The 121,896-nt window shown below is 41.5% G+C and overlaps 1 protein-coding gene across 3 annotated transcripts; it reads left to right on the top strand.

Moving 5' to 3' along the window:
* The first annotated feature begins 3,204 nt into the window (after positions 1 to 3,204).
* Positions 3,205 to 86,980, top strand: CPLX2 (complexin 2). Of its 3 annotated transcripts, XM_020998846.2 has the most exons (5): positions 3,205 to 3,504; positions 11,398 to 11,494; positions 73,708 to 73,825; positions 80,264 to 80,439; positions 81,215 to 86,980. In XM_020998846.2, exons 3-5 carry the CDS (start codon positions 73,795 to 73,797, stop codon positions 81,410 to 81,412), a joined length of 405 nt encoding a protein of 134 aa, XP_020854505.1. In that variant the 5' UTR covers positions 3,205 to 3,504; positions 11,398 to 11,494; positions 73,708 to 73,794; the 3' UTR covers positions 81,413 to 86,980. The 3 variants fall into 3 exon arrangements, with proteins under 3 accessions (XP_020854505.1, XP_020854506.1, XP_020854504.1); XM_020998847.2 differs by lacking the exons at positions 3,205 to 3,504; positions 11,398 to 11,494 and adding an exon at positions 68,509 to 68,572; XM_020998845.2 differs by lacking the exons at positions 3,205 to 3,504; positions 11,398 to 11,494 and adding an exon at positions 69,243 to 69,368.
* Positions 86,981 to 121,896: the final 34,916 nt, after the last annotated feature.

Here is a 121,896-nt window from a genome sequence, read left to right as displayed (position 1 = left end):
GATATTTTATTGGAGCTAAGCAGAGAGATGAAAACTGGATATGTAGATCTGGCAGTCATCTGAATAGAAATTAACTGAACCCACAGAAATTGATGAGATCACCAAGATAAACAAGGTAGAGAAAGAAGAGAATAAGACCCAGGGCAGAGCTCTGGGGCATATTTAACCATAGGTAAGACAGAGATGGAAATCAAGCAAAAGAGATTAAAAAGTGGTCAGACAGCTAAGAGTAAAACCATAGGAGAGTAGCTGCAGATACAGGAAAGCCACCTTGCCAATGTATATTGTTGGTATGAGGGGAAAGGGACCAGATAGAATGAATGGGTTCAACCCAAATCAGCATAAGTCCCCACTGCTTAGGAAACACTTAGAATTAACAGGCTCTATTTACTAACATTGTAGAACAATTCATCGTTCTAAGGTTTCTTTCAGCACTAACATTCTATATTGCAATATATTACGTTCCACATCTAGCATTAACATTCTATATTCTAAATTTCCTTCCAGCTCTAACATTCTATGTTCTGAGGCCCCCTATTAGCTCTGTCAAACTATGAATTGTTGAAGGTTTTATCCAGTATTCCAAAGTCACAAATGTCTCTGAAAACTTATCATTCCATCATATACTTCACAGTACCTTAATATTGATGCAGCTGGTGGCAGGGAGAAACACTGACATGAAGACATTGGGCACTTCAACTGTTTTCACTTCTTATTGAAAACTAGAGTTACTTGAAGACTAGAATGTAGAACTCGTTTGTAATTAACCCTAATACTCCTCCACAATCTAAGAATTTCAAAAACTGCTGTTCTCAATTAGACACCTCTATAAGAATAAGATCTCTAGAAGCCTCTCAAATACAAATGTGGGGGGTAGGGGGGAAGGCCACTGACATAGGAGTCAGAAGTCCTGATCTCTGCTCCTGGTTCTGCCACTAACCTATTGTGTTAACTTTAACAAGTCATTTTGGAAAGGGCAAGTCTCTCTGAGCCTCAATTTTGTCCTCCATAAAAATGAAATTTGGATTAGATGATCTCCACGGTTTCTTTCAACTCTAATGCTATGATTCTCTGGTTTCATATTAACAAGTTGCTACAAAGCCAACTCACCAAAACATTTACTTACATCTGATTCTACAGAAGTCACAGAAAACAGCATATACCATTTCTATTGTGCTTTCAAGATTAGAAAGGGCTTTCCTCCCCAAGAGGTATATAACACAAGAATCACTACACCCAGCTTACAAATGAGAAACCTGAAGCTAAGATAGATTGTTTGATTTGCCCAAGGTCACACAGCTAGTAAGCAACCTTCCCACCCTCCTATCAGGCTAAGAATCCTGAGTACTCAATAAGACAGAAGAGTTATTTACACTCTTGGTCCCCTAAAGCAAAGGCTTCAGCTGGTGAGAGATTTGAGATTCCAGTCATGAATTTGTGTCCAATTCTATTTCACAGTTTGACAGATTCAACCTAAATCTGTGGAATTTTTACAGCAGAAGGTCATTCTTTCACCTGAAAGTCTTAATATCCCCTGGCTCTAAGTGCTTAGCATTTTCCTTCCAATGTTCCTGTTCATTCTAACTCCATCTAGAATCTCATCCTCTCAAGTTTATCTACAACCTTTCTCAAACTAGGGTATTCTGATGCTAGAGTTGAAATTGTAGAACAAGGGAAGTTCAAGCTAGAAAAGATCCAAGAACATAGAATGTCAAAGCCAAAGGGGAGGGAGGTCTTCCAATTAGAATGGGAAGGGAACTTAGGACACATAATATAGACTCTCAGCTCTAGAAAAGACAGTAGAGCATGGAACATAAATTGTTTGAGCTGAAAGATATTTAGAATGTAGGCTTACCAAACTAAATGAATTGGAGCATAGTACGTGAAAACTGGAAGAGCTTATAACATAAAATATAATATATTAGAGCTGGGAGGGAACTTAGAAATCATTTAATCCAGCCTTCTTTTTTAACAGATAACGAAACTGAGACTCTGAGGAGGTGAAATAACTTGCTTGAAGTCACAGTAAATCAGTGACAGAGCCAAAAGCATAACTCAGGTCTTCTGGCTCCTGGCTCAGTGATCTCCACTACACTAACTGACTTCTTTTCTGTTCTCAACTGAAAGGTTGAGACTATACATGCATCCTGCCTATAGCTACCAATAAAAGGGGAAGGAGCAACTATGAGGAAATCCTTATAAAACAAGGATGTGTGTTTAAGCAACTCCTCCATGTAGTTACCATGCACTTCCTGAGATGCAGCCTAACCAAGTGCTCTCTTTAGGTAGGAGAATAGACACTGAAGGGAATCATCCAAAAAGGGCCAACATCAAACCTTTCCAACTTCTTGGTTCTATCTGTTTTTTCTCTTCCCGCTTACTACTGTAAGGCAAACCTTTGGAAGCAGCATGGTTTGGTGGAAAGGGCACTGGAATTTTTTAGTCCAAGGGATTTCCAACTCTGTTACTTACTACCTTTGTGACCTTTAGCAAATCAAAGGCTCTATTGTCCCCAGTACCCTAATTTATAGAATAAAGGAGTTGGACCAGATGATCTCTAAATTTCCTTCTTACTCCAAAGCTATCATCCTTTATCAGTGTCTGTCTATTGGTGTACCTCTCTTTCCCACTTCTAATTGGGAAATTCCTAGTGCCTGTAGAATTGGAGTATGTGAGAGGTGGATGAACCCTCCAAACACAGGATTTAGGAGCTGGGAGTAGCCTTAAAATAGAAAATGTTAGAACGCAGAATTTAAAATTTTAAGAAACCTAGAAGATCATCTAGACCAATTCCTTTTTTACAAGGAGGAAACTGAGGGCTGCAGAAAGGAAGTGACTTGTCCAAGGTCACACAATTAGCTCGTGGCAGATTTGGAACATCAGTTCAGGTTCTCTCCCGGTTCTCAATTCAGTGCCCTTTCCACTATAATGCTGCCTTCTCGCTAACCCCCTCGGTATTCAGGAGGTGAAGTGCCTTTGAGATATCGATTCCAAGGGTCTCCTAGATCTGGAATTAAGAATGAGAAAAAGGTGCTGTCAAGACCCCTCCTCCAGAGAATGATCTTTCTGGCCAACATACTAGGACTACTACTCACCCCCAACCCATCCCACGTCAGAGTAGAAATCTGTGTAGACTGCTAGGTGAATGAGTGACCCGCGGACTCTATCTTGCAGCTACAGCTGCTCTCTAGCTCACTCATTCTCCCTATTCTTCATCGTCCCTCCTCCACCCCTCCCCCTCCTCCTTTCAGGAAGCCTGGCTCACCCAGGAAGCAGGACCGCCTGAGAGCTGAAAGCCGGAGAATAGGAGCCCGGCCGAGAGTCGGTGCATACCAGAGCCCCTGTTTGGTACTCCCCTAGTGCATATGTACTAGCCCGGTTCCCCTGCAAGAGGGAGCCAGTCTCCACGGAGCAGCGGGAGAGCGGGGAAGGAAGGCAGAGAAGCTCGAGAAAGAAAGCAGTATTCCAGCCGCCGAGGGTGGAAAGAGCCGCAGCCCGCAGCAGGTTGGTGCAGTACGGTCTTTGTTGTGAATAGTCCACCTCTCCTCAGAGCGAGAGCGCCAGAGAGATTCTAGTCTTAGGCCCTGTTAAGCTGGAGCACGCTCCAGGCAGCGCCCTTGTTCACTCGTTCCCTTCCCTCCTCCTTTCTGGTTCACCCTGGGTCAGCACCAACAGGGAGAACAGCTCCAAATTCCGGCCTCTTGGGTTCAGTACCACTCTGTTGATGAATCTCATCCTGGTCTCCTCGGTTTAGCCCTATGCTGGGAGACAGCTCCGGAACCCGCTGCCTCTGTCAGCTTCTTGTGGATGCAGAGATTTAAACTACAGCCTCCATAGTTCAGCACAATGGTAGAGGACAGCTCCCAAACCCAGGCCTCCCTGGGTCAGTCCCATGCCGGCTGACTACAACCAAGTTAGAGGCCGCTTAGTTGATCACTTAATCTGAGGGGAAACTCCACTGCCCCAGGGTCCCCGAGCCTCAGCAACTGCCTCAGCCTTTAGCCGAGTTGGTCCTGTAGCTCAGACAAAGCAGAGCCCTGGGGAGGCTGTGGTCTGCAGCTGGATAATGGGCCTGGAAGCTATGGACCTCCCTAACCCGTCGCCTTCTCTCCTCCCTCTTCCCTCATGAGTCCCTAGAGGGATGCCCCAGTCAACACCTTGTTTAGACACCACTCGGCCTTGGCTCCCCCAAGCTATTAATAACCGCGTTTCTACGTCAGAATTTGTTTTGGTTTGGAAGCGTTTGCTGGGGTGAGGAGTAGAGGGAGAGATGAGAGGATGGAGTTTTGTGCGGGGGAAAGGTGGAAGAGGAGGAAGGATTGGGCCGGGTTCCTTTAGAAGGGGGGGTTAGGCCCGGGAGGTGCAGCCCCCGGGCCTTTCAGTTGGTCTTCTAGTGTACCAGGAGCGTGGTTTCCCAGAGGGTAAGGCCTGGGGCCTCAGCTTGCAGAGAGTTTAAGGGGGCGGAAAGAAATTGGAGGAGAACGGCTCGAGAGAGATCCCTAGCAGCAGATCTTCTCAGGGCCTCCAGCTTTGAGATTTCACCCGCGGATGTGAACTGCCATCTCCTTGTACTGGTCCCTCGTTGAACATCCCTCGAAAGTGTGAGGCCGAGAGTTTGCTAAGGGGCTTGAGAAATCACTAGGAAGCCGCCTCCCGGGTAGCGGACTGCCTCCTGCTGCTCCCACGCACCCACCATGCATGCCCCGCCCCCTGAACAAAAAGGAAGCCCTTTACCACCTAGGTCTGGGCTGGAAGCACAGTTTGGGTTTATCCCAGATCTTTTTAGAAAGCAAAACTATTTGTTATCAGAGATTTTCTTTCCTTTTCTTTTTTTCTTCTTTTTTCTTTCTTTCATTTTTGTTGCAAAAGAAATAGATGAGGAGAGAATATAGATTTTTATTCATTGAAAAAAAAATTAAAGAAGCTAAACTGAAGATGGGTGTGAAGCCAGGAGGCCATAAGCAGTCAGGAAATGGACCCAACATTACTGGGGAAAAGGCTGGCTGATTTTCCCTCTAGGATTTTCCTGTTTAGAATCATAGAACTTGAGGACCTTAGGAAAATAGAATATAACATATCAGCATCAGAAGAGACCTTAGAAAATAGAATGCTGGGCCTTCAAAAAGTCTTAAAAGATAGAATTCAAAGCAAGAAGTCACTTTAGGATAAAGAAATATAAGACAGAGATGTCACATTGGGTAAACCATTTAACCTCTGAGCTTCTATTTCTTCATCTATAAAATGAGGCTAATAGTACCTGCCCTACCTAGATAGTAGTGACATGAAAATCAAATGAGGGGAAAGGAGTGTAAGCATTTTGTAAACTAAGTTCTATACACAAATAAGAGATTATTGTTGTTATTCTTATTATAGGGAAGAGAAATTACCTTAGTTTCCTTATCTGTAAAATGGAGTAACTGGATTCAATCTTTAAGGACCCTTCCAGTTCTAAATCTATGATTTCTCACAAATGATAACAAGTTAAAAGATTATTTGCACTCAAATGAAGAATTCAGAAACACTGAGGCTAGAAAGAACCTTAAAAATCATAGTCCAACCCCTTTGTTTTACAATGGAGGAAAATGGGGCCTGCATGTAGGCTATGACTTGCTCAAGGTCATGCACAGAATTCATTGTATAACTAGAACTAGAACCTGGGAATCTCAGTTCCTAGACAAAAGTTATTTCTGTGCCAAGAGATCTCAGATCTAAGGTTCTGTTGATTGAGCATTATTTTCAAGAGGAGGAAACCTGTTTACAGGGAGCCTTTTTGGAGAAATCAATTTATCTGAAAAAAGACCTAGGGGTTTTAGTGAACTGCAAGCTTGATATGAGTCAACAATGTAATATGGCAGACAGGGGAAAAAAGCTAATGCAATTTTAGACTGCATTAAGAGAAGCATGATAACCAGGACTAGGAAGGTCATAATCTCACTGTATACTGACCTAGTCAGATTGTGTCTGATAAATTGTGTTCAGCTCTGGATCCCACAATTTAGGGAAGACATTGATAAAATGCAGGGTCTAGATGCAAGGGCAGGGAACCTGTGCCCTTGAGGCCACATGCGGCCCTCTAGGGTGTCAAGTGCAGTCCTTTGGCTGAATAAAGGATCACACTTGAGGAACTAGAAGGCCACATGTGGCCTGGAGGCTGCAGGCTCCCCAGCCCTGGAAGGATGATCAGGATGGTAAAGGAGCTCTAGATTGTTATATAGGAAGATTGGTTGATATTAGATGTTAAGCCTGGAGAAAAAAAAAGACTTGGAAGAAACATGCATCTGAAGGGCTGATCAAGGAACTATGAGTGGAAGTTTCAGTGAGGCAGATTTAGGCTCAGTATAAGGAAAAATCTCCTATCAGACCTTTCCAAAAGTAAGAACAGATTATCTTGAGAAGGAAAAATCTTCGAGGGAATACTGATGACTGCTCTTGAAGGATGTGGCAGAGGTGAGAAACTTGTAGCCTCCAGATGCAAAACTCCTAAATGTGGCTGGAACCAGATGAAAATGCAATTTGGAATTGCTTAACAAAATAAATTTAAAAAACAATACAGCACAGATAATGTTAATTTATGATTTACTAAGTTAATATGAGGCAGTGAAGCTCTCTTCCTATTTGAGGTTGACACTACTGTTGTAGAAAGTTCAAGGTCAGTTCTCATTTGGACTGGAGATGTCTAAGGTCTTTTCCAACTCTGAGATTCTGTGATTCTGAAAAGTGGAATAGGTTGCCTCTGGAGAGAGTAGGTTCCTGCTTACTAAATAAAGGTCTTTAAGCAAAAGCTGGATGATCCCTTCTCTGGATGTTATAAAGAAGGCTTCTTCTGTTCAAAGGCAGGTTGAACAAGATGACCTTTGATGTCTCCTCCAACCCTGAGATTCTATGATTATGAGTTGCATATTTAGAGAGATGTCTTCTAGAAGACTCTTATTTTTAAAATATCTTTTTGGAGGAGTCAGGACATATCTGCTGGTGTGGATACCAGATTGAGGGCTGAGAATGAAGCACACATAGAATTAACAATTCAGATGATCTGGGGCTTTGGGAGACTTTCTTCCATCAATTTCCCGCCTCCCAAATAAGTCCACTACATCCCTGCCCTTGCTAGCAGAAGCATTTAGGGATAAGACTATCCACAAATGCACATACACACACAGTAGGTGTACATTCCCAGTGAGTCAGGAGTTGTGCCCAGAAGGCAAATAAGAGCAATTGTTTACTTGACAAGCAATATGCAAAAGCATTCCTATCCCCATCAGTGAGTTAGTGCCTTTTTTGCAAGACTAGTTTGAAATCTGAAGTACAGGTGGTAGGCAATCAATCAGATCCTGAAGTAATGAGGAAAAATGTCAAACTCCAATACAAACCTTCCCACCCTCCCTCACCTATATGTGAATTATTCAGGCATGACTTTGAAAAAGGAAGTCTGAGTGTTATATTACCATAATACCCTCAACTGAGAGTTAGAAAACCCAGGTTTGAGTCCTGATTCTGCCATGTACTTGCTGTCTGACTATAGATGTCACCTCCTCCACCTCAGTTGCCTCATTTGGAAGAATGGGGATAACACTTACACTAACTACCTCACAGGTATATTATGGAAAGAGGCTTTGTAGAACAGCAAGTGCTATAAAAAGGGGAGTTGTAGATTCATGGTCTGTCAGAATCAAAAGAGATCATAGAAATACTTAATCTAACCCTCTTCGTTTTAGAAATAGGGAAACTGAGGCTCTGAGAAAGAGAAGGGAGTTTCCCAACTCCACACAATGAGTCAGTGACAGTCAGGAGTAGAATATAGACCTACTGAATCCTAATGTGGGAGCCTTTCCATTTCCACCACACTGCCTCTCATCTAAATAACTACTCCGGTATACAGATAAGAAAAGAGTCCCCCACTAATACTCTGTTTTTCTGTAATTCTCAAACCTCAGAAATATTATCTCGCTCAACTCTAGCCCCACCTCCAGCCCTGGGCTTTGTGAAATTGCAGGTTGTTTCTCCTTGGTCACAGACAGCAGCTCTCTCTGGGCCAAGGTGTTTAATGAAATGCATTCAGTCTAGGCCCCAGAGGAACAGTTGAATTCTCAGCTCTGTCCTGTTGGAGGGAAGCCTCTTTTTTTTTAGGGAGGAAATTTGGTACCTGTGACAATTATGGGGGACCCAGAAATTGCCAAGCTTTGGGGCTCTCCCACATCTGAGGTGACCTTTCTTCAGTCATTTGGCCAGGGTACCCTCAAAATATGCCACAATATAATGGATTTAGTTGAATTCTCTGCTTAGGATATCTGCTGTATAAGTGGTGAGCAGTCCTGGTTCTTATATTACTTTCTCCACCACTAAGTTATTCATTTTTTATTTCATATACTCATAGAATTTTTCACATCTACTAGCTCCTTCCTTGCTGCCTATAAATATACCCAGCTCCCTCCATTCTTTAAAAGAAAAAACCGCCATGTAACTCCATATTCCCTGAAACTGTTGTCCTATATCTCTTCTCCCTTTTACTGTAAAACTCCTAGAAAAACATTTCTACATTCAGTGCCTCCACTAGGTTTCCTTCACTAACTTCTCATTTCCTTATAATCTGGCTTCTGAACTCATCATTCAACTGCAACCACTCTTTCCAGAGTTACCAATGGCCTCTTAACTACTAAATCCAATATCCTTTTCTCAGTCTTCAACTTTCATGACCTCTGAGTAGCACTGGACATTGTTGGCCACCCTCTCCTTCTCAATATACTTTCTTCTTCTTTTTTTTTCATTAGGCAATTGGGGTTAAATGACTTGCCCAGGGTCACACAGCTAGTAAGTATCAAGTGTCTGAGGTCATATTTGAACTCGGGTCCTCCTGACTCCAAGGCCAGAGCTTTATCCATTGCGCCACGTAGCTGCCCCCTGAATATACTTTCCTCATTGGGTTTTCATGACTGTTCTCTCACCTCAGTCTTCTGGAAGGAATATATGTAGTGCCCCCTAACTGTGGGTATACATCAAGACTCTGCCAGGGCCTTTTTTTCTCTCTACACCCTCTCTCTCACTGAGCCCATCAGATCCACTGGGTTCAACTATTATCTCTACACACAGAACAATCAGATTCTATTCTCACTTTTAGTCTCACTCCTGAGTTCTAGATCCACTTCACCAACTACCTATTGAATTGGATGTTCCATAAACATCTCAAATTCAACATATACAAAACACCATCCCCCCAAAGCTACTCTTCTTTCCAACCTCCTCATTTCTACTGAAGAAACCACAACCATTCCAGCCACTCAGATTTGCAACTTCAAATTTTCCTTCTCACTTCCCATATTCAATCAAGTTTCCAAGCCTTGTGAAATCTCCCTCTCAAACATCTGTTATGTGCATCATCTTCTCTCTATTCACATGATGACTACCCTTCCAGCTGTTACCTCTTATGATCCAAGTCTCCTTCTAGCTTTGAAATTCTATGTTTTAAGGCCGTTCCAACCCTCAACCTCTCTTATCTAGACTATTTCAATAGCCTCCTAATTGATCTCCAGACCGCAAAATTTTCCCCTCCCAATATATCCTCCATATACCTGCCAATGTAATATTTCTAAAGCACAGGTCTGACCATAGCACTTCCCTGCTCAAAAATCTCCTGTGGCTCCCTGTTGCCTCTAAGATAAAATACAAACTTGTCTGGCATTTAAAGCCCTTTATAATCTGGCTGTGGCCTAAATTTTTAGTATAATTGAATATTTCTCCCCTACATATACTCGGCCACCTAGGCCAACTTGCTGTTGCATTTCCTAGGCCCATAAGGGATATGACCCTTACTTATCCCAACCACCTAGAATCCTTATCTGTCTTCAAAGCTCACCTCAAGTACTACCTCATTCTATATGAGAAAGAATATTCCTGATTCCCTATCTACTGATGCTTCCTGCAAATCACTTGTTGATTATATGCTTGTGGAATAATTGATAGATCAATTCATTGATATAGAAGAGATTTTATAATATATAAGGGACTAATACATTATTTTGTGATATGAAAGGAACTTTAGAATACAGAATATAGGAGCAAGAAGAGACTTTAGAGATTATTTAGCTCAATTTTGAAGACAGTTTACACATGAAGAAAGGCTCACAAAGAGAATGTTACTTTCCCAAGACCACACAATGAATTAGTGATAAAGACAAGAACCCAGGTAGGCCTTATGACTACCAGGCCAGTGATAATCTCATTATACCACATTACCTTCTTAAAATGATCCAAGTAAATTTCCCCTTCTTAGCCAAAGGTGGGACCACTATGGCACTACCCAGGTGAAAATGATGGCTGCAGACAGTACCTGCCTCCACTGGGCAAGGAGCTAATGTCTGTTTGTGTCCTAGTTGGGTTTGTCTAGTAGAAGGTGTGTAGGTGTATGGCAGCCTCATGCCACCTTCAATTGCAGCTTAATACAGAGTAAAGCTAAGCAGGCAGTGCCAAGATTGCCAAAGCAAAGGCTGTGATGTTGCTAAGACACAGTTTAGGAGTAGTCAGAGGGCTGGGATCTGCTCTCCTGAGCTTCTCCTTAGAGCCACACTGGTCCCATGGGACTGTATCACATGATAACTATCAAGAGAGGTGAGGTCATGATAGAGTCATTGAGTCCTTTGAGAATTCACAGGCTCATAACCTGAGAGAGTTCTAATGGAGCTTAAAATGGAGAATGTTAGCTCCTACAACGTTAGGGTTGAGAGGGACTTTAAAACATAGAACAGGGGCAGCTAGGTGGCGCAGTGGATAGAGCTCCAGCCTTGGATTCAGGAGGACCTGAGTTCAAATCTGGCTTCAGACACATAACACTTACTAGCTGCGTGACCCTGGGCAAGTCACTTAACCCCATTGCCTAGCCAAAAAAAAAAAAAAACACGGAACATAGAATTTTAGACCTTAGAGGAACCTTAGAATGATCTTATGGAATGTCAGAACTGGAAAACGCCTTTTCAAGATAGAATGTCAAAGTTGGAAGGATCCTTAGAATGTAAATGTCAGAACTGAAATCTTTCTTAAAATATAAAACATAGAATTTCAAAATGAGAAGGATTCTATGACCACAGAATATTATCTGGAGGGGACCTTTTACATACAATTGAATCCAATTCTTTCATTTTCTAGAAGGGAAAACTGAAGCTTAGAGAGAGGAAATGACCCAAGCCAGTAGATTTAGCATCTTTGACCTTATTCCTTGCAACTGATACTCAGGTCTTACCAAGGTCCTGGTCTTCAGTTTCCTCATATGTAAAATTAAGATTTTAGACTAGATGACATATGTGGTTCTTTCCCCTTGTTAGATACATGACCTGAGATCTGAGATTGGAGACTTGAAACTAATTTATGTGGAAGCTCACTTTACCCTCTCTCCTTTCTTTCCTCCTGTAGGGATTTATGCCACCTCTGACATGTATATACTGAGTCAGGAGTTTCTGTGCTAGTCAACTTAAGTCAAACATAGACTCAACTGAAGCCAAGATCAAAGGTAAGATTGTTTTCCTCACTTCATGTTCTAACTTTTCTAGAAGTACTCCTCCTCACTAAGCCAGCTACTAGAAGCAGAAGGTAGCTAGCTAGTGAGGGGAGAATGATATTTTTCTACTGTGGTCTTATGGAACTAAAGCTACCTCCTTCTAGACTGAGATGCAAATGGATCAATTAACTCTTTGGATACAGGATAGAGTAGATGACAATTAACATGCAGGGCTATCTTGATAAGGCTGGACAATAGTCCATGTGAAACTAAGCTAGATTCCTTAATGGCCTACAAGCTCAATAAGAGTCAGTAATGTGACATTTTGACCAGAAAAGCTAATACAATTACATATGTCATCAACAGAAACATAATGTCTGGATCAAAGGGCATGATAATCCTGCTGTCCCTTGATCTGGTCAATTACATCTGGAGACGTGTGTCTAGGTCTAGGGACCATATTTTAGGAGGAGTTGTTTTCTTCAGTAGATTTTTGTACCTCCTTTTCCATTTGGCCAATTCTACTTTTTAAGAAGTTGTTTTCTTTTTCCATTTTTTTGTGCTTCTTTTACCAATCTGTTGACTCTTTTTTTCATGATTCTCTTGCATAACTCATTTCTTTTCCTAATTTTTCTTCTACCTCTATTTGACTTTTAAAATCCTTTTTGAGCTCTTCCAAGAGGACTTTTTGGGCCTGTGACCAATTTATATTTCTCTTTGAGGGTTCACATGTAGGCATTTTGACGTTGTTGTCCCCTTCTGAGTTTGTGTTTTGATCTTCCTTGTGGCCATAGTAGCTTTCTGTGGCCAGGACTTTTTTGTTGATTTTTTGCTCATTTTCTGGCCTATTTCATGACTTTTAAAGTTAAGTTCTGCTCTGGGGATACAAGGGATGCTGTCCCAAGCTTCTTGAATCAGGTCCAGGAGCCTGGTCACTGGCTTTCTGCACCAGCCCTCTGGGCTACTGGCTCACCTACTGTGCTGAAGTTGCCCAGCCTGGTCTAGCTATCTGTGCCAGGGCCTTCAGGCCTGGCAGACCTAATCACTAGCCTGCTGTGTAGGGGCTGGGTTCTCATAGCTGGCCTATTGTGGCATTGACCTACCGAGCCAGGCCTCAGGGTCTTGATTGATGATCTGTGCTGGGACTAGAGGCCTCTTACTAGCTTGCCTGGACACCATCTGTTCTGGGCTATGCTCCCCTTTCACCCAAGTAAGACAGACCTTTGTCTTTCTAAGTTATCTTAGGCTGGAAAATTGTTTTTCCCTATCCTTTTGTGGGTTCTGTCACTCCAGAATTCATTTTGAGGCATGATTTACAATTGTTTCTAGGGAATTTGGGGAGAGCTCAGGCAACTTCCTGCCTTTTTTCTGCCATCTTGGATCCGCCTCCCATATTTTAGAAGGGACACTTACAATCTGGAGTACATACAAAAGAAGGCAACTAGGATGATGAGGGGGCTGGAAACTATGTCATATGAGGATCACTTTAAAGAATTGGGAATGTTTAGCCTGAAGCAGGAGAGTCTTAGGGAGGACATGATCACTGTCTTCAAATATATGCAGGGTTGTCATGGGGAGATGAATTAAGCTTGCTCAATATGACTAACAGGGGAGAACTAGGACTAACTTTGGAAAACTACAGGAAGGCTCATATGTCTCACTGAATGTAATTTAATTCTTTACTGAAGATGTACCACCATACTGGGGAAGCCCCTTTTTTTTTCTGGAGAAGTAAACACAGGGTACTGGCAATGAATCCAAAGGGTATCTTTATGAACAATCCTCATCTGCACAAACTTGGGACCCATCAAGGAGTCACTGGCCTAGAACCAATTGGTAGAAGGGAGAACTTCCTAACTATTAGAGCTGTCCAGAAATGGAAGGAACTGCTGTTGGAGGAGTCAAGCTCCCTATCACTGGAGCTGTTTTAACAGACACTGGATGATCCATCTCTTGTGAATGTTAAAGGAGGAATTCTTCCACTGGATAGCAAGTTGGTCTATGTGACTTTTAAGGTCCCTTCCAACTCTAAGATCCTAGGATTCTGCCCCCTGCCTCTCAGCAAAAAAAAAAAGTGATGGGTAATATGTACAGAATAAGGTGTATGTGTGTATATATTTATATATTTTTTAGACATAGTCAATATGTTGATTTGTTGTATTTGGCTGAACTTAATTATTACAAGGATAAGTACTATTTCTAGAGAGGGGGAGATCATTGGGAAGTGATAGTGATAGAAAAAGAAAATATCAACAAAGCATTTTAAAAGGAAAGAAATAACAGAAAAATAAGTATTCTTTAACATGCAGAAAATAAATATTGTGAGAGTCACATGTTCACTAGTAACATGCATTAAACACCTGAGAAAAAAATAAACTATGATTCTCTGACTTCCAGTGATAGGCAGTTCATGACCTCTCATACAGTCCATTCTATTCACAGAAAACAATTATTGTTGGGAAGTTCTTCCTTGTACATAGTAAGTGCTATATAAATGTTAGTTGTTGTTGTTGTTGCTATTTCATTGAGCCAAAAATCTGATTTCTTATAATTTCTGACCATAGGTCCTAGGACAATGACTTATGCTAGGGTTTCTTAACATTTTTTGTGTCATGGACTCCTTCTTAGAATAATAGTTTTAAATGCATAAAATTAAAGACATAGGATTACAAAGAAAACTAATTATATTGAAGTAAAGATGTAATTTTCCTATCCAAGTTCAGAGACCCCCTGAAATCTATCCACAGACTCCTTGGGGGTCCATGGATTCCATGTTAAGAACCTCTATTAATGGGTCCAAAGTCTGAGTATTTTGAAATTGGTCATAAGGAAACCCCTGAATTCTTTGTCAATAACTTGTGCTCACTTGTCCAATCTTCAGAAAGAAAGAGCTTTCACCCTCTAAGATGTCACATTCCTAGGAAAGGACTAGTTAAAAAAAAAACCTCATTCATATTCAGTGAAAACATCATTTAAGTACTCATTATGTGCAAGGCATGGTATTATGCACTGGGAATATCAAGACAGATATGACAAAGACTCTTCTCTGCAAAAGCTTGCAATGTTATGAGGGAAAAGGCAAGTGCACAAACAACTATAATAAAAGAAATTGAGATAAATGCAGAAAATAGGGGAATGGAAATGGAAAAGGGAAGGAATGCAGAAGCAGTCAGCAAAAGCTGCATGGAGGAGGTGGCATCTGATTTGATCCTTGAAAGAAGGAAGACACTTCAAAAGATGGAGATACACGGGGATGATATAAGCAAAGAGATAGAAATGATAAAAGGACAGGACAATAAAGAGTAGTCCACTTGGGCTGGAATATAGAGCATGCGAATGGGAACTGTGGGTGATAATGTTTCAAAAGTATGTTGAAGCCATATAGTAGAGGATCTTGAATGTCATCATCAAGCATTTAGATTTTATTCAGAAGGCAATGGAGAGCTACTAAAGGTTTTTGAGTAGAAGAGTAAGATAATCAAGGCATTGCATTAGGATACCCGAGGAGGAGGGTAGGATGACCTGGAAATGATAGGGTCTGGAGTCAGGGGACTGGTTAAAAGGCTATTAAAATAGCTCAGGAAGGAGAAAAAAGATGAGGACCTAAAGTAAGATGGTTGTAGTGAAAGAATTTTGCTTCATCTCCAATTCAATCTTACTCCAGATCCTCCTTCCTGGATGGGAGAAAAGGGGAAAGTAAAATGGAAGGAAAGGATGAAATGGAGATTCTGTGTGGGTAGAGATGACAAGAGGGTCAAGTAGGTTTGTAGACCAGGAGTTTGTAGACCAGCTTAATGACTTTTGAAACTGCTGTCTGAGTATTGTTTGTTTTCTGGTACTTCTCTCCTTGGCCACCTATGAAACCCAAGGTTTCCTAAGTATTGTTCTCTACAACACTTGTGTGAATAAGGCTTTAGGGATACTTCAATACTAGCCATATTTCCATTCTAAAGTTTTAATGGAACCACAGCAGAATGTCAAAGCTGGAAGGACCCTTATGACATGGAATGTTGGAGCTACAAGGAATCTTGGAGATCAGCCAGTACAACCCCTTCATTTTACAGTGGGAAAAAAACCAGAGATTTGCCCAAGGTCATATAGCAAGTAAGGGTCAGAAAGCTAAGATCTTATGATTTTAATTCAACAAGCATTTATTTAATTTCTTTATTTAAGCTATTCATTTAAGTGCCTAGTATGCACCAGGTATTGTTGTAGGCACTAAGGATACAAAGATGAAATGAAAGAGCGCCTGTCTTTAAGCTGTTTATATTCTATTGGGGGAAGCAGCATGACATGTATAAGCACAAAATGTATACAAGGTAATTTCCCGGAAGAAAGCACAGGTCTAATATGAAGGTCAATTTGTTATCAATAGAACAGGGGTTCCAGGGTGCACATTGGAAGGATAGGGAAGAATAGTTTGGGAACTCTGAAGGGATGAATATGAAGCAACAGGGATTGGTGATCAGGGAACAAAATCCTTAGCCTGGGCAAACTGGAAATTCTGAGTGGAGTCATGAGGTACACATCCTTCACAGTAGCAAAAGTAGTGTTGATTTGATTATCAATCCCTGAGACACAGGTAGAAGGGGGAAGGGGTGATACATATTGACAGCAGGGCAGATTTCAAGTCTACAGATCTTTCCAATGGACCACACCTCCTTACTATACAGTTTGTATTACTCATACACATCAAAAATGTGTGAGGCTCTATATTCAACTATGAAAGCAAGCTTTGTTTTGTGTTTTGTTTTCAAAATTTCCTGACTCTCTCCTCCTAGAAGAATCCCATCTCTTCAGATCCCCTAGACCATCACTGATGGTTTTTGTTGATATATTTCCATCCTTGAGTTTTCAATGGCCAAGTTAGTTTGGGAAATACTGTTCTAACCAAATGAGGGTTACAGGGTGAAGGGAAGTAACTCTTTTCAGGACAAGAGAGCTGGAAGAATTTCAAAAACCAGAAATATCAGGAAAGAGCTAGTGGCTACTAGTAAAAGTTTTCCTCAACCCCAAGGCTGTGTGGGTACAGTTCCCAGAAACATGAAGCTAGGAGGGATAGTTAACACATTGGTCAACAATAATGATCCAAAAACATGTTTCTGCGCTGGGACCCCTGGGCCAAAATTTAATAAAATGAAACTTATTAAAGATAAATGCAATGTCCTATATTTGGTTTCAAAATATCTGTTTCACAAGTATATGAGGGGAGTCATGGATAAATAATAATTCATGTGAAAATGATCTCAGATTTTAGTGGACCTGAGTTAACAACATGTCATGGCATCCACAGGAGCTAATTTGATCTTAACTTGCCTTCATAGAGGAAAAAAGTTCATGAGGAAGGAGGTGGTAGTCCTAGCATCCCCTGCCTCGGTCAGATCTTATATAGAGGATTGTATCTAGTTCTGTGTACCATATTTTAAATATGATCTTAGGAAACTGAAGTATGTCCAGAGGAAAATTATAAGTATGGCACAGGTACTGGAAAACAGGCAATATCTGAAAGACTAGCCTATGGAAGAGGTAATAGACTTACTCTGTTTTGCCCCAGAGCTTGTAACTTTGAGCAGAGAAGCACAATTTGAATCTAGATAAATGAGAAGTTCCTAGCAGAACCATGTAAAATTGGAATGGGCTTCCTTGGGAAGTAGCAGGTTCCCCATCACTAGAGGTATTGATGACAATTTTTTTTTTTACTATGTTGCATGCTACCAGAACTCCAAAATCCAAACTCGCTGAGTTAAGTCTTGGAAGAAGAAAAATAAATCACATTCTCATTGGTTCATTTTGCCCCCACCCAGGATTTTCTCTGGGAAATTGCCAAAATAATTTATGTGTAGGTCTTTACAAGTGTGGGTAAAAGGGTCCTAAATTTCCAAGTGAGCATTAAAGGTAACAAGACATATTAAGTAGGGTACTGCTTTTATTTCTCCCAGCAGGAAATAAGGAAAACACATAAAGGACCCATATTAGCTTATAATCAATATAATTCTCTCTCTCCAGTAAGCCCCATCTTCCCAACCCACAAAAAAACTCCCAGTCTCATCATATCACATTTTGGTTTGCATTCTCAATGAAAGGTAAACAAACTTGGAGATGTTACAAAGGCATTCTTGCCCCCCCCCCAGCTATCTATTAAATCCTACTTTCATTCCAGGTACACATAAAGACTTCTGGCTTTATGGTACTGCTCTAAAGGTTTAGCCCTCCACCTAGAATGCAAAGAACTCAAAATTATTAGAAAGACTCTCTTTCCACTGGACTTCCATTGTCCAAATAAGTCATATCCAAATATTTCATTATAAAAGTGGAAGGCAAGGTCCATATCCTTTATTCTCCCAATTCACAGCTTAATCCCTTGTTTCAATCCTCCAGTTTCAAGGCCAGAAGCTCAACTCCCTTCTTCCCTAAGAGGTGGTCACTGCCCAGGAACTCCCCCTTCTCTCTCTGAAGGTATAGTCCCCCAAACTCTCAAATTTGGGGCTGCTAGAGTGGCAGTCCTAAAGCTGGCACTACCCAAGAGCTCTCCCCATCTCTATCTATGAGATTCAATTCCAGAACTTGAGATCAAGGAACTCTTCTCTCAGGTCACATTGGTAAGAGCATGTGCACCTCACATGCACGCCTGCCCCAACACAGGAAGCTGGGGTATGCACAAGCTCCTCTTAGCTCTGCTATTTTCTGGTCTGCCTTTGAAAAGGGCGGGGGGAGCAAAAAAAAAATCTATTGTGTGACTGACCTTCTCATAGACCCAATAGAAAAGAATGGCATCAATGTGAAAAAAAGAAGTCCAAGACAACCAATTAACCCATCAATAGATGAAATATAATCACAGTTACAAACAAAGGTTCACAACCCTATAAGCCCATGAGGGAATTCTCCTAGTAAACCCCTTACAAGGGGAGAGAGAGGGAGAGACAGGAGGGATCTTATGATGAGAAGGCATCTAGTCAATTTGCCCTAGTTTTACAGATGAGAAAACTGAGGCCCAAGAAGACAAAGTGACTTGCCTAAAGTTACAAAAGTAGTAAACATCAAAGGTAGGATTTGAACTAATGTCCTCTGTCCTCTAGCTCCAGAGTCAGTGCATTCTCCTACTGTACCGCATAATATCTCAAGGAACTGCTGTGAAAATAAAAATGGACCTAGAGGCCTTTTGGGGTTTCTTCTAGATCTAAGATTTGATCATTCCATAATATGAAAGCAAATGGCTTCATCAAATGCCAAAATCTCAGAATTGGAAGGGACTTTTGAAAGCACATCTGGCTTGACCTCCCACCCAATAGAAAAACTCTCTCCCCACCTTCCCTGGCAACTAGTCCTCCAGTCTGTGCTTGAAGACTTCAGCAACAAGAACTTCCTACCTCCCAAGGCAGCCCATTGTTTGGGGAAGGGCTTCAGAGAGTGAGCAGGTCCACAGTTTAGCTGGCTTCTGCTATTGCCTAGGGATCTTCAAACCTTTCTCAACAGAAGCCTGGTCTGTGTTAGTTCAGTTTGAGGTTCCTTTCCCCAAAGGAGAGAAGGGAATTTGCACAACAAGTTGGATTTTAGGTCAATATTTGCAAGGGGAAATCCTAGGGAACAGGTCTATAGTAGCCAGACTGGGAAATCAACATTAGTCACAAATTTTGCTGCACCATCACACTGGGGGCACCCCTGGGAGTAGGCTCAAACTTTTTTTCCAAAGACAGTAACCTTGAAATAAAGATCAGATTACACTAGACAGGGGCAGAAAGCAACAGGGAGAGGGAAGCAAATGTGGGAAATGGGCCAAGGATTTCTGGCAGTCCTTCACAAAGGATTGAGCTCCCAACAGCAGTTCTGGAAACCAATGGAGTGGAAAAGGTTTCCTTCTTCATATCTTTCTTCTCCTCCTTTTCCCTTCCTCTCTTTCTTATCTTTCTTTTCTTCTTTCTTCTTTTTCTCTCTTATTTCCCCTTATTCCTACCTTTTTATCTCTCCTCATTATCTGTTCTTTTCTCCCTTCTGCTTAACTCTTCCCTTTTCCTTCCTTCCTATACTCCTTTTCTTCTCCCCTTCTTTCTTTCTTCTCTCCCTTCTTCTCCCATGCTTTTGTTCTTTCTCCTCTGCTTCTCCTACATTTTTCTCATCCTCTTCTCTTTTCTCTGCCTCCCTCACCTTAGGAAAGGTTTTCCTCCCTATGTTTGTCCATCCTTTCCAACATTTTTCCTTCTTTCCTCCTTTCCTTATTTCCTCCCTTATTCCTCCTGTACTACCATTTTCTCATTTCTTACTCTTCTTCTCTTTTCCTTCTTTTCCTCTCCTTTCCTCTCAGTTTCATCTTTTGTGTCAGTGACCTCTAGGAGTGACTCCCAGAGAAGATAAGAAAGGCAAGATGATAAGAAAAGGGATGAAGAAGGTTCTTTCAGCTTCCATAGCAATATACTATCTAGTCATTACCACTATTCCACCAGAACTCAGGGATTTCCCATAGTTTGGGGTATGGGAACAATCCTTCAGTAAAGGTCAGAACAGAACATCATTCCCAGCCCTTCCTAGGATTCTGGAACATCATAACCTACAAAAAGATGGAATAAGACAATTTTCCAGCTTAAGATAACTTAGAAGGACTTCAGGAAAGGTCTGTCTCTAACCTTCTCCAATACAACCACCATTAAAGGGGATTTACCAATAGAACTATGCTTTGTGGGCTAAAGTGGCAGAAAGAGCAATGGATTTGTGGTCAAATGACCTTGGTACTTATCTGCCACAAAACACTGGGTGACCTTGGACAAGTCCCTTCCCTTGTCTGAACCTATTTTCTCCTCTGCAAAATGAGGAAATTGAGATAGATGTGGTCTAAGGTCCCTCCCAACTATAATAGTCTATTTCTCTCCAATGAGATTGTTGTCCATGTTTTTAGGAGTAAGAAGAAAAATTTAACATTGGAGGGGAAATGGGGATGAAGGTAATAAGAAGTCTTAGGTATTCCTCAAAGGGAAATAACCTCAGGTGACTCTCACTGAAGTCAAAGGAGGAATATGAACAGGAGAAAGACAGAATAAGAAGCAAAGACCCAGCTGGTTGTATGACAGAGCCTGAATACTCATAAATAAACGAATGGCTTATTCCCTTCCACCCTAGAATCTCAAAGCACTTCACATGTATTACATATATGCAAAGCCACTTCCTCTTCATAAAAAGAGAAAGAAAGAATTCATGAAAATTGAACTGAGCAAATATTTATTATCACCTGCTATATGCCAGGCACTCTGTTTAGTGCTAAGGTTACAAAAATTAGAAATTATATAGGCCCTGCCCTCAAGGAGCTTACATCCTAATGGTGAAGAGATACAGAAAACATATGTAAATATTTTACATTTTTTTCCATTCTTTTGATTTTGTTTGACTGCTTCTTGCTGTTTCATAGAGTCATTAGCTTCCACTTGCCCAATTCTAATTTTTAAGGACTTGTTTTCTTCAATTAGCTTTTGTGCCTCCTTTTCTATTTGGCTAATTCTACTTTTTAAGGAGTTGTTTACTTCAGTAGATTTTTTTTTCCATTTTTCCAATAGTATTTTTTAAGGAATTGTTCTCTTCAGTCAATTTTTGTCCTTCCTTTTCCAAGCTATTGACTCTCTCTTGCATACCTCTCATTTCTCTTACCAGTTCTTCTACCTCTCTTACTTGACTTTTAAAATACTTTTTGAGCTCTTCCAAAAAGGTTTTTGGGGCTTGAGAGCAATTCATACTCCTCTTTGAGGTTTCAGATATAGGTATATTGACAACATTGTCCCCTTCTGAGTTTGTGTTTTGATCTTCCCTGTCACCATAGTAATTTTCTATGGTCAAGCTTCTTTTTTTGCTTCTTGCTCATTTTTTTTTGCATATTTCATGGATTTTAAAGCTGAGCTCCTCTCCTGGGGCACAGGGAGCACTGTCTCAAGCTTCTAGCACTAGGGGCCAAGGGCCTAGTTACTGGCTTTCTGCGGGACCTCACGTGCTGATGGCTTGCTTACTATGCTGGGGTGGCCTGGCCTAGTCACATCTGTTGTTGCCTGGTTTCCAGAGCTGACAGCTTGCCTTCTGTGCTTGGGCTGGAGGTCTCACAGCTAGACTGCTGTGCCAGGTCTGCAAAGCCAGGAGGGAGGGGGCTCAGTTGCTGATCTGTGTGCTATAGCTAAGAGCCTCCTGCTGGCTTGGCCAGACACCTTTGGTGCTGGGCTGCACTCCCCTTTTACCCAAGTGAGACAGACCTTTCCTGGAGTCCTCATAAGTTATCTTAAGCTGGAAAGTTGTCTTACTCCATCTTCTTGTAGGTTCTGTTGCTCCAGAATCCATCTAGAGGCTTGATTTAACATTGTTTTTGAGGGAAACTGGGGAGAGCTCAGGCAACTTCTCTCTGCTATCTTGGCTCTTGAGCCCCAGAACACATGTAAATAAACAATACAAAGTAGAATAAGGCAAAGTAATAGAAAAAAATTTAGTTAGATTGTGAATTCCTTGAGGGTAAAGGCTGTCTTTTGCCTTTTTTTATATCCCTAGTCCTTAGCATAGTGCCTGGCATATTCAGTGCCCAGTCATTTCAGTAGTGTCCAATTCTTCATGATACCATTTGGGGTTTTCTTGGCAAAAATACTGGAATGATTTTTCCATTTCCTTTTCCAGCTCATTTTACAGATGAGGAAACTGAGGCAAATAGGGTTAAGTGTCTTGCCTGTGGTCATACAGCTAGTAAATGTCTGGGGTCAGATTTGAACTCAGGTCCTCTTGACTCCAGGCCTGAAAATCTATCCATTGCACCACTTAGCTGTGTGGCACATAGTAGGCACTTAATAAATATTAATTGATTGATTGATTCAATCACTTTCACCTGGGGAGAGAGAAGAATCAGGGAAGTCTTTGGGGGTGAGGGGGAGAGGAAGAAATCTAAGAAATCTATTCCAATCATTGATGGTATTGGGGCCTGAGCAAAGGCACAGATATAAGACAGAAAAAGATAAGAGTGGGGAACAGAAAGCTGTCCACTTTGGCTGGGTTGTAGAGTCCTGAAAGGGGAGTAAGTAGTATGAGATAAAGCTGTATAGGGAAGTTGGAGGCAGATCAAAGAGTACCTTAAATGACAGAGTCAGGAGTTTCAGCTTCTTTATTAGGCCATGAGGATCTGCTAAAAGATAGAAATGGGATTTCTTAAGGAGCACCCACCAGGGTGGTGGCCTGGCATGACTCTTACTTACCCTGAGTGCTTGCTCTCCCTTCATTGACACAACCTCCTCCGCATGGTGAGTTTTCCATTCCGCCCCCACCCTAAGGGAGCATAATCGAGGGGCACAGTTGTAAATTTGTTTCTTTAAATAAAAGGCCCTGAGTTTCCTACCAAATAGTCTTTTAGGAGATGAAACGAAGCCAGTCTTCTCCATGCCACCCAGTATTTAGCACACAGTGAGCCACATATTTGTACAGAGAGAGAAGGCATGTATATAGAGATAGAGATAGATATAATCTCCTCTCCAGATGGGAGCTATTTCTGCAGGTGACTCACCAGCACTGAAATCCACTGAGGAATTCCATCCTGCATTCCAAGTACCCACGTTGTCATCTTTGCAGAGCTGCTTCTCCTTCGTGGTAGGGAATTTTATCTCTCCAACGTGATGGAGTTTTGAAGGAGAAACCCAGACCTCAGAAAATGCAGAACACCCCATAAGCCTGTTCTACACCAAATTATCCCTCCTCCTCAGCATTACCAGCACCTCCCTCTCCCCTCTCCTAGTGCCGTAAATGGAAAGGCTGGGAAGGGAAGCTCAGTTTGTAAAATAGCTGAAAGAGATCTCAGGACACAGAACATTAAATGTCAGAGCTGAAGGGATCCTCAGAGATTATCATTTAATCAAACCACTTCTACAGCTGATGAAACTGAGGCCCAGGAGATTTAGTGACTTACCCAGGATGGCACAGCTAATGAGTGGCAAAGCTGGGACTCGCTTGGATTGTCTCTCTTCCCACTCTGCTACTATTCTTATTAAAAAAAAGGATGATATATTTATGGAACACTTTGAAAGACAGCCTGGCTTAATGGATAGAGAGCTGGCCTCTGTGTCAGGAAGACTCAGGTTCAAGGCCCTTCTAGTGCTAGTAAATGTTTAACAACCTGCTCTCTGAAAAGATGCACCCACACACTTTTAAATTTAATCTTCACTATTACGATTTTCTCTGTCACCTTCTTAAGTATAGACAACCAACAAAGCAATAACCAAGCCTTGATTTTTACAGCATTTGCCAATTTCTGAGGTATAAATGCCCACACTGAAAATTGAACATTCTGCCCTTTTGAGCCAGTATGAGCAGGGTCCCAACATACCCTTCCCACCCCACACACACCTCTATTGGATGCATCACCCTGGACAAGTCACTTAACCTCTCAGTGACTTGGTAATTCGCTAAGATCATGAGTGGTTTAGGAGATAGCAATCTGAATTGGCTGAAGGAAGAATCATAGATCCAGACCAAACACTTTATAATTAGAAAGTACTTTACATACATTCTCTAGTTTGAGCCTCACAATCGCCCCATATGTTAGGTAGGTCATAGATTATCACCCCCATTGTACAGATAAGGTCTATATCTAAGACCTAGAGTGAATTGACTTGCCCAAGGTCACACAGAAAATAAGTGGCAGAGCTCAGATTAATACCAGACCTCTTAGCTCATACATACCACACTGCTTCTCTACTTAGTATTTGTTGTTGGGAAAGGGGAAGGCAAGAATGTCGTGAAATTAGCTTATAAGAACTGTGGACAGCTGGTTGTTAAATTTTCAATATGAGCATTTATACCTTGGAAATTGTTAAACATTACAAATCAGAGATTGATTTATTATTTTGTTTATTGTCTGAACTGAAGAAAGCAGTAGAGAAAATGTTAAAAATGCAGATTAAACTTAAAAGTGTGTTTTGAATACTTTTTTACACCTCCCACAAGAGGCAGTTGTTAAATATTTACCAATATATCCCCTTGGAGTTTCATTATGAAAACTCCCCTCACAGATGCAGATGGGTGATTCATCTGTAATTTATAGATTTAAAAAAAGAGATGCCAAGGCACACTCAGAGGTTGCCACACATTCCCCCACCACCACCAACCCAGCCAATCAATAGGTCAACAAATGTTTATTAAACACCTACCATGAGCCAGGCACTATGCTAGGTGCTGGAGATACAGAAACAACAAATGAAACAAACCTTAATGTCAAGGAGCTTACATCTAATGGGAGGGACAACAAGAACACATTTAAGTATATACAGAATAAATATAAAGACAATAAATACAAACATGTTTAGGGGGAAGGGCACTAGCAATTATGTCGGAGGCAGGGTTTGAACCCAGCGCTTCCTGACTCCAAGCTTTATCTATCCATTATGTCAAGCTACCTTTTAGGTGGTGCTGGTGATGACAGTGGCCACAGCAGCAGCAGCAGAGGCTATGTTGGTGGCGATGGTGGTGATCAATGGTAACTCATTTATATAGTGATTTCTGATTAGTATCATAGAAGGAACTTAAAGATATCAAGTTTCCCTAGTCACCATGGGAAAAACATGGGTCACACAGCTAATAAAGGGCAGAGCCAGGATTCAAACCCAGGTTCTCTGACTCCCAATTCAGTGTTCTTTCTACTGTATCACAAAGCTCTTTACATAAATTCTCTAATTCAATCCTCCTAATAATCCTGTGAGAAAGACAGGATAGAGATTATTGTTCCCATTTTACAGATCAGAAAAATAAAGCCAAGAAGGGAATTATGTTACCCAAATTCACATAGCTAGTAGGTGGTAAAACAGGATCTCCAAACCAGGCCTTCTGATTTTATTATCTTTAACATCTTGCTAGGGCCTTTTACCCAGGGACTTCATTGCTCTCTTTTAGCTAATAATATTTCTCTTTAAAATAAGGGTTCTTAACCTGGGGTTCATGAGGGACCCTCATCGTGGGTAGATTTCAGGGAATCCACTTGGCTGGGGAAAAAACAACATCTTTATTTCCACTAACAGTTAACTGAAATTTAGCATTTCCTTCAATGGTGAATGTAGGCAACAAAGCATTATTCTGACAAGGAATTCATAGGCTTCATCAGACTGCCAAAGGGGTTCGTGACACAAGAATTCCTGCTCTAGAGGTGCAATGAGCCATTAACAACCAGTGGAATGTAGGCTCCTTGAAGGCAGAGACTTTTTTTGTTTTTGCTTTTGTGTCCCCAACAAGGTCTAAATAAACTCTGTTGAATTTAAATGAGCTTTATGGGTGAACAAAGGTAAATTCAGATTAAAGGTCAATCTGCCCAGAGCCAAACAGTCCTAAATTATTGCTCCTTCAGCCCTTTTCATTCCTGCTCTCCTTTCATGATTTAGAAGCTCATTGAATCAGTTGTCTAGACTCTACACCTTCTGCCCCTATTTCTACCCCATTAAATCCCTTCTTTGACCTCTCATGTTCAGATTCTGTCCTTACTGTCACTGGGAGTTAATGTCTTATAGACTCAGAGTTCCAACAAAGAACTCTTCTTCAACGATGGGCAAATTCAATTTGCGTGTGGTGGTGGGGAAAGGGCAGAAATTCCAAATTAAATATTTTCCAGATCCATTCTCCATTAGAAAGATGTAAAGATGTGGATGCAAAGAGCATGCTATTTAATTCCCTAACAAAACATTAGGAAAAGGAGCTAGTGGGGCAAGGTCAGCAAATCTAATCCTTGTAGTCCATAAAAAACCCTCAAATACTTGAAGACTCAACTCCCTTTCATCTTTTTTTCTCCCACTAAATATCCCCATTTCTCTCAAAGTTGCTCTTTTTGCAACCTCAACTTTGTTGTCTCTCTCCCTCAGACATGTCACAGCTTAGGAATACATGAAATACTGGATTTGGAATCAAGAAGACGGGTTCAAATCCTGCCTCTGACCCTTACTAGTTGTGTGGCTGTGGACAAATCATTTAACCTCTCTGACCCTCAGTTACCTCACCTGCAAAATGGAAATAATTCCACCTTCCCTGGATTGTCATGAGAATCAAATGAGATAATGTATGTAAAGTGCTTATCAAACTTTAAAGCACTATGTAAGTAAATTGTTTTTAATGTCCTTCCTAAAATGTGGTACGCAGAACTGAAGAAAATGTTTTAAAATGGATTTGAGCAGTACGGAGGGCAGCAAGCCCTGCCTTATTTTGGACTCTCTACTTCTGTCAGTGAGCTGAAGATGGCAATCAGCTTTTCTGGTAGCCACATCACATTGCTGACTCATATTGAATTTCTGGCCACTAAAACCCACAGATCTTTTTATGGAAACTATATCCCAGTTATTCCTCCCTGGTCCATAATAGCTATCTTCAAATATCTAAAGGCCAGCCCTTATACATCTTAGAAAATGCTTGCTGGTTGGTTGATTGTCATGGGAAAGAGAGATTATGTCTGTTCTTCTTGGCCCCAGAGGGAAGAACCAGTAGTAATGGAGAGCACATTAATTCACCTTAATATAAGGAAGGATATCCTAATGATAAGAGCTCTCCAAAAATTGAAAGGGACTTCTTCCAAATGTACTGACTGAGTCTCCCATCACTGGAAGTGTCCAAATGACTAGATGACAGCTTGTCAGGGTTTCTTTAGAGAAGATTCCTGCACTAAAAAGGAGAATGGACCAGACAGTCTAATGTCATATCAAGTTCTAGGAATCTCTGATTCTAAATTGAGTTGGAGGTGCCAACAAAATATTCAAATAGAAATGTTGAGTCTTAGGGTTGAAAATACAGGAATGAAAGTCAGATAAGAAGCCATTTATGGAGATAGGGATCTGGAAGTCATCCCATAAGATATTAAAACCTTAGGACAGGATCATGGAGAGAGGATAGGTAGCAAAGAGGACAGGGCCAAGGGAAGAGATTTGGAGAATCATCAATTAGGGAAAAGGAAACAAGAGCCAATAAAACAGACAGAGAGGAAGTTGTCAGAAAGATAAGATGAAAATAAAGAGTATGGTCTCTCTGAAGTGGGAGGATAAGAGAGTATCCAGTAGGAAGTGTTAGTCAACAATAGCAGATGCTACAGAGAGGTCAAGGAAGAGGAAGACAGAGAAATGCCACTGGATCTCCCTATGGAGAAATTATTCACTCTTCACCTCTACCTTTAAAGAGAACAGTTACTGACAGCCCCACTTTCCAAACACTGGGATCCATAATGACTGGGAGCAAGGGATCCCCATGCTGCCCTTTGACACCTACATGTTTCCAGGGCAGTTGCCATTCATTGTCATTCAACAAACATTGATTCATTCTTATTCAACAAATGTTTCTTGAGCACCTACTGTATATGCAGGGTAACTGTAGAGGGTGGGCAAAGGCAAAAGTAAACACAGTCCCTGTCCTCAGAAAGCTTAAGATTCAGTAGAGAGTATAACATGTGAACACAAATATCCATGGTACCAGTCAGAATATGATAAGGGCCATAGGATATATGCAAAGTGCTTTAGGAGTTTGGAGAAGAGAGAAATCATTTTCTTTAGGAAAGGCTTCACAGAAGAAGCAACTGGGCCTACAAAGATAAGATTTTGATAGCTCTGACATTCTAAGTTCTATGTTCTAAGCTTCCTCCCAGTTCTGACACTCAATGCTTTAAGATCTCTTCCTGCCCTGACATGTTGCATTTTAAATTACCTTTTAGTTATAACACTCTATATTCTAAGGTTCCTTCAAAGTGCCAATATCCTTTGTTCTATGTAGTAGGGTCTTTTCCAGCTCTGACATTCTACATTTTAAGGTCTGTTGCCCCTCAATCATTATATACTCTAAGGCCCCTTCCAACTCTGACATTCTGTATGCTAAGACTTTCCCCAATTCTGACATTTTTGTATTTTATGTTGTCTTCCAATTCTAACATTCTTAGTTCTGTATTCTAAGGTCCCCACCAGCCCTACTGTTCTGTGTTCTAAAGTACCCAACAGGCCTACTGTTCTATGTTCCAAGGTCTCCACCAGCCCTACTGTTCTATGTTCCAAGGTCCCTACCAGCCCTACTATTCTTTTTCTAAGGTTTCTTCCGGCCCTACTATTCTGTGTTCTAAGGATCCGACAAACTCTATTATACTAAAATCTGTTCTGCAATTGGTCTTATTTAGTACTCAAGGTAGAGCCTCTAGTTCTCTCAAGGAAAGGTCAAGAAGCTTCCTGGTTGTGCCTCTACTGTCAGCCTATCCATTCTCATCCCATTCTGCTGAGCTCTTCAGATAATGAGCATCCCTTACCCCTGCCAGGAGCTGCCCTGGATGATATCCAGTAGGGACTTTATGGGTAAATTGAGCTCTGGAACAAAGCTAAAAGGAAGTTCAAATAGCATTGCTCTCCTTTCATTAGTATTTTATAATAAAAATATTAATAGCACATATTTCTATAGTGCCCTGTAATTTACAAAGTACTTGACATACTAATTATCTCATCAAAGTATCAAAATGTAATCCCACAATAGCCCTTTGAGGTAATAATGTATTATCTGCATTTTATAAATGAGGAAACTGAGGCTCAGAAAAGAGAAATAATTTGATCAAAGTCATACAGCTCCCATCAAGCCTGAGGTTCTCTACCTCTACTCTCAGGCTTTAAAAGTAAAAGTTTAAAAAAAAGTGAAAGTTAAATTTACAAGATGAGCTGCTTCATCACTGCATTCAAGTTATGGTAACCCCAATCAGAGAGAGGATTCCTGCAGAAGCTGCTGTCACCACTGTAGGAGTTCAATGGGAGCAGAGAGGTAGTGGGGGTGAGGAAGGACATTTCTGTCCTCCTGAGGCTGTATTGGCAGGAGGGGAAAATATTGCCCTGTTCCTTAATTCTTCTCCTCCTCCTCTGTAGTGAGTCATCTGACACTTCATACCGAGCCAGGCTTTTAGAGGACAAGGATCTATTTTATTACAATGTGAGGAAGCCTCAGAACAAGTAGTGTCTTGGTCCTTTCCAGATCTGGTCTTAACCCTACCTAGCTATGCCAGAACTCATTTTTCTTCTTAGTTCCAGTTGTTTATCACAGACTCTTAGGATCTCGAAACCAGAAACTCTTAGAATGTTGGAATAAAAGATTCTTAGAATCTTGTAGTTATAGCCTCTTAGAATTTGGGGATTTTAGAATCTTGTAATCATAGATTATTAGATCATAGATTCACAAGTAATGGAGCCAGGACCCTGATCTAGGTCTCTGGTCCAAGTCCAGGAAGTTTTCCAATAACAGAAATTCACATTTATAGAGTGCTTTCAGGTTTGCAAAGCATTTTACATATGTCTCATCTGACCTACTCCATCTCCTTCTCTCCCTTACCCACAGTACCAGAAAAAGAGAAAGGACTCTTTACAGGAGACTGCTGTGCCGTGAATTATCAGTGTCCCAGGAAAATGGGCCCCACATAGAATAGGAATTTGCCACACACAAAAAAGATGGGGGGAAAAGAAGTCTAGCTTCCCGTGGGAAAGGAAGGAAAGAGAAGGGAAGGAAAGGCAAAGCAAAGCAAGGCAAGGGGGAAAACAAGAATTTATTAAGCACCTACTGTGTGTCAGACAATGCTAAGTGCTTTATAAATATTTCTTTTTATCTTCACAACAATCCTGTGAGGCAGATACTATTATTATCTCCATTTTAATTGAGGAAACTGAGGCAGCTAAAAGTTAAGTGACTTGCCCAGGGCCACACAGCTAATAAAATGTCTGAAGCTGAATTTGAACACAGGTCTTCTTGACTTCAGGCTCAGTACTCTACCACTGCTCTAGCTACATAGGGGTAGGCTTATGGCAGAGAGGAGAGTTATGATTAATCCTTTAATCAGTCAATCAGTGGGGCCCCCAAGTTCCAGTTTACCTTGTGCCTAAAAATAGCCTTCATTTTCCTAGCATTTTACAGTTTATAAAACCCTCCCTTTAAAACTACTCCAAGAGATGGGAAATGGGGGTATAACCCCCATTTTACAGATGAGGAAACTAAGATTCAAAGAAGGGATTTTGCTCAAGGTTGCTCATTTAGTAAGTGGCAGAGCCAAGACAAATAGGCCTCCTGACTCTGTGGTACAGTGGGAAGAGCACTGGATTGGGAGTCAGAGGACCTGGGTGGGAATTTTGGCTCTACCGCTGACTGGCTGTGTGAGCTTGAACTAGTCATTTACTTCTATGGGTCTCAGCTTGCTCATTTGTAAAATGGGAGTGTTGAACTAACTGACCTCTACTGTCTTCTCCAAACCAATGGCTGTCAGGGATTCCCTCCCCCTAACTGCAGAGAACATTCAAATCCTTCCAAGAGCTCTCTCTCTGTGTCCCTCTGGAGGACTCACTTATCTACTACTGGGAGGGCAGCAAACTAGAAAGGGAAAGGCTCTAAGTCAGGAGTCAGAAGACTTGGGCTTGAAGCCCAGCTATGAAACTTGCTAGCTGTTTGTTTGACCACAGACAGGTCATTTCCCTAAGACTTGCTTTCCTCTCCTGTAAAATAGAAGGTCAGAGGTCATGTCTTGTATGACTCCACGTTTTACTGTTAGTAAATGGCAGAGCCAGGATTCCAATGAGTCCTGAGCCCCGACTCTGCAGTGCCCCCTAATAATAATAATCCCTATCCTGTCTTCTGCTCCCTCCCCTATCAATCTCTCTCCTCTTCTCTGTGTCTCTGACTGTCTCTTTGTCTCTCTCTGTCTGTGTCTCTATTTGTCTCTGTCTCTTTTCTCTCTATCTCTACCTTTGTCCCTCTCTTGTCTGTCTGTCTGTCTGTCTGTCTGTCTGTCTGTCTCTCTCTCTCTCTCTCTCTCTCTCTCTCTCTCTCTCTCTCTCATTGTTAGGGATAAGGACTGGACCTGTGATTTCACTGATACTGGGAATTCCTTTAAGGAAGCTTCCTCTATCAATACCAGGCAGCACCACAAAGAACACTGAAGAGGAAGGCAGGAAACAAGCATTTATTAAGTACCTACTGTGTACCAGGCACTGTGCTAAGCACTTTACAAATCTTATTTTCAATTTGATCCTCATAACCACCCTGCGAAGCAAGTGCTATTATTATGCCCATCTTACAGATGAGGAGACTGAGGCTAGCAGCAGTTAAGCGACTTACCCAGGGTCACGCAGCTGGATTTCAGCTCAGGTCTTTGTGACTCCAAGTCTAGCTGTGTCCATGATTTGCAAAGAATCATACATAGGGTTTGTTCGAGGGGCAGGATTGAAAACAGGTCTTCCTGGCTCAGAGGTCAGCTCTCTATCCACTGTACCACACTGTCTTTGTGTTTTGTAAAGCTTAAAATGTGCATTGTAGAAATGTGTGCAATCATTACAACTGGAGGCATACCAGGGAAGGGTTAATTTTGCACCTAAGGGCCCCTCTGACAGAAAAGTGCATCAGCCCAGGAAAGGCCCAGGCTGTGACAGAGAAAGATTATGTAAACAAGAGCCAGCCAGAGATAAAAGTAAGTGATTGCCACCCACCAGTGGAAGAGCGTGAATAGGTATTGAAATTCACTTTCAATAATGCATGTCCTCCCCCACACTAGAGGTAGGGCCTCAGGATGGGGAGACAGAGGTTCTTTAAAGGGCCAGGCAGTACCTTTCCCTTATAGGATCACAGGCTTAGAGCAAGAAGCTCTTAAGAGATCATTCTGTCCTACAGGAACAGGCCTGTAGAGGTCAAGTGACTCGACCAAGGTCACACAACTATTAAGTAGCACCAACTAAGCAGCTTTTTGGTCCAGAGCTGTGGGAACTCCCAATGAGAAAACTCATTGGAAAGAATACTGGACTCCAAGGACAGTTCTGTCACCACCTGTGTGGCATTGGACAGCTCACACCCTCCCTGGGCCTATAAAGTGAGGAAGCAGATGGTTTCTGAGGTCCCTCCCAGGATCTATGACCCTTCTACTGTGGCACATCAGTGAAGGCCCAAGGTTACAAAAGCAGCAGGTGTCGTAGGGAAAACTAGAAACTGAGGTCTTCCTATTTCCAAAGTTGGGTCTTTATCCACTTGTGAGGCTGCCTCTACTAAGCAACAGCAGCATTAAATCTTACTCTTTCCACAAGTCTGTGGCTGCCCTTCAGACCCTTCATCAGCTAGGCTTAGGCAGGTCACTGCTCACCTCCATGAGGAAGGATCCCAGGGTGAGGATCACACAACATCTAAGGTGCTGGGCAAAGATAAAACATGGCTGCCCATGGATGATTTCAACCTACCACCGTCAGGGCAGGCAAGCCAGCTTAGCTGAATCAGCAAGTCATCCTGAGGGAGGGACGTGGGGTGGCATGTGCCAGAATCAAACCACTACCACCATACGCATCATAATGGAGATAGCTCAGAACCCTGAACCCAAAGCCCTGGAAGTAGCAGTCCCTCCCAGATCCCCCCACAGCCACCATCCAGAGAATCAACTCTAGTGGACATGAGATGTGGCAGCCCCAGCCTCATGGACAGCAATGTCTGTCGAGATCCTGAAAAAAGAGTTCTTGACACCAAAGTCCTTGGCACTGTCAAATGGTCCAACGTCAGAAATGGATATGGTTTTGTCTGTGGAAATAACATTACAGAAGAAGCATCCCCATCTGCTTTGCTGCTGCACCCTAAGGACCATGGGACCTTTTCATCTGACTCGCAGCTGAAACCTCCTTTTTGTGTTGTTTCTCCCATTAGAATGTAAGCTCTTTAAGAAGAGGGGCGGTCCTGCTTTATATTTGTGTCTCCAGTGGGTAGCACGACGCTTTGCCCAAAATAAGCATTTGATAAATACTTTTTTATCCATTCATTCACTCATTCATACTGAAACCTAGGTAACTGTCTAAGGCTCTTTGAGGATGCTCCAACTCTCTCTCCAAGGTCAGCATTTCCCCCTAACGCTCTTCCCATCAGCCCTCTGACAAAAAGATTAACAGGGTAGGGAGATGTTGTGGCGTGAGGGCAAAAGAACCGAGTCTTGGAAGCTAAGACTCTGGATTTGAATTCTAGCTCAGTTTTCACAGCTCTAAAATAAGGGGATTGGAACAGATTATCTCTAATTAAAGTCTTTTCTAGCTCAGCTCAAAATCCTGTGATCCAAGGGACCCCAAAATTATTATTCCTATGCCTAGGGTTGAGTGAGAGGTGGAGAGTTATGTCCAGGCCAGAGGATCATAGATTCCAAGCTGGAAGAGACCTCAGAAATCACCTCAGAAGTTTACAGGGAGGAAATCAAGGCCCAGAGAGATCACAGGATCATCAATTCAGAACCAGAAAGGACACTAGAGGCCATCTATTCCAACCCCCTCATTTTATAGACAAGGAAACGGAGACACAGAGTAGTTAAGTGATTTGCCCAAGGTCACACAGCGAATAAGCAAACAAGGTAAGATTCGAACCCAGGTTCTCCTACTCTCAATCTAGCGCTCTTGTACCATGCTATCTTGGGCACCATTTTAGGAAGGGCATGTATAAACTGGAATTGGTGCAGAAAAAGGCAACCAGGATAGTGAGGAAGTTTCAAATCCAGTCATATGAGGATCAGGTAAGGAACCTGGGAATGTAGACTTCGGGGGAACGTAATAACTGTGTTCAAGCATTTTGAAGGGCTGTCATGGGGAAGAGGGATCAAGCATCCTCCTGGACCTTGGGGGATAAAATTAGGACCGATGGGAGGAAGATGTAGAGACATATTTTGGCTGAATATCAGAAAGACCTTCCTACTAATTACATCAATACAAGAGTTGGACTGAGCTCCCCAAGTGGAGGCTAGGTGATCACTTGTCAGAGATGTCATAGATAGAGTTCCTGTTCAAGTAGAAGTATTAGATAACTTCTGAGGCCCCCAGAGGAGGATCTAGGACTCTGTGGGTCCACCTTTTCCCTAACAACAACTCGTTTGTCTCCCTGTCCTTCCTCTAGATACCTCAGCATGGGGAAATAGAATATCCCTTGGGATCAGGAGACATGGTTTGAAGGGAGATTCTGGATCTCTTGTCTCTGATTCAGGGGTTACTTGCTATGTCACATCATCTTATAGGGCCTCAGTTTCCTTCTCCACAAATGAAGCAATTGGATCAGAAGAGTTCTAAAATCCCTTCCAGTTCTGACATTCTAGGTCCTAAGGTTCCTTCCAGAAAGGAAGGAAAGAAATAAGCCTGTATTAAGTGCCTGGCACTGTGCTAAGCACTTTATAAATATTATCTTATGGGACAAATATTACTATTATGAGGCATCTAAGTGGCACTGTAGATAGACGGCTGGGCCTGGAGTCAGAAAGACCTGAGTTCAAATCCAGCCTCAGACATTTGCTAGCTGTCACTTAACCTCCATTTGCCTCAGTTTCTTGCTTCTCAGGGTTGCTATGAGAATCAAAAGAGATAATTGTGAAGTACTTAGCACAGGGCTTAGAATATAGTAAGTGCTATATAAATGTTAGCTATTATTATTATTACCTCCAATGAGATAATAATGTAAAATGCTCACACGGTGCCTGGAGCATAGTAAGAACTACGTAAAAGTTATTGTTGTTGTTGTGGTTGTTGTTGTCCAATTTGATTCTCACAATAATCCTGAGAGGTAGGTACTATTATTATTGTTCCCATTTACAGATGGGAAAACTGAGGCAAATGGCGGTTAAGCGACTTGCCCATGGTCCATTGTGCCACCCAGCTGCTCCAGCTTCCAGCTCTGACACCCTGTGCTCTGAGGTCCCACTTTAGCTCTGACCTTCTATGGCCTGTGTTCTAAATTATCTTGTAGCTCAAGTGAACAGCAGCAAATGAGCTCACTTACTACCTTCTGGTTAGGAAACCCTACATACCAAAAGTCAGGCTAGGTGAATGAGATCAGAGCTGGTGGATTCAGCTACCACAGGGCAGTTGACCCTATGAGGCACTGTCTTCCAGGAGAAACCTTGGGCTGGCCCCACCTCCTTCTCTTCTACTGTGGACCAGACTCATGGGTGACATCAATTGTCACCATTCTTCCTCCTAACCAGAGTTCTTCTCACCTCCTAAAAAGCAATGATGAGATTTAGAGATGGAAAGGACCTTAGACACAATCTAGTTTCACTCCCATATTTTACAGAGGAGGAAACTGAGGCTGGAGAAATTTAGTCATTTTCCTAAGGGAACACACCAAGTAAACAGGTGGAGTCACAAGGTCATGAAATTTAAGAGTTAGAAGCACCCTAAGAGGCATTCACATCAATCCATACTAAACAAGAGTGCCCTCTATGTATAACATTACCAGAATCTTACTAGCAGTGTAAATCTAATAAGTGGCAAAAAATGATTAGATTCGAAGTCAGAGTAGCTGGGTTCCAGTCTTAGCTCTATGATTTTTAATACTTGTGTGACCTTGGGTAAATTACTTCACCTCTGGGGAGACTTCAAGGTCCTCATTTTTAAAATGAAGAGGTTGATCTAGACCAGAGGTTTTTAGACTGAGGTAAAGCACTGGATTTGGAATCAAGAAGGCTGATCTTCATGAGTTCAAATCTGGCCTCAGACATTTACTAGCTGTGTGACCCTGGGCAAGTCACTTAACCCTGTTTGCCTCAGTTTCCTCATCTGTAAAATGAGCTAGAGAAGGACATGGCAAACCACTCCAGCATCTTTGCCAAGAAAACCCCAATGGGGGTCACAAAGAGTCAGATACAACTGAACAACCACAAAAACAAAAATAAACTATATTTCACAGTAACTGATTTCCTTTGTAATTTCAGATATCTTGCTTTATGCATTTAAAAATATTTTTTTCTATAGAGGTCCATAAGTGTCACCAGACCACCCATACCACAGAGGTTAAAATTCTCTGGTTAAGATGACCTTTGAGTTCCTTTCCAACTCTAAATCTGTTCTATTGACTTTGCACAAGATCCAGGCCAAGGGCCTCTCTGAGCCTTTTTGCTCATCTGTAAAAACAAAGAATTGGATGAAATGACCTCCAAAGTCCCTTTCAACTCCAGAGCTGTAGGATCCTAAGGCAGTCTGGTTGGCTCTTAGACAGCCTTGATTGGCAGGTAGCTTTTCCTCACATCAGGCAGATCTGCCCCCTTTGTACCTTTCCCTTCCATCTCTGAGTTCTGCCCTCTGGGGTCATGCAGAACAAGGTCGATGTCTCCAGGTCCCGGCTTTGTACACCCGCCACCCACCACTTCCCTCCTCCTCCCCACGAGGGCCAGCTGCTTTTGTTTGGCTGTCAGATTTCAAACAGGCTCCTGGAAAACCCAATTACCTCCCGAAGGCAGGCTGGCCACGACTAAATGGAAATCTCCCTCTCTCTCGCTCAGCCAGCTGTGGGAAGAACCCAGCACAAAGCCAGCTTTACAAAGACAAGGACATCGGAGACTAAGTGGGAATGTTTTTCCCCAAGCTTGGCTACTTCCTTGTCGGGTGCCCTCGGGCAAGTCACTTTTCTCCTCTGGGACTCTGTTTTCCCATCTGTCAACGTAAGGGTTATGTAACATACCAGCTCTAAAGTCTATTCTAGATCTGCCATTCCATATTTTATGTTTTAAGCTTCTATGCAGCTCTGACAGCGTATGGCCTGTGTGCTGAGACCTCCTTACAACTTAGACATGTCCAAGGATAGAATGGGCTGCTTTATCAGGTATTGAGCTCCCGATCACTGAAGGTCTGGAAACAGATTAGATGACCCCCAGTCAAAGGTGATAGAGAGAGTAGGAGTTTTGTCTAATGACCTCTGAGGTTCCTTCAAGGTCAAGGAGAGGGCATGATTCTGAGGTTCTTGATCTAGGGTGAGTGGAAATCAACCACAGAAGAGTCAGTTAGAAATTCTTGCTGGTCTTGGGGAAAGAGAACTGGTCTCATGGTCCTAGGTTCAAATGCCACTCATTAATCATGTCAAGTCTCTTCCCTTCTCTGGGGCTCAGCTTCCTCATCTGTAAAACAGGGGGAGTTAGATTAGGTAATCTTTAAAGGTGAGGGACCAGATCCCTAGATATGGTGAAGTGAGGAAGAAGATCCATCCTTAATAACCCAATCTGTGGAAGCATAGGCCCACATAGACGAGTAGCATTTTGACACAGAGAGCATGTAGCATCTCAGTCTAGGGAATGGGATGGTCAAATTCAGGAAGATAGGAAAGCATAGGTTGTAGGAGTCTGTAAGGAGAGAAACCTTACCAGCTCTGGGGAAATACGTTAGAGATAAGTTAGGCCGGATATAGAAGGTGAGCCAGTCTTTGGAAGGAAGACTTCAAGTGCCATATCAAAGAGGTCAGCTTTGATCCCCACAAAGAACCAGCCAGAGCCATACCTACCTCTGAGCTCTCAGTTCAGTGAATTGAGGGTGTGGAGTCCTCAATGAGAGCCCTAGAACCTCAACAACATAGTCATTATAGGGACAGCTAGATGGCACAGTAGATAAAGCTCCAGCCACAGAGTCAGGAGGACCTGAGTTCAAATCTGACCTCAGACACTTGACACTTACTAGCTGTGTAACCCTGGGCAAGTCATTTAACCCTGATTGCCTCACCCAAAAAGAAAAAAACAACAACATAGTCATTATGGGAAGAGTTTTAGATTCTAAGTCAGAAGATTGAGTCCTGATTGAGTGTGATCTTGGCAAGTCACTTACATGCCCTGGGCTTCAATTTTCTCATCTTTAAAATAAGGGGATTGAACCCATGGACCTCTAAGAACCAATGACCTTTTGACATAAAAGTGTTCTTCCTCAAAAAGGCTGAAATCCTATTTCCCTCCCTATTATCAGCCCTATCCAGGCATGAGATAGTGTGTCTGGATGGCCCAATGCTGAAATCATTCTCAGTGAGAGAAAGGGGAGACTTCTCATTGGAGTTTTTTTCTCCCCTAATTCCAGGGATCCTATTATCTTCTCCCTATTCCCCTATACCACAGGTTGCCAATCAAAAGGTCCAGGAGACTCCAGCTGTTTTTGAGAGCATTTAGGGGTTCCCTGCATCTCCAAGATAATGGTTAAAATTGGCAGTTATCTGGGAGGACTGAATGAAGGAAAGGGGCAGGTAAAAATCAAACTCCACAGCTTTATCCCACCTCCAAAGCTTCTCTAGCCAAGGAACCTATTTTTAAAAGCAATATCTGGAAGCCTGTAACCTGGGAGATGAATACCCCTCCAAATCCTTTTGGGCTTTGGATGGCAGAGTTCATACTGCTTGTAACAAGACCAAAAAGCAATCAGGAAAGACTCCTTACACTGCAGTGGCCCTTTGCCCAGGAGTGGGGGTAGGTGGGCAGAGAATACAGAGTACTCAGAAGAAAAGGAAAAAATCTAATGCGTACAGATATCATAAAACCATTGAATTTCATAGATAGAAAGGACTTTAGAACATAGATTTTTAGTGCCAGGAGAGACCTAAGCAATCCTAGGATAATCCTTTTATTTTATAAATGAGGAAACTGGAATTTGGGGAGGGGTAACAACATCCCAGAGGTCACACACAAGCCTGCATGACCACGGCCTGAGGTCAAGGGTGGCATCAAAGGAAGTCTGGAGGGGTTAATTATGGGGGTAGGAGGTAGGACAAGGAGGAGGTGGCCTAGAAGAAGGATAGCTCCCATGTTGGTAATGGCCCTTGAAGAAAGTACAATTCCAAGAGCACTAAGCTCTATCTGTTCCCCTCTAAGTCCATCTGACTCAGCAACCCTGCTGGGATGTGCTGTCCAGGCCCTTCCAATCATGCCAGTTCCTGCCCAAGGGCACTGTCCTTTGCTTCCGTGGCAGCCAAGCTCCAGACCTAGAGACAGCCAGCTGCCATGTCTCTGTACACTGGACAGAAGAATGACTAGGCCTCCTCAGCTCTGTTTCTTTCCTGGAAAGCTGAATACTTACGCGGGGTCCCCAAAAAAACCACCAGCTCCCTCCTTACTCCTTATCCCAACCCATAGCACACACTCAAAAGGCAGGTGACGGCAACTATTTACTCTTTACCTGTTTACCTATATATATATATATATATATATATATATATATATATATATATATAGAGAGAGAGAGAGAGAGAGAGAGAGAGAGAGAGAGAGAGAGAGAGAGAGAGAGAGAGAGAGAAAGAGAGAGATCCTTGCTCCTTCCCTAAGGAAAACTGAAGAAACTGAGGCCCAGAAATTTTAAGTGATTTCCCTAAAGTCATCAAGGTGGTATCAGAACAGAAGCAGGATTTGAATCAAGGTCCTCAAACTACAGAATCTACATTCTTTCCATTTTGCTATGCCTTCTCTCCCACCCACTTCTGACAATCTATACTCTGTGAATTCTAAGAACCCTTCCAGCTCTGAAAAGTCTATGTCCTAGGGTACTTGCATTTGGTATTCCAAGGCCCCTTCCCTCTCTGACATTCTAGGTCTAAGGTTCCTTCTAGATCTAACATTTTATGTTCCAAGTTCCCTTCCAGCCCTAGAGAAGAAAGAGCTGGATGGAGTACAGAAGGAAGAGGGGAGTTGTACCCGTTTCAGGCTCTGAAATCAGGCAGGAGCTAATTGGGAGCTGGAGAAATGGAAACCTCTAATTCCATGCTGCCCCCCTCCTCCCTTCCCTTCCCTCCCCTCCCCCTCTCCACCTGGAAGAGAGGGCCATCTGTTCCGTTTGCTAGGGATACATATGAAAAGGAAGCTAAATTTAAAGATTAATATTACTTAACGTTCATCTTCAAAGTGTTTTGCACGCTAATTACTAATTAATCCTCCCAGCACCCCAGGGAGCTCCAGATACCTTCCTGCCCCCATTTTACAGATGAAAAGGACTTTATTTGTGCCAGGATCTGGCATATTAGATCTGGAAGTAACTTTAGAACATAGCAAGTCACAGCTAGAAAGAACCTTAAAGCTCAACTAACCCAATCCCCTCATTTTACAGATTTACATTGAGATTCAGTGACTTGCCGAAATACATTTAGTGGTAAAGTAGCAGAGTAAGAATTAGCTAGAAGGTTGTCCAGTTTTCTTTCAGAGCTACCACATGCTCTCAGTCCTGGCCAAAGCCCGATTATCTCTCTGTATTTAAACATCTGACAGGGAGAAATGTCTATATAACATGGGTGCTATATATAATATGTGAGCATTCCAGTAAGGCTATAGAGAAAATGAATTTCTGTAAAGTGAATTCTCCTTGTGTGCTAACCTCCCTTATAAAATCACAGATACATTCCCAAGGAGAAAAAATATCCCAGCAAACAGAAATGAAAGTTCATTATGGAAATGGCATACATGATGCCCTTACATAAGTCCTGGACACTATACTAAACCAATAACACTAAATCTGCTTCCACCTACCATCCCCATATAGTAATTCCCTTTCCTTTTGCAACACTCTGCTATCAGCTACCCTCCTACTCAATTAATCAATCAAGTGTTTATTAAATCCATCTTAAACTCTAAGATTTTCTTTTTTTTCTATTTCTAATAGTATTTTATTTTTCCAATTACATGTGAAGGTAGTTTTCAACATTCATTTTTATGAGATTTTGAGTTCAAATTTTTTTTCTCCCTCCCTCTTTCTGCTTCCCCCTTCCCCCTCCCCAAGATGGCAAGCCATCTGATATAAAATCTTAAGATTTTCTTCTATGCTTAAGGGATTTTTACTCATCACTGCACTCACAATAATGTGCTATTGTCTAGATACTAATGGTGTCTAATGGAGCTAAGCTGTGAACACATCTGATAAGCTCATATTAGACCAGATAATCTCCCAGGTCTCATTTGGCTCTAAATGCTACGATATGCAGGATGCAGAGCAATATACTTAGCACCAGAGATCTCAAGTTCAGAGAAGACACTGTTGTTGCCCTCATGGAGCTTCTAGTTGAGTATGAAGGACATGTGCACAGATACATAGAAAAGTTACTAATCCGTGTTAATATACGTCAAAATTAATATGTGTTAATGAGATTAGAAAGGTGCAGGGCTCCTAAGAGATCAAAGGCTGAAGATCTTTTACTACTTGACTATCAGGGAAGGCTTCCTGGAGGAGGCTGCATCTAAATTGGGCTTCAAAGGCTAGGCAGGAATTCAACAAAGAGAAAGGAGGAAATTTCAAGTATGTGGAATAGGTTGAGCAAAGGTACTGACTTAGGTGAAAGAGCGTAGGTCATGTGATTAGTCCAGTTTGGCTGAAACTTTGAATGTATGTCAGGGAATAATATGAGAGAAGGCTAGGAAGGTAGATTATGGAGGACATTTAAGCCCACACAAAAGAATTTGAACATTACTTTTTAATCCCAATTTGTATTTTTTAAAATAATCATTTATTTTCTCTCCTTTCTACCTTCTTTCCTCCATATTGAGGGGGGGGAAATAAAAGAAAAAAAACATCATAAGCAAATATACATATCCAAGCAAAACAGATTCCTACACTGATCAAGTCCAAAAATGTATGTTTTACATATAACGTGTGTGTGTGTGTGTGTGTGTGTGTGTGTGTGTGTGTGTGTGTGTGTGTATCTTGAGTCCATCATCTCCCTGTCAGGAGGTAGGTAGTATGATGCTTATCATACGTCCTCTGGAATCATGGTTGGTCATTGTATTAATTGGAGCTCTAAGTCTTTCAAAGTTGTTTTTCTTCACATTGCTTTCATATAAATTGTTTTGGTTCTGCATTCTTTATCAGTTAATACGAATTTTCTCAGCTTTCTTTGAAATCCTCTTTCATCACTTCTTACAGAGCAATAATATTCTATTACCCTCATATACCATAATTTGTTCATCTAGGCCTCCAAATGATGGGTACTCCCCCTCAGTTCTGAGTTCTTTGCCACTACAAAAAAAAAAATATGCTAGAACAATTTTTTAAGATGGGTCCTTTTCCTCTGTCTTTGATTTATTGCTGGGTCATAGTTTAGTGACTTTTAGGTCATAATTCCAAATTGCTTTCCAGAATGGCTGGATCAATTCACAGCTCCACCAATAATGCATTAATGTGCCTGTTTTCCTTCAGTCCCTCCAACACTTGTCATTTTCCTTTTTTGTCATCTTTGCCAATCTGATGGTTATGAAATGGAACCTCAGAGTTGCTTTAATTTGCATTTCTTTAATTATTAGTAATTTAGAGCATTTTTTAAAAAATATGGCTGTTTCTAACTTGAATTTCTTCCTGTGAAAATTGCCTGCTCATATCCTTTGGCTGTTTATCAGGGGTAGCTCTTGTTCTTAGATATTTGAATCAGTTCCTCATATATATCAGAAATGAGACCTTTATCAGAAAAATTTGCTGCAAGGATTTTTTCCAGTCAACTGTTGAATTTGGACATTATTCAGAAGCCAGTAGGTAACCACTAAAGACGCTAAGCAGAGGAACAGAATGACCAGACCTTCCTAACAAACAGAGCCATCTAACAATGAAATTGACTGTTTCTGTTGTAGTGAATTTCCCATCACTAGAAGTATTTGAGTGAAAGCTAGATAACTGCTGCTGAAGATGCTGTAGATGGTATTCATGCATTAGGGAGGGTCTGACCTTCAGACAACCTCAGAGATCCTGCCCTACCTAGATCCTAGGAATACAAAGATAAAAATGAAATTGTCTCTTTCTCCAGGATCTTACATTCCACTGGGCAAAACAGTATATACAGTGATAAGTTAAGCTTGGGAATTGCGAAATTTTCTAAAACATTTCTGACAGAGCCTGGTTTCCTATAAGAGAAAGTAGGGGAAAACAGACAACCTAGACAATTCTCAGGCCAATCCAAAAGAGCTGGGCTGTCCAGGAAGTAGCAAGCTTATCCTGCTCAGGTGTGAAGAAAATAGAATCTACAGATGGTCCTCACAAGAAGGCAAGGATGAAATGGAGTGGCTTTGTCCAGACTCCCTTCTAGAATCCACTTAGTGGCAATGATAGACTCACAGGATTAGAGCTAGAAGGGGCCTTGGAGATCATATGGCCTAACTCATTTGTTTTACAGATAATGAAACTGAGGCTAAGAAAAACTAAACATCTTGCTGAAGGTCACAGAGGTAGGTAGTAAGTAACATCGTCAGGACTCACTCCATATCCTCTGACTCCAAATACAAATTCCACTGCATAATGTGACTAATTGCTTTCCTCACCCCTCCGCAATGGAGTCATCCCCTACAAAACAGATTACATTGGGTGTGGGATAACAGAAAAAAACATTGCACTTATGATAAGAAGACATGGGTTCAAGTCCCAATTCCAACACTTTTCGTAGACAGTCACTTCCCTTCACTGAACCTCAGTTTTCCCATCTATAAAATGGAAGTAATAATACCTGCATTCCTGCTCTCATAGGGTTGTTGGTAAGGAAAGCACTTTGTAAACCTGAGACATAGTGAGAAAAGTAATGGATTTCAAGGCAAAAGGTCTGGTCCTTTCCCTTCCCTTGCCTCTCCTTCTCTAATTATTCACTGCAGAACAGATCACTTCTCCCCCTGGCCCACAGTTTTCCTCATCTGTAAAATAAAGGGGTTGAACTACAAGGCATACCTTGGAAATGTTGCAGGTTCAATTTCAGACCATGGCAATAAAGGGAATATTGTGATAAAGAGAGTCACATGAATTTTTTGGTTCTTCAGTGCATATAAAAGTTATGTTTACACCATACTGTAGTCTATTAAGTGTGCAATAGTATTATGTCTAAAAAAAAACAATGTACATACCTTAATTTAAAATACTTTATGATGAAAATACTAACCATCACTTCAACCTTCAGCAAGTTAATTAATTAATAATTACTTAATTAAAAAATTGAATTAATTTCAAAATACTTTATGATGAAAATGCTAACCACCATCTGAACCTTCAGCAGGTCATAATCTTTTTGCTGGTGGAAGGTCTTGCCTCAATGTTAATGGCTGCTGACTGATCAGGGTGGTGGTTGCTGAAGGCTGGGGTGACTGTGGCAATTTCTTAAAATAAGACAATAATGAAGTTTGCCATATTGATTGACTCTTCTTTTCACTTGAATGCTTAGAGGCCATTGTAGGGTTATTAACTGGCCTAATTTCAATTAGGTAATAGGGAAATCCAAGAAAAGTGAGAGAGAAAGGGAACAGCCAGTCAGTGGAGCAGTCAGAAGACTCACAATGTTTTTCTATAAGTTCTTTATCTTGTATGGGTTCATGGCTCCCCAAAACAGTTACAATAGTAACATCCAAGATCACTGATCACAGATCATCATAACAGATATGATAATAATTAAAAAGTTTAAACTAGTGCAAGAATTACCAAAACATGCCACAAAGACACAATGTGAGCACATGCTTTTGGAAAATGGTGCCAATAAATTTGCTCAAAGTAGGGTTGCCACAAACCTTCCATTTGTTAAAAAAAAAATGCAATATCTACAAAGTGCAATAAAGTAAACCACAATAAAACAAAGTATTCCTGTGTCTCCGAGATATCTTCTAGTTCAGGATTCTTTGAACCCATAAACATTGGTTAAATCCATACAGTGTATTCAATCCATTGTTCTAGGAGCTAGGAAAGATACAAAGATGAAATGACACACTTTCCCTGCTTTCAAGGTTACAGGCCAGTAGTTCTAAATGGTGTGGTATAGTCAACCATATGAAAGCATAAATGACATTCTTTTCAAGTTTATGTATGACATAAAGCTGGGAGGCGTAACTCCTATCAGAAACAGAATTTGTATCCAAAAAGTTCTTGATGGGCTAGAACAATCAGTCACACCTAAAGGGATGATATTTAATAGGGATCAATATAAAGTTCTACATTTGGGTTTTTTAAAATTAACTCCTATACTAGTATCGGATTGGGGTGGAGAAGGGTGTAGCTAGGCAGTTTACTTGGGGAAAAAAAAGACTTAACGGTCTAGTGGACTGCAAATTCATCCCGGCTCAGGTCAAAAAAGCTAATATGACCTTAGACTGAAGTAATAATGATAAATCTAGATCTTCTTTGTCATCAGATGCCATTTGACAGGTATGGGAGAAGGGGAGGAATTGTGTTGCATTCTGGAAATCATATCTTATGAAGAATATAGACAAGTTGGAGCATGCCAGAGAAGAGTGACCAGGATGGTGAGGGAATTGGAAAATCATTCCTTATATGGATTGGTTGAAGAAAGTAGGAATCCTTAGCCTGAAAAAAAAAGAATTAGTTGAAATACAATAGCTGTCTTCAATTATTTGAAGGACTATCATGGAAAAAGAGGATTAGATTTAGAGCAAGTAAGAATGGGCGGAGGGAAAGAGGAGAAAAGGAAAATGTTGCAGAGAAGCATATTTCAGCTGAATAACAGTTAAAACTTCCTAATAATTAGAACTGTCCCAAAATGGAATGGATTGGTCATTTCCCCATCATATATAGACTTTTAACAAGGTCCTAAATTGCTATTTGTTGGGTCTGTTGTGGAGGGGATTCTAGCTTGAGTATAGGCTAGCTGAGATTCTAGGATTCTGAAAGAGCTGTCTGACTTTGGGAAAGGAGGGATCAGAAAGAGATGGAAAGTGTAGAAAGGTTTTCTGAAGAAGGTGGATGCTGAACTAGGCCTTAAGATGGGGTAGGAGTTAGAGGAAGGGGGAGTTAAAGGGTATTTTAAGTCAGTGGAGTCAGGGGAACCGTGTAGGCAGACCAGCCTAACTAGAGATATAGAGAGGAAAGAAGTACAAGATAAAAATAGAAAGGTAGATTGAAGTCATATTACAAAGAGTCCTGAATGCCAGACTGAGAATTCTGAACTTTCTCCAGAGGGTAATGGGGAGCCATGCAAAGTTTGTGAGCAGAGGAAGATCATGTTGACAGCAATAGATGAAGAAGGTGATGTGGACAGCTCAAGCTGATTGGGCTCTGTTGGAAGAGAAGAGAGAGGAGCACACAGAGGGAATTCTCACATGTAGTTCTGGAAAGCCTCTGTGAATAGTCCCTCCCTATAAAGGCCTAGAAATCCAGAGAGCTGGAAGATTACATGTTAGAGGGAACTCCAACTTCCCAGGTTGTGGTCATCACAACCCCAGGACATAAAAATCAAAAAATTTGGTTTGAATGCTGCCTTCATCAGTTACTATTGTTGTGACCTTTGGCAAGTCACTTCCCTTCTCCACACCTCACTTTCCTCATTCCTCAAATAGAAATGATAACACTTGTACTACATACTTCATGGATTATTGGGAAGAAAGTGCTTTTGTAAACCATAAGGTGCTATAGAAATCTGAACTATTATTATTATATTTCCATCTTGATATATCAATATCATGCTGATAATATAATGACATTTCTTCACATGAATAGCACTCTTTCACAAATATTATCCCATCCAATTCTCACAACAGTCCTGGGAAGGAGAGAGAACAGAGATTATTCTCCACATTTTCCTGAGGAGAAAATGAACAATCCATAGTGGGAAAATAGTAGTGACTTGCCCAAGGTCACATAGATAGTAAGTACCAGAGGGCTTTTCACTAGACCTTGTTACCCCTCTCATACACTCTTGGATATAAAAAAAAGTAGCTTAGAGATCATTCAGTCCATTTCCCTCGTTTTACAAAAGAAGAATCTGATGGCCAAAAAGGAGAAGTGATTTAACTACGTTCACAGAAGCCACTTCATGGCAGAGATAGGATTGGACCTCAGGTCTCCTGACTCTCACCAGAGATTGTCTGAACTTTTGTTGTTCAGTCATTTCCAGTCATGTCCAACTCTATGTGACCCTTTGGAGGTGGGGGGCAGGCGGAGGAAGGGAAGGGTTGGCAGAGATGAGGAAACTGAAGCAAATAGGGTCAAGTGGCTTGCCCAGGGACACACAGATAGTAGGTATGTGAGGCCATATTTGAACTCAGGTCTCCCTGACTCCAGGCCCAGCACTCTATCTTCTGCACCACCTAGCTGCTCTATCTGTCTGGTCTACCACTCAAAGTCACCTTCCTTATTGAAAGCGTTGGGAGGAATGTATTCTACTTCTCCCTCATAGCCTGTAGAGGAGAAAGCTGGATTATTGTTGGCATACACATCAGGACCATTCTTAGCTCCTGGGGTTGAGTTCCAGATGTGCATGTCTGGCAGCAGCTAGGGTCCCCTTGTGAGTCTGAGAAATAAGTGGGCAACCCCCAGAAGTGACAGATGTGTTTTGACATACTTCCCCCTCCCCACTTGGCTTCCGTGATGTCATGAGTCAAAATAAGCCAGCCATACTCCCTGGTGGGATGTGTTCATTTAATACTCATTTGGGTGGAACTGTACCGACAACCAGCAAAAAACAGGAGCATCTCAGCTGTCATGCCCAACATCCCCTCCTCTAGAGAGCAGAAGATAGTCCCTCCCTTATGGGGCTCAGGGAAGAGCCACTCTAGGGGTGGAGTAAGAGGAGGCAGAAAGAAAAAGGCTCACAAGCCCTCAGGGGATAGGTGCTTGGGAGCTGTTTGGTTCAACTTCTACTGCTGTGGGACTCTAAATGAGATGCCCTTGGAGAGGAATCCTGCTGTGACCTGGCCCAATCAGCTCTCAAGTTACTTCTAGCTCTGATTCTCTACCTTCTATGGTCAGTCTAAGGTTCCTTCCAAGCCTAGCCTTCCCAGGCCGAAAGAGCTTACAGCTAAACCACTTTCTTCAATCAATGAACATTTATTAAGTGTCTACTATGTACCAGGCACAAATTTTCTTTTATCCCAATGCTCCTACTTTCCATATATACATACATATATAAACATACACACATTGTAGACACATAGACATTGCTTCACTATACATCCCCCATTCACATTCCCCTATTCTTTAATGTTATCTCTCCACCCATATGCAAATATCCTTCTAACAATTAACAAGCAGGGGATCCTACTGCCTTCTTTTTGGAGCTCCCTATCAATTTTAGACCTAGGCTATCTCCATGCTCTGAAAGATCAGGACATCTGAAAGCCAGCCTGAGTCAGCCAACTGAGTCAGTTCCTAGCTCCTAGGGATGAGGTAAGGCATTTGGAGATGGGAGGAGGGATGCTACTAAGCCTTACCACCTAGAGGATGGAACTGAATTAACTGAAGTGCCCTGTTAAAATCAGGCTCCAGTCCCAGTTTTCTTAGTAGCTTTGCGACCTTAGCAAACTAGACCAGTTGCTACATCTGCAAAATGAGGAAGCTGGACAAGATAATAATAATAATAATGATGATGATTATGATGATTATGATGATGATGATGATGATGATAGTAAAATGCCATTTATATAGTACCTGCTATGTGCCAGACTTTTATAAGTATCTCATTCAATTCATCACTACTATTATTATCCCCATTTTATAGTTGAGGAAACTGAAGCAAACAGTGGTCAAGTGACTTGCCCAGGTTCACATAGCTTTTAAGTAACTGAGGCCAAGTTTGAACTCAGGTCTTCCTAACTCCAGGCCTGCTGCTCTGTCCACTACAACATATGGATGCTCAAATCTGCTCATTATCTTCAAGGTTTCTTTCAGCTCTGTCAGTCTATAAAACTAATAAATTCTTCTGCCAAACAAACTCGGGACTTCTGTTAGAGAATCATTGAAAGAAGTAAATAGCATATAGAAAGTAAGGGAACTATTTAAAGGTTCTTGCTTAGAATCCAAGAATAATTGTGCTAAGACTCACAACCACCAATTGAAAATAATTCTATTGTGGCAAAGGTTGACCTGTGGTCACTTATTAATTAATAGGTCTCACCATACCCCTGACCTGCTCAAAAACCTTCAGTGGCTCCCTGTTGCTCATGGGATAAAATAGAAATGCTTTAGTCTGGCATCTGAAGCTATCTATAATCTGTCTCCAACCTGTCTTTCCAGGCTCATTTCTCATTACCTCCCTTCACATTGCCCCACACTTCTGCCAAAAAAGACTATACTTTATTTCTCTTCCTTCTCTCTTCCTTCTCTATGAGTTCTGAAAGTCTGTCTCTCATCCCTAGAACACAGTCCATCTTCATTTTTGCCTGTTGAAATGGTTCTCTCCCTTTAAGACTCAGCTCCTTGTTGTCTCCTCCATGAAGCCTTCTCTGATTCCCTGCCTCCCCCAGCTAAAAGGGATCTCTCCTTCCTCCCTCTAAGTCAGTCCTTAAGCACTTCATCTCCCTTCCTTTGTACCCAGCACAACCTACATTGCATCACATTTCTCTGTGGACTTGTTCTACTCCATTAGATTGTAATCTCCTTGAGGGCCAGAGCTATGTACTTTCTTTTTGTATTTTTATTTTGTATTTTTATCGCCATACCCAGCCCAGAGCCCCACCTGCACATTTATTTTTATCCAGTCCTACAGTTTCAATGCTATGGAGAAGTCTTTGTGAAAACTGCCACCACTGATGCAAACTGGGGACTCATCATAATTTAAAGCAAAGGAAAGTTGTCTGGGAACCCTGAAGAGCTAAGTGAGTTATTCATGTTTACACAGCTAGTCTGTGTCACAGACACAACTCGAACCTAGAGCTTCCTAGTTCTATCCACACTACCACACTGCCTTTCATTCTGCATATAGTAGATGTTTAATGAACATTTAGTTCATTGAACTAAATTAAATGTAAAGTATCAAAGGATTTAGAGATGGAATAAACATTAGGGCTCTAGTCCAGCTCCCACATTTTACATGAAAATTAACTGAGGCCCAAACGGAAGCTATTTGTCCAAAGTCACACAAGTAGTAAGTGACAAAGCTGGAATTTGGACCCAAGTCCTTTGACTCCACATCCACTGCTTTCTCCACTGTTGAAATGAATTGAATTTAAATATATATACATATACATATATATATATATATATACATGTATATATGTGTATGCATATATACATATAGATATATAGATATGTACTGTGTGTATAGCTATTTCAACCAATGAGAACAGGAAAGCTCAAAAGTGGAGGCTGCTCAAGGGTGCCCTCAACATTTGGTGACCAAAAGACTTCAAGGAGGACCTTGCAAAGAATTCAAAACCAACACCAAGGGAATCTTTAAATAAACCAAAGAAAGACCTCAGTCCAATAGCCAGGGGGACCATTTGATCTTCAAGGCACAAGCAGAATAGCTGGGAACAGAAAGAGAAAGATCAAAGAAACCTAAGTTATCTTTTGCCTGAGGAAGAATTCCACCCCAAAAATGTTTTTTGAAGAGAGAAGTTGAACAAATCAGCTCAATGACAGAGGATGGTCGGACTGAATGCAGGTAACTCAGCACTGGAGAGCATCCACCCCAGAGTTTTGAAGGAATTCTGACAGAATTGTGCATCATGGACCCAAATGTACTGGAGTTCCAACTGTCCAGAACCAGGAAGGACTTGGCCCTGCTATCTTCCACCCGGGTCAGACTCTCTCAGAAGTATTATGGTCAGATGTGGGTGCCACATTTTAGGAAGGGCAGGAGCAAATCCAGGGAAGGACCGCCAGCATGATGAGGGAACCAGAGCTCATGCAACTCTAGGGGTGGTTGAAAGGAATGGGAATGTTTAGCCTCAAGAAGAAAAGACTTATTGGGATGTAACCATTATATTCAAGTATTTGCAGGGCTGTCAGAGGGAAAGGGGATTAGTCTTTCTCTGTTCAGTCCCAGATGGCAGAGCTCAGAGCAATGAGGGGAAGTTACATGAAAGAAGATTTCAACTTGAGAGAAAGAAAAACTCTCTAACAAATACAATTGTGTCATGTTGTAATGGTAACTCACTGGAAGTACCTAAGGTAATGAGCTTCTATCACAATGAGGTATTCAAGTGGAAACTGGATGGTCACTGGTAAAAAATATAGAGGGGATTTCTGTTCAGATATGGATTGGGCTAAATTACCTTTGAGGTACTGAGTCTATGATTCTATAAACTCCATGAGGGCAAGAAACATACTATAGACCATGGAAAGAGCATGACTCCTAATCCTACCTCTGACACTGCCTATGTGACCTGAAGAAAGTCATTTCAGCCCTCTGGACCTCTGTTCCCTCATCTGTAAATTGAGAAAGCTGGACTAAATGGCCTCCTAAGTCCCTTCTAGCTCCAAATCTATGGTTCTGTTATTTTGTGAGTTATTGGAGGGGGCAAATAAGAATGTGTATGAAGGGCAAGCTGTGCACACAACCTATTTAGAACTTTTAACCAGCCTTTCTTTGGCAAGGCCCCTCCACCAAAAACTATTTTTAGAAATTAGTGTCACTGTGAGATTAGGGAGATTTTGGTCATGGAAAGAGAATTGGCTAAGAGACAAGAAATGATGCATGGGGATAAGTAGGAATTTCTCTGGACTGAAAAGTACATTTATAACAAGGTATTCTGATGGCATCATCAAATTAACACTTTAATACCTGCTCTACTTCCACTAAAGTCCTATTCCAATCCTCACAGGAAGATGGAGGTAATTCTGGGTTCCCAAAAACTGTGCTAGCAAAGCAGGGGACCTTGACAGGTGCTTTTCAGTCATGGGCCCAGCAAAAGACAACATGCCTGTCATTGGAGGACCAGCCTCACTATATGCCCAGGATCCTCCTCACCAAGAGTTGGCCACCAGGGAATGAATTTTTTTGGTTGTAACAAAATGCAAAGACTATCTATTGAGGCATGGAGGGGGTGGAAGGTATATTGGGGGGAGAAAGCACCCATACAAACAGGATCACATATCTTTGAAAGATTGAAGTAAGTATAAATGATCTGAAGGAGGGTGCATACAGTGTGACATCTCTCAGTCTGCAGCTGCCACTAAAGCTTTCCCAGAGAGTGAAATGCCAAGATGAGAGGGAAAAATTGCAGGAAGATCTTGCTTGGGTGTGTGAGTGGGTGGAAAAGTGTGGGCAAGTGGAAGGTTCAGGGGAAAATCATCCAAACTACTTCCAAGGTGTCAGGATCTGAGCTGCTGTCCTGTTCTGCAGCAGAACACTTGACCTGGGACCTCTTCCCTAGTCACTGAGATGAAGATCCAATGGACAACATGGGCATGGAACATAGAGCAAGAAAACCCAACAGGAATTGTGATAGGACAAAGCCAGGAGAACTGAGACCTCAGAGGGTCAGAAGGGAGAGATGAGATGAGATGGGGGAGGCATGATGGGACAATGGAAAGAGCCCTGTACTTGAATTCACAATCCTGAATCTCAACTTACAGACTGTTAGCACAATGCCCAGCACATAGTAAGTGCTTCATAAGGGAAAGAAAGGGGATAAGCATTTATCAAGCTGCCACTATATGCCAGGCACTGCACTAAGCACTTACAAATATCTCATTTGATTCATAAGTGCTCTTTGACTTGACTACTACTGCCTAGATGACATCAGGCAAGTCACTCATCCATAAAATGATAGATTTGGACTAAAAGGCTTTGAAGGTCCTTCCAGGTTTAGGTCTGATCCTACAAAATAGAGAGTGGACGAGTGGAAAGGGAATTGGAGGAGAAGGCAAGAGGCCTTGGTTCCATTCTAGGCCTTGCCATCAATTCTTCACAGCAGTTGTGAGAAAATCTTTTCTATAGATCTCCAAACACCATAATAAATGTACACTGTTGTCATCATCAAGTATGAAGGGGACCCTGTGTTCTGGAAGGTTATGCCAATGGAACACAAGCCCTGGTACATCCTAATAAACTAGAAGGATTTCTAGTATTGGCTCAGTGATGGACTGAGTATCCATGATCCAAAGACCAATTTAACTGCACTGTGAGTGACTCAGCATCAGAAATCCAGATGCTGGGAGTTGAATGTTTGGTGTTTTTTTTTCATGAATCATCTCAGGAAAACTAAGACAAGTCACCCACACTGAGTCTTCCTTTCCTCATTTGTAAAATGAGGAAGTTAGACTAGGTAATCTCTAAGGGTCTCTCCAGTTCTAAATTCAGTAAGAAATTATCAGGTGTGGAGAGAGGGTTGAGATCTACCATGGTGAAAAGAATGCTCACACTGATGAGATTCTGGGTCTTTGAAGTATTGAAGTCAAAATTATTTTTATTATTATCTCTATAGCCTTAACTCCGACCTTCTGACCCCAGGCTCCCCTGAACACCATATAAGCCAGTAACACCAAGTTCCTCAGAGGATCACAAATTTAGAGCTAAAAAGGATCCCAGAAATCATCTAGCCCAGCCTCCTCATTTACAGATAAGCAAACTGAGGCACAGAGAGGTGAAGTCTTAGACAAGACTTAACACAGATAATATTCACCATAACTGGGATCCAAATCCAGATCTTCTGACTTCAGCACTCTTTCTGTTACAGCACATTAGGACCCGGGGGTAATGAAATCCATAGTCACCATTCCCTCTGCATCATCTGTCGGGTATGTTGGCTAACAGTTCTCTGCCCAAGAACTCTGTGGCCTGAACATTGGGTCAATCACTGTGGAGCTATTGGTTTGTGTTTGACTTTCATAGATTCTCCCTAAATGTAGGCAACATAAAAAGAAAATACGTAGTTAAAAAGTATTTTAAAAAATAATGAACAGAGCCTCTCCCAAACTCAGTTCCAGGATCATTATAACAATAACAGCAGTTCCAATTTCTGTATGACTTTAAGGTTTACAAAGTGCTTACCTAGCAACAGCCCTAGGATGTGGGTAGTATAACTATCCCCACATTACAGTTGAGCAAACTGAGTCTCGGAGAGGTGTAACAATTTGCCCAAAGTCATACAGCTAATAATTGACAGAGACAAGATTCAAATCTCAGGGTTCTAAAACACAGCCACATTCTGCCTCTCATCAATCTTAGCTTTACAACCTGCCCTTGAGTTCTTTCCCCTCCCTCCCCCACTGCTCTGATCCCCTCTTGATTCACCTCAGAAAGATCTCCTGAGGTTCCTGGCATGTTTGCAGAATGAAGTTTCCTCAACACCACCCACCCCTCCTCAAGAGAGAAACAGCTGGCGGGTGAGTGGCAGGGAGCAGGCATTTTTAGATTTGTGGGTGGCAAATTCCTCCCACCCTTTGGCAGAAAATTCAGGCCAGGGCCACCTCCCAGCTTCCCTGAGGCAGTTTCCCTTGCAGGAGAAGAGGTCAGGGCCACTTGTTCCTATGATCCAGAGAGGAAGAGAAGGAAGAGCAAAAAAAGTGATGGTAGTAATAGCACACATTCTTGCATTTTCCCAAGCTTGCTTCACAACTCTCAACTAGTACTGGTTCTTGAGAAAACTGAAGTTCAGCTAGAGGAAAGCCCTTGTAGCTAGTAAGAGGCAGATCTGAGATTCGAATCCAGGTCTCTTACCCCCAGTGCTCTTTTCACCATGCACCACCTCCCTTTACCTTTAACTCCTCCAGTGAGTACTTTCTTTCATTCCCCATTCCCATTCAGAACAATCCTTGGGAATCTTGGAAGAGGCCTCTCTCTGAATGGGATGAAAGAAAGAAAATAATTACAGTTTTTCATGTGGTGATAACACCCGAGATGGGACCCAGGTCCCATTAAATAAGAAACAGCTGGACAAGCATCAGCCAGCTATGCCTTACAGCTGGATTTGAATAAAGCAGAATCTCTTCCCCCCCTCCATCCAGGTTACTTGCATTAACTGGTAAGGAGACAGGAGGTGTGGATTCTAGTCCTAGGTTCTAACAATAATTTGCTGAGTAACAGTTAGGCAAGTCACTTCTCTGAGACTCAACTTCCTCCTCTTTGTAACAAGGGGATTAGACTAGATCAGGAATTCTTCACCTGGGGTGTCCTTGAATTTGTTTTTTAAAAAAATTTTGATAAGTATATTTCAATATATTTGGTTTCCTTGTAATCTTACATATTTATTAATATGATTCTGAGAAAGGGTCCATAGGCTTCATCACACTGCTCAAGGAGTCCAAGAGACTAAAACAGGTTCGGAACCCTTGGACTGGATAGTGTCTAAGGTTCCCTCCAGCTCTAGTGGTCAACATCCACAGTCTAGGGTCCCCTTCAGTTCCGACATTTGATGTTCTGCATTCCAAGGGCACTTCCAGCTCTAATTTTCTGCAGCTATGACTTGGCAGTTAGAGGCAAAGGAAAACAGCAGGGGGAAACCACAGTTTCAAGACTACCCAGAAAAGTAAACTAGAAAGTTAAAGGTATGGAAATGCTAGGGCTGTCCAGGGACTGTGGACTAGACGTCTGAGCTCCTGAGTTCATTTTCATCGCTGCTCACATTCCCTACCTCTGGACAGAAAACGTGATTCCTTTCCTAGACCTTGCCCTACAGAAGACGACTGGCACATCCCTCTCCCACACTCCCTTTTACCTTAGAGAATAAGTGCCTCATGTCAGGGACACAGGGATAACAGAGGATTTAGCTCCATGGGGGGACCCTTCCCATCCTGCAGGGGCAGAGCTCTGGGCTCTCCTAATGCCTGTTCTCTGCCTTTTCCTCAGTTGTTTCTGCTTTTCTTCTTTCTCCTCTCATTTCCTCAAGTCACTGCCCCTCAGCCAACTCAGCTCCAGAAGCACAACTGAGCCAAAATTCACCATCTTAAGGATGAAAAGATTATAAACTTGGGACTGTCACTGGTGTTAATTCAATTCATCTCAATTCAATAAGCATCTACTTGCATATGAACCAAAATCCAAAAGGGATCAGATCAAAGAACCATAAAATGTCAGATCTAGAAGGGACCTTAGAACATAAAATGCCAGAGATGGAAGGGAGCTTAAAACAGAGAATGTCAAAGCTAAAAAGTTCCTTAGAAATTAAAATGCTTAAATCTTCTATTAAGGACTTCCTTTTGCAGTTGTTGTTCAGTCATGTCCAGCTCTTCATGACCCCATTTGGGGTTTTCTTGGAAAAGTGGTTTGGTCTGGAATGGTTTGCCATCTGCTTCTCTAGGAAGGAGGAAACAGAAGCAAACAGGGTTGAGTGACTTGCCCAGGGTTCACACAACTATTAAGTGTCTGAGACCAGATCGGAACTAAGGAAGATGAGTCTTCCTGACTCCAGGCCTGGCACTCTATCCACTATACCACCTAGCTACCCCTAGTTTTAAACTACACTGAACTATTTTGTATAGGTGTATATACAAAACAGATTAAAGGTGATTTGGAGGGGAAGGCACTAGCAGCTGGGATATCAGGAAAGGCCTCATTCGGTGACGGATGAGCTGAACCTTGAAGGATGAAAGGTGAAGGTAAGGAGAGAATTAATTCCAGGCATGGAGACAACTAATACAAATGGCACAGATTAGGGAGATGGAACAATATATAGGGAGACTAGAAAGAAGGCTTGTTCGTCCAGGCCGCAGTGTGTGACGAGGAATAATGTATAATAATGTTGGAAGGGTAGGTTGAAGCCAGGTTGTTAAGGCCTTTAAATGTCAAACAGAGGCATCAATATTTAATCCTAAAGGTAACTGGCAACCACTAGGATTTATTGAGTTGGGGAGTACTATGATCAGATTTCTGTGTATGTATATATCCATATACATAAATACATATATATCTATATGTGTCCATATGTACATATGTATATGAAACATATACAACCTAAAATGGAATCTAAGCAGAATTTTTAAGTATTTTTAAGTCAGAGTTGGGCAATAAACTGAAGACCTTTGGGACCACAGGTGGTGTCTTCATCACTGTTTCCAATTGAAGACAAGGGTTTGAGAAGAGAAGGGTGTATTTGGGGAGTGAACAGCTGGTTAAGATGATGGTGTCTAAGCACAGGATGTGGATTGGAGATGATGGTTTAAAATATAGGAATGACTCTCTTGGCCAGAGAAGGAATGCACCCAACAAGGGCTCATTTAAAAAAATGTATTTGCGCCTGGGGTCTTGAAAATCTAACCAAAAGGGCTTTAAAGTAAAAAGGAAAGAGGGAGAGAAGGAACTGCCTGTGTATATGTACCAAACTAGAGATCATAGAAAGTAGCTAAAGTGAAGTAAGGAGAACAGAATTAGGGAAGCCTAGAAATTTGCAGGAGGGAAAATACAGAAAAAGTACACAAAACTGTGGCCTTAGATGTCTACGTGCAAAGGCACAAGGTATATGTAACAAGCAAGGTAAACTAGAGATCTTAATGCAAATATGAAAGTCCATCTGGTAGGTATCACTAAGACTTGGTGGAATGGGAACCAAGTTTGGAATATAGCACTGGCAGGGTATATACCTTATTAAAAAGAATGAGATAGGTAACAGGTGGGATTGGAAGTAGAGTAATATCATTATATACATACATATATATCAAATACTCACATGAGAAAATCCAGAAAATAGAGGTGGGAAACATGGTGGAGAACATTTGTGTAAAGATCAACAGTTAGAAACAAAAATAATATTATCATCAGGACGTACAAGAGACCATTTGCGAAGAAAGAGGAAATAGATGAGGAGTTTGGAACATAAATCACAAGCCTGATACAGATACCTGATAGAGAATTGATAGGGAACTTCATTTGTCCAGTCATCTACCATAGTTCTTCTCTGCCAAAAGGAAAGCAGCAAATAGTTAATTGAATTGCATTAATCCCAACTGTTGCCAAGTCTAGCTTCAAAACATCTTTTGTATCTGTTCACTTCTTATATGGCCACCACCCTGCTCTGGCCCTAACTGCCTCATGCCTGTACTAGTTATTTACATATTATTTCCCCATTAGAATGTGAGCTCCTTGAGGGAAGGGTCCATGTTTTAACCTTAATTTGTATCCCCAGTGCCTAGCATAGGGCCTGGCATACAGGAAGTGCTTAATAAATGCTTGTTGACTTACTGACTGACTGACTGACAATGAAAATAATTTCATTCTTCAAAAGTTACAAGGACAAATGATAGAAATTACTATTATGGATCTGATTCTCACCAACAAGAAAGTGCTTACTGAGTTAAAAATGATGGGAGCTTTGTGAACATTCAATCTTAAAATCTATGATGAAGAAAGAGAAGAAAAGACTTCTAGAAAACAAATTTCAAAGGGTTAAGGAAAAGGATAAGTTATATCTTTTGACCTAAAATTCTACAGAGGAACTTAGCCCACAAGGGATGAGAAACTCCCAAGGATGAAATTCTGAACACCCAAAGGAAAACAATTACAATAAAGAAAAAAGAAGATATTATCTTAAGGAGAATGATATGATAGCCCAATGAACTCATCAACCAAGTTAGATTTATAAAAGATACAAACAGAAGAAGAAAGTAAGGGCAGGTAATAAGAGTCAGATACCAATGCATAGTGCTGTAAGAATAGTGCTAAAAACCAGAATAAGTTAAGGCCAGTAAAGAAAGCTACAAACAACAAAAAGACCAACAATCAGGTAACTATATTGGGAAAAGAGGACCATAGTAAGAATAAAATAGCTACATGGGGTGATGTACAAAAAATAATGGACAATGGAGTGAAGACAGAGCTTCTCAATTCTTGCTTTGTTTCTTTTTTCTCTTTCAAGAATGATTCAATTGGAAATGAAAATTTTTAAAAATGGATAATAAGGAGTTAGGATCCGAAATAAGCAGAGAAATGATGAAAACACCTATCTGCCCATGTGGGTGCAGGTAGGTGGAATGGTGAATAGGATGCTGGAACTGGAGTCAAGAAAGACCTGAGTTCAAATTGAGCCTCAGATACTTACTAGCTGTGTGATGCTGTCAGTAACCTCTGTTTACTTCAGTTTCCTCCTATGTAAAATGAAGGTAATAGCACCTACTCCCCAGGGTTGTTGTGAAGATAAAATGAGATAACATTTGTAAAGTGCTTTGCAAACTTTAAAGTGCTATATAAATGATAGCGATGATGATGATGACGATGATTAAGGAGTGACCAGAATGAACTACCACAGCTTCATCAAGGACAGGTCACATCAGACTAATGCCATTTTTTTAACATGGTCATTAAACTGGCATATCAGAAGGCTGTTATATAGTTTACCAAGATTTTAGCAAATTATTTTTACCAAGTCTGTTATGTTATTCTCATGGGTGAGATGCAGAAATGTGGGCTACATGATAACATAACTGTGGGATTCAGAATTAGTCAAATGACTGAATCCAAAGAGTAGTCATTAATGGTTTGATGTCAACTTGGAAGGTCTCTAATGAAGCACCCCAGGGATCTGTGCTTGGCCCTGTGCTATATGACATTTTTCTCAATGACTTGAATAAAAGCATAAATTCCATGTTTTCCAAATTTGTAAATTTCTCAAAACTAAGAGGGATAATTAACATGACAGATGACAGGGACAGGATCCAAAAAAATCTCAATAGGCTAAAACTTTGGGCTCAATCTTTTTTTTGTTTTTTTTAACATTTCATTGCATTGCTGTCTTTTGTTTTTATATTGCCTTTATTTCCCAAAATATCCTACTTTCCTTCTCCACCCAGAGAGTCATTCCTTGTAACAAAGAAATTGGAAAAAAAAGTCATCCAGAAAAATTAACCAACACATCAACCAAATATGACAGCATATGCTGTGTTCTATGCCCATAGGCTCCTCCACCTATTGCAAACAAGGACCAGAGGTGTGTTTTCTCTGGGGACAGTCTTAGTCACTATTGTAAATCATTCAGTTTTCCTTTGTTATTATTGTTGTCATTCTACGTACACTGTGGTGGTGTAAGGGATAGAGTACAGCACATGGAGTCAGTAAGACTTGAGTTCAAATTCTGCCTCAAACACTATCTGGACAAATCACTTGACCTTTCTTTGCCTCACTTTCCTCATCTGTAAAATGGGGATAATAATAGCACTTCCTTTGTGGGATTGTTAAAAGAATTAAATGAGTTATATCTGTAAAGCATTTTGCAAATCTTAAAGGGCTACATAAGTACTAGTAATTATTATTATTGTTGTTATCCCTAGTTCTGCTTGCTTAACTTTGCATCAGTTCATATATCTTCCCACACTTCTCTGTATTCTGCAGATTTATAATTTCTTAGAATACTCATTGTTTAAACATTTGTTTATTCCATTGCATTCATGTACCATGTTTAGTTTAGAATGTTCAGTCATTCTCCAGTCAGTGGGCACATACTAAGTTTCCAATACTTTTTTATTTTAAAAAAAACCTTCTATAAATATTTTGTTGCTTATGGGATCTTTCTTTTTATCTTTGACCTTCTTGGGGGTATATATCAAGCAGCAGGATCTCTCAGTCAAAGGGAATGGACATTTTAGTCACCTTAGCACAGTTCCAAATTGCATTCTACAATGGTTGTACCAATTCAAGTGTGTCAGTCTTTCCACAAAGATCTGAATATAATAAGATGAAATTCAATAGAAATAAACGTGAAATCTTATACTTGGTTTCAAAAAATCAATTTGGCAAGTTTAAGATGTGGGAAATATATAGTTATTCAGCTATTCATCTGAAAAATATGGGAATCTTAGTGGACTAAAATCTCAATATGAGTTAATTGTATGATACGGTAGCCAAAAGATTAATGATGCAATACTAAGGTGACTTGAAAGAATTGTAGTGTCCAGGTCTATGGAAGTGGAAGCCCAGCTGAACTCTGCCCTAGCTAGAGCACAACTGGAGAACTGCATATATGCAGTTATGGGCCCATTTTATGAAAGACATTGATAAGCTGGAGAGCAAGCAGAGAAGAGCAATCAGCATCATGAAGGGCCATGAAATAGTGCCATATAAAACGAGTTGAAGAAAATGGTCATGTCGAACTGGGGGATGGGGGAAGGAGGAGGGGAAGGAGGCACAGAATATTTAAAGGGAACATAATTATATTCAAGTATTTGGAAAGTTATAATGAAGATGTAGGATTATACTTCCCCTGCTTGGTCCCAGAGGATAGAACTCTTGGGAGTACTGGGTGGACATTGCAGAAAGGCAAATTTAGGTTTGAAGGGGCAGAAAATAAATCTAGATCTGTCCCACAGGGGCATGGCCTGCTTCAGGAGAGAAATCTTCAAGAAAAAGTTGGATAACCATTTGTCCAATATATTATAGCAGAGATTCTTGTTTAGGGGCGGGTTGAATTAGATGGCCTCTGAGCTTTTTTACAACTCTTAGATTGATTTTTTTCTGTTACAGCTAGAAAAGTCTTTAGCACATACAACCTAGAATATCAAAGTTAGGCAGAACCTTAGAACATTGAATGTCAGAATTGAAAGTCTTTAGATCATAAAATATTAGAACATAGAACACAGATTGCTAGAGTTGGAAGGATTTTTAGAACATAGAATATTAGGACATAGGATCAGTTGGGACTTTGGAACACAGAAAGTTAACACTAGAAGAGTCCTTGAAATCATCTAGTTCATCTTCTTCATTTTCACAAATACAGAAATTGATGCCCAATGAAAGGTAATGGCTTGTCCACAGTAACCTATAGACTTAATAATGGAACTGGTATTAAGACCCAGATCTTCTGCCACTCTAGTCAAGGGCTCTTTCCACCAGACTAATTCTATCACAACACTGCCTAGAATTAAGATAGAGACAAAAAGCAAGACCTTATTGATACCAAAATGTTTATAGCAACCTTTTTGTGGTAGCAAAACACTGGAAACAAAAATAGATGCTTATTGAGAAATGACTAAACAAATTGTGGCAATGTAATGAAGTAATGATGTATGAAATAATGTGCACAAAGAATACAATACAAGTATATGAAGACTTATATGAACTGATGCAAAGCAAGGTGAGCAAAAACAGTAAGGCTACATGCACAATGTCTATTACAATGTGAGAGGGAAAATGAACAGCAAAACAATCAAAACCAAATGCTATGAAATAATAACAATTGCGGCATCAAGGAATAGATATGAGAAGATACCTCCCCATGCTCCTTTGTATAGGTGGGGGACTATGAGTGTTGAATATTATATGTAACATCAGACTTTTTTGATAATATTGGTTAGTTTTGTGGAAGTTTTTTTTCTTTCTTCTTTTTTATTCTATAAGAGATGACTCCCTGAGAAGGAATTATAGAAGAAATACAGTGATAAATATGAGTGATATAAAAATATATCAGTAAAACTTGTTTTAAAAATAATTTATAAGTAAATCACATTTTTCAGACATGATGATCAAGTAGTATTTTAAAATATTAGAGCTAGAAGATATCTTAATATATAAAATTTTATAGCATAAAACATAGAATGCCAGAATCAGGAAGGAACTTTCAGATCTTCTAGGCCAACCCCCCTAATTTTACAGATAAGGAAAATGAGGCCCAGAGAAAAGAAGGTCTTTTTCTCTGCCGAAGGTCTTCTGAATCTGAGCCCCTGCCAAATCAGGCTGGCATATATATATTACGGCAATTTTGCATTGTCCTTCAGATCAAATCAATCCAGTTACGATGGCTCTGGGTAATGTTTTCTATCACTCAGATTTGTCAGAGCTCTCCCCATTAGCATCTGAACATTGCCCAAGTGTATTACCATCACTCAGATATCTGAAAGGTGCCTACTCCTGTAAAGCCAAAGGCCCACAAGCAATAAATCCTCAGTTCCTAATAATAATAATAATAATAATAATAATAATAATAATAATAATAATAATAATAATAACAATAAATCACTTCCGCATGGTGCTTCCAAGTTTGCCAAATGCTTCCCTCACACCAACCCCACAAGTTAGGCAACATCACTATTGTATCCCTATTTTACAGATATAGGAACCAGGGAAAAGAGAGAGAGAAAGTGGCTTGCCTAATGATTGTCAAAGCCAGGATTCAAACATAGGGGCCCTGAATGCAGCATTCTTTCCACCACACCTGCAGGTCTCTCATTCAGGGAGGCAGCTAGTGTGGTGAGGAAAAAGCTGCATGGGTAGTCAAGCAGCAGGCAGCAGGATCCTGGGGAGGCAGAGGGATGGAGTAAGGGGAGGATGGTAGATTTCCAAAGCATAAAATTACCTCTGGGCCTATTTCATTTCCTTGGCCAGAGGCACTGGGGCAGATTAGTCTCCTTTGCTCCTGTTCCTCAGATGCAGACTGCTTCAGAGATGAGAACAGCAATAAGGCCCTTTTCATCAACTGGCTTTATCTAAGATCAATATCTGCCTTGCAGGAAAGGAGGAGGGTGGTCCATTATGAAACGGAATAAAGGAGTTCCCTCCAGCTCAAGCATCCATAACTGGCCTCTCTGATGGTTGCCTATACGACAATATGTAAATATCACGTTAACATATACAGGGTTGGCCTTGTGCCAGATTGGATGGAGAAGTGTGATTTCAGGGACACCCTGAAGGCTACTACCTGGCACCCCAATCCTGCCCTCTCTTGCTTCCTCATTCTTGAAAGCCCACTTCACAGAGGACAAAGCTTTTCAATCAACACAGAGATAAGGCTTAGTCATACTTAGAATTTAAATAGTCCTGAGAGAGGGAACACAGGGACAAATTCCCCCAGGAAGGATCTGTTTTAACTCTTTTGTGACCTATTAACCTAAGATTCTAAGATTCTGCTCTTCTGATTGCAGAATTCTTAAAGTTCTTTGATACACTGATCCTAAAAGTTTACAAGTCTATAACTCTAAGATTCTGAGGAATACTAAACCGAAGATTCTGTAATTCTAAGGTTCTATGATTCTAAGTTTCAATTATTCAACAGTTGTCATGTGGAAGAAGGATTAAGCCTGTTCTCTTCAGGCCCAGAGGGCAGAACTGTTATAGGAGCAATGTATGGAGGTTGCAAAGAAACTGATTTTGGCTCAAAAACCTTCATAACAATTAGAATTGTTCCAAGGCCAAATGTTTTGCCTCAGAAAATAGTGAGTTTTACATCATTGGGAAACTTCAAATGGCAACTAGATGACCAGTTGTACTGGGGACTCTTGCTTAAGAATAGGTTGGACCACATGGACTTTAAGTTCCCTTTCAGCTCTGAAATTTTGTGATTCATGGTATATGAATGACTGTTATGTCATCCTTTCCTAACAGAAGGCTTTGATAGCAGGAAGAGAAAAAGAACACCAGGTTTTGGGTTTCTAAAAACAGAGAAAGATTATCTCCCCAGTGCCTAAAAACCCTAGGCAAGCAGAGGTTGAGGCTCTGGAGACAAATTTTAAAAACTTGCAGTTCTGTCCTATAACATGGGAAGTAAAGGGATGGAGGCAGAATAGCAAGTGATTATGAAGGATTTGGATTTTGGACCACAATTGGTAGAAGGGAGACAGTAGGCAGAGAGTGCAGCTTCAATAAGGAACAGAAGGCAAGAGAAAGTGGACCTGAAGCCCAAACTTGGACCCACACACCCCCATCACACCCCCATTTTCCCTACAATTACTCCCTATTACTTAGTAAGTAAAGTTCAAACTCATTTGCCTGACACTCTAGGTCTAATACCACCCTACCGTAATGTGAATTTACTGTTTCTATCATAGACTACATACCAGCCAAACAACCATATTCTCTCCCCCAAAAACAAGCCGTGTGTTTTTTTTTCACCTCCTTGCCTTTATTTATATAGTTCTCTATCCCAGGAATGTCTTCTCTCCCCCTTTTCATTGGTTTAATAATAGTAACAATATTTTCCATTTTCAAAACACTTTTCTCACAACCCTATGAGGAAAGGGCTAAGATAGCTAGTTCAAGTATCAAGTAACCCCATTTTACAGATGAGAAAACTGAGGTCCATAGAAGGAAAGTGACTTTCTCATGGGACTTATCTTTCCTTTAGAATCCAGTCAAATACCACCTTTTTCCTGGAGCTCTTTTCTGATGCCACCAGTCACTAAAGACCTTTCCCTTAAATTTTATATAGCTCTTCATCTGTATCTCTCTAATATAATTATCACGTGCTATCTATGTTGTATCCTATTTATCTTTGTTCTGTCACCAGTCTGTGAGCTCTCTGAAAGTAGAGACAGTGGTTTCTCTAAACTTTATAACCCTTCTCCTCTCCCATAGCCCAATATAATATGGGATCTTGCACACAATAATTGGTAGGCCAAATGAGATCAAATGCAGATGTGTGGAAACTGCTAGCATAACCCAGGGCAACAAGTGAGCTGAGTGAGAATTTCTGATACGCTCATACCTCCCTGGAGGCAGTTGCAGGTTTGGGGTGGGGGGTGGAGAGATAGGGGTGGTAGCTAGACTTGAAAAATATTAAAAGAGCTACAGAAATTGAGAAGGATGCTAGGAGTCTAGGCTAGTGTCTGGCACTTATTTAGCACCTATTGTATTACAAATTTCCTTCACAAATAGTCCACCATTTCACTAAATATTCATGAAGTAAAGTATGTTATTGCACCCATTTTACAGACAAGTAAATTGATGCTCAGAGAAGTAAAGCAACTCATCCAAGTTCATCCAGCAAGTTAACAGAAGAGCCCTGAGTCTGAAACCCCAGGTCTTCCAACTCCAAGGAGTCTACTCTTTCCACTAAAAGCCACAATACCAAAAAAATTCCCTAGAGAAGGGTAGTCATAGGGCAGTGACTAAGCAATGCCAAGATATGTCTGAAAGAACAACAGCTTGCCCCAGTTTGCTTTCATTGCCAGATTACTGTTAAGAGGGGAGACAAGAGTGAAGTTAAAAGTATGAAACAATGGGAATGGGAAAGGGAGCCTCACAGGATCAATGCATTCCTATGGAATCTTTAAAAAAAAAAAAACCTTCCTGGAAAGACAGAAATCACTCCTGACTTCAAGTTAGAAGGCCAGATTTAGTTCCCAACTAGCTGCATGACCCTGGGCAAGCCACTATCCCTCTAAGGACTGCAATTAACTCCTCTGCAAAATGAAGGGATTGAACTAGATAGTCCCCAAGAGCCTGCCAGCTCTGACATTCCATGGTTCAGTGATTCTGGGATCCAACTGGATTGGCACTTGGACCAGTGAGCCCATCCTCCCTTATCAACATATTTGCTGTATCTGACAGTCTTAATTCTGTCCACATTGTTCCCAGAGCTTCTTGCAAAGTACTATCATTAGCTTCAGGGATTAGCTTTGCCTGAGCATTCAAGCCATATATCATTAAAATCTGTTCAAAAATGGGCTTCCTGGGGTGCACTGACTCTGCTGGTAAATAGAAATTAAAGGCAGAGACAGGCCTTCTAGAATAGCATGAGGGGAGCAGTGTCTATATTTCACCAGGTGACTCCAAGCAGCTGTCAGAGATGGTTGTGTGGGACTGCCAGTAGAAATCGGGCTGGCTCTTGCTCCCACTTGGATAGCTGAGGAATTCAAAAGTTCTAGACAAATTCAGACAACCTGTGTGACAGTAGGACGCTGGTTGGGGTGTGAATTCCCATTTCTTCGGTGAGAACCTGGGGGACGGGCAAGAATGTAAATGTCACTGTAAAAATATCTGTAGAGCAAAAGTCACATTTCCATAAGTCTGCAGTCAGTACATCTCAGTGGAGATGTTGGTAGCACTCTGCTTTCTAAGGATCTCTAGGCACCCTTCAGCCTTGGCACTAGAATTATAGATGTGGCAGATCTAAGATTATAGGCAGTATGTTGCAATGGAAATAGCATCAAATGGAGTCAGAAGACCCGGGATCCTGTTTCTGTGACTTATTTACTCTATGGCTCTGGGCAAGTTACTTTTCATCTCTTGGTCTCAGTGTACTGATCTGTAAAATCACAGGGCTGGACTAGATGATCTCTCAGGCCCCTTCCAAGCTCTAAATCCTGTGATTTAGATTCTAGGTCCCCTCTTACCAGCAGAATACCAATCAATCAGATTAATTTAATCTGATAGAAAGTGAGTTAGAAGATATTACAAATGTCCTAGGATCATAGGATTTAGCTAACCCAACTTCCTCATTTTACAGATGAAGAAACTGAGATCTAAAGAGATAAAATGGCATGCATCCAGTGGCCTCTAGCCCAATGTCCTATGGTCTTTCCACTATACTACACTGTCAGTTGGCCCAACTTCCAAGAGATTGCAGAAATACTTTATACTTTCCCTTGTGGCTGGGCATCCAGATTCTGGTTGTACACCTCCAATGACAAAGAATTCATTGCCTCCCAAGACAGCCCACTCTATTATTGGACAGCACTGACTAGTAGATAGCTCTTTATATTGAACTGAAATCTGCCTAATGCTCCTAGTTCTATATTCTAGGGCCAAGCAGAACAAGATTAATTCCTCTTCTCTAATACAACCCTTTAGATACTAGAAAACAGGGATCCTTCAAGTTATCCCTTCTTATCTCTATGCTAAGTATCACTAGCCATTGATGCTTTAATGACATAGTTTTGAATCTTTCTCCTATATTGGTCTCCTTTGCTCCAGCTTTTCAATGTCCCTCCTAAAATGAGATACCCAGAACTGAACACACCATTTTCTTTAAGGCCAAGCTAAGTAGTTATCTCAGCTTGGCCCATGTCCCTCTCAATAGGGATCCTATCAAGACCAGAGTAATGCTGACCAAATCTCTGTGTCTTGGGGGGAAAGGAGGAATAGGCATGAGTTTTCATAACATATATAAAATGAGGCTTCTTCCACATCTGAACTGAACCCTCGGGGTAGCCATCACTGACAGACCTAACACACTGCAATTAAACCCCAGTCTCTACTTTCCCATTCTAGAATCACTGAACTTTAGAGCTAGAAGGAGCCTAGAAACAGAGACTTTTAGACCATAGAATATGAAAGGTAGAAGGGACCTTAGAACATAAAATGTCAGAACTGGAAGGAACCTATTTGAGTACATAGAATTTCAGAGTTGTAAAAGAACTTAGAACACAGAATGTCAGAACTGAGAGAAACTTTAGGATATAAAATGTCAGAGTTTGATGAGACCTTAGAATTATAGAAGTCAGAACTGAAAAAGGACTTCAAAGAACACCTAACCTTCATTGTAGAGAGAAGGAATCTGAGGTCCAGACAGGGCCCTAAAGGCAACATGGTGAGGTCATGGCACCACTACAGCTAAAACCCAGATCTTTTAAGTCCGAATCCAAAGCTCTTTCTATTACATTACTCTATTTCTCCCGCTTCAGTAATACAGGACTGAGGCAATGCTGAAGAAGGGATGTAACTTAAGTCATTGCAGTTTTGCTGTGGCTGTGACTTATTTATGAACTGCTGCAACTCTCAGGTCCCAATGCAGGACCGCAGCTTGGGGGCTGTTTCCCCTCAGCCAGGAATGATTAATATAGGCAAGCTGGAAGTAGAGAGGGTGGGCAAAATACAATCCCTCTCTGGAGGGGGGAAGGAAGGAAAGACAGTAATAAGTGTTTTTATATTCATAGGAGACTTGAGGAGGAAATTTTTCTCACTTGCTCCTGTGGTCTTCTCAGATTCCATCCCTGAGGATGGTGGTGAGGGAAGAATTCCTGGTTTGAAGAAGATGAAGGAGTGGGGTCAGAGGATGAGCTCCTTGAAGAAATAAGGCCAAAATTATTTCAGTTCTACACAAAGAGTCTCTATGGCCTTACGTAGGCAGTGGGGAAAAGGCGAAAGGTTAGTATTTTGAGATCCCCAAAAAGCAAATGCTGAATATAATAGACACCCCCCAAAATGTACAATTGGTCCTCTTGTCCTCTCTTTCCCCACACAAGTATAGAACTCTCCTCCTCAAAAGGCACTTTCATCCATTTATGCAGTGGTCACCATAATGGTAGCCATAATGGGAGAGCATAGGTTTAAGAGTATGGATAGAGGTAGAGAAGATGCTTACCCTGCATTTGGGAGCTGGGGTAAGGAGGAGAGGTGAGAAGAAAATACAGGAAGGGGAAGTTAGAGAAAGAGAGATGAAAATCATAGAGAGAAAAAAGGAGAGGTAGAGAAGGGGGTTAGAGGAATGAGAGAGAATGGACATTAGAGAGGAGAGGGGTGAAGAGAATGAAAAAGAAGTGACAGAGAGAAGAGGGAAAGGAGGGTAATGAAGTAGAGAGAAGGGGGAGGGGAGGGGAGGGAGGAGAGAGAAGGGGAAGGAGAGAGAGGGGGGGGGAGAGAGAGAGAGAGAGAGAGAGAGAGAGAGAGAGAGAGAGAGAGAGAGAGAGAGAGAGAGAGAGAGAGAGAGAGAGAGGTTTGAATTTCCCATCTGGAAGGGGAGAGGCAACGCGTCAGGGCAGAGTGATGGGAGGGATTGGAGGAGGGCGTGTTTAGCCGCGGCGGCGGCAGGCTGGGCTCGGAGAGCAGAGTTGCACTTGGCCGGGACCGGAGCAGGAACGGGAGGAGGGAAGTGGAGGCGGCGGCGGCGTCTGTGGGCCAGGCGGGATCGCTGCAGTGACTGGCGGGCGTCAGGGGCAGCCAGGTCAGTGTGAGCGGCGCTGGCGGGACTGGGCCAAGAAGAGACAAGAGGGTCTTGGCTTGGGGGGTGCTGACGGGACAGCTCCGGGAAGGGTTCAGAGCGCTGACTGGCAGACTACCTAGGAAAAAGAGCGAGAGGCCATCGGATTGTGAGGCCGAGTCAGGGGCCCAGAAGGGAAATCTCTCTCTAAGAAGCCTCTGCCCTCGAAAGGAAAGCTGTCCCCCCAACTCCAACCCCAATAGACCTAAGGTGACGGGGACCAGGATAGCATCCTTGGCCCTTAGTAGGAGCTCCAAAAAGCTAAAGGGGAGGGTCTCGCTATGAGCCACCCCCTCTCGAGGAGGGAAAAGTCACACATACACACACACATACACACACACGAGCGGGCGCGCGCGCGTACACACACACACACACACACACACACACACACACACACACACACACACACACACTCCAGACCGAAGACCGCAAGACGGCGGGAACCTGCAACCGTGGAAGGGATGGGGAAAGAGAGAGGAGGAGGAGGAGGAGGAGGAAAAGGGCAATGGGAGCAGCCGAGAAACTGAGTCTGGGCCCCCATCGGGGAGGGGCTTGCCCCAGCTACTGCAAAGTTTCCTACCGACTTTCCTGCTGGACCTGAGCAGGAGTCCCTGAGATCTGGACACCTCCTGCAGGAGAACCTCAGCTCTGGGTTTAGCGCGGCTGTCTCCGGGGAGATCTGTCTCTCTTCCACCTTTCAGCCAGATATATTTATCATGTTATCCCTATTCCCCCCTTCTCCCCCCCCCCACCCACCCCTGACACACAGAGTACATTCTGCCTGCCTGCATAATGGCTCCCTGCCTGCTCAGGATACCCCCTGCAATCCAACCCAACCACCTTCAGAAGACACACCCTCTCTCCCTCCATCCTACCCCCTCCAAAATTCCTCCTTCGTTCCCCAGTACAGTACACTTCTGCCTTCCTTCTTTCCAAACCCCCCCCACCATTCTCCCTCACCATAAAACAGCCCCTCCTTACATTTCCCTCCAAAGACACTCCATTCCTCTCAGCCCCCAGAACACTTCCCTCTTTCCCATTCCATTGGGACACTTGATTTCATTCTGTATATACTAGATAGGAGGAGAGAAAATCCTGAGGAAAATGTACCTGTCCCTTAGAGCCTAGATGGGTACTAGAATCCAGTCAGTAAAGGTATATCCCCCAGCCCTGAAGGTATATTCTACCTCCAGGGTAAATTTCACTTTCCCCTCCCCTCTTCTCCCTGTCTTCACCATGGAACCCCACCCTCAGTACTGACTGAATCCAGAGGTGACCTAGAGTGGGAGGAGAGGGCATTCAGGGACAGATACACCTCTTGATGGCTCTGCTCCTTGCCTTTGGATTTGGATTAGGATCTTCTGGGTGATGAACTAGCATAGTGGAAAGCCTGCTTGGAATCTGGAAGACCTAGGTTCAGATCCCAACTCCAACACTGGCTAGCTGTGTGACCCTAGGAAAGTAATTTCATTTCTTTGCCCCTCACTCTCCATGTTTGAAAAAATGGAGATAACACTTGCACTCCTTACTTCATAGGGTCATCGACATTGAGATGCTATAGAAATTGAAGCTATTATTTTTATGAATATCTGAAGGGCCTCCTAGCAGAAAGATATCAATGAAGCACTTGGTGATCCTGGATTGCAAGAAGCATTTGTGTGGATGTTTTTGGCATGTAGAAAATCTCACTCCAGAGCAGTGCAAGTCACATAACCTTTTCAGGCCTTGGCTTCCTCATCAGTAAACTCCTCATTTTACAGAATGGACTGTTGGACAATATAATTTCTAAGTTCACTTCCAATTCCCAATCCTATGATTTAACCTAAGGTTGTAAAATTTAGAGCTAAAAACAACCAAAATATCTTCTAGGCCAATCATTTTACAGATGAGGAAGCTGAGTCCCAAGAGGACAAGTGATTTATCCAAAGTCACAAAGACAGTGACAGAGAGAGGGACACTCCCTAACCCTACTGCCATCACTATCACTAGCTCCCTTAGCTCCTCTACATAAGGGGATAATGGGGTGAGAGACCTAGTGCAGAGGCCATGTATTGCCCAAATTGAAAGAATCAAGTTCAGACCTTGACCCTGACAGGTTCACAAAAACTCAGAAGAGCCAGCTAGAGGGGCCCCCTGGTGACATCAAATATAAATGTAAATATATGTATGTGTGTGTGTGTGTGTATGTGTGTTCCCCTATGAAAACACATGTATGCACACACTCAGACTCAAACATATCCAAAGATATACAGGGATTCATACACAGATTCACACATAATATATGCATTCAGACACATAGACATACAAATATAAATACATGCTTATACATATAGATACTGAGATTTACACATACAAAGACCCATCAATACATGCAAACACATGTAGCTATTGTTACAGTCATTCTGCTGGGTCTTTGCCATCATTTGCTTAGCCTCAAAGTGAGTTTGACCATCAAGGGTGTTCATGTCCTGCTCCAGCTCCCACCCCCTTCCTGCAGCTGCTGCTGCCACCATGAATTTTTGTGACTGATTCACCAGCCCTTCAGGACTCACTCCTTCAATGCTGCTGCACCCCAACTTAGGATTAATGCAGAACTTCTTATCTTCCCTCCATATCCATCAGAGCCCCAGACCTCATTTTTCTGTATATGCCTATGCCTTTTTGTTTATACACACATCTGTGTGAGTATATATGTATATGTCTGCATGAGCATGTGTACATGACTGGGTGCCTGTGGGTGTGAGTCTAAGGCTGGGTCTATATTTTTGCTGAATCCTGAGCCCCTATCTCTGATCAGGGGATAGTACTCAGTGTGGCCAGGAGTTACTAGGGTGACAGTAAAAGCCTATTGTCAAGATCCAGGGTGTCACTCATCACTGCTTTCCAAGATGTCCCTCCTTCAGAACTCAGGCCTCTACTCAAACTCTGGCAGCTTCCTCTCTTTCTTCCCACCTGTGCAATGACTCTGCCCCCATAAGAGTATAATATCACAGGACTTTAGAGTCAGAAGAGACCTCAGAGATCATCTAGTCCAACTCCCTTATTTTACAGATGGGGAAACTGAGGTCCAGAGAGGGAAACTGAACTGCCTGAGGTCACAAGATGAACTAGTGGCAGAGCACAGGTCTCCTGACTCCCGGCCCAGGGCTCTTTCCCCTGTCCTACTTCTAGAGTGAAAGTGGACAAGACTTCTGAAGACCCAGAAAAGAGAAGAAAGGTTTGGGCACCTAATTCCATATCTTCAGAACATGAAGAGACCTCAAAGGTCACATTGTAGACCTCCCACCTCTTGTAGGGATCCTATAGTCATCCAGACAGGAGTTATCCAGCCTCTTAGAAACCTCCAGGAGCAGTCAGTCCACTGACTCTCCAAGATCCCATTCCACCGTGGGACATCTAATTGCTAAGAAATTCTTTATATCCTTAAATATAGCTTAGCTCTGTCTCCTTGTAGCTTTTCCCAATTTCTCTTCTTTATGCCTTCTGGATCTAAGCAGAATGAATAGAATCTCTCTTCTACGAGGTAGCTCTTCAGCTAGGGAAAAGACGGTGTGTGCAACTGGAATGGCGTATGTCATGCAGAAGAGATGTATATCTGGGAGGATTCTGGTAATAAATTACATTTCTGTAGCACTTAAGATTTTGCAAAGTGCTTTCCCTTTATCACAGCCCTCTAAGTTAGGGAGGACAAGAATTATTACTCCGATTTTGCAGATGAGGAAACAGAGAAGCAACACAGGTAGGAAATGGCAGAGTCAGGATTAGAAGCCAGGTCTTCTGACTCCAAGTCCAGAATCTTTTCTACTACATAGCTGTTGCCATGAACCCCAAGAAAAATTATGTACTCTGAGGTAGGAAGCATTGTTTTGGAGCCTTGGGTGCTAAATTGAGGATCTGAATCCCTCAGTTGCTGATACAATATTAAAAAGCACAGAACTTGAATGCCAGAGACCTGGTTTTGGATCCCAGGTCTGACACGCACTGTCAGACCAGGGTTTGGATCCCAGGTCTGACACTCAATGTCAGACTTAACCTTTGGTAAGTCATTTCACTTTTTGGGGGACAAGTTAACTCATTTATGAAATGAAGATAGTAATCCTTACATTATCTACCTCACAGGGTCATTGTTGTTTAAGGAAAGCACTTTGTTAAATCTTAAATTACTACAGAAATAGAGATGGAAGTGATTATTTTTTCTGAGCCAAGTTGTATTTCTGTGGAAACTCTGTCTTTTGCTACTCTGTCTGTCCCTCCTGCCTAGAAAGGACATTTGTACCTAATCAGCATCATTTTTCCTTTCTAGGTGGCATTTTTCCTCTCAGCAGTCCTACTATAAGCCCTGGATGCAAATTCTGCTGCTGGTTAGAGCACATTAATTGGAGTAACAACTATGGACTTTGTTATGAAGCAAGCCCTTGGGGGTGAGTCATACAGTCAAAGAACATAAAATGCCAATGTTGCAAAAGACTTTAGAATATAGATCATAAGAGCTAAAAGGGGGCTTCCAACATATTCAGTTGAAGTTTCAAAGAATCTAGAAGCTGTCTGGGTCCCATTTGGAACCTCTCACTTTACAGAGGGGAAACTGAGGCCCAAAGAACAGATGTGGCTTGACCAAGTTAGTAGCAAAGCTAGACTAGAATTCATGTTACCTGATTTCCAGTCCTCCTAATCTACCCACATATGCAACCCCACTTATAAAACAAAAAATTATATCCAACAAACATGTGTTAAGCACATATCACATACAAGACATTATCCAGGGCGCTGGAGTTGAATAGATGACGAACAATGCCATCCCTGCCTCAAGAAGTTTATGGGGCCAGGGAGGAAGGGAATACAGCATATAAATGAGGATAGTTTGGCATGACTTATTCTTAGTAAATCCATGTTGGCCCTTTGTGATTGCTGAAAGCTTTTCTAAATGTTCACAAACCATCTATTTAATAATCCAGACTTGAATTTTTCCTAAAATGACCATCTGGTTTATTGTTCTGCAGCTACTAAAATCCACCATTTTCCCCAGTTATTAAAAAGCAAGGCCACATTTGCCCATCTCTGCTGGCACCTCTCCCATTTTCCATGATTGCTCAAAGGTCCCGAATACTATTATCTTACACCTAGAAACTCCTTCAGCCCCCTAGGATGTAACCTACCTGGTCTGGAGGCAGCAATGCATTCTAGCTAGATGCTCTCTTCTTATCTCATCCTCTATCCTGGGCTAAAATTTCCTCCTTAGAATGTTTTGTTCAGGTTCTTATCATCTCCAGCCTGAAATATTTTGAGTAGTCTCTTAACTGTTCTCCCTTCTTTGAGCCTCATCTCTCCTCATCCTCCACATAGTTACCAAAATAATTTTCCTCCACTGCTCAACCATTTTCAGTGGCTCCCTTTTGCCTTGAGGATGAAATGTAAACTCCTTAAAATTAAATTTAAAACTTTCCACAATCTGGTTCCAGCTACCTTTCCAAGTATTTCATTATACTACTGTTAATGCATTCCACATTCATTCAATCAACAATTAGTAAGTATTGGGGCAGCTAGGTGGCACAGTGGATAGAGCAGTGGCCCTGAAATCAGGAGAACCTGAGTTCAAATCTGTCCTCAGACCAAACACTTAACACTTACTAGCTGTGCGACCGTGGGCAAGTCACTTAGCCCCAATTGCCTAAAAGCAAAAACAAAAAACAAACAAAAAAATATAAATAAATAAATAAAAACAATTAGCAACTATTTATTAAACTCTTGTTATTTGACAGGAATACAAAGACAAAAACAAAAGAGTCCCTGCCCTTACATAGTCTAATATCTAGCTAGGGAGACAACACATACATATATAGGTATATACAAAATAGATACCAGGCGATTTTTTTTCGGTGGACAAAGATCTAACTTGGGGGAAGGGAGATGAGGAAAGTTTTTCAAGTAGAATGTGGTAATGTCATTTGAGTTTTGAATGAAACTGGGGATTCTATGAGGCAGAGATAAGGAGAGAGTGAATTACAGGTTTGGGGACAGCCAATGTAAAGGGAAGGATGCATCCCCTCCAAGGTGGCCTCCTTGCTGCTTCACAAACTCAACATTCTATCTCCTATCACCAAGTCTTCCAACAGATTGTCCCATACTTGAAATGCACTGCTTCCTCTTCTCCTTCTCCTCTGAGTATCTCTAGTTTCCTTCAAGGTTCAGCTAAGGTACCAACCCCTATGTAAAGCCTTTTTTGGAAATGATAATGCTTCTTGAACTACCTATGTCTTAGATCTGTGGGGAGTTCCATATAGAGGTGAGGAGGCAGGGATGGCTATCATTATTAATAACAGGCACGGCACCCACATTCATTGACTCTGCCATACTAAAAGTGTCCTAAGTCCACATCCTATAAAAAGTGATATTTGAGGACCCTGTATATTACAGAGTAGCAATTCTCATTCATATTTCAAAGATGGGGAATAGCTGCCTATTCATAAGATCTTTCATCCATGACCTATGAGTTTATATATAAATGGTTTTCTTCTGTGAATTCCAGGGGACCAACAGAAATGCCCAGAGTCAATAGAGCATACTTATTGAATAGAACTTGTAAACTCTGAGATACAGGAGCGTGCGTGTGTGTGTGTGTGCGTGTGTGCATGCGTGTGTGTGTGTGTGTGTGTGTGTGTGTGTGTGTGTGTGTGTGTGAGAGAGAGAGACAGAGAGAGAGAGAGAGAGAGACAGAGAGAGAGAGAGAGAGTCTAAGATGTCATACTTTTGGTACTGGTTCCAAATTGGACAGTTTGGTTTGTCACAGATTTTGAGAACTGGAAAGGACCTCTGTGGCGATCTAGTCCATCTCATACACACAAAGGACTCCCCACTAAGATATATATTCAACAGATGGTTGTCCAGTCTTTGCTTAAATACCTTCAAGGAAGAAGACACCTACCAATTTTCTAGGCAATTCATTCCATTCCTGGACAGCTTTCATCATTAGGAAGTTGTTTTTGTTTTCTGTCATCAAGGCAGAATTTGCCTCTTTGCAACTTCCATCATGTGCTTCTGGTTCTGCCCTCTGGGGTCAAACAGAACAAATCTAGTCCCTTCTCCATGTAATATATGGTCCCTAAAATACTTGAAGACAGCTATCATGCCCCACCCCACAAGTCTTCTCTTCTCCATGCTCAACCAGCCTAGTTCTTTCAAGTGATTCTCATATGGCATGTTCTCAAGGCCCTTCACCATTCTGGTTGCCTCCTCTGAATACTCCAGCTTATCAATACCCTAAAACCACAGCTCCTAGAACTGAATACAATACTCCAGATGAGGTCTGATAGGAACAGATTATAGGGTAACTATCTCCTACCTGTTCCTAGAAGCTGTGCCCCTTCTACAGCCCAAATCACATTAGCTTTTCTGGTTGCCATGTCATGCTGCTAACTCCTATTGAGCTTGCAGTCCACTAAACCCCCCAGATCTTTTTCAGAATATCTGTTGTCTATCCATGTTTCCCTCATCTTAACCCTATGAAATTGGGAAGTTTCCCTGATGTAAAACTTTACTTTTATCCTTATTGAATTTCACCTTAACTAGACTGAGCCCAATGCTCTAGCCCTTCAAGAGAGCTTTGGATCCTGATTCTGCCATCCACTGTGTTAACTATCCCTCCCAGCTCAGCTTGGTGTCTTTTGCAAATTTGATGAGCATAACATCAATGCTTTTATTCAAGTCACTGATAAAAAATGTTAAACAGCATAAGGACAAGCATGGATCCTCAGTGGGTAGCCACTTTGTTTATAAATCAAAACTGGGAAGCAGCATTGTGTTGTGGATTTGGGTCAGAAGCTGAATCTTGGCTCTGCCACTTACTATCTATGTGACCTTGGGTAAGTCACACCTCTTTACTGGATCTCAGTTTCTTCAACTATAAAACGAAGAGGCTAGGGGCAACTAGGTGGTGCAGTGGATAGAGCCTTGCCACTTACGAGCTCTGTGGAGTCAGGAGGACCTGAGTTCAAATCTGGTTCAGATACTTGATACTTACTAGCTGTGTGACCCTGGGCAAGTTACTTAACCCCAATTGCCTCACAAAAATGAAAATAAAATGAAAAGGTCCCTTCCAGTTTTTTATCCCATGATCCCCCTATTATTAATGCTCTCTATCCTCTGGATTTTCATATTTACTTATCCATGTATATGTTGTATTCCTCCTCTACCCCAACTGGAACATAAGCTTCTTGAGGACAGAAAGTGTTTCATTTTTGGCTTTCTATCCACAGCACCTAGCATAATGCCTTGCATGTAATAGATACTTAATAAATGTTTGTTGAATTGAGTTGAATTGTTTTTGCTCTTTCCCAATTTGAAGACCATCCTTCTTGCTGGAAAAGATGATAGAAGAATTGAAACCAATTAGGTCAACTTCCTCATCATCTATTAGCATTATGCCATCTTCTATAAACAACTCTAAATATAGCTTCAAAAACCTTAGCATTTTTGAGGGGCTTCAGCACTTTCTGGGCTTGAGCCTTCCTAACCCTATTTTTATCAGTCCCTGTGCAATAATGTAAACCTGGGCAAGAAAAGGGACCAAGCCCTTTGTGGTGCAATCACAGAAAGATTCAAATCAGGAGAATTGGGCTCAATCCCATTTACGAGCTCTGTGACACTGCACACATCAGCCTCTTTCTATGTGCCTTAATTTCTTCATGACAGGGTTGGTGTGGATAGTGTCTAAGGGCCCTTCCAGCTCTGATAGTCAGTGATTCCATAAATCTACTTCTTTGTGAATTAGAATATATAAGTTCTACTGTCACTTTGACAGTCATTGACCTTAACTGACTGGCTCATGATGTTATTAATTGTGGCCCCTTCTCTCTTTCTCTCTTCTCCTGCCACCAAAGCTTGCCTGACTTGGCCTGGCCTGGCTTGAATGCCTCCTCAACTCACCCAAAGGCAGAAATTTGATGTGGTTTTTTTTCCTTTAAAAACAAGAAGGTAAAACACAACAAATATGCAGAGCAGAGAACTGCCATTTTAGAGCTCAGGAATCACAGCATCACAGCATTTCAGGACTTCAAGGGACCTTAGAACATAAAATGTCAGAAGCTGAAGGGCCCTCAGAGATCATCTAATTTAACACTTCATAGATAATGAAACTGAGAACCATGGAGGTTAGGTTATTATATTATAATACTATTATATAATACTATACAATATTATAAAAGTAGTAATGGTAGTAATTGAACCCAGGTTTTCTGACAAGCTGAATGTTCTCTCTACTATACTGGGCTGCCATTCCTGCCCCACTCTCAATTCCATAATCTCACTATTCTGGAAGATACCACTTTGAGGACACGTAAGTCCAATTTCTATCCACTCCAGATTTGGAGCTGTCCCTGATGCATGGCCATCTGCCATCTTATTTTAAGGGAATCCCTACCTCCCACCCTGAGCACACTCTTCCCCTGATCCCAGTGATCATCCAACATTCAGGTTCTATTTACCATTCAAAGCTAATACCTTCCTGGTCATTCTCATTTCTTTCAAGAGCCAAATGTACTAATTACCATAATTCAGTCCTCCAAAGCTTATTTGTCATGATTTACCTTACTCTACTTGGGAATTTAAATAAATAAATAAATTTAAAGATTAAATAAAATAAATATTAAATTAAATCCCACACATACACATACATGTACACACAGTCATACTCTTACTCAGTTCCTAGTGGTTACATGCCTTTTGTCCAAAAATGGAATGAGCTGCCTTAGAAAGTGGTAAAGGATAGAACAATGATTGTAAGGTCTTCAGATGAAGTCTTGATTGTAAATTTTCAGGGATAGAGATGGTATTCCTGTTCAGATGGAAATTGAATTAGACAACTATTAGATTGATTCCAATGCTTTGGTTCTATGATTCTATTTTTGTTCTTGTGTTTAATAAATCTAAGTTTGTCTAAGTTTGAGAGTTCTTTGTGTGGTTGCATCAGACTTAAGAGAGCTCCCTCTTTTTTTTCCTCATTGGAATCATTCATGATTATTCTTTCACAATCTAATTATTGAAAGCCTCTAATCCTTCTTTATACAGCCTCAGCCAAGGCCTCATATCCACCATTTCTCTGAATTTTTCAAAATGTTGTGCATTTATGAAGAATATGCTCTTCCCTCACTTTTACAAACTCCAAGATGACAAGGTCATTCCCTTCCAAATTTCTAGCATTCCCACTTCACCAACCAATTCCTCTTTGTTGGTCAGAATTCTTTTCTACAGTACCTGTTCCTCTCCTTGTCTCCTCTACCTTCTGAGTCTACTATGATATCCTTTAAATGGCTGGGCAGTCTATAATACATGTTCACAAGGATATCACTTCTGTTTTTCCTCTCCTTTGATCCTCAAATAAGCTCCCTTGTCCCTTCAGATTCAAAAATCTTCTTCATATAGGTGTATGATCTTTTCTAACACATGCAGCACACTATCTCTCCCCTTCTATTAGATCTACCTTACCAAACTTCTCTCTGTTCCACCTTCTCTTCCTCCATCTGTCCCTCCCTTAGTCTTCTATCTATCTTTCCATCTATTCCTCATTGGACCCTTTCCTTTCTCCTTACCTTCCTTCGTTCATTCTTCTATTCCCCCATTCTTTCCTCTGTCCATCCTTCCTTTTAGCCCTTTTTCCATACCTTCCTTCATGCTTTTCTCTAGTCTTTTTTCCTTCCATTTCTCATTGCATTCCTCCTTCTAGCTGTCCTTTCCATTGCCCCTCTGTCCCTCTCTTTATCCATCTGTTGTCTCTCAGTTCCTTCTTCCCTTCTCCCCTCCCATGTTCACTCCTAGCCCCCCCTTCCCTCAGATTGATTCTAGTCTTCTCTCCTACTGTTCCATAGGGGCCACCAAAGACATGGGGAAGATGTTGGGGGGTGAGGAGGAGAAGGACCCAGATGCCCAGAAGAAGGAGGAGGAGAGGCAGGAGGCCTTACGACAGCAGGAGGAAGAACGCAAAGCCAAACATGCTCGCATGGAGGCAGAACGGGAAAAAGTCCGGCAGCAAATTCGAGACAAGGTCAGTCTGTCCTTCCCACTTCCTTTCCCTTCCCTTTCCCAAGTATTATCTGTAATAACAATCACCATCCCTCATATCTGCCATAGGACTTCATAGTTTACAAAATACTCATTTGATCTTCACAAAAAAAACCCAAGAGAGACAGGGTCAATATTAGTATTCCCATTTTATAGATATGGAAACTGAGGCTTAAAGAGGAGACTAAATTTTTTCAAGGTCACACAGTAACCTAAAACCCTGTTCCAATGCTCTTTCTCATAAACTGAGCTGGTTCCATGATTTTTGGAAATAGAACATTTCATATGCTCCCAGTACAGCTCACTCCCTTCTCACCCCTGTACTTAATCACCCCTAGAGCAGCATAGCTTCCTATGGGAAGTCCTTGGAGAGCAAGTTCCTGGACAAGGGAATCCTGTAGTCACCTCTTAAGCTGGAAGACCCCTCACCCCTTCCCCAACCCAATGAGGCCCCCCCTTTAACCTTGAGAAACAGGATTGGATTGAAGTCAGAGAACCTGAGTTTGAATCCTGCCCCTGCCACTTACCACCCATGCCACTGACCTTGTCTGGGCCTCAGTTTCCTCCTTGGTAAAATAAAAGGATCAAACTAAATGACCTCTAAGTTCTCTTCCTACTCCTGTTATCTTAATAAATAAGCCAGGTCTCAAATGGCAAAGACACAGGTGCTTGGAAGAGTCAAAGATGGCCTGGCAGGGGAGAATGGAGAGGGCCTTACAGCTGGGCACCCCCTTTGCCCCTTCTTCCTCCCTATACAGTATGGCCTGAAGAAGAAGGAGGAGAAGGAGGCTGAAGAGAAGGCCGCCCTGGAGCAGCCATGTGAGGGCAGCCTGACCCGCCCCAAGAAAGCCATTCCAGCTGGTTGTGGGGATGAGGAGGAGGAGGAAGAAGAGAGCATCCTGGACACCGTTCTCAAGTACCTACCTGGGCCTCTCCAGGACATGTTCAAGAAGTAACCCTGGCCCAACTCCATCCCATTCTCAACAGTCCCATTTTTGTTTTTAATTTTTATTCCACTTTTCCATTCAGTATGAATTTTGAAGGGCAAACCTCATTTGGCCTCACCCCACACATACACCTCCACCCCTCACATGGACTGTGGGACCCAAGCCCCTCATCTTTGGCCGGAAACTCCCAGGGCCCCCTCCCTGTTCAGTACTGTCCCCTGACCCCACAGTGCCCTGGGCCTCTTGAGGAGCCCTAGGGAAAGAAGGCCGCTGGCCTGGGCTGAGGGCCAGAAACTAGGACCAAACCATTGATGACCTCAGGAGAGGCCCGGGATGTGCTGAAGTGGGAGGAAAGGCCTGACCACTGAGTCCCACATGCACACACTCCTCCCGAACCTCTTCCCACCAGGAACATTCCTCATGCCTTGAGCATGATTTCCACTGCCACAGAAGGGAGAGAGGGCCAGGCCAGTGGGTCCTAGGGGAAGGAGTCAGAGGAGAAGAGGGTCAGGTTGCCTATTCTTTCTCCTCTACTCCCCTAGAGATCACTGGAACTCTAAGCCCTGTTCCCCAACCCCAATGGGTCAAAACACCCACACATTCCAGTCCTGCCCAACATAGCCCAAGGATGAGGGGGCAAGGGCCAATGTTGGACCCTTCACTAGGGAGCCCATCAGCCAATCCCAGAGGAATGTGGAGCAGATCTCTGTTCCTTCATATCTCCCTAGGCCTCCTCAATCTCACATCAGTTCCAGGGACTCAGCCCACTGTGGTAAGAACAGCCCCTCCCAGCCTAGTCCCTCCCTGTTCCTGGCTAGACCTGGGAGTGGCAAGGAAGATCAACTGACTGTGGGAGGTATCATTAGAGTCTCTTAGTCCCCAACCCTAGCCTTATTCCCTTTTCATCAATGACCTAGATAGGACCAGAAGTATAGGGAGGGTCAGAGAAGGGCCTGTGCCCTAACCAAAGGAGTATTCTGGAGTTCTAAGGGGCCACTGGGTAGAGATCAGGCAGAGTACTACCAGGAAGGTTGACTCCCATTGCCACAAATATGGCAGCCTGGCCTTTCCCTTGTCAGTGGAGCAGATCTTTCCCACAGGGCAATAAAAGGTTGCCCCTGGGATACCACTGTACCCTAGGAAGCTTCCACCCTCCACTCATATCTTTGTGGCCACTGTGGAGCCTAATCTGTAAAGGGGGTAGCTTGAGCCCTTCTCTCCTGAAAAGGCATGCTAGGCCCTCCCTCCCCCAGCCTGGGGTCCTTACCTTAACAGGATAGCCCCTTCCAAATACACACTAACAGTTGGAGCCATCGAGCAGCATCAATCCTCAACCAGAGAACATCTAGTGGAGAGGACATGCTGCTCCCCCACCCCCCCAGCCCATCCAGGCGCTTCCAGGGCCCTGAGTGGACGACGTGTTCAGGAAGTTCCACTGGCCCCCAGGAGGACTCCCATAAGCAGGGCTCAGGCTGAGACACTGAAGGCAGGCTCACCTACAGTTTAGCCCTGGTCCTATGGGAGGAGACAGCCCCAGCTGAGCTGCTGCCCTCCCATTCTGGCTGAGGATCTGTCTGCCCATATGCTAAACCCCAAAGCAGGCATCTGTCCTTCCATCTATTGGTCTGTCTTGTGGCTAGGAAAAAATTCTCCTCTCAGACATGCCAAGGAAAGCCCTACCCACCCGACTTGAGCCTATCCTACCCTACCCTCCCATACCCAATACTCTGCCTCTCTGCCATTCTGAGAATTCCTGGGGCAGGGAGGATTGTGAACGTGAAAGTATGTATGAATGTGGGTGGAACGAGAGTGGTGGTGGCAGAATGGGTATGTCTATAGTTGGGATGGTGTGAATGTATGTGTTATAAATATGCATGTGTGTATGGATGTGTCAAAGATTGTATGTGTATCTTTTAGAGATTATTCTTATATGTGTGTGTATTAGAGATTGTGTTACAGACTAGAAGAATGCTAGGGATTCAAATATGTATGTACAGAGATTGTGTGGGTGTGTGTTTTAGAAAGTGTGTGTGCTAGAGATTGTGTGTCCATATCATAGATTGTCTATATTAGAGAGGGTGTGTGTGTGTGTGTGTGTGTGTGTGTGTGTTGGAAATTATGTGTTAAAAATGGCATGTATTAGAGAATGTTTATGTGTATGGGGAGGGGTGTTATTACAGGACTATGTTTCTGCGTGTGTGTGTGTGTGTGTGTGTGTGTGTGTGTGTGTGTGATAGACAGAGAGAGAGAGAGAGAGAGTGTGTGAAAATGCATGTATAACACTGCAGGCTGGCTAGATGACTGAGAGTGGTAGCAGGGACTGGGAAATATCTTTTCTTCTCCCTTAGACCAATCAATTCCTACCCATCACCATTCCTGGAACAGAGATGAGAGGAGAAGTTTTTCCTACAAGTCCAAGACTTTCCCTCTTCCCCTGGGCTCCCTGAGCCAAGCCTTTGCCATCCTCCTCCCTCACTGGATGTGATGGGGAGAATCCTATTTGGGTCCTGGGAAGCACTTGGCAGCTCAGACTGGTCTGGGTGGCCATGGGAGGAACAGGACTGTCCTTTGTCCCTATAACAGAGAAGCCATGCTGGATATGGGGTGGAAGAGGGAGATGCCTCAAAGAGGGTTGCTATGCCCGCCCCTCGCCGCCCCACCACCACTTTTCACCATCACCCCAGTTTGCATACTGGGGTGTTTCATTTTAGAGAATTTTTCCTTTAATTTCAAAAGAGAAAGCAGCTCACATCGTGTCTTCTCTGTCCGTTTCCAATAGTTAAAGCCATATCAGTTAGACTGCAATACTTTAAAGATGAGGGGAAAAAAAAAACACAGATTTAAGAAAACCAGAAAGGGAGTTTTGTTCATCCCCTCTGTCCTGGGGTGATCTGTTTCTACAGCCCCCAGGTCTTCCCTTCCCCCCAACTCCCAACTCCTTCCCCTGCCTCTTTGTGCCCTAGTCTCTGGCCCCCAGGGTCATATATTTGTGAGTGTGTCCATGTATGTCTCTGTAATGGGGGAAACAACCCCCTCAACTGCTGTATCACCCCATTGTTGTCTCTGCTTGTCCATGGTTGCTGGAGTAAGATGGTCTCCCTGCAAGGTCTTGTGGAGCCAGAAGTGAAGGGTAAACCGGGGCTAAGGGGGTGTTGAGCAGAAACTGAATAGTCCTTTAGCCATTTGCCTCTCTTAAGAGAATGTAGTGGTTCTTGTCATCTGTCATTATCATGAGCTCCAGGGAGAAATATCAGAGGTTCCTTTGACTTCCAGGGACCAACCTCAATGTGTGTATCTTCAGGAAAAGAAAGAGGTCTGATAATTCTCAGCCAAACATAGGGTCTGTAGACATGCAAGGGGATGCCCAATTATAAGAGGTCCAAAGTTCTTCAAAGGAATTCCCAGACACATGGTGGGGGGAAGGGGGTGTCCTACAGAAATACAAGGGGATTCCCAGTTGTGCATACAGAGAGAATCCAAATCACACAAGGAGTCTACTGACATATAAGGGGCTTCCCAAGAGTACAATTGGGTTTGAAATCAGGAAAAAAAAACTTTAACAGAAAAAGAAAAGGTCTGCAAACATATATAAACAATTTCTGGGTGTAGAAAGAGTAATATACCTACTTAGTGGAAGGAATCCCTGGAGCCTTCAGCTGCCTAGGGCCTTCTCCTTCGGAAAAGCCTGTCTAGACTCCCAAAGTACCCCCTTCTTCTTCCCCAGGGCACAGGACTGCTGCTACTGCTGTTGCCACAAGCCAAGCAGAGCTGGGCCCTTGAGGGTAGCTAGTTCTCCACTAAGACCTTTCCACATACATACCAGACCTCCTACAAGTTCAAGACTTAACCACTAGTTGCCCTGGAAAGCCCCACCACCCCCAAGGTGCTGGCTTCCTTGGGGACCACTCCTAAGAAATAGGAGAAAGGGGAAAGATACACCCCAGGAGACTGTTTCTAGAGGGCCTAAGAACTGTAACTCTAATCCCAGTCAAGCTTTGCCCAATCCAGGCATCCCCAGGGGGCAGATCAAGGAGGGATCTGGAGATGACATAATGTATGCATGTCACATAGGCCCCTGGGAAAGGGGTGCCATGTAGGTAGCACATTGTTAGGGGGATATAAGTATGGCATGTAAATTAAGAAATGTGACAGACATGTATGTCACTTACACTGACTACAATAGCTGATTGTAAGACATTACCTAGAGAAGGCATATGTATGTGTGGTACACCGGAAGGGGGAGGAGGTGATATATGGAGCACAGTCTGAGAGGTTACCTATGTTTGCATCCAGTGCATGGACTGGAGAATTTATGTGTGTGTGTGTGTGTGTGTGTGTGTGTGTGTGTGTGTGTGTGTGTGTGTGTATGTGTGAGAGAGAGAGACAGAGAGAGAGAGAGAGAGAGAGAGAGAGAGAAAAGAGAGAGAAAGAGAGAAAGAGGCTAGCTGTGGAGGGTGGCAGTAGTTAGTGCATGGCACACTACTTGGGGGCAGGGCCTAGCTTAAGACAAACTGTTTCTAGCTTCCCAGCCCAGATAAACAATGAGATAAAATCTGCTGACAAGGCACAGTGTAGGTAAATGGGAAAAGAGAAGGAGAATACATACTGCCATCCATGGAAATCCGTTGGCACTTGATAATAGAGAATGTGACATACGCAGGATCCCCACCTGGGAAAACTCATTGGTGATTCAGGAAACCAAGTGCATGTAGCAGAGAGGAAGGTGTAGCTAGCATGTGTGCATAAAGTGAATGTGTTCAGAACAGTGCAAAAGCAGAGTTTGAGGGAAAGCCCTCTGCCACCCTTCCCTGGCCAAGAACCGTCAGCTAAGAATGAGAAATAAAGGCCAGCTTTGTCTAGACCCCCAGACCTCCCATTTGGGTTCTGATCTGAAAGGCTGGTGGATGCCATATCTAAAACATGGGGTATCTGACAGATGCAGGACCCCAATGCCATACTTCTTTAGGCAATAAGTCTGCCCCTGGCAGCCTGGTTCCTGAGATCCATACAGAGAGACAAGAGATAGAATAGCGAGACTGATAGCCATACCCTGCCCTTAATCCAAGATGTAGACTCACATCTCCAGGACTAAGTCACTTGTGAGTGGCTCTGGCTCCAGGAACCTGAGAAGAAGAGAAGGGATCTCAGGAAATAGTTTTAAAGGCAGGGAGTAGCCTCCCTATTCATTGGATCCATCTGGAAGCTGGGGGCAGGACCCTATCCCCCCATTTCTGGACCCTTTACCTCCACCTTCCCCAGAGGCCCTTAGTCCTGGTCCCAGGGGAAGAAGTGTGTGGTGGGGGGGCCTTAGACCAGGCTGAGTGACCATCTTGCTTTCCATCAACCTCAGAGACAATCCAATCCCCAACCCTCTTGTGTGTAATTGTGTCCTTGTGGCCCTGCATCCCCTGAATGTGTCAGTGCCTGGGGGAAGGGGGGCCCTCTCCCACCCCCTCGAAACTGACCTAAAGCCATGGCTGCCACTACCCCCATCCCCATTCCCAACTTTGTATGACGCAAAAAGCTAACTACAGATGTACAAAATCAACTGCGACCAAGAAAAGACATTGTACAGCTCTCCATGTGTCTGTCTCTGTCTATCCAGTGATTGTGGGAAATGGGGGGGGGATGGGCATGGTCTTGTAAGACAAGAGAGAAGGTGGGTGGGGCAGGAGGGCAGACCTTCTCCAGATATAGAAGGAACCTCAGGAAGTGATTTTACGGTTACAAAGAAATGCCCCCAGGACAGCAAGACCATCAAAACTGAAAAGTATCTGAGACCATTTAGTCATGAATGTGATTCACAGAGCTATTACGGCTATTCAGTCCAACCCATATCTCAACAAGGATCTGTTCTACACATACAATATAGTCAAATTTCCTCATTATTATCATAGTATTAGTCTCTCTATATAAAGCACCCTCCCTTTTTATAATGTTTGCAAAGTACTTTATATCCATTATCTCATTTAGTCCAGATAATGACCTCTGTTGTGTGTTATCATTGTTTCCATTTTACAGATGGGGAACCTGAGGACCAGAGAGGTTAAATAATTTGCCCCAGCTCACACAGCTAGTAAGAATCTTAGGTAGGATTTGAACTTGGGTCTTTCTGATTCTAAGTCCAATGCTCCATCCACTATAGCCTTATACAAAGAGGGAAACTAAGGTTCAGAGGAGAAGGAGAAAGGACTTGGCAAAGGTCACACAGTTTACTTAGTGGTAGAGCTCAGATTGAAATCCAGCTCTTCTAATTCCAAATTCAGTGTTCTTTCCACTATATGACACTGCCTTCCTCTTCTGGAATTTGTGAGAGTTACCTCCCTATGCCCCACAACTTTGATAGTTGCGTGTTGTTATGGAAGGAACACAGATGTGGGAGCAGAAGCCATGGGCCGGAATGCTAACTACCTAGGTGACTTTGGATCTATGAAATGCTCCCTAAGGTTCCCTTCGGGTCTAGGCCCTAGAATCCCCATGATCCTCTGGTAGCCAATGCCTGGGGGCTTCTGGGCTTCCAGACCCTCACTCGGGCACCTTCTTTCCTCTTTTATCTATAGAGGCAAAACAGAGTTGAAAGATAATTTTGGCTTGATTATTCAGGGAGGAAGTAACAGAAAATACAAGAACTAGAAGAATTATAAGAGGCATAAAGTAGCCATTTCAAGATAATCCTGTTCCAAGGGCAGTTAAGTGATGTGGTGGATAGAGCGCTGGGCGTGAAATCAAGAAGGCTCAGATCTGGTCTCAGACACTGCCTAGCTGTGTGACTTTGGGCAAATCATTTCACCCTGTTTGCTTCAGTTTCCTCATCTATAAAATGAGTTAGAGAGTGAAATGGCAAACCACTCCTATATCTTTGCCAAGAAAACTCCAAATGGTGTCACAAAGAGTCAAAATACAACTGAAAAATGACTTAACCACAAAAATCATCCCCAGAATCACAGAATGATAGATTTAGGAGTGGAAGGGGGACCTTAGAGGCTTAGAGATCCTAAATTCCAACCTGTCATTTTACAAAGGAAGAAGCTAAGAATCAGAGAGGTTAAATGACTTGCCCAGAGTCACACAAATCTATAAATGTTGGAAGTAGGATGTGAACAGCAATCTTCTGATAGCTGCTAAGTTAAAAGCTATTAACAAAAAGGCTAGTAATGTGAAGAAAAGAACCTTCCTGGGTTAAGAGATCAGAGTTCAATTTGTGATCCAAAAGATGAAGCAGGGGGCTTCTCAGGGCAAGCCAGAGCTCCGTAGGGCAACCAAAGCCAGGAAGCCAGGAAAGGAATGGAAAAGGCTTTCCCAAAGCTTGGAGGAAGGGGGAGTTGGCAAAGAGTAAGACAGAACAGCTGAAACACAGTAAGTGGTGACATCACAGACTGTATGTCTCATGCAACAACGAAATTATTTTATGGTCGTAGGGCCTAGCTCAGCTACAGCCCTCGGTCAGGAAGATTTCTTTCGGTATAGTGTTCAGCTACCCTAACCCCATCAAATTGCTTTCTCTCTCTCTTCTGAAGGAAAAGGGGTAAAATCTTAAAGCAAGTCACCAACCTGTCTGTGGTTAGACAACAATGGGTCACTAATTGCTAGAGACCCTAATGCCTTTTTCTAAAGAACTTTACAAATCCAGAAAGGCTTATCCTTAGCTCTGTAAAGACAAGAAAAGAAGGTAATTTCCATCTAAATTCAAAAAATCCCTAAAGAGCCATTTCCTCTAAGCCTTTCAAGCTATTAAGAACAGTGGGTTCTCAAAAAAAAAAAAAAGAACAGTGGGTTCTATTTCTGTACCACCTTACAATTTTCCAAACACTGGCCTCTCAACAATCCTCAAAAGGATACTATTGTTATGCCCATTTTATGGATAGGAAACCTGAGACCCAGGGAATCTAAGGGACTTGCCCAGGGTGAAAGAATTCAAACCCAGGTCTCCAAACCAAGTCCAGTGGTCTTTCTACTCTCTAATTCTCATTCCAGGAGTCCATGGAGTCCATCTGTCACCCCAGGGAGAGGGGAGGGGAAGGGGAGAAAGTCAAAAAACTGCTCCCATGCTCCAGGGCTCCATCCCCATGTTCTCTGGACTATGCCTATCTGTGCAAGTCCAGGGTTCCCAAGGTACAGATCCTGGACCTCTCCAGGCTGACCCAAGCCCATGCTACCAATGGAGAAACCAGGTATGACTCCCCACCTGATTTCAGGTAAATGTCCCTCCTCCTAAGGCCTGTTAACACAGAGAGCCTGTGTGGAGCCCTTGGACTCCAAATCTATTCCTCTTTCCACTCCACCACAATGTTTACTCTAGAGTAGGGAATCTGTCCTCACTGGTCCCTTGACCAATGAAGCTTACCCAGAACAGGACATTCTTGAACCAATATACATTCAGTATACTGGGCACACGTCTTATAAGGAATCTAGAGGCAGAAGTTTCTAGTGACAACATTTAGGAGAGATTCCAATTACCCCCAGACCTGAACCTGAGAACTTCAACCCGCAGCAGCATCCTAACAATCTGTATGAACCCTGGCCAGGACAGCCTGACCCACTGCATCTCTCAATGACACAGCAGTCTAAACCATGGAGCAGAAAAACACCTGGGAGCCTGCAGACCTAGCTAGAGAGCTTCACAATCAAATTCCTCCAGGAATCTTAGGATTCTTTTTTATTCGCCAGACCAAAAACCCTATCTTGGATTCTTCCATTTATTTTTCCTCCAGTAACGCCCTTTAGTGCCACCTTGATGAATTCACATAGTTCAATTGCACACATAATTTGTCATAAGAAAATTAGTTGAAGATACTTGAAGGGTTTAACCTGGAGAAGAGAAGACCCAGGGAGGACATGATATGTTTCAAAGTATTTGAAGGGCAATCATATGGAAGAGGGATGAGCCTTGTTCTGCTTGGGCCCAAAGAGCAGAACCAGAAATAATGGGTAGAAGTTGAAAAAAAGGCCAACTTGGCTCATCTCCAGATGTCTCTCTCCTTAGAGGTCTTCAAGCAGATACTGGATGACCAGTTATTGGGAATGTCATATCAGGGATTCCTTTCATATATGAGTTTGATTTGGTAGCTGCTGAGGTTCCTTCCAGCTTTCAAATTTCAAATTTTCAAATTTTCAAATTTTCAATTTTCAAAATTTTTAAATTTCAAAATTTTCAAATTTCAAATTTGGTGATTGTGTGATTCTTACTGCAATAGGAGGGAATTTCCTAATATGTAGAATCACAGATTGCTAGAACATTGACTATCTGAGCTGGAAGAGACCTGAGAACATAGAGCAGAAAACAAAGACCAGCACAGATAGAAAGAATCTTGGAACTTATTCTGTACCTCATCATCTCTCACCTGGCCTGTGGCAGTAACTCCTCATTGGTCTCCATGCTTCCTGTCTCTCTCATCTCCGATTTATCATCCACACAGCTTCCTAAATAAACTTCCCCTAGCTGAGATGTGACCCTGCCTCTCTATTACCTCTAGGATAAAATATGAACCCCTTAGCCTGACATTTAGGACCTTCTACAATCTGTTGGCAACCCACCTTCCTAAGGTCAAAATACAGAATATGAGAAATGGAAGGACCTTATAAAAAAGAACTTTGTTAGAATTTCAAGGGCCCCTAGAATATCAAATGTAGGTTGTTCCAGTTAAGAAAGACCTTAGGATATAATATCAGAGCCAGAAATCTTAAAACAAGGAAATTAGAATGTCAGAACTGGAAAGTACCTTGGGATCTAAAATATAACATGTCAGAACTGGAAGAGTACCTTAGAATATAGACAGAAAATGTCATATCTATAGGGTACATTATAGCATATAATGCCAGAGTTGGAAAAGACCTAAAAACATGGAACAGGGAGTGGTAGGAAGTAGTGTGGTGAGTTCCCATCCACTGATTCTTCCAAATATCTAGAAAATACACCAGAATGAATCTTGGTGCATAAATCCAGGAAAGGTCACAGCGTTTGTACAGCCTAGTTTGGCATAAGCAAACAGACAAGAAAGTCTTTGGACAACGGCAAGGAGGGGCCAGGAGCACATGGCAAGTGGATCACTCTAGTGTCCAGGGAGAGGCTGTGCACCAGGACAAGAAGAGGTCCCAAATCCAAACCAAGTGACTGTAATAGAATCTGGTGTGAAAAAGCAGTCCAGATCCAGGGCAGAGTGAGAAGTGGACCTGTGCATGACAGCTGTGGTGTTCCTAGGTAGGGAGGCTTTGAGTGATATATGGAGAAAGAGGTACATTCAGAAGCAAACAACAGTGATTTGGTTCAGACCATGAGAGCACTGCAGTGCCTCAGTTCCAGCATCTAGCCCAGGCTGCAGAGGAATAACCAAGCCAGGAATCCCAGACCAAAGGAGAACATATAATTTAATTACTCTGAACCAACAAAGCTCTCCTGGTTGATGGGGATGACTCCAGCAGCCATCTAATCTTGCTCAGACCCAAACCGTGGTCAAAAATTTGCAGAGGTCAGAACAAGAGGGCAACAAACAGACTTTGCCCTGGATTAGACCACTTTGGGAGCACTGAAAGCTTGCAGGTCCACAATCTGTCTGAGATCTTGGAACTACACAACACTCAATAACCACATATCCCCATCCCCAAGAAAGTATCAACAGGACCAGCCCAGGCCTTTCCTCCAGAAATGTGGAAAAGCCCAGTCCTAACATCAAGTCTGAAGTCAGGAAGCATATTGGAATAATGAACAAACGAAAAAAGAACCCCACCATAATGAGCTATTGAAGTGGCAGGGATGCTCAAAACACAATGCAGAAGAAAATTACTCTAAAACATCTACAATTAAAGCCTCAGAGAAAACATAACTTGGGTGCAAATCTGAAAGAAATGAAACAAGAGGGAAAAAAGAATTAAAAGATGTTTTTGTAAGTGTAATGAAAGTTCTTTGAGAAAAAAAATGAACAAGAAATTAACAAAAAATGGAAGAAAGAATTGGAAAAAGAATTAACAGTTTGGCACAAGAGGCACAAAATCTTAACCAAGTAACAAACTGAAAATTAGAATGGATCAAATAGAAGTCAGACTCCAGGAGGCAGCATGAGACATTAAAGTAGAAAGGCTGAAAAAAATAGACGAAAATGTAAGGCAAATAGCAAAATAGCAAATAGCAAAATATCAAAAATGAAAACAGATTGAGGAGAAGATAATTGATAATCATCGAATTATCTGAAGGCCATAACAAGAACAAGAACAAGAACAAGAACAAGAACAAGAAGAAGCCAAGAAATGCTATGTCAAGAAATCTTAAAACTGCTCGGATCTCTTAGAACTAGAGGACAAAGTAGAAAAAAAGAATCCACGCATCACTTCCTAGAAGAAACTCCAAAATAAAAACTCCCATAAACATTATAGCAAAAAATACAGAGCTTTTTGTTCAAAGAAAAAATTCTGCAGGCAGCCAGAAAGAAAGAATTCAAGTACCAAGAAGCCACAGTCACAATTTATCATCTACCACTGTGGAGGAACAGAGAACTTGGAAAATGATATTCCAGAAAGAAAATAACATGGACTTGCAGCCAAGAAAACTTACGAAGCCAAACTGAGTATAATGCTAAAGGGGGGGTGGGGGGGGCGGGGAATGGGCCTTTAGTAAAAGAAAGGATTTCCAAGCACTCCTGATACAGAGACCAAAACTGTGGGGAACAGTTGCAATTCAAACACAGAAGTAAAAGCAACATAAAAAGGGAAACACAAATGAACAATGATAAAGGACTAAACAAAGATAAACTCACATTCAAATATGGGAAAATTTTTTGTGTCTCCCTTCTGAGCCCTATCATCATTGTGGGTCATAGAGGGAGTCTAATTAGATAGAAGGCTTGGAGTAGTTATGTTATGGCTTGAGGATCTAAAAATAAGAATGGAAGGAGAGAGGACGAGGAATGGACTGGGAAGAAGAGAGGGAAAGGGAGGTTAGAGGAAGTCATCTCATGTAATCAGGCTACCTAAGTTATGCACATCTATACAAACAAGGAGTAGGGGTTGACTGACACTTGAATCTCACTAATCTGAACTGGTCAAAAGAAAAAAAGCACACACACATATATACACACATACATACATAGTTGGGTACAGAAATATATCTTACTTGACAGGGAAATAGGAAGGAAAAGAGAGAAGTGGGGAGGGAATTAGAAAGAGAGTAAGTTAAGGGAGTGCCGCTAGGTGGCAAAGTGGAGAGATGGCCCTGGAGTCAGGAGGACCTGAATTCAAATCCAGCCTCAGACACTTACCTGGGCAAGTCACTTACCTCTGTTTGCCTTAGTTTCCTCATCTATAATATGAGCTGGAGAAGGAAATGGCAAACCACTTCAGCATCTTTGACAAGAAAACTCCAAATTGGGGTTACAGAGAGTCGGACGCAACTGAAATGATTCAACAACAAAGGTTAAGGGAGGGGTTAATCCTCAGCAAAACAAACTCTAAGGATGACTAAAAATATTTCTAGCTCTTTGGGGGCTGACAAAGAATGGGAATCTGAGAGGGTGCCCATAAACTGGGGAAGAAGTGAACAAGTTATAATATATAAATGTGATGAAATACCACTGTGCTGAACTCTGATCAGGGTAAGAACCAACCAAGATTCCAGAGGATTTAATGAGGAAAGACGCTAGCCCCCCACTTCCTGATAGAGAGGGAAAAGACTCAGAGTACAGAATGAGACAAATATATTTTGGATGTGCCCAATGTGGAAATTTGTTTTGATTGATTATATTTGTTTTGATCGATTATAATGGCTTTTGTTTTTCTTGTGTTCTCAACTTCAGTGGAGGACGGGAAGGGAAGGTTGGGGTGAGAGGGTGAGAAGGTGGAAATCGGCTGATTAAAAGAAAATATGTATATATACATCTCCACAGAATAGCAGAGTGGAAAGAATTTTAGAACATAGAGTGAATGTCAGTGTTAGAAAGGACCTCAGAATATAGACTGTTAAAACTGAGAGGCAGAATGTCAGGGCCAGAACTAAAACGAGGAATTCTAGTGCCTCAGGCTAATGTAGTTGAGGCAGGATGGGGTGAGGGATAAGCATGATTATGTCTATGTATGGTTGAGGCCAACTAGTGAAAGAGATCAAGTGATTTGAGGAGGTTGAAGAAACCAAGGTATTCAAGGGGGCCAGAGGTTGGGAATAGAAATAGAGGATGGAGAGTGACTCATAGGGCCATGGATATTGTATGATGGGTGGAGTGAGTTGAAATATTACCCAGAAACTTTCTGCCCCAAGTTCTACACTTTTCTCAAATTAAGTCAACAAGCATTTGTTGAGCACTTACTCTGTGCCAGGCACTGTGCTAAGCACAGGGCATACAAAAAAAAAAGGGGGGGCCAAAACAGCCCCTGCCTTCAAGGAGCTCAATATTCAGCTAGGTGGCACAGTGCACAAAGCACTGGACCTGGAGTCAGGAAGACTCATCTTTTGAGTTCAAATCTGGCCTCAGACACTTAGTAGCTATATGACCCTGGGCAAATCATTTACCCCTGTTCACCTCAGTTTCCTCAACTGTAAAATGAACTGGAGAAGGCAATGGCAAACCTCTCCTGTACCTTTGCCAAGAAAACCCCAAATGGAGTCAGGAAGAATCGGACACAACTAAAAAATGACTAAACAACAACAGAAATGTACATAAAGTATTTCCTTTCTCTTCTCAATTCTACATTTTCCTTTGCTAACATAGACACCAAATTACTCACTCCCTCTCCACTTCTTTTACAAGGGCATCACATACTGTCTTAAATTACATTTGATTGTGTACCAATGGGAATGGGTTGCTAAGGGAAACTGTGGTGTATCTTTTCCTGGGGATTTTTAAAGCTAAGAAAAATGCCTTTCTGAATGGGATAGTGAATTGAGTCCTGCTTTGAGGCAATGGGATTGAATTCCAGATGTTCTATATACCCCAGGGGCTCTAGAATTTTTAATCCAATATTCCTTCTAATCATCATGGAGCCCCTACCCTGAAGTATTTCCAAATTGGTAGGACATGCTAAAGCTTGAACTCAGCTGTCAAAGCCTTCAAAAGACCAGGGCCATCTCCACACCCTGATAAGCTATCCCTGTAGTGGTCCAGTGGTGAACTAGGCATCTGTCTGAGGACAAATCTAACAAAGTCCAGATACATTTGTCACCAGCTTGGTAGCAGGATGATAACATTTTTGACCATGATAATCAAAAATCATCTAAGGTGAGGGTTCTTAACCTGAGGGTGGATCATGAACTTTTGTAAATATTTTGATAAATATATTTCATTCTAGTTGGTTTCCTTTGTAATCCTCTGCATTTCATTTTATGAATTAGAGGTTCTTAGGCTTCACCAGACTCCAAAAGGTTAACAGAAACAGCAAAGGTTAAGAACTCCTGATCTAGGAAGTTGTAGAAAGATTATGATCAAATCAAAGGAGGGAATTCTCTCACCAATAAAATCATCAATTCTTGAAATAGTGAAAGAAATATTCTTTCTCATGTAACACTGACTAGCCCTCACCTCCAAAAGGCCAGGCATGAAAGCTTCCACCCCACCCCTAGAATTCCCTCTTAAGGGGGTTTAGGTTGTAGTTAGGGCTACCATTAACTCCAGCTCCTGATACCACTGCTGGTATTCCTTTCAATTATAAGGGGGTTATCAGCACCCCAGTCACATTTAGCTACGAACATTGGATTCACTTTTAAAAAGGAGTATTTACTTCAAAAGGTATAAACTTATTCCCCCAACATGTGTGACGTGTTGTTCTTTCACCTCCCCTTGTATCACCTCAGTCTCTGGGGAGGGGGAGGGAATTAAATTCATAGCTTAGCTCTGTTCCTATAGAACAGTTTCAATTACACATCCAAAAAACCCCTCTTGGCTTTGTGTCTCAGTGCCCTGGCTTCTCTAGGCTTCCCTACTAGGCTGGCTGGCTATAACATCCTGCCTAGGATACTGACTCCAAGGTCACCATGTTGTGAACTCCAGATCTGGTAACAATCATCACCAGCACATAAAACTAAGAAGGACAAACAACACAGAACAGAAACAACCCCCCAGACCCATTTCTCAGAGCTGGGGTAAAAGAGAGGGGAAAGGGGAAGGAAAGTCCTTTCTCTTTCACTAGTTCAGTTCAGGATGACCATCCTGTGATTGGACTGTTATCTTCACCTTCTGGAAGTAGAAAGAATGTGAACCAGAAAGAGAGCCAGAGGTTGGGCGGGAGATGGGGGGAGGGGTGGAAGCCACCATCTCAGTCTTGCCAATTTTGAAGACTCACTTCTTTCAGTTATGCAGTATAGCCTCCAATCAAAGGAGGCTATACCTACCCGTGTGGTAGGGGGTGAAGAGTATCTCTATCTTAGAAGATGTGAGGATGCTCAGGCAAGCCCCCTTCGGGGTGTCTCCATGTTAAGTGAACTAGACATGCTCTAAAGGCCCCATTACGCTAACAAGACCTTAATTATTTCTTGTCATTCAGTAACACAGGTGTATTATTCTGTTCTCACATCCTAGAATCTTTGTAATAAATGAAACTCTAAGGAAATAGGAATAATGAAAAGGAAAGAGCATCGAGTGAGACCGAAGGAGTCTGTTCAACTCTAAACATGCCCATGAGTGTTTTCTGGCTTATTTGCATCAGAGATGTAGTGAAGAGTCACCAGTTCCATTCTACATCATGATGGGTGGTTAATATTAATCATTTCTGTGTCAACTCTACTTTCTTTCCTAGTAATAGTGGGAGAAGAGTTTTTATTTCAGACTCTTAAGAAGTAACTCTCAGGCAGCTAGGTGGTACACTAGATAGAGCTCTGGCCTTGAAGTCAGGAGGACCTGAGTTCAAATTCAGCCTCAGACACTTGCCATTTACTAGCTGTATGACCCTGGTAAAGTCACTTAACCCCAACTGCCTCAGCAAAAAGGAACAAAAAAGTAACTCTCTGCCTACACAATATTTGAGCACTCATTCACTTTCATTCATCAAATAAATATTTACTCGGTACCTACTACTTGTAAGTCTATGCTTCTGTTTACCACTCAGTTGTCAGGATGGCAGGCACAAAAACAACCAAAGGACAGAGCAGCCTATGATAGGTGTTTCACAAGTATATTGGTTTTTGAATGGAATCATTAAGAGTGGCAGAGTCCCATCTGGAACTCCCATGCCCTGAGTCCTACCTAGCTGCATAGTATTGGGCAAGTCAAGACAGTCAGTCAATAAGTGCCTACTGTGTGCCAGGCACTGTGCTAAGCACTAGTGATACATAGAAAGGCAAAGGACAGTCCCTGCTTTCAAGGAACTGACAGTCTAATGTGGGAGACAACATGCAAACAATTGTGGACAAACAAGATATATAGACAGATACATTTGATATAATCAACAGATGGAAAATCATTAGAATTTTTGGAGAGGGTGGGAAAGGCTCTATGTAGAAAGTAGAATTTTTAGTTGTGACTTGAAGGATGCCAGAGAAGCCTGGAAGTGAAGATAAGGAGGGAATATTCCAGGCATGGAAGACAGCCAGTAAAAATGCCCAGAGTCGAGAGATAGAGTATCTTGTGAAAGGAACAATAATGAGCCAGCGTCACTGGATCACAGAGGACATGGGTGTAAGGAGACTGGAAAGGTCACCTGTCTGGGCCTCAGCTTTCTCATCTCTCAATATTAGGCTAGACAGTCTCTAAGATCCCTCTGTAAACTGTCACTCACAAAACTGATCATGCCAGTAACACACAGATTTTCTCTTTCTGCCTTTGATATTCATCTAGACCTACAGTGAGCATTTGGGTGCCAGAAGAGGCATATTAGGCACACATAGCCTCCCAACCACACTCTGAGATATGTAGTGCAAGCATTATTACCCCCTCTTATAAATAGGCTTTTTCTTTTTCTTTCTTTCTTTCTTTTTTTTTTTTTAGAGGAGGAGGGCAGCAGACAGCTTTGTAGATGTTCTCTCCTTGAAATGTTTTCCTCTTCCTCCCTCTACTGAGCCCACTGATCTGTGGTGTATCACCCAGGCCAGGAGGTAAAAATAGGACATCAGAAGGCTGCCCAAAAAGAAGATTATGAAAGCCAGAGGCTGAGTAGCTGAAAACCAGAGAAGACCATGGCATAGGGTAGGGAACATAGCCAGCACTCCAGGGGAAGGAAGCATGGTGCAAAATCCAGGGCTCCCCCTGCTAGTTCTAGCTCTGGTCAGGGACAGAAGGACCAAGCACAGATGTCAGAGCTAAAAGGGACCCTGAAGTGTAGAATGTCAGAGCTAGGAAGAAACTTAGGAAACGGAGACTATCAAGACTGGAAGAACTTTAAAACATAACTTAACCATCACTTAATCTCTGTTTGCCTTAAGATGGGTGGAATAATATCTCCCAGGGTTGTGTGAGGATCAAATTGGGACTACTGCAAAGTGCTTAGCACAGTACCTGGTATATAGCAAGCACTAAGTAAATGTTAGGTATTATTATATTATTATTATTATTATTATTATTATTATTATTATTATTAACATAGAACACAAAGTGTCAGAACTGGGAGAGGGACTAAGGAAATAGAATATAGAATAACAGGGCTAGAAGGGGACCTTAGAACCCAGAATATCAGATAGAGAAGGGTCATCATAATAGAAAATAGAAAACATTAAGCTACAAATGACCTTACAGTATAGAACTTCAAATGTTAGAGCTAGAGGTAACCTTGAAACAGGAAACACAGAATGTCGGAGCTAAAAGGGACAATAATGACTGGCATTCATATAGCACTTTAAGGTTTGCAAAGTGCTCTTGAAGACAGATTATCTCATTTGATCCTCACAATCACCCTATAACATAGGTGCTATTACTGTCCCCTTTTTACAGAGGAGGAAACTGAGGCTGAGAGTGGTTAAATGACTTGCCCAGGGCCACAAGGATAGTAACTGTCTGAGGCAGGATTGGAACTCAGGTCTTCCTGACTCAAGGACCAACATTCCAGCCACTATACTGGCTGATATATCATGTCAGAATTGGTTGTTATTCAGTCATTGTCTGACTCATCATGACCCCATGAACCATAACACTCCAGGCTCTTCCATCCTCCCCTACCTCTTTAAGTCTGTCCAAGCTCATGTTCATTGCTTTCATGATACTACCTATCCATCTCATCCTCTGCCATCCCCTTTTTCTTTTTTTTTTAACTCATTTTATTTTTATTTATTTTTCCTTTATTTTTCTTTGCTAGGCAATTGGGGTTAAGTGACTTGCCCAAGGTCACACAGCTAGTTAAGTGTTAAGTATCTGAGGCTGAATTTGAACTCAGGTCCTCCTGACTCCAAGGCCAGACCTCTATCCACTGCGCCACCTAACTGTCCCATCCCCTTTTCCTTTTGCCTTCAATCTTTCCCAACATTGGGGTCTTTTCCAATGAGTCCCATCTTCTCGTTATGTGGTCAAAGTTATTTAAGCTTCAGCTTCAGTATTTGACCTTCCAGCGGATAGCCTGAATTAATTTCTTCAAAGATTGACTGACTTGATCTCCTTGCTATCAGCATTGGGGGTATCCTTAGAACAAGTACTATCAGGACTAGAAGAGATCTTAGAACACTGACTATCAGAACTGGAAGGAATCTTAAAATACAAAATGTCAGAGGTGGGAAGGAAGCTAAACTATAGTACATAACATCTAAGATTAGGATAAAACAAAAGGTATCACATCAGAGCTGGAGAACACAGAATGCCCAAGTCACAAGACATCCTGGAGACCATGTTGTCCAACTCCCTTGTTTTACAGAACAGGAAAGCGAGGCAAGTGCTAGGTCTCTACATATGTCCTTCCTCAACAAACACATCTAACACCCATAGGCCTCTGGTTATAGGCAGCTGCTCTCTGAGATTTAAGCAGTTCCTATTTTCAAGGAGATAGAAGTACAAGCACAATAAAGTTATAAGAGGTAAGAAATTGGATACAGAGGTGGGGCAAGGGCTCAGTGTGGAAGTAGCTGGAACTCATTAAATCTTATTGCCTAAATTCAAATCAACCCAGCATTAGAGGGTCCCGCATAGCTGGCCCTATGACTTCTGACACTTAACTAAAAGTCCTTAAAATTTGTCACCTCTTGGCCAGAAAGACACAGGTACCTGGAGATTCCTGAGTTTTTTCCTGCTGTTTCTCATTACTCAGATGTCCTCAAAATGCCAATTAGATGTCCAGATCTCTCAGAGTTTTCAATTTTCAATCACAGTTTCCTTTATTCCTCAGGCTCTTCCTCTCAGCCCTAATACTCAGGCTCATGGCTTCAGAGGTAAAACTAAAGAATCTTATCTTCATTCATTCATTCATTCAACAAACATACATCACCTACTCCATGCAGAATCACAGGCTTAGTACTTTGTTGTTCAGTTGTTTCTCTGTTATGTCCAGTTCTTTGTGACCCTATTCAGGGTTTTCTTGGCAAAGATACTGGAGTGGTTTGCCTTTTCCTTCTCCAGCTCATTTTTACAAATGAGGAAACTGAGGCAAACAGGGTTAAGTGACTTGCCAAGGGTCACACGGCTGGTAAGTGTCTAAGGCCAGATTTGAACTCACGAAGAGGACTCTTCCTGACTTCAGACCAGGTGCTCTGTCCACTTCGTCACCTAGGCTTGGTACTTAGGAAGATGTAAAGTTAACATAAGACATAATCTCTGCCTTCATGAAGCTTACAATCCAGTGGAGAGATGATAGAAACACAGATAATTATGTAATAGAGAATTGCAGGTTGAGTGAATTCAAGAGGAACAAAATGTGTTTATGAAAGGTCAAAGGAGGAAGGTCATTCCCAGAAGGTTGATCCATGAAGCCTTACAATCCCTATGTAGGGGTGCTACTTTTAACTTCACCGATCTTTTTAGACACAAGGTCCTTTCTTATATGGGTTTTGCTTGGGTCCATCCCCTTGGGCATCTAGTATCTATGTAATCACTTTCCTTTCTCCCAACTCAGTACTAGGCTTTGCCCCTAAGAAACCTTAATTTCTCTCTACAATCCTCCTTCTAACCCTAATTTCTATGTGCCTCCTACTCTGTTCCCCAGTCTCCTGGGGAGACTGGATCAAGTTCACCTTAGGCTGTTGGTTCTAAGGGATTTGGTGAAGGTCACATGGTCAATAAATGAAAAAATTAGGCACAACCCAGGTGTCAATCCAATGCAGTCCAATAAATATGTATTAATCTCCTACTATGTGCTAACAAAGGGATGTAGATACAATTAACAAAAACACAGTGCCCCCCCAAAAAGAAACAGCTAGATGGCACAGTGGATAGAGCACTGGTCTTGGATTCAGGATGACCTGAGTTCAAATCTGGCCTCAGACACTTGGCACTTACTAGCTGTGTGACCCTGGGCAAGTCACTTTACCTCATTGCCTTGCCAAAAAAAAGAAAAGAAAAGAAAAACCACACAGTCCCTAGTCTCAAGGAGTTTACAATCTAATTGGGTAGGGGGCAGCTAGGTGGCACAATGGATAGAGCTCCAGGCATGGAGTCAGGAAAGTCTGAGTTCAAATTCAGCCTCCGACATTTATTGGCTGTGTGACCCTAGGAAAGTGACTCAACTCTGTTTGCCTCAGTTTCCTCATCTATAAAATGAGTTAGAGAAGGAAATGGCAAGTCACGCCAGTATCTTCGTCCAGAAAACTCCAAATGGAGTCATGAAGAGTCAGATACAACTAAAACAACTGAACAATAGTCTTTGACAAGTCACCTTATATCCTCAAACCTCAGTCTACTTGTCTGTAAAATAGGAATAATAACACTTACACAGGATATCATAAGGAAAGTGCTGGTGGCTCAGTGGAGACAGTACAGGCCTAGAATCAAGAAGACCTAAGTTCAAATCCAGCCTCAGACACTTACTGGCTGTTTGATCCTGGGAAAGTCACTTAACCCTGTTTGCCTCAACTGTAAAAGGGGATAATAATAGCACCTACTTCCCAGGGTTGTTGTGAGGATCAAATGAGATAATTGTAAATTGCTTAGCACAATGCCTGGCACATGGAAAATGCTATATAAATGTTAGCTATTCTTAGTATTAAATTTTAAAGTCCCCTGCTTCTCCAGTATTTCAAGATTTCATGAAGCCCTTTCCTCAGAACAACCAAATAAGGTCGAGGCAGGACAAGTATTACTATCCTAACATTTAGATTCAACAAGTCAATTCAACAAACATTTATTAAGCACCTGCTGCGTCCCACAACTAACAGAGTACCATGGCAGGCACTTGAGGTGATACAAAATTTAGATAAGACAGTTCCTGACTTCACAGTGCTTTCAGTGCAGAAAGGGAGATAAAGTTATAGTACTCAATATTACATGAGAAGTGCATGGGAAAGGTGAAGAGGAAATGTATTTGTGAGATCAGTTACTGACCCAGGAGGATCAGGAAAGGCTTGATGGAGAACAGGGTATTCCAGGTGGACTTTAAGACATGGGCAGGAAAACAATGGATGCAAAAGGAGAGGGAAGAGCAAATTTCACGAATAAGGAAAAGCATAAACAAAGGCCCAGAACTGGAAAGTTCACAAGGCTTGTTCTAGAGTACTTGTTCTGTTGTTTCAGTTGTGTTCAACTCTTCCTGATCCCATTTGGGGTTTTCTTGCCTGAGTTACTAGAGTGGTTTGCCATTTCCTTCTCCAGATCATTTTACGGATGAGGAAACTGAGACAGGGTTAAGTGACTTGCCCAGGGTCACACAGCTACTAATTGAGGCCAGATTTGAACTGACAAAGAGTCTTCCTGATTCCAGGCCCAGAATTCTGTGCACTGTGGTGCCACCTAGCTGCCATATTATATTTGGTAATATAACAGCCTAAAGATCACTCTAGATTTGGATGCAGAAGACCTGGGTTTGAATCCCAGGTCTACCTATTGCCACCTCTATGATTCGGGGAAAGTCATTTCATTCATCAAATGATGGATTGGGACTAGCTGAATTTTAAGGTCCCCCTCCACATCAAAAATCTTATGATATGGAGTTTGTAGTGGAGACAAAATAAAGCCCAGTTTGACTGGATCATAGAGTACGTGGAGGGTAATATGAGAAAAGGCTGGAAGAAAGGGACTTGAATGTCATGGACTTTACTCAGTAAGAAATAGGTAGCGACTGAAAGAATTTGACAAGAGGAGTTAATTGAGGGCCAAATAGGGGCCATGGGGCAGACCAACCAACATCATACAACTATGAAACAACGTCATCCAACTAGAAAGAACTAGGCCTTGGATCCTGGCATTCTGGCTCCCTGTTCAGAACCCCTTCTGATTTATCATGATGTATCATGTCCTGTCCAGCTCTGATTAGTTTATCTCAGCTTCTGAGTGACTTTACTGAGCTCCACACTGCACAATAAAATGTGCACTGATCCTGCAGTGTTTCAACCCAAGGAAATGAGACTGTTGGGGCTGCCTATGACTACTTCTTGACATTATCTTGGTGTCCTGGGTGTTTCCTGACTCTGTGCATCATCATTTCATAGGCTTTAGAGCTGGAAGCAAGCCCACAGATAGCTGAGTCCAACCCCCTCATTTTATAGATGAAGAAACTGAGGCCTATGGAGAGAAACGTGCCCAGTGTCACATAGGTAGTAAGTGATAAGGCCAAGTTCTCTAGCTCCAAATCCAGGACCCTTTTCTACTTCACTTTGCTTTCTCTATCCTCAGTAGCTCATGAAGAGCAATAGCAAAATAGCCCTCAACTGATGGCCTAAGGTAGATATAGAACCTTAGATCCAGCAAGGATATAAAAAAAAAACTAAAAGATTAAGATAATCCTAGAATCTCAAGACCAGAAAAGACCTCAGGAAACATTCTAGATGAACATGGACCCAGTGCTGGAAAATTCACTTGCTATCATCCCTGACAAGTTGTCCTCTGTTTAAAGATCTCCTCAGTGATGAGGCACTCACAACCTTCTTATTCCACTTTAGGACAGCTCTTGGCATTAGAATGTCTTCCCAATTCTCGAGATACTATTAAAGGCATAGAATCATTGTTCAAAGCGTCTTTGAGAGGGGTCCATTTAAGCTGGGTTTGCACAATGAGACAAAATCAACCTCCCTACAACTTCTACTTATTGCATTTCATTCTGAAGGTCAAGCACAGCAAATTTAATAGCTCGTCCATATGAACAAACGGCCTTTACTAAGCATCTACTAGTGCCAGGCCCTGGGAATACAAAGACAAAAGAATGAAACAATCCTTAATCAGAATAAACTTACATTCTTCCAAGGGGCTATGGTACAATGGAAAGAGACATTGGATTTGGAGTCAGAGAACTGAGGGTGAAATCCTTCCTCTGTATGATCTTGGAAGTCATTTCCCTAATCTGAGCCTTGGTTTTCCCTGCTGCAAAATGAGGAAGTGACAATAAATTAGCTCTAAAGTATCTTCCCATTCAAAACCTTTTGCATCCCCAAAATCTATCACAAAACTCCCCACACAGTAGGCATCTAACAAATGTTTATTCATTAAATTGACTTGAGTGCTACTTAGAAACCAAAAAAGCTGCCATTACAGTAGCACGGGACTACCACTAGATTTTGAGACAGAGGACTTAAGTTCAAATCCAGATTCTACTGCCTCCTCCCTGTTCAACCTTGAGCAAGTCATCCCATCTCAGTCTACTCATCTGTAAAATGAAATGATTGGACTAGGTGATCTCAAAGGTCCCTACCATCTCTAAATTTCAGTATTCTGTAATCCAAAAGATGACCCCATCTTAGACTGCATTCATAGAAGTATAGAGTCCAGAACAAAGGAGAACATCCCATTCATTTTTGTCGTCTCTTGTCCCTATCAAAGGTACTGGATGCAATTCTAGGTACGTCATTTGAAGAGTCACTGAGAAAAATATTTGGGAGTCTACAAGCCAAGACAAACTCAGAAACTATATGAACACAATTGCAAAACACTTTTTACAGGAATAAAGTCAGATCTAAACAATTAAAAGAAATATTAATTGCTCATGGGAGGCTGAGCCAACATAATAAAAATTACAATTCTACCTAAATTACTTTACTTATTCAGTGTCATACCAATCAAACTACCAAAAACTTACTTTATGGGAATAGAAAAAATAATAAAATTCATCTGCAAGAACAAAAAAAGGTCAAGAATATCAAGGAAATCAATGAAAAAAAATTGAAGAAAGATGGCTTCACAGTACCAGATCTCAAACTGTATTGCAAACTGGTAATCATCAAAACAATCTGGTACTGGCTAAGAAATAGAGTGGTGGATCAGTGGAATAGATCAGGTATACAATACACAATAGTAAGTGACCATAGTAATCTAGTGTTTGATAAATGCAAAACTTCAAACTTTTGGGACAAGAACACACAATTTGACAAAGATTGCTAGGAAAACTGAAAAGCAGTGCAGTAGAAACTAGCTACAGACCAACATCTCATATCATATACCAAGACAAGTTCAAAATGGGCCATGATTTAGATAAAAAGGGTGATATCATAAGCAAATTAGGGGAGCAGAGAATGTTTTAATTGTCAGATCTATGAATAAGGGAAGAATTTATGACCAAATGAGAGAGCATTACAAGATGTCAATGGATAATTTTGATTACATTTAATTAAAAGTTTTGCACAAATAAAACCCAATGCAGCCAAGATTAGAAGGAAAGAAGGAAACTGGGGGGGGGGGGAACTTTAATACTGTGTCTCAGACAAAGACCTCCTTTCTCAAATATATAGAGAACTGAGTCAAATTTATAAGAATATGAGTCATTCCCCAAATGATAAATGGTCAAAGGATATGAACAGGAAATTTCCAGAAGAAATCAAAGCCATCTATAGTCGTATGAAAAAATGTTCTAAATCCCTATTGATTAGAGAAATGCAAATTAAAATAACTCTGAGGTATCAGCTCACATCTATCAGATTGGCTAATATGACAGAAAAAGAAAATGACAAATGTTGGAGAGAATGTGGAAAAATTGGGACACTAATGCATTGCTGGTGGAGTCGTGAACTGATCAAACCATTCTGGAGAGCAATTTGGAACTATGTCCAAAGGGCTATAAAACTGTGCATACCCTTTGACCCAATGATACCACTGCAAATAGTCACTGTTTCTCTTTTGGCCAGCAACCATGAGGGTCTTCCCCTCCCAGTTTAATTTTTTTCTTTTATCAAAGGAGCCATCCCTTGACTCACTTCTTAAAGAAGCCTATTCACTGAATGGGCATTGCCTCACTCAAAGTGAGAGCTTAAAAAGACCTTAGCTTAAAAGGGCCAGGGTCTCCCATTGTATCCTGGGCCATCTCCAGTTGTCCTGATGAATATCAGGCCACTGGACCTAGATGGCTCTGGAAGAGAAAGTGAGGCTGATGAACCTGCACAACCCTCATTCACTCACTCAAATCAAAGTCAACTGCAAGTCATGCCATCATCTCCCTGATGTCATGGTCCTCTTCAAGAACAAAGGACAAACCATACAACCACTGCTAGATCTGTATCTCAAAGAGAGCACAGAAGGAGGAAAAGGACCTTTATGTACAAAAATATTTATAGCAGTTCTTTTTGTGCTGGCTAAGAATTGGAAATGGAGGGAATGCCCATCAATTGGAGAATGGCTGAAGAAGTTGTGGTATATGAATGGAATGGAATACTATTGTGCTATAAGAAACGATGAGCAGGCAGACTTCAGAAAAACCAGGGAAGATTTATATGAACTGATGCAAAGTGAAGTGAGCAGAATCAAGAGAACATTGTACATAGCAACAGCAATATTATATAATGATTAGCTGTGAATGACTTAGTTATTCTCAGGAATACAGTGATCTAAGATAATTCCAAAGAACTTATGATGAAAAATTCTATCCACCTTCAGAGGAAGAACTGATGGAGTCTGAATGCAGATCAAAGCTTACTTTTTTTACTTTATTTTTCTTGGGTTTTTTTTGTTTGGTTGGTTTTGGGTCTGTGTTTTCTTTTACAATATGTCTAATACAGAGATATGTTTTGCATGACTGAACATGTATAATCTATATCAAATTGCTTACCTTCTCAAGGAGGCAGAGGAGGGGATTTAGAACTCAAAAATATTTTTAACTGAATGTCAAAAACTGTTTTTACATGTAATTGAAAAAATATAATATAATATTTTTAAATTAGGAAACAAAAAAGAGAGTGAAAACTAGAAGCACATGCAGAAGAGGATAACTAAGATTGGGAAAGCATTGAAAGCTATGTCAGTTGAAGGAGCTATGGATATTTAGCCTAGAGAACAGAAGACTTAGTGAAAACACTGGATTCAAGTAAGTGTCTAAAGAGCTTTCACGAAGAAGAGAGATTATATTTGTTCTGATGGGACTCAGGAGGGGCCACAAAGAGGGGTAATTACATCTACAGAGGTAGATTTATGTGGATATATGGGGAAACAGCATTTTATACACACACACACACACACACACACACACACACACACACACCCCATTAAATAAACTCCAGTAGCTCCCTATTACCTCCAGGATCAATCCTGTTTGGCTTTTAAAGTCTTTCATAAACCTGATCCTTTCTTACCTTTCCAGTCTTCTTGCACCTTAATTCCCTCAGCATACTCTGTGATTCAATATAGCTTTTAATTTTTTTTTTCTTTTTCTTTTCTTTCTTTTTTTTTCTCTGCTCACAAAATCACAGAACAGCAGAACTGGAAAGGACTGTAGACACTACAGACACTGTCTAGTCCAACTCCTAAATGAACAAGGCTTTTTGCTTGAAGATATCCAGGAAGGGAAAATTCCTCCCTTTCAAGGGAGCCCATTCCACTTTTACATAGCTCTCAAGTGTTTTCCCTTACATCAAGACTTAATATGCCTCTTTGCAACTTCCTCCAATTGTTAGATGAGACATGGAGATGATATACTGGATAGAGCACCAGGACTGGAGCCAATAAACCTGAACTCAAATCCAGCCTCAGACACTTTCTAGCTGTCCTAGCAAATCACTTAACCTCAGTTTACCTCAGTTTCTTCAACTATTACCACGGAGATCATAATAGCATCTTTTCCCCAAATTTGTTGCAAGGATTAACAGAGATAATATTCATAAAGCACTTAGCACAGTCCTTGGCACCGAGCAGGTACTTAATAAATGCTTGTTCCCTTCCCCCTTTTGAATCTTAGTTCCGTTACCCAACATGTCAAATATTCCCCCTAGCTTTTCGTTGTCTACTAACTTGATAAGCATGCCATCTGCTTACTTTGAAAATATTTTGGATTTGTTTATGTGTGTAGGTGTTGTCTGTCCTCTGACACATATCCTAATAGAATATAAGTTCCCTGAAGACAGAGATTATTTCCTTTTTATATTTGTATTTCTAGTACCTAGAAGATAAGTGTTTAATGAATGCTTTTCATTAATTGCTTGAACCAAGTCATTAATAAACATGTTAAATACCACAGCGCCAAGCTTAAATCCCTGTGGCACTCTACTAGAAATTTCCTCTTAAGTTGACATTGAACTATTAATGACTGCTTTGGGGGTTCATTCATCCAACTAGCTCTGAGCCTACCTAAATATACTATCATGTAACCCACATTTCTCCATATTTTCCACATGAATAGCATGAGAGATTTTGTCAAGTACTTTGCTACAATCTGGGTCAATTCTATCTACCACATTCCCATGATCTATCATTCTAGAAAGCTTATTAAAAAAAAGGAAATTAAGTTAGTCTGCTATGACCTGTCTTTGATGTGGCCATATTAGCTCTTTGTGGTCACCACTTCCTTTTCTAGACGTTCAATAACTATCTCCTTTTTATGTTAGCATATTCTCCCCAGAATCCAAGTCAAAACTCGCTGCCTGTCATTCACAGCCTTCATTCTCCTCTATTTTTTGAAAATCAGGACAGTTGCTCTTCACCTCTCTCATATGTCACTGACAGTGGCTCAGCAAGCAAATCTGCCAATGCCTTCACTACCGTGGGCCTGGTGTCAAAGGGAATTGAGTGCCCAATTATTGTCTGCCTGTTTCAATTCCCTATTAGCCATTTTTGCTTTGTCTTTTCTGGTCCCAAAATTATTAACCTTAGCAGAGAAAAATAGTTGAGTAGTTCTGCCTTGTCTCCGTCATCCATTATCCCTGTCCCATCTACCCTAACCAGTGATCCTGTCCTTTCTTTAATCCTCTCTTTTTTCTCAGGACAGCTAAAAAGACTTTTTGTTGCTGTCCTCATTCTTTGCCAACCTTAGTTTCTTCTGAGACTTAGGGGTCCTGAGGCTATTCTTACAGGCCCATCCCACCCCCATGATTACCTGTCTTTGCTTCCATCTTCTGCCAAAGTCTATCTTAAATCTAAATTGGTTTATGTTTCCTGTTTAACTGCATCAGTCTCTTCGAGCAACTCTCCTTTTTTCTCTTCTAATGGGTGTTTGGTGGACACACAAATGGCATCTCTCCATGTGGAGAGATTAAGGGACCTACTTCTGAAAGAGTCACAATGATGTGCTCTGGAGAGGTTGAAGAGCATGTGTAGATGCTCTGTAACTTGGTCTGGTCTGCTAATAATATAGTTATGAGTAATCTTTTTCAGTTGGCCATGTAGATAGAACTGGGGGTATCTTCAAAGGCTGTCATCTTTGGCCTAAACCATTTCATCATTTTCTCTTTGGCTATGATCATGGAGGATCTTTTAACTCTTTCAATCCTGGCATCTGGTGAGGAGCAACGCTGGAAGAAGAGAGGCCTTGGGGCCTTCTCCCTGTTGAAGCTATGTGGTCCCAAGGAATGGATGTCAGTCTTTGGCCTCTGCCTTTGTTCTTTTTCCATTCTAGGTGAAGGGAGTGGATCCTTTTGAAAGTTTTGAAAGGTCAGGAGAGCTCCCAGTGTCTGGGTTTGCCTCCAGCCCAGCATTCATGCCCCAAGGAACAAGGAGACACCTATAGGAATAACCTTTGGGACACATCCCAGTGGAAGCTGAGCTGAGGACCCAAGCTACAGTCATGCCACATCTGGACATAAACTTGGTAGGACCAATGTGAGGAATTAAGTTAAGACTGTGACCCTGAGGTGCTGGGAAGAAATGTCTGTACATTTGCTCTTGCTATAATTTCAAAGTGAATTGATGTTAAGTGGTTAACACTGAACTGGAGCACTAGTCACTGGCCCCTAACAATTCAGAGAACATAAACAGCAGTAGCTCAAGCAATGATAAAAGAAAAGATACCCCAAATCCCTCAGGATACCTTAGAACCTTGAGAGGCAGATAGAGAAGACCTGGCTCTGGGAGAATGGTCCAGGGTATATTCACTATACTCATCATTGTAATTGTTTCTCTTTGGGTATTTCAGAATGTCACTCCTAAAAAGAGTGTTCCATCCTTCACAGGCAGATTACCCCTTTAGAATTTTAGGTCATGGGACCCCACCTGTTCTTTCTCTGAACATTTTGAAATTTGTGCTCCCAAAATCTAAAGTGTATGACAGACTGCTGACTTTTCTGTCCCCCATTTCATATTCGAAGATGCAGTGCTCATTTCCCTTCAAAGTTCCCACCATGTCTCCTGTAGCAACCAGTTCTTCCCGTTGGTCAGAATCATATCCAGAATATCAATTCCATCTGTCACTTCCTCAACCTTTTGAAGAATTAAATTGTTATTAAGGCAAGCCAAAAAATTATTTGGCTTCGGACAGAAAAGGAGCTATGGCAAATATCCAGGTAACTGAAATTAGTCCCCTATACTTACTGTCACACTGATGTGACACATTTGTGATCTTTTTCCCAAACTCCTTATCTACTTACTCCTTCTGACCTTCTGAAGGTCACTCCCATTTATTGTACACTCCAATTTATATTTGTCTTTTACTCAAATGCTTTCACCATGCTTCCACTCCCTCTGATCCTAGTTATCTTCTCGTGTGTACATATTCTTGGCTTCTCTTCTGATGGCATTGCCATGGGAACATGAGATACACAAGTCACTACAGCAGCTGAGCAGACATTTTTACCCAAAGTTTCCAAATATCAATGATGCTGAACTTCAGAGGACTTCTGAAAAGGAGAGCAACCACAAGGGATGATAAGACAAGGGAGATGTTATGTCTGGGGGCCACACTTCACTGATAAAAAAAAAAAGGTGGTCACAGAGCCCCAGGTACAACCAGGACTAGAGCTGCAGTGGTGTGGACCAGACAAGGTCAGGCACAAATGGAAGCTGGAGACAGTGTAGTGGACTAGTGAACCACCCACACCAAGGCCCCTGATGCCTTCCTTTTCCCTTCTCCATCCCTGGAGGTTGAATATCCCTCTGTTAACTGTCTAAACATTCACTTTCTATTTTCCCTCTCTCCCAGAGAGTACAGCAATAAAGAGGAGAGAAGCTTATTTTGTTCTATCTCATCAGCATACCAGGCAACCAATATTCCAAATGAACTATTCCTTAATTGATTTCTGTCATTTCTTTGTTTTTGAAGTGTCTGCTTGCCCAGAGGCAACCCATCCACACTAGGGCTCCTGGACCCTCTCTTCTTTCTCAGGGCCATTTAATTTGTTCTCTCTGTGGTTTCCTCTCAACCTGCCTCCATGGTGGCAAATTAGGGTTTCCTTAGAGGGAAGAGAAGTGCTACATTGAATATTCTCAGGATCCTAAGGGTAACCATTATGGATGAACATTCCTCATTACACTGTAGCTCATGAGCCCCTCACTGGTGTATTTTCCATTAATAAACCAGCCATTAATATTCAATAAACATTAACCAAAATATTTATTTAAAATTCAAAGAAAATACATGACATTTATATAACATTCCTCCCCTAAAACTAGATCACACTCTCCTGCCAAAGCATGCAGTGTCTGGGAGAACAGGTAAACGCTTGAAGTCTCAAGGTAGTAAAAGCACATGTGTAGGGAATACATGTGTCCAGGGTAACTCACAACTCTAGAGCTGTAAACTTTCATGTCCTCTTTATTTCTCAGGAACCATTCGTAAAAGTTCCTTGATCAGTGTAGCTTCCATGTTGAACAAATGCTTCAACTGCTAAGCTGAAGATCCTTGCTGGTAGAATAATACCTCACCAGCTACAGTATCCCAGCTGGATGAGTCAGTTGACTGTTTTTCTGACGATTTGTTTCTATCCTATTCCTTTGTTCTGCTTGACTTGATCCTCAAAAGCAACTACAGTATCCATCACTTTCAGCTTTAGGCTTAGATAATACCTTCTACTGAGGTAGTGTTCTGTTCTTTTAGGAAAAAGCAGAGACACTTATCTTAACTCTGGCAAAAGCCTCTCCAACTCTGCTCCTTTGCAGTATTTTTCTCCTCCACCTCTTAGCAACAACAGATGGTAAGCCAAAGAATTATCTTCTATTATCTCTTTTTTCACTTCTCAGCAACAAGTAGCAGAAGAGAACAAAGTATATCCTTTCCACTCCTCAGCAGCAGTCGTCAGGAAAAAGTAAAGTATAACCTCTCCACGCCTTCTCATTTTATATATTTTACATATACATATGTACATATATATGTATATATGTAAAATCTTGCTTATTACTCATACTTTATACATTTATGTATAGAAATCTGACAGCATGGATTTTATTGCTATATTTTCTTGAATTTTGTCTTTGGTGAGTTATCAGGCATTGATATTTCTATTTTTCTTCCTCCATTGTAGCTAGAGGTATCTAGATAAATAGATATTCATAGACAATTTTTTCCCTCTCCCTTCTTTCTAACTTTGAAGCCCTTTTAATTATATTTGCAAGACTTCAGATAATGCATTTTCATCAGCTCTTGTTGAATACATTCCATCCCTGACCTAGAGTTTATCATTCTTATATTTTAATCCATGTCCCAGAATTTTAAATCCCATTGTCAGATACCATTTTCCCACATCTGCCTTTTCTGAAGCCCTTGCTTTCAATGGGCATCAGTGATGGAAATGTCTCTTGTGTTCCCTAAGGTCTTTTAGGTTCCAGTCAGACTCTGACTTCATAATTTTCAGAAATGCCTTCTAGATTCCTTCTAGGAATCTAGAGCTTACCTGAATTGCCAGAAGTAGGTAGTAGTCATAAGGTTTAACAAGTCTTGAGTGGTCCTCTATCTATCATGCACTGAATACATGCTGGATAAACAAGAAGACTTCTCTTTTGTTAATCTCAGGTTATCAGATCATTGACTTAGTACCCCCTTTAGTAAGAAGTCACCAGAAATAAATGGTCACAACTACTTGTCTCTTCTTCCTCTGATCTTTACTGAATGATAAGCCTTCCGATGATACCCATGGATTCATATAATTTTTCCCTGGAACACAAGGAGTTGCTTCCTCCTCAGGTCAAGTATATGAAAGAAAGAGTTTCACATCTATTAGATATTATATTATATATTCTATTATATATTTATATGTATGTTATAACTACAAGTAGTCAGTGAGCCTTCTTTTTCCCTTTTCCTTTTTTTTCTTCAAATTTTCCCTTTTTTATTATTATGGACTTGTTTTTCTTCTGTGTCACATTCTTCTATCTCTTAACTGCCTGACATAGATAAAATTCTCCTTTGCCTTTTATGATCCTTTTTCTTCTTTGTTTTTACCTTGAAGATTTTCTTTCATTAAAAAAAGTTTTATTAATACATTTAGATTTTTACATTATATTCACTTCCCTATACAAGAATTGCAACTGACAGAGTATGTAACAACATACATCCATGGTCCCCAGTCTCTCTTTCCAGAAGAAAGTAATGTGCTTCAACACTATTATTCACTGCATCTGCTCTAAATTCCTACTGTTTTCATTTATATTATTTTAGTCATATCTATTGTTCACCTGGTTTTGCTTATATTGTTCTTCACCAGTTCACACAAATCTTCCCATGCTTCTCCAGACTTGTGACACTGTTGATCACTTCTCTTCTTTGATATTGTCACCAGATTCTTGGGACACCACTGTCTCCTGGTTTTCTTCCTACTTTTCTGGTTGCTCCTTCTCAGTCTCCTTTGCTGGATCCTCATCCAGCACTCCAACCCTACATATCTCAGAGGGATCTGTCCTGAGTCCTCTTCTCTATGCTATTTAGCTCAGTGATCTCATCAGCTCCCATGGATTTAATTACCATCTAATGATTCTCAAATCTACCTATCCTGCCCTAACCTCTCTGCTGACTTCCAATCTCACAACTCCAACTGCCTCTCAGACACCTTGAAATAGATGTCCAATAAACATCTTAAACTCAACATCTTCAAAACAGAACCCATTATCTTTCCCCCTAAATACTCCCCATCTCCTACTTTCCCTATTACTTGAGAGAGCAACATTATCCTCCCAGGCCCTCAGACTCATAATCTAGGAGTCATACTTGACTCCTCACTATCTCTCACCTTCTATGTCTAATCTGTTGCCAAAGTCTGTCAATTACACCTTTGCAATATCTCTGAACTACACCCCTACACCCACTTCTCTCCTTTGACACTGCTGTTATTCAACTGCAGGCCCCCATCACCTCACTGTTGCTGTTCAGTCGTGTTCAACTCTTCATGACCCCATTGGGAGTTTTTCTTGGAAAAGATACTGGAGTGGTTTGCCCTTTCTTTCTCTAGCTCATTTTACAGATGAGAAACTGAAGCAAACAGGGTTAAATTACTTGCCCAAAGTCACACAGCTAGTAAGTATCTGAGACCAGATTTGAGCTCAGGAAGATGAGTCTTCTTGACTCTAGACCCAGTTCTGTATCCACTTTGCTACCTAGCTGCCTCATCTCTTCACCTGTCTGCCTTCCTCTGATCTTTCCCCATTCCAATCCATTCTCCATTCAGCCACCAAAGAGAGTTAGCTAAAGCAGAGATCTGACTATGTCACCTCTCTATTCAATAAACTCCAGTGACTCCCTATGGCCTCCAAGATCAAATACAAAATACTCTAATTGTCATAAAAGCCCTTCATAATCTAATCTCCTCCTACTTTTCCAGTCTTCTTACACGTTACTCCCTAACACATACTCTCAGATCCAGTGATACCAACCTCATGGTTAATCCATGAACAAAACATTCCATCTCTCCACTTGAGGCGTGTTCTCTAGCTATCCCCCATGCCTGGAACACTCTTCTTCCACTCCAGCTACCAACGTCCCCGGCTTCCTTCAAGCTGCAACTTAAATCTCATCTTCTACAGGAAATCTTTTCCAACCTTTCAATTCTGGTACCTTCCCTCTCTTAATTATTTCCTATTTACCCTGTATATAGTTTGTTTGTGTATTTTATTTGCTTATTGTCCCTCACATTAGATTGTGAGTTCCTTAAGGGAAGGGTTTGTCTTTGGCCTCTTTTTGTATCCCCAGTGCTTAGCACAGGGCCTGGCATGTCATAAGTACTTAATAGATGTTTATTGACTAATTGGCTGAATGCATTTCTCATATTTCCATATAAGGCAAAAATATTCCATTACATTTAATATGCCAAGGGGCAGCTAAGTGGGCAGTGGATAGAGTACTGGCCCTGGATTCAGGAGGACCTGAGTTCAAATCTGGTCTCAGATACATAACACCTACTAGCTGTGTGACCCTGGGCAAGTCACTTAACCCCCATTGCCTAGCCAAAAAAATTAAAAATAAATATTTAATATGCCAAAATTTGTTCAGACATTCCTCAATTTATGGGCATAGACTTTGTTTTCAGTTTTTTGCTACTACAAAAGGTACTACTGTGAATATTTAGGTATACATAAGACCTTTCTATCATTAACTATCTGAGAGTAATGTGCCCAGTAAAAATTGCTAGATAAAAGGATATGAACAGCTTAGTTATTTTTCTTAAATAATCCTAATTTTTTTTCCAGAATGGTAGGACCACTTCTTATTTTTAACAATAATATAGTAGTATTCCTATCTTCCTGCAGCTTTTCCAATATTACCTATTTTCATCTTCTATCATCTTTGCCAATTTGATAGGTGTGAAATAATACCACAGAATTGTTTTCTTTCATATTTCATATTCTCATGTTCAGAATATTTTTGGAATATATGTGTACAGTATATTTAGGAAAATGTACTTGAAGCATTTTAAATTATTGTTGATAGGCTTTGTTTCATTTTAAAATTTTTTATATCATATAACCATTTATCTGCTGAGGAATGTCTTTACGTTTATATCTGTGTCAATTTCCTATGTATCTGGATATCAAATTTTTATCAAAGATGTTTGATACAAAGATTTTTTTCCAATGTTGCAATTCTCTTTCTTGACATTCAATAACTGCATTGATTTTAAATGTGCAAAAGCTCTTAAATTTTTTCTATATATTTTTTTTTTTTGCAATATCTTTTATGTGGCAGCTAAGTGGCAAAGTGGATAGAGTGCTGGGCCTGAAGTCCAGAAAACTCATCTCCCTGAGTTCAAATCTGGCTTCAGACACTTATTAACTGTGTGACCCTGAGCAAGTCACTTAACCTTATTTGCCTCAGTTTCCTCATCGGTAAAATGAGCTGGAGGAGATGGGAAACCACTCCAGTATCTTTGCCAAGAAAGCCTCATATGGGGTCACAAAGAGTTGGGCATAACTAAAACAACAGAATAACAATAACAAAAAATGTCTTTCATCCCTTAGTTGGTCATGAGCTCTTGGTTTAACCATAGTAGCAAATAGCATCTCCTATTCTCTTCTTTTTTTTTCCCATGATGTGACCTTTTATATTTTATTCACCTTGCATTTGTAATTTATTGCGATATATGCTATAAGATGTATTAAATCTATTTTTCTGCAAAATAGCTTACCTGTTTTTCAAGTCATTATTGTCAATGGAGAAGATTTCTAGTAATTTTTGTTCTCTCTTGTGTTTATTGAACACAGTGTTCATTTGTTTCTAGTTCTTATTTATCTAGTCTATTCCACTGATCAACTCTTCTACTTTAGCCAATAACAAATAATTTTTATTATATTTTCTTTAAAATATAGTTTCATATCTAATCATGCTAGGCCCCCTTAATTGCCATTTTGTTTTTAATTATTTCCTTCAAAATTCTTGACCTTTTGCTTCTCCAGACAAATTTTATTATCATTTTGTCTAATTCAATAAACTAAATTCCTTGGTAGTTTTATTAATATAATATTAAATCTACAAAATTTAGATAGTATTATCATTTTTATTATATTGGTGTGACCCAGCTATACATAGTGAATATCTCTTCCGTTACTCAAGTCTTCTTTAGTTCTACAAAGAATATAATACTTGTGACTTCCAAATTGAATTTATCTTGATAAGTTAATTGCCTATTTTTTGTGTTTGAAGTTATTTGGAATGAATTTTTGATACCTTTTTCTCCTTGATTTTGTTGGTAATATAAAGAAATGTTTATGATTTTTGTGCATTTATTTTATATCTTGCTGCTTTTTTTGCTGTAATTATTAATCATCTTGGTAGTTTCTTCTGATTCTCTGAGATTTTCTAAACAAGCTATCAAGTGCATATCATCTGCAAATAGGGATAATTTTGCTTCCTCTTTGCCAGTGTTTAGTCTTTTCCTGACTTTCTCTTGTCTTATTGCTATAGCTAGCCTTTCTAGTACCATATCATATAACAGTGAAAGGAATGGGCATCTTTATTGTATTCTGAACTTCCCAGAAAAGTTTCCAACATTTTTCCATTGAAAATAATGCTAGCTCTTGGTTTTGAAACCATACTTTTAATCATTTGTAAGAAGGGCCTTTGTAGATCTATGGGTTTTTTAAAATTTTTAACAAAAATACATGATGTTTTTATCAGATATCTTTTCTGTATCTATTAATATAATCAACAACACCAGGTCCTGCTCATAGTTACTTAATGGGATCTACAAATTTGATAAATATGCCATCTATGACTTTATCTAACTCATCTTCCCAACTGGCACTAGCTCCAAACCACCATTGTGCCATGGCCCTGAACCAACAACCGCCCCAACTCCTTTACCTCAACCCAGCCACCATCCCAATCACCTATTCCAGGGCTAGTGACCCACCACCCATTATGACCACCAATCCCAAAATCAAGAGAGATATTGTCATGCCTTCTTTCTCCACTTCCTCTTGTGGCTGGGGTGCCAAGAGTTCTCAAAAATTATCACCCGTGTTCAGAGGACAGAAGCTGAACTCCCTCAGGAATAAGCTACTCCTTCTTGGCGTAATAATATTCAACCACAAGTAGCTTACAGGAATGCAGAACATGGCACAATAAAGATAAAGGGCAGCACACTCTAGAAATTGGATTTCAAGGCCTTCAAACATCACAAATGAGTTCCTTCCCAGCTTTGGCCCACACCAGTCCATTATCATATCTGGGCTCACAGTATCTCTCTAGGTTCCTACCTGTCTGCCTTCCACCTGCTGCTTTGCCCCAGATGTCAGAATTTCTAGGTATAGCTCTGATCTTGTTTAGTCCTTAGCTGCATAAAAACATTGATCTCATTGCTTAGTCTTTTCTTCCTAAGTTTGCCTGCTTGTTTTTCTATTTTTCTTTTGTTTTGTGCTTTTTGTTTTGCATGTGAAATTTCCTGTTCACCTCCGAATTGTTTTGAAGGACTGATTTTAATTCCTCCATTTTTCTGAAAGTCCATCTTTTTATATTAATAATTAAATCAGTTTTGCAAAATTATGTTGTTTTAGGTTCCAAACTAATTTCATTTGCTTTTTGGAAAAAATACATTCTAATCTTTTCTTTTTCTTTCTTTCTTTTTCTTCTTTCTTTCTTTCTTTCTTTCTTTCTTTCTTTCTTTCTTTCGGCAACTGAGAAGTAATACTCATGGTTCCAACTGATTTTTTATAAGTGAAGTGCTTTTTCTTGGCTTTCTGACACATTTATTGTTTAATATTGTATTAAATTCTAAAGTTTGATCAAGCAAAACTTGGAATTTCTCTCTGTTGGTTCTCCTGGATTCTATGGAGCTGAATTTTTCTCTTTTTATAATATTTCTGGCCAACTTTCCTGCAATATTTCCTGATGTATGGTACGTATGGTAATGTATGGTAATATATGTATTTGTTTCATCATATTTCTCTGAAGACCTATAAATCTTAGTTTATCTCTTCATATCCTAATTTTAAGTTATGTTGGCTAGTAGAATCTCAAGTGTCTAATCACTTAACCCATGAGCATTCATTAAATTCCTACTTTGTGCCAGAAACTATTCTAAGCATTGATGAAATGAAGCAAACAAATAAATAAATAAATAAATAAAGCAATCCCTGCCCTCAAATAATTTATATTGGTGGGGGTAGAATGGAAAGAATGTATAACATATAAATATATGCAGAATAAGTGCAAAATAAATGTGAGGTAATTTGAGGAGGGGGGACATTAGGACTAGGGAATTAAGAAAGACTTCATACAAAAAGTGACATTTGAGCTGAGTCTTAAAGGAAATGGGGTTCTCAAAGGTGGAAGTGAGTAGGGAATGCATTTCAGGCATGTGGGACAGCCTTGTAAAAACATGGAGATGGCAGATGGAGTATCATATGGGAGGAACAGCAAGAAGACCAGTTTGTCTTGACAGTAGACTATAGGAAAGGTAGTAATGTAAAATCAGACTGAAAAGGTAGGATGAAGCCAGATTGTGAAGTGTTTTAAGAGGAATTTATTTTTTTTCCTAGAAGCAATAGGGAACTGCTCCAATTTATTTAATAGAGGAGTTATATGGTTAGATTGCACTTTAGGAATATCACTTTGGCACCTAAGTGGAGGATAGATTGGAGAGAGGGAAAGACCTAAGGCAGGAAGACCAATTAGGAGAACCTGGTTATATGTGACCAGCCATGACTCCAGAGAAACAATGATAAAGCATGCTACCAACTTCCTGCAGAGGTATGCATGGGTAGATGATGCAGAATCAGATGTACATTTTTAGACATGGTTAATAGAAGGATTTGACTATGTTTATTTTTCAAAAGGGAGGTTTCTTACTTTGCTTTGTGTTGAGTTTTTTAATTCGAGGAAATGAGATTTGAAAGAATGAAGTGAGAGAGAGTGATGTAAAAAAGATGTAAAGAAAAAAGTTATTAAAGCATTAAAAACCCACAAAGAAGAGTACAGAAGAAGATTCAGAGAGAGAACAGACCAACTGGACAGTTTTAAAGCTAAAATGTTGAATTTATGATATGCTTTTTTAAAAAGGTTGGGACAAGCTTCACAATTTTGTTTCTAATTCTCTTTTTTGTTCTTTGAATATGGAAATGATTATGTTAATTAGTATGGGCCAAGTACAAAAGTTTTTAAAATAAATTTTTTAAAGTTTATTTTAATAGTCAGGTAAGAGGTTACGAGAGCCTGAACAAAAGTGATGACCATTTGAGTGGAGAGAATGGGATAGACGCAAAAGAGGTTACAGAGGTAGAAATGACAAGATTTGACAACTGAAAAGCTATGTGGAGTATAGAAGAGTGAAGAGTCAGCAATAAAGCCAAGGTTATGGACCTGAGGGTTTAAAACGATGGCCATGCCCTCAAAAGAAACAGGAAAGTTTGGAATAGAAGGGATTTGGAGGGAAAGATATGGAGTTCTATGGATATGTTGAATTTTAATGTCTGTGCAATATCCTGTTAGAAATATCCAGTAGGCAGGTAGGGATGTGGGAATGAAGCCCAGGAGAGAGACTGGGGTTGCATGTACTGATCTGTGAGTCATCTGCAGAAGTGATAATTAAACCCAATACTGTTCATCTGGAGATGTTCAGCAGGTTGTCAGAAGTTGCAAGGTCCCTTGCAAAGTTAGGTGATAGGAGGAGGATTAGAAGCCAGTAGCGGTCAGTCAGAAATGGAGTCTCCACATTTAACTCAAATTGAGTTGAAGAAGGAAGAAAAATGTTTTGGCATGGCCTTAGGTTAGGACTAGAAATTACCCACTGTGGTTGGAAACAAATGAATTTTGCTCTGCCTCTAGCTGTTTGATTTTGAGTGAGTTCCTTCACCCCTCTGAGTCTTGGTTTCCTCCTCTGTAAAATGTAAATAACAATACTTTCACTACACAAAGCTACTTTACATAAGTGTTGTAAGGAAAATGAAGGCCCCACTGGTGACCCAGCTGGCCAGTTCCAGTTGGGCAACACAGCCCCTTCCTTCCTTCCTCTCCCTCGGTCCACATGTGCTCTGCCCAAAGGAATGTAAATTCTAATTGCTGAAACCTCACAAAATATCTTGGGCTTTATGGGCTACATTTTTTTCTTAACTCAAATCACTGTTTCCCATAGATTGGCCAACAATAGGTCCCAGTCCAAGCTTCACTTGGTCATTGTTTGGGCCCTGATGGCTCAAGAGTGAGTATAAATAGCAATTGTTTCTGTTTCGGCCAGAAATCCTGAGGGTCTTTCCCTCCCAGACTAATTTTTTTTGACTAAGTAAAAGAAGCCACTCTTTGCCTCATCTCTTATGTATTCTTAATCACTGAATGGGCATTGCCTCAATCAAACTGAGACCTGCGAAAGACTGAACTTAACACTAACCGAGGTCTCCCACTACATCCAAGGCCATCTCCAGTTGTCCTAATCTAAGTCTTGCCACTGGACCCAGATGGCTCTGGAGGAGAAAGTGAGGTAC

The sequence above is a fragment of the Phascolarctos cinereus genome, unplaced genomic scaffold (genome assembly GCF_003287225.1).
Source record: "Phascolarctos cinereus isolate Bilbo 61053 unplaced genomic scaffold, phaCin_HiC Scaffold_2;HRSCAF=192, whole genome shotgun sequence".
In the NCBI taxonomy this organism is placed as follows: Eukaryota; Metazoa; Chordata; class Mammalia; order Diprotodontia; family Phascolarctidae; genus Phascolarctos; species Phascolarctos cinereus.
Note: the sequence above shows the minus strand (reverse complement) of the source record. Positions and strands in the feature narration are given on the sequence as shown.

Bases quoted from the DNA above. Each gene is read 5' to 3' on its own strand.
- CPLX2 (XM_020998846.2), top strand. From the start codon at position 73,795: ATGGACTTTGTTATGAAGCAAGCCCTTGGGG. The intron at 73,826-80,263 runs GTGAGTCATACA...ACTGTTCCATAG, and splicing joins TATGAAGCAAGCCCTTGGGG to GGGCCACCAAAGACATGGGG. The intron at 80,440-81,214 runs GTCAGTCTGTCC...CTCCCTATACAG, and splicing joins GGCAGCAAATTCGAGACAAG to TATGGCCTGAAGAAGAAGGA.